This window comes from Rattus rattus, chromosome 1 (genome assembly GCF_011064425.1).
Source record: "Rattus rattus isolate New Zealand chromosome 1, Rrattus_CSIRO_v1, whole genome shotgun sequence".
Taxonomy (NCBI): Eukaryota; Metazoa; Chordata; class Mammalia; order Rodentia; family Muridae; genus Rattus; species Rattus rattus.
Window position 1 is genome coordinate 117,141,250 of NC_046154.1, and position 129,706 is coordinate 117,270,955.

The 129,706-nt window shown below is 46.1% G+C and overlaps 6 protein-coding genes across 8 annotated transcripts in view; 2 read left to right on the forward strand and 4 right to left on the reverse strand.

Annotated features, from left to right (window-relative positions):
* Aqp7 (aquaporin 7) overlaps nt 1-664 on the forward strand; it is a 14,116-nt gene extending 13,452 nt beyond the window's left edge. For 2 of the 3 annotated variants that reach the window (XM_032890240.1, XM_032890245.1), the window contains 2 exons: nt 1-70; nt 356-664. The exon at nt 1-70 is cut by the window's left edge and continues 148 nt beyond it. In XM_032890240.1, the coding sequence (XP_032746131.1) occupies nt 1-70; nt 356-470 (185 nt within the window). In that variant the 3' untranslated portion in view covers nt 471-664. Of the gene's footprint in view, nt 71-333 lie in introns of all 3 variants that reach the window. The other variant, XM_032890248.1, reaches the window with a different exon arrangement.
* A 10,358-nt stretch (nt 665-11,022) lies between these two features.
* Nucleotides 11,023-21,683, reverse strand: LOC116900574 (transcriptional repressor NF-X1-like). The gene is made up of 7 exons (XM_032902324.1): nt 21,619-21,683; nt 21,034-21,075; nt 17,217-17,444; nt 16,715-16,781; nt 15,026-15,171; nt 14,053-14,157; nt 11,023-12,237 (listed from the first exon to the last, which is right to left on the reverse strand). Exons 1-7 carry the CDS (start codon nt 21,681-21,683, stop codon nt 12,165-12,167), a joined length of 726 nt encoding a protein of 241 aa, XP_032758215.1. The 3' UTR covers nt 11,023-12,164.
* A 3,895-nt stretch (nt 21,684-25,578) lies between these two features.
* Nfx1 (nuclear transcription factor, X-box binding 1) lies at nt 25,579-69,645 on the reverse strand. The gene is made up of 16 exons (XM_032905028.1): nt 69,481-69,645; nt 63,713-64,702; nt 58,128-58,286; nt 56,282-56,359; nt 53,361-53,466; nt 50,426-50,497; nt 49,326-49,465; nt 47,594-47,693; nt 47,279-47,496; nt 42,232-42,329; nt 39,432-39,462; nt 36,292-36,371; nt 34,616-34,724; nt 34,107-34,226; nt 30,992-31,071; nt 25,579-27,460 (listed from the first exon to the last, which is right to left on the reverse strand). The coding sequence occupies exons 1-16, from the start codon at nt 69,503-69,505 to the stop codon at nt 27,410-27,412; spliced, it is 2,457 nt and encodes an 818-aa protein (XP_032760919.1). The 5' UTR covers nt 69,506-69,645; the 3' UTR covers nt 25,579-27,409.
* A 6,114-nt stretch (nt 69,646-75,759) lies between these two features.
* Chmp5 (charged multivesicular body protein 5) lies at nt 75,760-92,895 on the reverse strand. Its single transcript, XM_032905029.1, has 8 exons — nt 92,658-92,895; nt 91,784-91,888; nt 90,781-90,827; nt 88,705-88,798; nt 88,050-88,121; nt 81,483-81,591; nt 79,446-79,558; nt 75,760-76,442 (listed from the first exon to the last, which is right to left on the reverse strand). The coding sequence occupies exons 1-8, from the start codon at nt 92,724-92,726 to the stop codon at nt 76,392-76,394; spliced, it is 660 nt and encodes a 219-aa protein (XP_032760920.1). The 5' UTR covers nt 92,727-92,895; the 3' UTR covers nt 75,760-76,391.
* Nucleotides 92,896-93,116: 221 nt separating this feature from the next.
* On the forward strand, nt 93,117-105,715 carry Bag1 (BAG cochaperone 1; the record flags this gene model as incomplete). Its single annotated transcript, XM_032902416.1, has 7 exons — nt 93,117-93,618; nt 95,226-95,354; nt 98,434-98,516; nt 100,866-100,979; nt 103,028-103,135; nt 105,104-105,166; nt 105,456-105,715. Coding segments are annotated over 7 exons (1,089 nt in total), but the record flags the coding sequence as incomplete, so codon positions are not given.
* A 3,360-nt stretch (nt 105,716-109,075) lies between these two features.
* Nucleotides 109,076-120,896, reverse strand: Spink4 (serine peptidase inhibitor Kazal type 4). The gene is made up of 4 exons (XM_032905030.1): nt 120,786-120,896; nt 115,247-115,284; nt 111,103-111,215; nt 109,076-109,209 (listed from the first exon to the last, which is right to left on the reverse strand). The coding sequence occupies exons 1-4, from the start codon at nt 120,844-120,846 to the stop codon at nt 109,164-109,166; spliced, it is 258 nt and encodes an 85-aa protein (XP_032760921.1). The 5' UTR covers nt 120,847-120,896; the 3' UTR covers nt 109,076-109,163.
* Between the last annotated feature and the right edge of the window lie 8,810 nt (nt 120,897-129,706).

The following is a 129,706-nucleotide window of genomic DNA, read 5'->3' on the forward strand; positions in this document are numbered from 1 at the left end:
TCAACCCATCCCGTGACCTGCCTCCCCGGTTCTTCACTTTCATTGCTGGCTGGGGCAAGAAAGTGTTCAGGTACAACCCTTGCCAGACTCCATTCCTGTCAGCTTTCTGGGGGCCCCCACCTGCAGGGTGCACAGAAGAGTCTTATGAAGTCTCCAGATGGTCTGGGAGGAGGAGGAGGGGCCCAAAGATCTTCAGATGCAGATTCTGATATTGGACCGTCAACTCTGTTCCTGGATCAGGCTAAGGAAGAGAGTCCCTTAGCGTAGATGGTCTCCCTAAGTTGGTCTGAGCTGGGTAAGAGTGGCATCTCCGGGCATTGGTGTCCTCAGCAGGTCTCCTTCTTTTTGCCTGCAGTGCCGGGAACAACTGGTGGTGGGTGCCGGTGGTGGCACCCCTTCTGGGTGCCTACTTAGGTGGCATTGTATACCTGGGCTTAATTCACGCCGGCATACCACCACAGAGTTCTTAGAGATTGGAGAATTGTACAACAGGACACCAGAAGACGACGGCATCGTCCAACGATCCCCTCACCCCATCTCTTCTCCTCCAACTTCTGCGAAACCTACCCTACCCATAAGTGGTTCTGTGCCTCTAGCTTCTAGAGTACTTAGTAGAGCTTGTCTGTGACCACAACCCTTCTGCAATAAAGCACACCTCATACCAGTGGCCCCCACTCCTTGGGACCTCCTGCAGCCGGACGTACTCCTAGGTCCTTCTGGGGGGCTCCTGAGTTATTCCAGCCTGGTACTTGTGGAGAGCAGGCTGACCTTGAACTTATGGCAATCTTCCTGCCTCTTTCCCCTGAGTGTTGGAGATTCAGGCATTTACCACCCTGCCTGGCATGTTCCAGGATTATTCTGGGCTCTTAATACTAGAGCATAGGGTCAAAAGAGTCCACCTCTTTCCAGCTCTAGTAAGTGGGTGCTGAGGGGATGTCTACTTTGGGAGCTCAGGGTGAGTAATAAAAGGGCATCAGACAGGCTGGGGGTCTTTTCATGCATCAATGTGTGTTGGGGGAACAGTGAGAAAGAGACCAGTGGTAGCTGGTGGGGGACCAGATTTGGGGAATCTGTGACGGTTTTCTGGGATGGAAGTACAGGATCTCCTGGCTTCTCTCTTCCTCTAGTTCTGAGCCAGAGAAGGCAAGGCCAAGAGTTTACATCAGAATTTCTCCGCCTTTTTTTTTGTTTGTTTGTTTTTGTTTTTTTTGTTTTTGTTTTTTGTTCTTGTTTTTGTTAATGCCTTCCTCAGGTCTCCACCCCTGTTTCCCTTAAAACAAGGTATTATGTAGCCGAGGCCAGCCTTGACCGGACTCTGTATATCCAAGTCTAGCCATGAACTCTTGACCCTCTGGCCTCCACCTCCTGAGTTCTGGGAATATGGGCATGTAACACTATTCCCAGTTTATATGTGGTGCTGGGGTTCGAACCTAGGGCCTTGTGCATGGTAGGAGATATCTATAACTAATTTAAATCCACAGCTCCCCAGTTCTAATTCTTTTTCTTCATTAAACATTTTAATACCACATGTATACTGTGTGTCTGTGTCTTTCATCTGTGGACATGAGTGTGTATACATGTGTGGGATGATGTCACAGGTGAGGCAGGTACTGTATGGATATATTTCTTTTTTTTTTTCTTTTTCTTTTTTTCGGAGCTGGGGACCGAACCCAGGGCCTTGCCTTTGCTAGGCAAGCGCTCTACCACTGAGCTAAATCCCCAACCCCGATATTTTTCTTTTCCTTCCTTTTCTTCCTCCTATTTCTCCTCTTCCTCTGATAGGCTCTCACCATTACTCTGGCTGACCTGGAACTCTGCCATGTAGATCAGGCTAGCCTGAAATCCACATAAATACATCTGCCTCTGCCTTTTGAGTGCTGGGATTAAAGACCTGTACCACCATACTTGGCTGAAAAGTGTTTAAAAGCCATTTCCAGAATCAGTTTTTGTTTTCTTAGTATTGCTTGATATGGAGTGGATGCTTTTAAGGGGTTGGCCTCTAATTTCCTCCAGAGTTGGGGAGGAGGAAGCAAGGAGGCAAATCTTTCAAATAGGTTAAGAGACATTTGAAAACCTAATGAGCTAGAGGAAAGCTCGGAGGACCAACTGTTGGTGTCAGCCGGAATTCAGAAGGCAGCATCCCTTCTGCCCTGCCATTACTGATCCCAGCCGCTGAGCCCTTACTGTGTGCAAGCCCTGGGAATGCACGACGGGAGAGGCTAGGCCTTTGCCTCAGAGGACTGCAGTGTATGCACATGTGTGTGTGTCGGGGGGGTGTTGGGGGGAGAGGATAGATTCTTGGAGGGAAGGAGTTGAGCAATAGGGAGAGGGCTGCCCCAAGGGTTCTGGGATGAGAGGAAAGATCACAGATAGCCTTGCCAGGGAGGCCAGAGATTGATTTCCAGAAGTGCAGACAGAGCAGTGTGGTGTAAGGTGTTCTTTACTGGAACTGAGAGCCACACTTTATGACCTGAGAGGACAAGGGACAGGGGAGGTTGGGTTTCCTTCTGGAAGTGGTGGTGGGGACATGGTAAAGATTTAAAATCTTTAAAAAGCATACCTAAAACACAGACTGCAGGATGCTAGAGCTGGGACAATTGGGCCTAGAGTGAAAGAAAATCATGAGGCAAAGTGCTGAGAAGAGCCAGCAAGGGTCAGTGCAGTGGGCTTGCAGTGGGCCTGCAGTGGGCCTGCTGTGGGCCTGCAGTGGGCCTGCAGTGGGCCTGCAGTGGGCCTGCTGTGGGCCTGCAGTGGGCCTGCAGTGGGCCTGCAGTGGACCTACAGTGGGTCTGCAGTGGGTCTGCAGTGGGCCTGCAGTGGGCCTGCAGTGGGTCTGCTGTGGGCCTGCAGTGGGCCTGCAGTGGGCCTGCAGTGGGTCTGCAGTGGGCCTGCAGTGGGCCTGCAGTGGGCCTGCAGTGGGCCTGCAGTGGGTCTGCTGTGGGCCTGCAGTGGGCCTGCAGTGGGTCTGCTGTGGGCCTGCAGTGGGCCTGCAGTGGGCCTGCAGTGGGTCTGCAGTGGGTCTGCAGTGGGCCTGCAGTGGGTCTGCAGTGGGCCTGCAGTGGTCCTGCAGTGGGTCTGCAGTGGTCCTGCAGTGGGTCTGCAGTGGTCCTGCAGTGGGTCTGCAGTGGGTCTGCAGTGGGCCTGCAGTGGGTCTGCAGTGGGCCTGCAGTGGGTCTGCAGTGGGCCTGCAGTGGGCCTGCAGATTCATAATTTGTAGATCAATCCCCACATAAGATCTCTAGCAGGACAACACTGCACTGTAAGTGTAGAAATCAGTGCAGGGGCTGGAGATAGGACTCAGTTATTAGACTGCTTGCCTCATATGTGTGAAGGCATGGGTTAGAGCCCTGTCACATCAGAGAAGGAGCTTGGTGGCTGGAGAGATGGCTCAGCGGTTAAGAGCACTGACTGCTCTTCCAGAGGTCCTGAGTTCAATTCCCAGCAACCACATGGTGGTTCACAGCCATCTGTAATGAGATCTGATGCTCTCTTCTGGTGTGTCTGAAGACAGCTACAGGGTAATTATATATAATGAATAAAATAAATCTTAAAAAAAAAAAAAAAGAAAAAGCCTGAATTGAGCACAGTAATTCACACTTGACATATTGAAAGTTTAAGGCCAGCCTGGGCAACTTTTCAGAACAAAAGTAGGATAGATATCAGAACAAAAGTAATATAGTAAATATATATTTATATAAAATATAAAATAAAAGGTGTGGAGGGGAGGACAGTAGGGAGGGAGCTTGCTGCCAAGTCTGCCTACCTGGGTTTGATTCCTTGGTTCCACTTGATGTAGAAAAGGAAGTGACTCCTGTTCTCTGACCTCCACATGAATGCTGTGGCAGGTGTGAGAAACACACACACACACACACACACACACACACACACACACACACACACACACACAGAGGTATGTTTAGGTGGCAGAGTGTTTGCCTAGCATGAGGCTCTAGGTTTGGTCCCCAGTTCCATAAAAGAAATAAACAGAAATCTGTAAGGAAGAAAGAATTACAGTATGGGGCTCCAGGAAGGTTACAGCATGGAGCCCACTGGGATCACCAGAATCCGGGAAGGAAGAGAGAGGCTTGAATGTGTCTGGTGGTGTCCCATGCTGGGAGACTGAGACCAGGCCCAGGAGGATGAAAACCAAGCGACACAGAGCTGGAGGTGACCAGGGAGGTACTGGCAGCTACAAGTCTCCAGCCAGTTGTATGGTGGCCTCTTCTCTTGACCCTGGGCAAGCTCTTAGGCCCTTGTGAGCCAGAGGAACACATGAGAGGTGCACAGGCTCCAGGGTTGAGCTCTTACTCTCCCCTGTTTATTGATTCTTTCCCCCTCCCAACTCAGTGTCTTTACCTGCTAAGGCTTCACACTGGAAATAAGCTTTTTGTTTGTTTGTCAGTCTCTTTATGTACCCCAGGCTGGCCTCCAAGTGTTAACCCTCACGCTGGGATCCCAGGCCTGAGGTACCTTGACTGGCTCTGATAACACCTTGCAGTTTCTGGTCTCAGTGTCAGGTGATGAGAGCCTTGACCTCACCCACAGATCAGTCCTCTCCAGCCCCTGTGGATACTGGTTGAAAGTCCTGGGTCAGATGCCACCTAGCTTCAAGGCTAGAGGCACAAGGAAGACCTCACTCTCCTGGAGTTTATATTCATTTACAATCCACAGTGCTAAGGAGGAGGAAGTGGGAATGGGAAGGTATGGGATGACTGGGTGAGCTGTGTGGATCCTTAGGGGGAGACCACGCCGGACTGAAGGTGAAGCCAGTGCAGAGCCCACGAGCTGGGAGGCTGAGGGGTCACTGTGTTGCAGTGCAAAGATGATGAAGGGCGGAAGGAGATGAGGTCAGAGAAGTTAGTCCTGGGAGACTAAGGCCAGGCCTGGGGAATAGTGGAGGACAAGTGTTGGAAAGGAGTAAGGGCTTCCCTGGAGGAGAAAGCCAGGCCTCAGTGTAGGAAGGAAGGAAGCAGCCAGGATGGGTGGGGTGGGAGTCACGGCAGCTATGGGGCTTTGGGCTTTGGGCTTTGTTCATAATACATTCCTCTCCCATTCTTCCTGTCTCAGCCCACACTGTCAGTCGGCCCCTCTGACTTTGTGCCTTGTTTTGCCATCTAGACAATGAGATTTGGATCTGTTGGTGTTTGGTAGCCTCCCAGATGACTTTCTCAGACCTCTCTCTCCATCCTGCCTGCCTCTCCAGTTGCCTGTGCTATTGAGGAGGGACATAGAAGTGAGGCAGGTACAGCTAGTCCCGTGGCAGGCTCCTCTCAGACTCTGGAGAGGGCTTAGGTCTCAGCCTGGTGGTCCAGCTTTGGGAAGAGTCCCTTACTCTTTGTTTGGCCTGGCCTCTCGCTCTCTCAAAGTCTTGCTAGGGGACACCGGCTGTGCTCTGATCTGGATCTTATCCACCTTCAGATGGAGTCTTGCAGCCTGGGAATAGGTAGGAACGGCCACCTCATGCTGGTGACCTTTATGTGGGGAGGCGGTGGCCACCCCATTGGTGTACCCTTCAACTCCACACCCACTTCTGCACTGACCTTGTAGTGGAAGGAGTAAGTCTGAGAGAGATTCCAGTCATCCATATAATAGAGAGTGTATTGAAACACTTAAAAAGACCAGGAAGGGGGCTGGAGAGATGGCTCAGTGGTTAAGAGCTCCGCCTGCTCTTCCAGAGGTCCTGAGTTCAATTCCCGGCAACCACGTGGTGGCTCACAACCATCTGTAATGGGATCTGAAACCTCCTTCTGGTGTGTCTGAAGACAGCTACAGCGTACTCACTCTAGAGTGTACTCACAAACATAAAATAAATAAAAATCTTAAAAAAAAAAAAAAAAAAGACCAGGAAGCCACCAGCCTAAACCTGAGCTCCTGTTGTGCCCTCACTAACTGTGTGACCTGAGGTAAAAGGGAAACGGCTCCCACCTCATGTTGCCAGTGCTGCAGACAGGGCTTATGTGGGGCACACGGACTTCATGCTTACTCCACTTCTCTGCTCTCATCCAGTCTTCTTGCATTCAAGGGAACCAAGGGCCACGTGTCTTACCCAAGGTTTATGACCTCAGCTAGCTTTGGGCTTTAAACTGTCAAATATATTATAAACAAGAATGTAAATAACATACAGGAACAATAAAATGACAATAACTCACACAGGCAGGCTTGCAGGCACGCACATGCACATGCTCACACACAAAACAGCTATTCATAGCTGCGCAGAGCTTATAGTCCCAGCTACTCAAGAGACTGAATCAGGAGGCTTGCTTAAGTCCAGGAGTTTGAAGGCAGCAGGGCAACATAGAAAAACATTGTTTCAAAACAAAACAGCAAACTCCCTCCTTATAATATTAAAAAGCCCAACATTTCAAGCGTCCACTTCTGAAACCCTGGCAGGTTGTTGAGCCTCCTTGGGCTTCTGTTTGCTCACTTGTAAAACAGAGATGAGGCCCAGAGACAGAGGAGTTTGTTTTGGCTTTGCTATTAGCGCTTCCCTGTGCTAGAAGTAGGCTGGGTAGTGTCTGCTCGAACTCCTGCTCATCACACACCCAGCTTCAGCTAAAGGGAATAGTCCGAGGGAAGGCTGGGGTGGGGGGTGAACCAAAGGAGGGGGCGAGGCTGGGAGGGCAGAGGCACCATTGCCCTGGTTCTCTGTGCTAGCCTGCCCCCTGAATGATTGACAGGGTGCTCTGGGATCATCCTAGTATCTCTTCCTTTTCATCTACTCTCTGGACATGACCCGGTCATCCACATCCTGTATTACCTCCCTAGCCCAGCCCTGCCTCAGACTTCAGACTCCCATGTGTATATAGCCTCCTACCAGGTAGACTGTCATCTCCAATGCCTCTTCCTCCCACACTCTCCTGAGTAAATGGCAAATCCAGTCTTTCAACCGCTCTGGCGGAAAAACTTTGAAATCATCCCTGACTCTCCTCTCTCTCTCTCACATCTCACATCACAGCTATCAACAAATCCTTTAGGTATTATTATCTGCAAAATGTATCCGGAACCCAGCCACACCACACACACCAGTCACTGCTGTCTCTTGGATGCCACCAGTGGGTGATAACCTCTTTGTTTGAAGACGCTCATCCTTGCAGTCTTAATACAGGGGCTGGATCCCTTGTTTATTTTGATTACTTTTAAAGTTCCTTTTTTTTTTTTTTTTTTTGTGGGTGGTGCATACCTTGGAAGCCAGAGACACAGGGTCCCTCTGGAGCTGGAGGTTGAGTCACCTGATCTGGGTGCTGGAAACCAAATTTGGGTCTTTTGGAGGGCAATGGGTGCTCTTGAGTTAGATCTTACACATTACTCTTCCCGAAGTTTTCCATCGCCAGTAAAGCCTGAGGCCTGACACTATCAAATCCCGTTATCATTTGATAGCTGCTCTTCCCTGTTACTGACTCCCCCATGGCCTTTCGGTCTGGCTGTTTCTCCACAGTTCACGGCAATGGTTCCACAGCAGAGCCCTTTGCAGTGGCTGTTCCCTCTGCCTGGAATGGTTTTCCTTTGGGTATCTGTATGGTTGTGTTTTCTCCCTGTGTCTACAGTCCATATAACAACAAATAGAGAAAATATATCAGCAAAGAAATGAAAATGTGACCGAAAAAATGTGGTTTGTAACTGCTACTAAAAAGTTTGACCTGCCAGGCCTTGGTGGGGCACACCTTTGATCGCAGCATTCAGGAGGTGGAGGCATGGGCAGGCAGATTTCTGAGTCAGAGGCCAGCCTGGTCTACAGAGTGAATTCCAGGACAACCTGGACTACACACACAGAGAAACTGTCTTGAGGAACGAAACAAAACAAAAAGTTCGAACTGTAGTTCTTTCCTGGGAATGGGTAAGTGCGCCCCACCCTCTGACTTAGGGTTCTGTACTGCTCTCTAGTGGCCACTCTCGAGAAAGTCTTCTGAGAGGTTTAGCTTATTTTCTTGCCCTCTTTTTTTTTTTTTTTTTTTTTTTTTGGTTCTTTTTTTTTTTTTCGGAGCTGGGGACCGAACCCAGGGCCTTGCGCTTCCTAGGCAAGCGCTCTACCACTGAGCTAAATCCCAACCCCATTTTCTTGCCCTCTTGATGGGACCTGTTGGACCATCCTGCCGCACAGGGTCTCCAAAGAAGCTGTGTTCTGTTGGGAGGATGCACGGTACCTAGTGAGGATCCCAGGTCCCCTGCTGTTCATGAGTAATCTTGGGAAAGGAACTTATTTTCTGGAGCTCTGAAGGGTGGAAGATGAACGGGTTGGTCAAGCTTGACGCTGATCAGGTGGTTATCTCTGTGACTGCTGCCCACTGTTACAGAAGGTCTCTGGAAAGGGTGGAGCTGGACTTTAGACTCCTTCACTCACAACTGTGCTGCGTTGGCACAGCAGGAGAGCAAAGCGGGGTCACCGAAAGCTGCAGCCTCACCAGGGCCACTTGACCACTGCTCCGTTTCTCCCTACCCCCACCCATGCTACCTGCTAAGACTGCAGGTCTGGGCCGGAGGCTTAGCTGTTCGATGCCCTGTGGCACGCAGACTCTCCACCTCCCCTTATGATGGCTTAGGGCGGCACACAGCGGAGAGTCATTGGCTCACTGGGAGGAAGCAGGATCTGCTCAGCACGTGATTAGGAGCCAGCACTTCACCCTGTGGACGCAGAACCCAATTCCCACTGTAGGCAACATGTCTGGGTCAGAGTAAACTGAGGCAGCAACCCAGACACCTCGGTGTTCAGCTGGGCTCTCTGCCCCCACATCTATGTCTATACACCAGAACACCACCAAGCTACAAGTTTCCTGGACCACAGGGAAGGACTCCCAAGTGAATTCTGCTTCTGGAAGCTAGGGCTGAAGCTCATTTTCCTGAAGACTTACTTACTTTCCTCCTGTACTGTACATCAACCCTGATCCCTGACTGGGATCACACACTGTGTGTCAGCTGAGGGACCAGAGTGGCTTCCAGGACTGCTTTGGGAAACCCTGAGTTCTAAAATGCCATGGGAGATCTGCAGAGGTCGTGTGCTGTGTGAGAACTCTCTCTCTTGGGTGTGAGTGACTGAGGTTAGGTCAGTGAAGGCTGAGGTGTTGGCCTGGCCATGTCTCTTCATTTAGAAGAGTTGTTCAATTTTCCTTTCAGACAGGAATTTAGAAGTCCAGCACTGGTTGGAGAGATGGTGCAGCAGTTAAGAGCACTGGCTGCGGGGTTGGGGATTTAGCTCAGTGGTAGAGTGCTTGCCTAGCAAGCGCAAGGCCCTGGGGGTTCGGTCCCCAGCTCCAAAAAAAAAAAAAAAAAAAAAAAAAAAGCACTGACTGCTCTTCCAGAGGTCCTGAGTTCAATTCCCAGCAACCACATGGTGGTTCACAACCATCTGTAATGGGATCTGATGCCCTCTTCTGGTGTGTCTGAAGACAGTTACAGTGTACTCATATACATAAAATAAATGTGGGGTGGGAGGGAGACAGTAGTATGAGAAGGAATTCCTCGAACTTAAATCTACAGAACAGCCTCTTCTGGCAAGCCTTCTTTACTAGGGCTGGCCTTTGGAATATGGCCGACAGGATCAGAGCTGTCTCCCATGGACCTGCGGTCAGTAAGACCTCTCATCTTCAGCTACTCACACATGGATGGCCCTAAGGTTGAAAGGAGCCAGCCATGCTGGCCAGCAGAAATATTACTAAGAACTCAGTCTCTGGAAATCTCTGACCCACAGGAACTCTGGCTGAGAGCATGGGGCTGGGAACCAGAAGACAGCCTTGCCCGTGGCTCCCTCTCTCCGTGATGAGGCAGAGGTGGTGGCTGTCTTCCCTTGTTTGCCTTAGTGTACAATTGTGTCTGTCACTGCTAAGTGAAGAATGTGCTAGACCCATGAGAATAGCTTGCCTTCACTGGGCTCCGGGGCCCTCTTGGGGACAAGAGACAAGCTTCCTGTCGACCCTTGGCTTACTAGCCTACTTCCCTGACTTGAATTTCAGCCTAGAGTCAGCCCCACCATTCATCTGAGCTACTTCTGTAGCCTCCTGGGCTTCTTGCCTCAAAGCAGCCTTCACTCCCTCCCACACACTTCCAGCTGAGGTCAGGAAGACGTCTATGGTCGAATCCAGACCTTTTTCTTTTTAAGATGGCTTGGGAAGTCACATTTTTTAAAAATTTATATTTTATTTTATGGAAAGTGGTGTTTGGCTTATGTCCAGGGTGTCAGAAGCCCTGGAATAGGAGTTACAGTTGTGAGCTGTCATGTGGGTGTTGGGATTGAACCTGGGTCCCCAAGCAGAGCAGCCCGTGTCCTTAACTGCTGAGTCATCTCTTCTGGAATTGCTGATCCAGCCTTGCTACCTGCTTAGGTTTGCCCATGGCCTCATGACTCAGAAGCCAGTCACTATCAGCCTCGAGGGCCCATCCCTAGTTCTCTCCTCCCTTCCTCCCTCCCTCACGCTTTTCCAGGCCCAGTGTGGGGCTGGCACAGGGCATCCACTCACCAGGAGAGGCCCAACAGGTATCACCCTCTCTTTGATTAGTGTTGTGGACAAAAGATGCTTACATTCTTCCCAGACCTGAGTGTTGTGCTCATGCACTCTGCATCTCTGATGCCCCAGGCTGTGACTCCTTTAATCCTCACATCCCAGGCCAAGCAGGAAGAGCTCCACTCCAAGTGGCAGGGCTGGGATTCCCTGAGCTCTGATCCTCGGCTCAGAAGTCAGATTTCCCTCTCTTACACACGTCACATCACCCACCTAGACCCCTGGATGACAGCTGCAGACTTCCTGTTCTGTGTGAGGCCACAGACCGTACTAAAGAGGCCCAAAGAGAGGCTCTGCTGTCCCCATCACTTGTCTCCAGTCCCCTGTCCCTGCTGCCATGTCCCCATGATTTCCAGGACCAAAGAGCAGCCTGCTTTTTCCTGTAACATTCAGTGTCCCTCAGCTGGGTTTGGTGATAGAGTGTGTAGTACCAGCATCAGTAGACTGAGGAAGGACGGTTGAAGGTGTAAGATCTAAATGGGCTTAAGCAATTTAGTGAGATCCTGTTGAAAACAAAAACAAAATAAAAAAGTACAAATTAAGTACCTTGTTTAATGATTCCAAGTTTTGGGGGCTCAAAGTTTATTTTAAAGCAAAAAGAAGCTAGGCGGTGGTGGCACATGCCTTTAATCCCAGCACTCAGAAGGCAGAGGCAGATGGATCTTCAGGAGTGAGCTCCAGGACAGCCAGGGCTACACAGAAAAACCCTGTCTTGAAAAAAAGCCAAAACCAAAACAAACAAACAAAAAACAAAAACAAAGAAAAAAAAACATAAAAAAAAAGAAAGAGAAGAAAAAGAAAAACCAACAAAGAGAGGAGTCCAGCCTGTGCAGAGGGGGCCGACACAGGTGGCACACGCCTGCTTTAAGGAGGCTGGAGGCCTACAGTAGGGCACTTGGCACAGGCCCTGGACTGTCCACACACTTCTTTGAATATCGGAACAGTGGTTCAGAGCTCAGATGTAGGGAGAGTCTGTGGCTGCTGAAAGCCCAGGGAAAAGCTACCCCGTCCTGCTGTCTATGTGAGAGCTGCTATCAACCACAGAGAACTTAGGGCTACAGTGGACAGTGCATAGACCCACAGTTGTGAACACGACAGAAGAGCCTGCCCAAGGTCTTACCATTGTGACAGAGCTCAACTGTTCTGGGTAGGCTTGGTGACATGGTGAGAGAATGCCAGGGATTTGAGAAAATGGAATTCTATCAGCAACCTGACCAGTCGTGAGAGACAGCGGAAGCTTTTGGATAAGATGGCTAGGGTTAAGACACATGGTTCCAGACAGCTTACTGATGGTCAGGGCTTCGTGTGTCTTTCCTCATGAGGAAGGTGAGGCCCACGGAGGAACAAATGGGACACCAAGTGCCACAAAGCCAGTTTGGGATAAAAATTCTGGTTTATCCAAATAAAATCTGATACTCGCCCAGTCTCTTAGTAATCACAGTGATGGTGTGAGCAGCCTCTTCAAAAACGTGACTAAAAATCCAGTGGCCACGGAGCCAGGGGTCTGTGGGCTGGAGAGACTGGGGTTCTGACACATTCATGCTTGGCTGTATCGGTACAAGACAGCACGGGTGCTGCGGCCATGCCAGGCAGGAGGGGCGGGCATGATCTATCTGCCGGCAAATGAGTCTCCAGTGCACAGCATTATCCTTTTATCTAAATATATCTATCTTCTCAGTCCTGGACGTCAAAGTAGTCAATCACCGGCTCCTTCACGATCTTCTGTAAATTACTGCTCCCGGGATTCCTGCAATGAGAGCAGAGAATGATCAGCTGCTCTTCTCCAGGGCAGATAAACCTAGGTCTTCAGGGAGTTAGGGGTCAGCAGGCTCGGCACTTGTGCAGCTCTGGGAAGACAGCAGGAACCCATGGGCCAGTGCCTGTTGAAACCTGCTAACAGCCTAGCAGGCTGTTTTACATTAATATTTTTCTTTTTTTAAATCCTTATTTATTTTTATGGATATAAGCACACTGTAGCTGTCCTCAGACACACCAGAAGAGGGCACCAGATCTCATTACAGATGGTTGTGAGTCACCATGTGGTTGCTGGGATTTGAACTCAGGACCTCTGGAAGGGCAGTCAGTGCTCTTAACTGCAGAGCCATCTCTCCAGTCCAACATTTTTTCTATTCTAAAAAATTTCCACAAAAAGTTTATAAAACCCAACCAAGCAAAGGGGCTAGGAAAAGATTATGGCAGGGACAGGATAATGGTGCCCCACAGTTGTGTCTAAGTGGAACTGAATACAGTTGTGGCTTCATGTTTTCTAACCTATCAACCTGTAATCTTAGCACTGAGGAGGTGGGGGCAGGAAGATCAGGAATTCTTGTCATCCTTGGTTACGCAATGAGTTTGAGACCAACCAAGGCTATACAAGACCCTGTCTCAAAACAAACAAACAAACCCAAACCTAAATCTGTAACTAGTGGTAGGGATCCAACACGCTCTTCTGGACTCTGTGGGCCCCAGGTATGCAAGTGGTGCATATACATCCGGCAAATACAGATACATAAAAACATTTTCTTGGTTTTTCATATGATTTATTTTTTCTTTTTGGTTTTATGAGACTGAGTTTCTCTGTACAGTCCTGCAGACCAGGCTAGCCCCTAACACAGAGATCTTCCTGCCTCTGCCAAATGCAGGGATTGAAAGTGTGGGCCCCCACAACTCAGCCTTTGATGTGATTTTATTTTCTCCTTTCAACTACAATAAAATTTCACTTACAGCAAATGTATTTACTTATAGTAAAATGATTGTGTCCTAATAGTGGGTCTGTAAATGCAGGTTTATCCATCAGGCAAGGCAAATACTGTCTCTTGAAACGATCCCACCGTGAACATCCAACCCAAGCCTTGCCTGTACTGCATGGCACCTTCACTGAAGCCCACCCCACATCTAACTTCCCATGGCTTCCACGCTCCTGCCACGGTTTTCACGTAGAATGTGTGTGACCTTCGCCACTACCTTTGATGCTCTAAGCCTTCGTGTCAGCACAGTCACCCCGAAATGATGTACCCCTCTTTCCTTTTCCAAAACCACGTTTCCCCTTGGGCACTGTCTAAGCTTACTGTTGAACCGTCCAAAACAAATCTTTGAAAAAGTGAAATTCCCACTTGCCTCCTTCACTGCCAATGGTTGCCCCCATCCCACGTCCATGTGTGTTAACTGCACCGTTCTAATTTATCTGGAGCCGCAGAAAAACCCATTTACACATCACCGTCTACGTAAAACATTTATGAGTATGATGTGTATGGAGGTCAGAGGACAGATTCTGTGGAGTTTACTGTCTCCTTCCACTTTATGCGGGTCCTGGGATGGAAGTCAGGCCTCCATGCTCACACAGCGCTTTATCTGTGAAGCCATTTTGCTGGCCCCAAGTGACTAATCCTCTGAAGGCTTTGCTGGCTTCAACAAACGTGTCTGATGCCCCAGTCCATGCCTATTGGACACCATACCTTAAAGACAAGCCTCGGGAGGCCAGCGATGGCAGTTGTAGCCCTGGCAGTTTACCCTAGCTCCTCTGCCTGAAAAGTTCTACGGAAAAGCAGCTAAGAGTCCTTACTTGTCTGCTTGGTGTCGGTGATGAGGAATTGGCGGTGGAGGCCGTGTCTGTGTCTCCCTTTCAATAACACTGGTCAGCGTGGTAGGAGGACAGATGGACTTCCCTCTGTGAAGAGTAAAGCAGAGTGCTGAGGAGAGAGAATCACGAGCATTCCCTCTTGTCCCTCCTGCCCACCTGACAGACCTGCTGCCCACTTTCCCCTGAGAAGTTCTCCCAACACCCTCAGGGTCAGATGGTGATTCTCGTCCCTTCCTGTCTCACACTTCCACCTCCATTTTCTCTGATGACAACACAGAGTCAGAGTACAGCATGCTTTCTGTTCCCACCATGCCAAGATTAGAGTCAGTGGGAGAAGCAGGAGACAGGAGTAGGAGCACAGGCATGACGAGCACACATTGCTCAAACTCCTCCACCTGCAGAGAGGCCACCTCTGGTGTCTGCAAGGCATCAAGGCAGTAAGGAGACCCGGGGACTAGGGTGGACCTGCCCTGTGCAGTGAGGTGACCTGGGGACTGGGGTGGACCTGCCCTGTGCAGTGAGGTGACCTGGGGACTGGGGTGGACCTGCCCTGTGCAGTGAGGTGACCTGGGGACTAGGGTGGACCTGCCCTGTGCAGTGAGGTGACCTGGGGACTGGGGTGGACCTGCCCTGTGCAGTGAGGTGACCTGGGGACTAGGGTGGACCTGCCCTGTGCAGTGAGGTGACCTGGGGACTAGGGTGGACCTGCCCTGTGCAGTGAGGTGACCCGGGGACTGGGGTGGACCTGCCCTGTGCAGTGAGGTGACCTGGGGACTAGGGTGGACCTGCCCTGTGCAGTGAGGTGTGGGCTTTGCTCTCTGGCCTGGATCTTTAGGTAATGGTGAAAAGACTGTTCCGGAGAAATGCTTTCTCTTCCAATCCCTGGAGGAAGAGGAAATAATAAAAGCACACAGTGACTCCCAGTGTCGGGCCTGTGACAGCAAGGTCAACCCACCTGATGGCAGTGACCACGACATTGCGCTTTGGTTCACTGTCATAGCTCACACTCTCCAGGCCATAAACCTGGGCTAGGTCATGGATGATGCGGCGGTGGTCTCTGTTCATGGGAGGGAAGCAGTAGCTTTTCTTATTATTCTTTCCCTGGTTGGAAGGGAGAAGACCAATTAGCACCATGCCCTGGAAAGAGAAAACGCTCAGGCCTTTTCCCTACACCACAGGAACAAAGCTGCTCAAGGACGGCTGACTTTTACTCTATGTTTGCCCGCTTGGGTCTCTGCTATGACTGTACGGCTCGGATGACGGTCTTGGGAGTTGGTTTTATCCTTTCACTGTGGGTTCCTGGGATGAAACTAAAGTCATCAGGCTTGTGGAGTCACCTGGAGAGCCTGTGACTGAATGGCAGAGGTTTTCTGAGTGTGAGCATGGAATCCAACACACTCCCTAACTTATCATGTGTAGGTGCTGGACAGGGTTACAAACAGGAGTAGGAGGTAGAGCTCCCAGCTTTTTCTGAGGAAGCCGGTGACTGAGGGGTGATATCTCCAAGATACACCAAAGACTTAGGAACAGGAAGCGCTCAATCCCTGTACCAGTCTTTTGTAACTGAGCCCTTGAGTATGCAGATACAGGCACACAAACACAGAAACACATTTGCTCAGGCTTCCTACTCAGAAAAGAATGATTAAGTTCCCCTTTCAGGATGTATCCTGCTGGAAGGGCGAAGAGAGGGGAAAGGAAGGAGATGGGAGCGGGCGAGGGGAACACTGGGAGGGTGACCATCCAGTTAGATATGGCCCTGAGAGCCACTTGGACCTCAACCCAGTGGCTGCACAGGGAGCCAAAGCAGTACTGGCTGCTTATCAAATTATTATTATTATTATTATTATTATTATTATCATTATTATTATTATTATTACTATTACTACTACTACTACTACTACTACTACTACTACTACTACTACTACTAGAGAGGATCTTACTATGTAGCCCAGTTTATCCTGGGACTTGCTATGTAGATCAGGCTGGCCTCTAGGTTGCACAGCTCTACCTGTCTGTGTCCTAAGTGGTGGGGTAAACGGCGTTCATCACTATGCCTAGGGCACTACATTGCTCCTCCATACAGAGCGCACGCTGAAATCCCTGGCAGACCGGGGCTGTTCTCAGTCTGTTCCCTGGTCTTCATCGTTAGTCTTCCCAGGAATTCTGTCCCAGCTCTGAGAAAAATAAGAGTCTCTCACAGGCAGCATTTCAGTCGTCTGAGGGCCTTGTGTGTTTCCTGACTTGAAATCAGTTATTACTGCTGACCCCCTACTCCCTGCCTTAGTCCCTCACAAGACAGGGTTTCTCTGCTTAGTCCTGGCTGTCCTCAAACTCTCTCTAGACCAGGCTGGCCTTGAACTCACAAAGACCTGCCTGCCTTTGCTTCTTGAGTGCTGGGATTAGAGGCGTGTGGCCCATGCCTAACAGAGTATTCTTTATATATACTCAATTTTACTGTAGACATCTTTTCTATCACAATGGAAGCAATCCAAGTTTCCATGAATGACAATGGCTTGGTATTGAACATGTTCAACCTTTCCCTACAACCCTCTAGGCAAACAGTGTTTCTGAAACCTGTTTATTAATATTTTCTCAAAGCCAGCTGGTCTCAGAGAAATGCCCAGTTGGATGTGTTTGCTCCAACCTTATTCACGGCCTCCACGAGTGCTTCCATTTCCTTCTCGATGTCACTGACAAACTTGAAGTCTTTCCTGAAACGAGAAGTCAGCAGTTAACTCCGGCTGCTCTTGCTCTTCTGGGAATCTCTTCCATCCCCTTCTGCCTAGGCTTCAGAGAGGACAACATGGCAGAGACAGGAGCTGCCCGACAACAGAGGGCCAGAGCAGGATCTATTACTGCCCTAGATAAGGACCTTGCAACTGTGAGGTGGGCGAGAGGCGGCTCAGCCATCCGTCTTTAGAAAACTTAGTAGCCCTTGGCAGGCATAGACTCCTGCTGTGGGGACTACTCCTCAACCATGTTTGAGGACACGGACAGCTAAACAACATGCCATTTCTTACAACGTAAGTTCACTTGATCTGCTTAGTGATGGAAGAAAACACATAACTGATCACCATGGCTTACAATACTAATTAGACGTGCCCCTCAGCCTGAGCTAGGACAGTGCATTGATTACCCGTCCATACCTGGCATCGTCTTTCAGGCTGTCACTGAATTTCGATGCTGAAGAGCGTACGTTGAAAGGATCAGAGTCATCAGTGATGTCGAATGCCTCTGCCAATCTCCTGGAGTGATTGAGAAATAGATGAGTATGCGGGAGGAGACGAGGGAGGTTATGCAGTAGTTCTCCCTCCCTACTCACAGGCCATTTGTCTCTAGGCTCCCGAGTGATTCCCGAATCCAGAACGTTCTGGCTTTAAGGGGTAGGTTGGTGCACATGGGTGTATATGGGGGGCAGAGGTCAACCTTGGGTGCTGTCCTCCATGCTGTCCACTCTACCCTCTCACTGGGGCCTGGGGCTTGCTGAGTTGGGCAGGCCAAGCCAGTCAATGAATACCAAAGATCCTGTGCCTGCGTCCTCGGCACTGAGACAGCAAGCACTGCCCCACACCTGGCTTTTACACGGTGCCAGGAAGCAGACTCCAGCCTCATGTTCCATGGACAGCACTTTAACAGCCTAGCTACTGACTTTTTTTAAACTAAAGATTTATTTTTATTTATGTGACTACACTGTAGCTGTCTTCAGACACACCAGAAGAGGGCACCAGATCCCATTACAGATGGTTTCAAGCCACCATGCGGTTGCTGGGAATTGAACTCAGGTCCTTTAGAAGAGCAGTCAGTGCTCTTAACCGCTGAGCCATCTCTCCAGCCCTGGCTATCTACTTTTTGTTTTGTTTTTGAAACATGGTCTCATGTTGGCCAAAAAAAATGGCAACACAGCGAAGGTGACAGTGATCCTCCTATCTCTGTGTGAGATTCCCACCACACCAGGTTCATGCGGTACCAGGATCAAACCCAGGGCTGCTTGTATGCTGGGCAGTCACTCTATGAGCTGAGCGACGTCCTTGGCCCCATGCTGTTTTCTATACATGCAAACCCATGATGAAGTTTGACTGACGAGCTTGGTGCAGTAAGAGATGGTCATTAGCTTCACACAGATTGTAGTAACGTCAGCACATGCTTTTATATAGGTTGGAAACTTTCCCCCCTTTCACCACAGAGGTCATCCCTGACACACTTTGTTGTTTGAGACAGGGTCTCGTGTACTCCAGGCTGTCCTCAAACTCATCGTGAGCCAAGAAGGGTCTCGAACCCTTTACTGTGCATCCTGCCTCCACCTTCCAGATACCAGGACTACAAGTATATGCGGCCATGCCCGGCCTTTGGCTTTTCTGTTTTGTTTTGTTTTGAAATAGCAAGAAATTGTATGGCAGGATCCACTGAACAACAGACATCCTCCTGCCTCTGTCTCTCAAACACTCATATCTCAAAAACTAACCAACTAACCAATCAGAAAAAAAAAAAAATATCACAGACACCCCTAGGTAAGCAAGCAAATACTAACAAGAGACGCCCGGATCAAGCAGAGCACGAACAAGGTGATGTCACTTGGACAGACACTTGGACAGTGCTGCTCTGGAGCTGTCACAAGCTGATGTCACTTGGACAGACACTTGGACAGTGCTGCTCTGGAGCTGTCACAAGCTGATGTCACTTGGACAGACACTTGGACAGACACTTGGACAGTGCTGCTCTGGAGCTGTCACAAGCTGATGTCACTTGGACAGACACTTGGACAGTGCTGCTCTGGAGCTGTCACAAGGTGATGTCACTTGGACAGACACTTGGGTAGCGCTACCAGCCGAGCTGACAACGGAGATGCCTAAGTGACAACTGTGTACACACATGGGACACAGGAGTGAGTCACATCCTTCCACAGCAGAGTGGGTGGCGTGAGATTTTATTGTCTTACTTCAAATAGTGTGCATACGACGGGGACTGGAGAGACAGACAGCATCCAGAGCACTGCTGCTCTCCCAGGACTCAGGCCTGATTCTCAGCACCCACATGGTGGCTCATAACACCCATCTATTATTCCAGTGCAGAAGATCTGACACCTGCTTATGGCCTGCATGGGCACAAGACATGCAAGTCGTGCATGGAGTTCACACAGGCAAAACGCCTACATATATTAATAAAAAGGCAATCTAGGACAAATGCCTTGTCTGCATAGGAAATGTGCAAAGTAGATGGGCCTGAATAAGCAGCAAGGGGCCACTGGACTATCCAGGGTGGGGTGGGCTGGGCTGGACAGAGAGATGCTCAGGTCAACAGAGGTCTCTGCTCCTCCAGGGGATCTGAGTTTACTTCAGATTCTCAGGCTGCATATACCTGACATACATTCATACAGACATATAACTACAATAAAAATAAATCTTTAAAAGATCAGAGGGCTGGAGACATAGTTAAGTCACTTACTGCTCCTGCAGATGTCCCACATTCAGTTCTCATGACCCACATGGTGGCTCACAACCATCCACAACTCCAGTTCTAGGGGCTATTACCCCTGTTCTGATATCTGGAGGTATCAGGCATGCACACGGTGGGCATACGTGCAGGCAAAACACTCATATATGCAAAATAAATAAATTAAACCAGAAAAGGAACATCAGAGCATGGAGGAGCATTTCTGTAACAGGTTAGGAGGACGAGGAGGAGGGGGAGGAGAGTTACTGAGTTCAAAGTAGATCCCATGATCCCAGCATCCAGCTCTCAGGAGACAGAGCCTACATAGGGAGGACTAGGTCAGGAGGGTGCCACAGTGAGACCCTGTCAAACAAAACTGCTGGGCAGCCAACAAGCAAGAGCTGGGGATGTGGACAGAAGGCTTGGGATCTCCTAGTCAGCCAGTAGCCAAATTGGCAGCAAGGAGAGGCCTTGTCTCAAGAAATGAAGTGAATCCTTGTACTCTGGAGGCAGAGACAGGTGGATCTCTGTGAGTTTAAGACGTCTGCCTTAATGTTTGCTTGGTATAAGGAAGGCCCTGGGTTTGATGCTAAGCATTGCAAAAAAGAAAAAGAAATGGGGGGGTGGAGGATTAGAGTGGGAGAGGCACAAGAACAAAAATGCTTTCTTGTGGGGTTGCACTGGGGCTGAACATAAGGCCTCATGCGTGTTAGGCAGCTGTACCACTTGGCTATAGCTCCCGCCTTTTTATTTGAGGGAGGTCTCAGTAAGTTACTCAGACTGGCCTCAGACTTAGCATGTAGCCCAGTCTGCCTCAGATGCTTAAGAATCCTCCAGCCTCCGTCCCAGACACTGGCTTAGAGCCGTGCAACAACGCCTGGCCGACCTGGCTTGTAATGTGTGTGTGTGGACCAGAGGCTGGTACTGGTCATTTTCCTTCTCAGTCTCCACATATCATTCTACTTTTGAGACAGCCTTTTTACGGAGCCCTTGCTACCCCAGAATTCACAAAATAGATCATACTGGCCTCAGACCCAGAGATCTACCTACCTCTGCTTCTAGAGTGTTGGGATCCACTTTATTTTTTGAGGCAGGATGTCTTGCAGGCATCATGACTGGGTGCTATCATGATCTGACAGACAGGATGTCTTGCAGGCATCATGACTGGGTGCTATCATGATCTGACTCTGGGTCTTTATGCTTTGGTGCAAATATTTTATAGACTGAGCTACCTTCCCAGGTCCTTACGTTACACTACAATAAAACACCCATTCAACATTTTTATAGCCTCTTACCTCTGCTGATCAGGAAGCCGGCCAGTCACAGAGTAAGCGTGTGTGCCATGCCAAGTTGACACCATGCCAAAACCGCACTGCTCATGTTTCTGAACATGCGGAAGCTACCTGAGTGGTTTATCTCAGTCAGTCACTCTCGAGCACATTCCTCTGCTGAAAGCGGTGAGAACCCAGAACAGATGGTGAGGGAGAGGGGCCGCCCCTCCTGTTAGTCACACAAGCTCCTGAAAACACTTACTTTTTCCTCTCCAGGGCAGCACACTCCTCATCACACTGCAACCTTGATGAACAAATGAGACAGTGGTCAGGGCACAGGCTCCACGGCTCCTACCTAGTGAGACAATCTCAGGTCGACTATGAGGACACAGCAGCCCAAGGCTCGGCCGCAGTTAGGAGGCCATCCGTCTCTCAGGCTTCATGAGCACACCCTGCCAGCACTGTCTTCCCCAAGCCCCAGTTAAATGGGTCCTTCTCAAGGGAGATGGGTGGTCTCCTGGTTAAAGGGGGTCTAGCAGTTCTTGGTGGCTTCAGACTGTCCCCCCACTTCAGTTACCACTCTGGACCTTGGTTCTGTGGGCCGGGCTACACAAGTTCAGACCTCTGCCACTTTCTCCGTCATAGACAGAAGTGAGGCTTGGAAAACCCACTTGGGTCTTGGGTGAGTTCTGAGCAGGACTCACAGTGGTTGTGGTGCATACAACCTCAACAGCCACGTCCACTGCAGACCCATTTTGTGTGAGACTCTACCTTGGAGGGCTGGGATACATGAACTCCTGTAGAAACCACTGAACTGGAAGGCAGCAGTGCACACTTGCAGAGTTACCTGGCCTGTTGGACTTCCTTCTTGGTGATGAACTTGCTGATCTCCACTGAGTCTCCAAGCTGCATGTCCGTTATTTTAGAGGCCATCGAAATGGCAGCTATCCTGAAGTATGAAAAAGAGGAAGATGAGACACTGCAGGACCGTAGGAAGCCCTGTGCTAAGGACTGACCACACGATAGCTTGTGTGACCTTGGAAGCTCATCTATTATTAATGTTTGCCATAGTACTGCACGGGAAGCTTATGATATATGTCCTCAGTAGATTCTAAGCTGCAGCACATGAAGAGTTAACATGATTTTGTATTTCCAGAAATCCAGGCCAATGCCTAATACTGTATTCAAACAGACAAACAGTGGCGAATCTTTGATCCTAGCCCTTGGGGAGGGCAAGTTGGCAGACCTCAGTGAGCTTGAGGCCAGCTCAGTCTACACAGTGAGTTCAGGCAAGCCACAACTATGAAGTAAAACCCTGTCTCCAAAACCAAAAGCAATGAGCAAAACCAACTAACAGCCACTCAGATGTCGGGGCACAGCTGTGGTGCTACAGTCACAGCTCGCCTTCACATCTAGTCAGGGATACACGAAGCCAGACGTTTCCTAACAGTCCATTTCTATACTCAGATCGTTGCACAAGCACGTGGCTGCCAAGGCTTCAGGAGGCTGTAAAGACATCTACCAGATCAGTCAGAGGCACATGCTTGTGACAAGACCCAGTGCCTCAGCTGTGCCACCGAAAGGGAGAGGTAGGATGTTAGAGCGGTTACCTAATGTCCAGACATCTTCCCTTCTATCTCGTGGTGGAACTGGATGAAAAGGGCGGAAGCAAAGGCACGGAAACATCTTTAATTTTATTACTGTGTATGCACGATGTATGCGTGTGTTGGTGGGGCACGGGTGCCATGATGCACATGTGGCGGTCAGAGGACAACTTGGTGGAACTGTCCTCCTTTAAGGGACATCCCTTCAGCGATGGAACTCGGGTCCGCGTGAGCCTGTACCTGCTGAGCCATCTCACAGCCCGGAAAGGCACTGTAAAGTACCTCGAACACATTAGAATGACCTCTGCGCTAAACATTTATTTTCATTTCATGTATTTATTTGTGTGTGCGTGTGTGCGCCATGTGCTTGTGTGAGAGTCTGAGGAGGCCAGAGGGGGCACTGGATTCTTTGAAGTTTGAATCATGTCTGATCAGAGGCTGCCTGGGATCCGAACTCAGGTTCTCTGGAGGAGTGATGAGTGCTCTTAATTGCTATGCTGCCCCTCCAGCCCTGGATCAAAGTTCTACTTTAAAATCTTTCTAAGGGACTGGCAGGATGGTTCAACAGGTAAAACTGCTTGCAGCCAAGTCTGACAATCTCATTCTGATCCCAGGGACCCACATGGTAGAGGGGAGAAAGGCAACTCCCCCAAATGTCCTTTTACTTTCACATGTGCGCCATGGCACATGTGTATGTACACACAATAAGTAAATGTGAAATTTCACACCCCCCACAACAACCCCAAAATAACAAGAAACCCACCAACCTCCTCGGTGGTAGTGCATCCATTTGCCTAGCATGTCTCTAGCATTAGAGAAGCAGCACACGACTCCCATTCAAGCAAAGCCACCCACTTCTGAGCATTTCTGCAGCACTGACCTTTGATAAGTCCCGGATGCTTCAGAGCAAATCACCATCTCCTTTCTTCTTCCACATTCACACTGTAACTCTACCTGGAACATTAGTTAGCGGAGAGTGACTCTTCCCACACCAGAACTGCATGAGAACCAGGCAGGCTTCACTCTTAAAGGCCTTCCCAAACCGAGCCAGAGCAGAGAACGGCTGGATCAGCTTCTCTCCAGACTGAAGATGCTAACCACCATACATTGCTGAGGACACAGCAATGGAGGACACGCCAGGAGGCACATGTCCTGGTCGTAAGGTTTCTTTCTGGAAACTACTTCTCTTCTTACTCCTAGTTCAAAGGACAAACCTAGAATGTACCACTGAACAGTGCACATACTCGACACAGGTCCAACCAAGGTCTAGCTGACTCCAGATGATCTGTCTGTCTTCACCTCCTCAGGGTGGCCTTCTGTGATTCCTCAGACCAAACTAAACCCTCCATTTAACGCCCATGAGGGTTAACTACTCCACTATGACACTATGGTCCTGACTACCTGAGTCATCACACTTAGCTACTATCTGTCCTGTTGTATTGTATCTCTTCTCGATGACTAGGTTCAGCACCAGTACCTCACACAGTATCATGTGCAGACAGTATGATTTCTCTTGATGACTTGCAGTTCCTAGAATGCTTATATGGGGACCACTGAAGTCAATTCTGGATTCACTATCAGCCGAGTTAACACTTACCTTGGCTTTACAAGCTGTCACAGGGCAGGGTAAACTGGGGTGGCAGGGAGCCATACATGGGTGGCCACAGTCAGCTCTGGGTGTGGTACAGGGCTGCTTGCAGGCCTCATCCACAAGACATTCTCCTTTGTGACAGAGTCTTTGACATTTGTGCATCCCACAGGGTAGCATGGCACTGCAGGGTAATCCGCAAGAGATATCAACCAGGTGACAGGGGATGTTGCTTCGTAACTAGGAGAGACAGAAGTAGCCAGATTCTCATCTTTGTGTGGGTTCTGGGTGAGTTTTCACTCTCAGAATGCATTCTTTTACCTTCCATTTTTATACAGCACTGAGACTGAACTGGGAGCCTCAGGCAGGCACTCTAGGTAAAGACTGTACCACTGAGTTATGTTCCTAGACCTTAGACTCTTTAGAAAAGAGCTGTATGTTTCTGTTTTGACATGCATGAATTTAGTATGTGTATCATGGTATCCATGTGGAGGTCAAAGAGCAGTTTGGAGGAGTTGGTTCTCAACTTCCATCATGTGAGTCCCAGGGACTAAACTCAGGCTTTCGTCAGGCTTGGTGGCAGGATCCTTTGCCTGTCGAACCATGTAGCTAGCCCTGTTTAGGGAGTTTTGAAACAGGCTCTCCAATAGCCAAGGCTGGCCGGGGTGGCTTTGGACTCCTGATTTTAGGATTCTATGCATATGCACGCTATTGTGCCTGGCTCTTTTTGCTTGTTTGTTTTGAGGCAGGGTCTTACTATGTAGGCTGGTCTCAAAGCACAGAGATTCACCTGCCTCTGCCCCCTGCACCAGCACACATAGCTACAAAGATTAAAACAAAACATAACTTCTTTTAACTGAAAAGTTTTTTGGAGGCAGCAGGGTTTCTGTATGTAGCTTTGACTGTCCTGGAAGTCACTCTGTAGACCAGACTGGCTCTGAGAGATCTGCCTGCCTCTGCCTCCCAAGTGTTAGGATTAAGGAAATACACCACCACCACCACACGGCAAAGGTAATTAGATTTTCAGGTGTCCAAATGGTTAGGAAAGAAAAACAAGTGGGAACTCTGTTTAAGTATAACAGAGTGGCAGCAGCCAGATGTGACCCAAAATTCCCCAGCTGGTAAGATGAGACCAGGTAACTAGGGACTCCTTGAAAATACTCTATGACGGTAGATCCTGGCACTCAAGACAGTGAGGTAGGATGAATGAGTTTGAAATAAACCTCTAATACCCCATTATGACAAACTAGGAGGATGAAATGCATCATCAGCCAGTCTCATGGGGCTCTGAGTTGAAAAACTAACGTACAGGGATACCTTTGGTGCTGCTGCAGGGCTGTATTATGCAATTAAATATTCACTTATGTCATCACATCTCTCAGCTGATAACTTAAGGTAACACTGTCATGAAAAAGGCAGAGGCAGGGAGTAGGAAATTGGCTCATTGGGTAAAAACACAAGCAGCCAAGCCAATGAACTGACTCAATTCCCAGGAACCAAACAGGAGAGAACCAACTCCTCTGAGCTGTCACGTTACCTCCACACACAACGCCTTCCCCCACCTGTCTCTCTCTCTCTCTCTCACACACACACTTTTAAAAATGAAGAGGCAACAGAAACTCCCAACTCATTTTATTTCTTGAGAAATTATCTGCTTCTAGGTCTCCCATGGCTGTTAAATACATTGGAAATTCATTACTATGGGATCAAAGATTACTTTTCGGAAACAGGGTCTTGCAGTACAGGCTGGCTTTGAACTGATCCTCCTGCTTACACTTCCCCAAGTGCTGGATTACAGGAGTGAGCTACTGAGCTTGGCTTCAGGGTCACTCTCATAGATTCCCTCAAATTCCTTCAAGAGCCCTTGAATGTGGAGATAATTTTTATGACTTTTTAATTTTGTCATGGGGTCACCTAGGCTGGCCTCAACTCTCAATCTGCCTCTCAGCCTTTCTAATGCTGAGATTTACAAGCACATGCTAGTGTGTCCAGATGCCATGACACCTGACTTCTAACACTGGAGGCCTCCAGATGTAGAACACACATGCTCCCAGTCACTTTGGACTCAGGGAGACCTTGTGCTTACGCTGTGCTCTTGCTTCCCATGCATGACTCATGCCTGGCTTACTGTATTACCTTAGTGTCCTGTATGAGCTTCTTCCTCTAGAATGCCTTTCTTTGGCAGGAACTATCTCCCCAGGACTCTGCAGTCCTCAAATTACTCTACTCACAACCGTCTGTTTCTGACTACATGTCCATCCCTGAATGATTGATCCCTATAGGCAGGGGTGTGTCGGTCTTGTTAACTTCTCAGTCACCCCACACCTCCTCTGTTACCCGGCATAGATTACATATTCGATTATTATTTATTGACTAAAGCTAATAAACGAGTATTTTATGGTAGATAAACTAACAGAGAAAGTAAGATTCACAATCTGCACACGGTGGCACATGCCTGTAATCACAGCACCTGAGGCACAGAGGCAAGAGAAACAGGAAATCAAGATGTTTGGCTACATGGCAAGTTTGAGGCCAATATAAAATCCTGCCTCTAAGCAAGCGCATGCACACACACATACACACACAATTTATAGAGACTTAAGAGCTATCGCAGGAGGCTGGGCAGTGTGGCTTCTGTGAGTTTAAGGCCAGCCAGGGCTACACAGTAAAACAAACAAAACTACCATAGGAAATATGTACAGAAAAGAAAGTCCACTAAAGATAAAAGAATATTGAAAACATGTTACAGATATCAAGAATTATGTTATGAAGTAACAAGAGCAGGTTAGAAAATATGTCATCTTGGAGTAGGAGAAGCAAGTATCACATATCCCTGGTTATACAACACAATTTTCTTTCATTGGCTAGGGATATAGATGAGTCACAGGACCCTTGCCATTTCTGTTGCTGTGATAAAATAGCCTGACAAAAAGAAACATAGAGGAGGAAAGGGTTTATTTGGCTTACAATTCCAGGTTACAGCTCATTATTGCATTAGGTCAAGGCAGGAACTCCAGCAGCTAGTCTTATCATGTCCACAGTCAAGGGAAGAGAGAAATGAATACATGCATGTTGCTTGCTTGCTGTTCAGCTTGATTTTTTCGTTCACACAGTTTAGGATTTTCTGCCTAGGGAATGGTGCCTCTCACAGTGGGCTTTGTCTTCCCACATCAATTAACAATCAAGACAATCCCCCACAGACACACCCATAAACCAAATCTGATCTAAGCAATTCCTCACTAAGACTCTTTCTGGGTGATTCTAGGTTGTGTTAAGTTGACAGTTAAACCAGCACAATTCATTTCATGTCAACTTAGCAAACAAATATGTCACTTTGTGCAATAACTTTCCATTTCTTGTCCCCAAATCTCATGGTAACAATCTTAATATAAAATATAGTCCAACTCCAAAAAAAGCCCCCCAAAGTCTTCAAAAATTCCAACACTTCAAAAGTCCAAAGTCTCTTTAAAAGTCCAAAGTTTCTTAATTGTGAGCTCCTGCAAAATAAAAAACAAGTTACATACTTAAACATTCTTATTCTAAAAGGGAAGAACTAGGGCATAAAAACAGCTATGCTAAAGCAAGACCAAAATCCTGTAGGTCAATGTCCAACATGTGGAACTCAATCGTAATAGTATTATCTTCCAGGCTCCAGAGGGCTTAGGCAGCCTCATGTCTTCAACTCACATCCACAGGACACATAGCTTCTCTCTTAGGCTGGATCCATTCCATACCAGCAGCTCTCACAGTTCTGGCATCTCCAATACTGTTGGGGGGGGGGTGTCTCCATTGCTACTGAGGCTTCGCCTTCACCAATGGCTTCTCCACGACTCTCTGTAGGGACTTGGACCCTACCATATAGTGTCTGGCTTCAGCTGGTCTCCATGACCCTTTTTGTGTCTTCAAAACCAGTACCATGTGGTAGGTAACTCTTACAATCTCAATGTCAGGCTTGAGATGTAGCCTGGCCCCTGGAAACAGCTCTGTTAGCTGCTTTGTGCTGACCATAAGGACATACTTCCTATTGTCTCTAGGAGGCACAGGTTCTGCCTCAGTGGTGCTGATCTCTCATCAATCATGGCTTTTCTTCAGCATAGTCTGATTATTAAGCCAAAATACTAAATATAAGGCCCAATTCCTGATTAAGTTCTTGCTTCCCCTGGAAGCTTCCAAGGGCACACATTTCTTCCATGCTCCCAATAGTATGGCCCATTTAGCTCTGCCAATAGCACTCAATGAGTTTTGCAGCCCAGTCCCCAAGTCTTCCATATTCCACCTCCAAAGACATGGTCAGATTTATCACAGCCACAGCCTTACTCCTCAGTCTGATCTCTGTTCTAGTCTCATTTATGTGTTGCTTAGGGTGTGTTGCTGTGACACGACACCCTAAGAAAGTCACAGCGGTAGGCTCACAGTTCCAGGTTAATCCCTTATGGCAGGGAAGCTAGGGAGGAGGAGCTCAGGAGCTCAGCAGCACACCCACAGGTGAGAGCAAGGGGATGCTGCACACCCACGGGTGAGAGCAAGGGGACGCTGCACACCCACGGGTGAGAGCAAGCGGACGCTGCACACCCACGGGTGAGAGCAAGCGGACGCTGCACACCCACGGGTGAGAGCAAGCGGACGCTGCACACCCACGGGTGAGAGCAAGCGGACGCTGCACACCCACGGGTGAGAGCAAGCGGACGCTGCACACCCACGGGTGAGAGCAAGCGATGCTGCACACCCACGGGTGAGAACAAGCGGATGCTGCACACCCACGGGTGAGAGCAAGCGGATGCTGCACACCCACGGGTGAGAACAAGCGATGCTGCACACCCACGGGTGAGAGCAAGCGGACGCTGCACACCCACGGGTGAGAGCAAGCGAATGCTGCACACTCACGGGTGAGATCAAGGGATCGCTGCACACTCACAGGTGAGAGCAAGGGGTTGCTGCACACTCACAGGTGAGAGAGCAAGGGGTCGCTGCTCACCCACAGGTGAGAGCAAGGGGTCGCTGCACACTCACAGGTGAGAGAGCAAGGGGACGCTGCACACTCACAAGGGGTTGCTGCACACTCACAGGTGAGAGAGTAAGGGGTCGCTGCTTACCCACAGGTGAGAGCAAGGGGACGCTGCTCACCCACAGGTGAGAGCAAGGGGACGCTGCTCACCCACAGGTGAGAGCAAGGGGTCGCTGCACACTCACAGGTGAGAGAGCAAGGGGCGCTGCACACTCACAAGGGGTCGCTGCACACTCACAGGTGAGAGAGCAAGGGGTCGCTGCACACCCACAGGTGAGAGCAAGGGGACGCTGCTCACCCACAGGTGAGAGCGCAAGGGGACGCTGCACACTCACAAGGGGTCGCTGCACACCCACAGGTGAGAGCAAGGGGTCGCTGCACATTCACAGGTGAGAGCAAGGGGTCGCTGCACACTCACAGGTGAGAGAGCAAGGGGTCCCTGCACACTCACAGGTGAGAGCAAGAGGAGACTACTCAGCAGGTTTTTTTTTTTTTTTTTTTTGCTTACTTGCTACTCAGCTTGATTTCTCTACCCTACACAAGGAGGACCCCGTGTTTTCTTAAATCTATTAACTGGCAATTCTCCATACACAAAGCTACAGGCCAACCTGGTCTAAGTAATTCCTCACTAAAACTCTCTTCTCTTGTCAGACAGCATATATAGGTTGCATCAGTTGTGTCATTTAAACTAACCAGTACACCTAACACGTGCAAAGCCTTTGGCAAAACAGTATTTTCCTAACTGTCTGTAATAAATATGCATTTACAACACGTGTGTGTGATCACGATGTGCCATGCTCCCTACGTTATTGTCAGAGGATGGTTTGTGAAAGCCGGGTCTCTTCATCTACCACGTGATGCAGGGCCTGACCTTAGGCTGCCAGACCTGGCAAGCACCTGTACCCACTAAAACATCTGGCTGGCTCCTAAATAAACACTTGTCTCTAAAATTTATTTATTTGCATAAGTGTTTTGCCTGCATGTATATATACATGGCTTATGCCTTTTCAGATCAGAAGAGGGCACAGGATTTCTTTGAACTGGAGTGACAAATGGTTGTGAGTTGCCATGTGGATGCTGGGAACTCTTCCTGTGGAAGAGCAGCAAGTGCTTCTAACAGTGGAGCCAACATCTAAAATGTACTCTTTAAGAATTTCACATACATATATAATGTACTTTGATCATGTCCATTCTCCATATGTACTTAATGTGTGTGTGTGTGTGTGCGCACACATGTGTACATACATGGAGGTTAGAGAACAACTTGTGGATTGGTTCTCCCTTTTCACCAAGTGGGCTCTGGGGAGCACACTCAGGTCAAACTTGGCAGCAAGTGCCTTTATCCACTGAGCCATCTTGCTGGCCCAAATATGCCAAGAAATTAGTGTTGGGGGTGGGATATGGTTCAGCAGTAAAGAGCAGACACTGCTCTTCCAGAACTTAGTTCCCAGCATGTGCTCTCATGGTCACGTCAGCTGCATTTCTTGGTTGTAATTAGATTAAGACGCTGCAGGGTTAGAGATGGCTCAGCAGTTCAGAAGAGCTGTTCTAGAGGATCCAGGTTTAATTCCTAGCACCCACATGGCAGCTTACAACCCCATCTATGCCTCCAGTTCCAGGGGATCAGATGTCCTCTTCTGGCCTCCATGGACACCAGGCACACAGACACACATGCAGGTAAAACATTCATACACATCTCACTTTATTATTACTGTGTGTGTGCATGCCCGTGTGCTATGGCATGTAGGGAAAGGTCAGAAGTCAACTGTTTATGTAGGTTAGAGAGATTAAACTCAGGTTGTCAGGTTTGTAAGGCAAGTGTCTCTACCTGTGAGTCATTTTGTCAGCCCCTGGTAACTTTTATTGTATGCAAATTTTACTATATAATGAAAAAGGTGATATTAGAAAGGCGATACCTGCTTCCTGGACTGTATTTATTTTGAGAACTAAGACTAACAATGTTTAAGCAATTAAATTATACATTTCTGACTGGAGCAAAGAACACTCAGGAGAGAAAACTTACCTCATGCTTGCCCATGCACCACTTCTGAGTTAGGAAAGTACAAGGGGGACACTTCTCCTCACTATGACAAGAATGATATACTGCAAAAACAGAAGCACAGCTTTAGGAATAATTTCTAAATAATTTATAAACATGTTATAAATGGCACCACACTTTCAAATTCCAGACTTAGCGCTTTCTCTAAATGGTCACAATAGGGAGTTAAAATCTATCTTGCTTTATGGTTGAGTACTGAAAAATAGCCTTAGGGCTAGGAAGATGGCTTTGCAGTTAGTTTGCTGCTCTCCCAGAGGACTCAAATTCGGGTTCCAGAGACATGCAAACTCTAGGTGCCTTCAGAGTAGCCTTCCTATCTCAAGAGAGCCATTTTGGTCTACCTGTTCTGTTTGCCTTTTAGTTTTCTTTTAGACTGCACTGATAAGCAATGTCCAGACATCTATCACTTAGTCCATGGTTCAACACTTAAAAGGCAAACTCTCCATCCATATAAAGTAATCTTTAGAAAATGATTTAAAATGATGCTACTGATTACTTTCCTATCCTGAGCTTCCATATCCGCTTATGTCCTTCTTTCCAGCACGAGCCTTGCCTCGTTACCAGGCCCATCTGCACATACAGATTTTGATAACTAGTCTATAGGAACATGAGAACCTCATAATGTGAAATGTTTTTAATTCTATGAAGTTCCAGACAGACAGACAGACACACACACACATGAAAGACAAAATTCTTACTAAGGATTCTAAGTTCAAGTCACATGGCGGGGTATTCCATTTCCAGTGATTGGAGATACTTCACAGGGCTTGGTAGAGAAGCAATGCACCTGTTGTGTAAGTGGCTCTGAGATAGAAATATTCCCTGTAGAAAAGCCCCCTAAACCAGAACTACAGGAATTCAAAAATAGTTTCAGGAAGTACCTGAAACAACAACAACAGACAGCAGAATCGATCTCTGACAAGCCCAGCTGACTGGAGGAGACTTAGACCAAGGGAGGCACCAGGAAAGGACACTCCGCAACCTGTTGAGCTGCCTGTAGGCTGTGAGGTGAGCTCCAGGCTGTGAGCTGTGACCTGTGCTGGGGTGGGCTATGTCAATCTAGATGTCACTGAGTCATTTATGTTCTGCTAAGAAATTCCTCACCATTCTTGTCAATAACATCAATTAAAGTCATTGATTCACCAAGTTGGATTTTGGTGGTATCTATACTTTGATCTGTGGTGGGCCCCACATGTATGTATCTGTAAGTCTTGTCACACAGCAATATGACCCCAGACAACAGTTAGCAACTACACTGGGTATAGGGAAAATGCAAATGGCTTTGGCCTGGTACCTGTAGCAATTATGAGAGAAAAACTGAAACAAATATCCAATAACATAAAATGGACTGGGAAAATGGTGGCTTATCCAGTAACAACCTGTGGATTGCTGCCTCTTTTGTGGGGGGAGTACATGGAGGGGGATGTTGAACAATCCTTTCACAGGGGGTTGCATAAGACCATTGGAAAACAGATATTTACATCACAATTCATGACATGAAATAGCAATGAGAATAATTCTATGGTTGGGGTAACCACAACACAAGGAACTGTATTAAAGGGTTTCAGCATTAGGAAATACATTCTACTGTATTTTAAAAATCAATGCTGGGGGCGGGAGAGATAGCTCAGCAGTTAAGATAGAGGACCCCAGTTTGATCTCAACATCTACATGGTACTTTACAAACATCATTCCAGTTCCAGGGGATCCAACTCCCTCTTCTTCAGTGGACACTGTATCCAACTGTTATACAGACAGACAAACATGGAGGCAAAACACCCATACAACACATAAAAGTGGGCAAGATGGCTTAGTAGATGAAGATATTTGTCACCAAATCCAGTAACCTGAGATCTCTCCTCAGGAACTAAATGGTAGAGAGAACCGATTCTTGGAGGTTGTCCTCTGACCTCTATGCATGTTACAGCACACAAATAAAATTCAAAATAATTATATCAGCGAGTGAATACAAATTGGTATGATATTGTTGAGATATGATGCTGTCTGTATGCTTGTAACCTCAGCACGGAGGCAGAAGGAGCGAGAATTTGAGGCCAGCCTGGTAAGACGCAGCAAGCCGAAGATCAGGCCAGCTACAAACTAAGACTATCTCAATAGCCTGGAACACACCCCAATAAACACACTCTAAAGCATGAAGACATAACAAAACCATTACATTCAGTAGGACCTCACAATTAGAAAAAAGGGGAATGTACAAGTACACACACACACACACACACACACACACACACACACACACAATACAATACAATACAATGGACACTGGAGAAATAACTCAGTGTACTAGAGTTTAGTTCGTAAAAATCTAAAAGGTACCTCACAAACACGTCTAACTCCAGTTCCAGAGGATCTGACACCAATTCTGGCCTCTACACTCATATCACACACACACACACACACACACACACACACACACACACACACACACACACACAGTTAAAAATAAATCTTTTAAAAAGTACCATAAAAATGACATAACATCAATCTTTTGAGCTTATATTTTTGTGTAATTTAATATTTAATATTGCTTCTCTAAACAAAAACCAAGTCCAATAATTTTTTGCTATATTATTATTTACTTGTTCTCTCTCACTGTGTGTGTGTGTGTGTGTGTGTGTGTGTGTGTGTGTGTGCGCGAGAGCACGCATGCATGTAAGAGTGTATGTGGCACGGCACGTGTGTGGAGGTCAGAGGACAACTCAGGAGTTGCTTTTCTCTTTCCACCACAAGAGACAAGGAAAGCAAACTCAGGTGATCACCTTTACCTGCTGACCTAGCTCACCGGCTTTAACTAGGTTATCTTTAATTAACACAACATTTCATCTTTAAAACTATGTTCAATTTTGAAATATGCATCAAACATAGAGGCAGCAAAGGAAGAGAATTCTCTGAAAGACAAGAAGCTAGGGTTCCTTCCCAACTGTTGGACGTGCCTGCTGCGACACTGGAACCTAAGAGACGAGCACGCTGCCGAGCCAGCGGGCTGGAGCACCCTGCACAGCACCACCTAAGTCTAGATGAGAGCAAGCCGTGAGGTGTGGTGACTGTAGTGACTCACCTGGATGGTCACATTCATGGATCCTCGCACAGGTCTGGGTACACTCAGGAGGCCTAGTCCCACAGGGAACTGGTGGGTAGATCACAGAGGCGCCACAATGGCAGGTTAATTCATCAAAGCCTGTGGGAAAAGATGAAACAAGCCTTTGTGAGTTTGTACACAGATGTACATACAATGACATGCACAGATATGTATGTATTTATTTGTTCCTGGACCTTCATTATCGTAATGCATTTTGGTGTCTGTCTGAAATGTTAACACTTAGTTCAGTAATCCATATTAATCTAAGCAAACCAATGGCTCAAAGTTTCTAGGAAACTTTTGTTTCATTTTTAGTCAGGGCCACTCTATGTAGCTCTGGTGCATGTAGTCCTGGAATTCATTATGTAGACCAGGTTAACCTCAAACCGACAAAGATCTGCCTGCCTCTGTCCCCAAGGGCTGGGAATGAAGCCATGTGGGGCTACGAGCAGCTCCAGAAACTCTAAGTCCATGGCGAAGGCACTCACTGGCTTGCCAGCAGGTCTGACAGTTCCCTCGGTGACAAGGTTCTTCACACCGATGAAGGCCACAACGGAGTTTCCTCCCACAAATCAAAGGACACTTGTGCTCCTTGTCCTAGAGGAAAGATCTCTATTTGTTAGCACTGTTTTCTCCACTTTACAAACAGAATAAAGACCAGCTGTGCACATTTAAGGAGGAAAGTTTGTGTGAGAAGGGCCTCAGAACCATCATCAGGAAGGGGAGCAGGGGCAACAGGAGCTCCAAGACTGAGCAGAGCACTCGCTGTAGCTGGACACTGGGCGGGCCTCACTGCACGATCTCTGCTTTGGTCTGAGTTTTCCAATAATCAGAGGAAGTCTAGGCTTCCAAACACTGACTTATCAAAACACAATATTTACCATCCCTCTTCATTTTGTTAAGAAAAACCTTTTTTCTTTCATATTAAACTTGTAAGGGTACATGTGCGTGTGTGAATGTGTGCAGATTCCAGAGGCCAACCTTAATATTTTCTGCCTCCTTTGAGATAGGGTCTCTCATTAACCTGGAGTTCACCAACTAGGTTAGAATGGCTGGCCAGCAAGCTCCAAGGATTCTCCTGTCTGTCCCCTAGCACTAGAATTCAAACTCATACCACCATGCCCAACATTTTTTAAAAAAGATTTATTTCATGTGCATTGGTATTCTATCTGCATGTATATCACCTAGAACTGGAGTTAGACAGTTGTGAGCTGCCATGTCGGTGCTGGGAATTGAACCAGGGTCCTCTAAAAGAGCAGTCAGTGCTCCTAACCACTGAGCCACCTCTCTAGGCCCCATGCCAAGCAGGTCCTCATGCTTGTGAGGCAAGAACTTTACTATCTCCCTAGCTGCAAAATAGAAAATTTAAAGGGAAATACTGTGTCAAGTGTCATGGTGCATGCCTTTACTTGGTATTCTGCACTTGGGAGGCAGAGGCAGAGGCAGAGGCAGAGGCAGAGGCAGAGGCAGAGGCAGAGGCAGAGGCAGAGGCAGAGGCAGAGGCAGAGGCAGAGGCAGAGGCAGAGGCAGAGGCAGAGGCAGGTGGATCTGAGTTAAAGGCAAGGCTGGCCTACAAGGCAAGTTTTAGGTAGGTCAGCTATGGCAACAGATGGAGAATCTATATTTAAAAACAAACCCAGAAACCCATTCTGGCTTCTGATCGGGCCCAATGAGTGCCTGAATTGCTCAAATTGCTAAGTGCACACCAGTCTGTGCTGGGGCAAAAGTCACTGCAAAGGACCGTTCTCATCTTCAGCTGTCTTGGGAGCCGTCTCACGAGGACAGACTGGTTGCCAGCTCCCATGTTAGACTGCCCACAGCTGCCTAAATTCCAGTTCCAGAGAGAGCTAACACTTCTAGCTCCTGCAGGTCCCTGCACTGGCATCTAAGTATACCTCCTCACTGACCAACACATATCCACAAAATTAAAAAAACAAAAGAAATCAAATCGTCTCAGGGATAGGGCCTTCTCTGTGTAAGTTGACGGCACAGAAAGCCTAACGAGGCAGTGTCTGCTCAACGTGTGTGTGTGCGGACTGGCAGAGCTCTCCGATTGCCGCTTAGGGGCCCTCCCATTATTTCTAAATCTGACTCACATTCCAGAGGGCCGAGGCTTCCAAATGGATGGCATCAGATGACACCAACAAATGCTAAGTCCACTTACCACACAGCAGATCTCGTTACATTTATGCCGCCCACACAATCGCTTCTTGTTACACCGCTTGTCACACATGAATGTAGCATCTATTAGAGCCAATTAAAGAAAAAAATAAACATGCAAAAGATGTAAACACTCATTTAACTCACATTTAAGTGAATATAGGCTAAATATAAATGTAATTAATATAAATAAATGATGAAAATGCTTTTAAAATATTACTTTTACCTGTGAAAACAGAAAACCAAAGCTGATTAATACATAGTATGGGTGAGAGTGTAGAGAAAAGGTGTAATCATTTTTTGCAGATGGAGTACATATATATACTCAACAAAAATTCAAGTTTGCTCTGGAGAAGCACTCAGGGGCAGGCAGCCTAGGCAGCCCGCTCAAGGCCTAAGTGCGCCCTGGCACCAACACGAAAAGAAGATGGTATGTAGTTCTGTTTTATGTGTGCTCTCTAAGGTAATTAGAAGACTAGGCCAGCTTAGCATTACAGCACTGCTCTAGAATGTGTGAGGCCATGGGTTCAATCCCCACCAAAAAGAAGTGGGAGCAGGAGGAGGCCAGGACACCTAAGGCACACTCAAAAGGCAGGGAACACAAACTCAAGAAAACAAAAGGCTTTTGTGTATGAAACTGAAGAACACCATAAAAAGATGGCAGACACCTTACAGAACAGAAACATTTATAAATTACATACCTCAAAAGCATCCAAGATTCCGACATATATTACAAATTGACAACAGAAAGAACAACCCCGCTTTTAAAGAGTACAAAGACTTAGTGATCTTTCCCCCAGAAGACATACAAGTGGCCACAGAAAGGAAAATCAACCCACATCACATCCAGTTCTGACAGCTACAGGGTCTTTGCTGGTTTGTTTGGGTTTTTTGGCCACTATGTATCCCTGCTTGGGCTAGAACTTGCACAAACCAAGTTTATGTGTGTAACCCCAGGCTTAGGTTTAGGCAAGAGGATCAGAAGCTGGAGGCTATTCTTAGATCCATAGTGAGTTCTCCGCCAGCCCTGGACATGGGAGAACTTGTCTCCTAAAAGAACAACAACAAAACCCAGCATCGGGTGTTGCTCAAACTTACAGTCACAGCTCTGAAATAAAAGGCCGAGACAAGAAGAGCAGCACATGTTTAAGGCTAGCATGGGCTACAAATAGTGAATGGTAGACTAGCCTAGGCTACAAGTGAGATCTTGACTCAAAAATAAATAAAATCAAAAAAGTTTAAAAGTTACTTAAATGAAAACTTGTTTAAAAACCAGGGAAAGTGGTACATGCCTACAATTCCAGCATTCTGCAGGGGGCTGGGAGGATCAGAAATTCAAGTACATCTCTGACTATATAGGCCAGTTTGAATATAGAAACCCTGGCTCAAAAAGAAAAAAAGGTCATGTGTAAGTTTTATAGAGCATTATTCATAGTAGCCAAAAGGTAGAAATCCCCTAAATAGGCATTGGCTAACGAATGGAGAAAAAATGATGAGTGAAATAGACCAAGACACACACTGAGCAGTAACTCATACGTAACAATCCAGAGGGTCGGAACACTGGCAGGAGTCCGTTCTACAGGAAGGCTGAATGAGGGCTGTGAGGGTGAGAAGCACTGGGTCTCTTTTGGGATAAAGAAGCCATTTTGGCATAGACAGGGTGATGTTAAATAATCCTTCAAGTGTATTGAATGCCACTGAGCTGTATGCTCTAAACTGGCTAATTCCGTGGGGTGAACTTCACCACTTTCAGTTTCTTCTGTTGTTACAGAACCATCCTAGACACTGCTCTCCTCCCAACTACACAAAACAGATACACTGTACATACTGTCATCTCAAACTTCTCCAAAACCACTTCTAGGGTGACTCAGACAAGACAGAGACTGGCAGGTAGTGTGGGGGATCAGGATCAAAGGCTAAGGAAGACTCCCATAGTCCTACCAGGCACCAAGGGGTCAAGCATCAAGAGCAAAAAAATAAATCCAGCCTCATGTGTACCACACCTTAGAACATTTTCAAAGCTATTGACAGGTAGAGTAAAACATGCCTGTAGTCCTGGCAACCAGGCCAGGCTTGTGTGAAAACAATCCCCAAAGGGGGTGTGTGTGTGTGTGTGTGTGTGTGTGTGTGTGTGTGTGTGTGTGTGCTACATGTGTGACTGTGCCTAAGGAAGTCAGAAGAGTAGTGTCTGAGATTCCCTGGAATTGGAGTTACAGACGGTTGTGAGTCCCTGTGTAGGAACTGAGAACCAAACCCAGGTCCTCTAAAAGAGCAGCCAGTACTGCTGAGCCACCTCTCCAGCCCTTGCCTTTCAGTTAGTTCTTTTTAAGGTCTCCCTGAACACGGGTCCCAGTGTTCCTAGCCAGGCTGGAAGCTAGAACCTGTAGCCACTTGGAGACAGGAGTACATGTGGACAGTACCCGGCTTATTAGCATAACTCTTGTTCTCATGACCACACACTAAGTCATCTTTAAGATGACTTTAAAAAATCATCTTTGTGTTTGACACAGTATGTGTGCTGGAGGTCACAGACAACTTTCAGGAGTCTGTTCTCTCTCTTCACCTGTCTGGGCAGGTATTTTGTTGTATCTGTAGCTTTAAGAGACTCTAGACCGAGCTGAGCCTTGAGTGTCTAGCCAGTCCTCGTGTCTGTACTTCCCATCGTGCAGAGGAATGGTGGGCTACACACATCTGCTCATGTGGGGCTAGGACTGAGCTCCGGCCATCAGGCTTGAGTAGCTTTGATCAGCTGAGAAATCTCAGCCTCGTACTGATTTCAAAGTAGGCAACAATGCAGGGTAATGCGGGCAGGCCTGAAAGTGCTGTTAGAAGCTCAAATCCTCAGCTGCCCTGCCTCTACTTCCGGACTTCTGGGACTGTAGGCACGCACCACCACACCAGGTTTGATTTACTTCTAAAATGTATTTCTAAGTAAGCTGCACACATAAGTGTATTTAGCTCAATTTTTAAAAAGACAAATCTACTAACTAGAATTCAATGGATGATTTCTTTCCTTCTTTTACCATAAAAATTATAAATGTAATGAACAAATTTTAAATATTTCTTCACTGTATTTTGACAGACACATTAAGTATTTTATGAATACACATTCCAGAAATCCCCGTGTGCCCCTTATAGTCATACCTTCACTTTTAAGACTGGTACATGGGAGCTCCTGAGAAGAAAAAGAAACAGAAGCTGCTTTAGGAGTAACTAATGACCTCTGCAGAAGAATACAGAATAACACGTTAGTCATCCATGGGTTAGTCATCCCAACCATGTCAGTGTGCTTCTCTCACAAGACTCCAGTTTCCTGACTTTTCATGCAATACAATTCCAATATAATTCCAACAATCTTTGTGGTCTGGTCTTGAAACCCAGAGCAGATCAGGAATTATCAAGTCTGAAAAGAAAGGGGTTCCTGAAGGCATCAAAACATGATTTCCTGACCAGGGCACAGACAGAAAAACCATGACAAGCAGATGTGAGAATGGAAAATGGAAGATGAGCCCTTACCTATGGAAGCCTCCACTCGGGAGGCAGGGTCAGGACAATGGATTCTAGGTGAGACTGTCTCAAAAAATTACCTCATTAAAAACATAGAAGTTTAATTTTTAAAAACTGAAAGTAGGTAATAATTTGCCATCATTTAACCTAAGGGAAAACACATATCCTGAAAATATTACAACCAAGAAGACAAGCAGGCCTTTGGACCGTGGAACTCTATGACAATGGTTTCAACCCTGTAAGAGGAGCCTCACAGGCCTACCACATGCCATTTGCTGAGGCATGATCATGTGGAAAGTGTGTGGTGAGGATGATGTATGGGGAACTGAATGAGTTATAAGGTGTCAGGAGCCTGGCTGCCTAGACGCTGCACTGGGCTCACTTTGTAAAAATGGTTCTAATTTACAGACTTGTCAATTGCAAATAAATGTGACGCGGTGTAAGAAACTAAATCTTTTTTAGCTGGGTGTGTGCCTATAATCTCAGCACTCTGGAGGCTGAGGCAGGCTTTGAATTCAAGGCTAGCCTGGGCAGTACTGTGAGGTACAGTGTGGGTTACATACTGAGACCCTGTCTCAAAAGAACAAAATATAAACCAATAAGAAGGAAAAAAAAGAAAAAAGAAAAAAAAAATGAAAACAACACTTGTCCAAATTTGCTTTCACCCCACTAAAAGAAGCATTTTGTGAAACAACCATGTAGCCAGCACCCAGGAGATAGGCAAGCCTGTGAAACAAGAAGGCCAGCCTGGCCTCACAAAGAAACCATGTCTCAAAAATCGAAACAAAAAAATAAAAACCCATGGGGTTAAATGGTGGGGCAATGATATCAGTTTTCTGAGATAACTTTTAACTTGTCAAAAGGGTTTATAGAGTTCACACCAACTAGAAAGAGTTGCAAAATTTCACTTACAGAGCTTTTGAAGAACACACTCCCTGCATGGGTTAGTAAGCATGGGGACAGCGTGCATGGAGCAAGGAAGCAGACTTGGGGTTGCTGGAGAGAAATGCAAGCACACAGAAGTTATCTGTAGCTTGTTCTGACCCCACTTGCAACTCTCCTTCCAAACTCACCAAGCACCTCTGGTCCTTACAAAATTGGTGATTTTTAAATCACAACATCTCAAAGCCCTGTTCTTTTCTTGGTTCTAAGTCTAAGCTCCAGCCTTACACCATAAGCACATGTTTTATCACTAAGCCACACTCCCAACTCCTTCAGTCATCAATCCTGCACTTACAGAGAGGGCTATAGCCACACGTGCTGTGGCTTTCAGTAAAAATACCCCATAAGATTCACACAACTGCCATCATAATAAATTATGCTGTTTTCTTTGTTCTTTTATTTTGAAGCTTATCCATTAAACTGATCATATCCTCAAAACAATTTGGGAATCAGTTGTTGCTTAGGCCTTACCTACTTTACAAAAAGCATCAACTGTTAAAGTCTGTCTTCGTCCTAGCCTATGTCTTTAGAGGAAGTCCTGACAGTACTGAAATGAGGTCCTGGTAGACAGCAGGACAGATCATTACTTAGAAGGCTCCGTCCCAAGACATCCACATAAGACTTAGTGCGTCTTCTGGTTACAAACAGAAACGGACATTAAAGCCCACTCCAGCTCGATGGTCAGATGTCTAGTCACACTACCTAGGGCTGAAGTTAGAGCCTCAATTCTGGCTTCTGCACACGGCTCTCAAGAGGTACTGTTGTTACTGTTGTTAGTCGAATGCCACTATTTGTCTAGGGCTTGTGTCAACTGGGTAGTCTAAGCATATAACAGAAGCAGGCTGGCCACACTGGACAGTTTTAGGCTTCAGGCTTTGGTCCCAGCAGCCACCGAAGTCAGGAGAGGCTGAGACTGGCTTTGCAGGTAGTCCATCATACCAGGATGACAATACATGTTCTAAACACCCAGGCTTTTGTGAGCCTTCCTGGCTGGAATAGTCTCTACATCTTATCACACACAGATACCGAGAAGGTCATGGAGGAGGGTCAAATGGAGCTTCACATCAGATCCTCTCTTGGGTTCTTTCCTACATGTTTCCTTTACTGACTAGTTCTAATCTGTGACCTTTCTAGCAACCATAACTTCGAGTTTTCAATGAACTCAGTCTACCAAATTATCACACTGTGAGTGGTCCTGGGGCCCACTGGCCTTCAGCTCAGATGAGAAGTAAGTGGTCATGTTGGCTACGTTAGCAGATGCCTAAACTCTCAAGTGAGGAGTTTTGTAGGCTGCATCCATTTCCCATGTGGCTTAATCATAGTAGTGCTGTCTTCCTTCACCTCTGTACTTGGGGTAAGAGACCCTCCAGACTCTCTGTTGGGGGGATTCAGTGAATCCTACGCTGGAGTAAAGCTGGATTATTTGTGATCCTCCTTTCCCACAACTACCACTTTAAAGGCAAAGGATGAGGTGACTGACAGTTTCCGGACTCACCTTTGTTCTGAAGGAGCATCTGCAGGAAATAACTGATGTTCGAGAGCACGGCCCACAGTCTCCCTCATGGCAGAGCTTTTCACAGGTGTGGATGAAATCTTCAATACAAAGGAGAGAGCTGGGAGTGACTGCACTGACTGCTATTCCCAAGTTCACTACCAACCCTTGTCTTCCCCAGCTTCCCTCCACCCAGTAGGCTGGCACTTCCAGAGTCTGTGTCAGCCACTGGAATATGCTTTGGCAAGCACATTGCCTGCTGAGGCAAAGCACAGACTTTCCAACCTTCCCAAGTCTCTGCAGTGCACTCAGATCTTGCTAACACTTAATTGTGGATGCCTTCGATACAACGCTCTGGGCTCTGAAAGTTATCTGGGGATCACAGACAATTCTGAAGGTATAATCCATAATTTCATAATAGCCACGAACAGCCTGCACTCACCTGGTAGATAACTGGATTTAGGAAAATACTTTTTGAAATAGGGGATTATTATGTATCCCAGGATGGCCTCAAAGTCATAATCGTCCTGCCCCTTGGCCTGCGTGCTGGGATTACAGGTATGCACCACCACACCAGTCCAGGATAAGTCGTCTTCCAGAGGCTCACGGAAGGACGAGAGTTGTTTTCATGTTTGCAGTGCTGTATACTTCCAGTTCACACCAGTATCTTGCTTATATTAATTTTTTACTAGTTTATATTTATCCTATTTATCAAGCCAGGTATAGTGGCACAAGTGAAGCAGGCAGATCTCTGACTTTGAGGCTAGCCTGGGCTAGAGAGTAAGCTCTAGGACAGTCAGAGCTACACAGTGAGATCCTGTCACAAGACAAGCCAATTAATTTATATCTATCATTGTGTGTGATATGTACACATGCCATAGTGCATGTATAGACCTAGTTGTCCTTGAACTTACAGAAACCCTGCCTGCTTCCTGAGTGCTGGGAATAAAAGTGTGTGACGCTATTTTGTTTGTGTGTATGCATACAATGTTTGGGGACAACTTGCAAGAGTAAGTTCTCTCCTTTAACCAAGTGGGTCCCCAGGACTGAACACAAGTCATCAGGTTTGGCAATAACACTTTTAAACATTGAGCCATCTCAGTATTATCAATATGTTTTTAAAATCAATTAGAAAAAAAACCCTTTTATTTGTTTTGAAGACATGGTGTCATGTAGTCCAGGCTGGTCTGAAAAATACTAAGTAGGTGAAAGACAAGGCTAGAGCCTGTGATTGGACAGTAGATGAGAAGGATGAGCTGAGTCTTGAAGAGGCGGGAAAGACAGGAGAGAGAAGGAAGATGGAGGAAGAGAAGGATGACCCAGATTTGTATGGCTTTAAATAGCCACAGGTAGCTATGGATATCATATAAGGGATAATTACTAGAGGACAATTTGTCCAATCTAAGTGGGCAGCTTATAGCAATATCAATTGGCTCTGAGTTCTTTGGGCATTTTGTGGGTTGAGAATTTACTGATATAAATCTGACTGATAAATTATAAGCCTCTAGAGTTTTGATTTTACTGGATTTGTGACAGCTAACTGTGAGATGGGCAAGGGCTAGTCATGGGGGGGTGGGGTGGAGACAGCCACCAGGCCAGAGAGTAGCCAGGTGCCTCTTTTTTAAAATTTAACACAACAGGTGGCGCCCAACATGGGGCAAGAATCCACTAGGTGTCAAAACGTCAGAAATCCGCAGAATGTGACATTTAATGTTATTTATCATTTGTTGAGACATATCTGCTCCTAACAGCTCCCCTTTCATGGAACTGAGCATCTACCTACAAGTGAGGTTATACATGGTGGCAAGGTAGCCACTGGGCAGAAATTGCCTATTTCTTCTACAGATCTATGCTGTTCATGAGAGGCCACAAGATACAGGATAAAATAGCTTAGTTCTGCTGAGACAGAATAAGGTAGTCCTTATTAATTCCTGTTTCACAAGGTCTGTCAGACGATCCTGGGCCAGAAGGCTGAAGACTGATGATCCAATGTGTTGCTAACAGGGAACTGTATAGGTAGGCAGCTGTCTCTACAACTTGTCTCAGTTTTAGAAGTTGTGTTAGGCTTTGTATATTTTCAGATATATTAGTCATTTTTGGATTTCTGATGGGGTTGAAAGACTAGTTATAGTCTCATAGCCAACCCCAGCTATTTAGCATTAGAAAACATATTTAATTAGATAGTTTTCAGATAGTATACAAGCTAGCCAGGACATAACATATGGCTTAAGACTTTCTTAGGATAGATAACAGAGTGTTCTATTTAGTTGAAAAAAAAAAAAAAAAAAAGATGGACTGGGTGTTAGGTGTATTTTGTACTTTATAAATTACAGCATGGTTAATAGTTATGCTAAATTTATATCTGAGGAACTAGAAGTGGTGGTTCACACCTTTAATCCCAGCACTTGGGAGGCAGAGACAGGTAGATTTCTGTGAGCTCAAGGCCAGCCTGGACTATAGAGCAAGTTCCAGAACAGTGAGTGCTACACAGAGAAACCCTATATCAAAAGACAAAGGAATGAGGAGCCAAGTTTAGATACCCAACAACTACCTAAGAAGCTAGGCTGTGCCAGACGGTCTGCCAAAACAACAAAGTTCATCGGAGGAGTCTGTCTCAAAATAAAAAATAAAGTATATAGTGATGGTGAAGAGAACTGAAGCTGACCTCTGTCCTCTACACCTGCATGCAAGAAATGTGTTATTAATTGCAAAATGCAAGTTAAATTAAACATGACACAATGGCATTTAGGGAAAATCAAAAGCTGACTCTTTGTAGTGTGAGCACATAGCATGTAACACACGAGACCGTATACAAAGCTCTATAGCACGATCTGTGGACTAGAAAGAAGGGGTAGGTGGACACTGACTCAATTTCCTTCCATATAGCTCTGTAATGTTTGAAAATTTTATTTAGAATATATTGTATTTCATTCTAAACCATTTCTTTAAAATTAGTGAAAGTTAAAAACCAAAGGAAATAAATACAGAGCCAGCTGCTAGAGGCTGGAGTTGTAGCTCAGCAGCAGAGCCTGGGCAGACACTGAGCCCCAGGGTAATATCTGCCATAGCACTGCAGATGTTCCCTCATGAGCCCTGGATGCGGCTGCTCCGAGGCCTGACCACACAGGTCTCTAGTCTCCTGTACTAGTCTCCTTCCATTACTCATCTCACTGTTAGTTTTTCTTCTATTGCCTACAGAACAGCCAAGCCTCAGGAAAGGGCTTCTGGTCTGCATTGTGAAACCATTATAAAGCAAAGCTATGCCCCTCCATAAAGGGTAGATTTGATCATCTTTCTTTATATAGAAGTCATTTGGTCTTTATTTCACACACAAAGTTCAAGGTTAGCCTGTACTATGTAAGACTATATCCAAACCAAACCAAAGAAAAACCCTAAAAATAATAATAAATAAAACAGAACAAGGAATGCATTTCTTCTCTATACACATTTTAAATTAGACTGAGGAAAAAAGATTAAGTAGGGTACTCCATGGATTTCCGCTGGTGCTTAAAAGAAACGGGAAACCTCACTTTTACTAAAATGAAACTGAACCAAGCGTGTCTACCTTTCCTTACGAAGATGCATCGTTAGTCAGTGGGATTCTTCCTTCGCTGCCCACTTTATTTTTCTAAAGTTACCCTTCATTAACACTCACTCAGTGGAGAAGCCAGCAAGTAACTGCAAAGCTAAACTGGTGCTTGCCTCAAAGACCAAGTCACACTCACAACTCAAGTTACTGAGTCAATAGGTGGTCCATGTCTGTAATCCTGCCATGCAGAGGCTGAGGCAAGACGACAGGCTGACAGGGGCTGGTTGAATTACATAGTGATTCCAGGCCAGCCTGAACTACACACAAGATCCTGTCTCAGAAAACAAAACAGTGCGACAGCCCTGTAATAAACAAAACTCACAATATTATTTTATATCTAATGCCAATGAAAATTTCTATATCCAAATGACCAAAAGCCATAAAAGGAAGAAGCAAGGCATCATTAGATATCAGAAGGTGGCCGCACTAAAAATATTGACAAGAATAAGCAACAAGAGCCAAGGCTACAAATTACCTTAATAAACAACAAAAAGCCTCAGAAATAAAATCCTGTAATAATAAAGCCTGTAATAAAATCCAAACTGCACACGCACAGGGGCAGAGCAGAGAACTTGTGAAACCTCAGTGGGCCCCAAGCCTTCCTTCAGTCAGTGTAACAGGTCCACAAGAAAGACGACTACGGAATCAACAACGCAAAAGAAATCTGTTACCATCTGTAAAAGTAATATGATCTGGGTCTGGTCTGGTAGCTCATATCTGTCATCCCAGTTCGGGAGAGGCTGAGTTAGGAAGACAGCCACCAATTTAATGCCAGGCCGAACTACAAAGTACTAGTTTTTCCAGGGCTGCATAGTTAGAGCCTGACTTGAAGGAAAGGTTTAGAAAAGTCTTTATCCAGCCCAAATGATGTTCAGAGCACCCTCCCCAGCTACAGGGAGGGGCTTAGCTAGAAGCATTCTCTGAATGCTTGACTGGTTGAAACTGTCACACTTGGAACTTCAGTTCTTAAATATCTCAGCCAGGGCTGTTTTTGCATGTTCCTATTACAAAATACGACATTTAAACACTTGTGGAATGTTAGATTAGTAAAAGTCTACACGGTGTTCGTATTAGAGGAGGCTGCTAAGAGAACTGACAGTGTTGCTGACAAAACCGGAGAGATGACTTGGGAATCTATATTTTCACAAGTATAGTTTGAGTAAAAGAAAAAAGTACCTATCCAGATCTAAGTGTTACATTTATAAGAACCTCTGCTCTTATGAGTGGCATTTAATATTACTTGGTGAAAGTGTCATTTCTCCTAAACACTTACATTTTTAAAAAAATAAATCTTTTTAATTTTTATTTCATGTGTATGTCTGTGTATTACAGACAGCTGTGAGCCACCATGTTGGTGACTGATGGAACCTGGATCCTCTGAAAGAACAGCCAGTGCTCTTAGTCACCGAACCATCCCTTCATCTCCAACATTTAAAAAGTAAACTTAAGTCAACTAGTTACCTGAGGACCCACAGGACAAGGGTTTGCCACACACTTTTCCACAGGAAGGAACAGGATCCATGCACGTCTTCCGACCATTACTTCCATGTTCCAGCAACTGGCTGAGAGGTGTTTGGCCGCAAGGGCAATATCGCACCAAATGGGGGAGCCTTGGGCAAGGCTGACAGGGCTGAGGGTGGCAAACCTGAGAACAGGTATGGCTCCCACATTTCAAGTCCCTATTAAGAAAAACAACAATTAATTGCATAACTGTGACACAGTAGAGCTTTAATCTAAAAAAACTTTAATCTAAAAGCAAAAATTGGAAACCCTTACTTGCCACATATCTTTAAACAGCTGAAGTCCCCAAATCCATCAGACTTGCCCACATCGGTTCCACACAACACATCTCGGGAGGTGCTGCCACAGTAGCACACTTGAGGACACAATTTAAAAGACAAATCAATAACCTACCCATACTTTAAAAATATCCCCAACAACGTATAAATGTTCACTGGCATGGATCAGACATGATGCAAAAATTAATGTCTATATGGCAGCTCTCCAACCCATCTAAGAGCTTTACATGGGAATAAGCAAAGTTCTGCCCCTCTGTAGTATCTCTTCGTGCTGCTGCAGGTATCTGGTAAACAGATTACCTCAAAGTCAGAAGCACCCGATTTGGTATATAAGGCAATGGTGGAAGAGTATGCACTGTGACGCTCCTCCGTATGCCACAGGGTGCCTGATGCTAAGCTGGTAGATGTAGCAGAGGGTTGACACCTAGATGCCCACCATCACTTCAACACAAGTAAAACAGACTTGATAGTGTTCACATAAAATGCTTCCAAAAAGGTCCCTGCTATTGAAAAAAAATCTTATAATTTTCATTAAATTACATAATTTTCTGATATCACTTTACATTTTTTCACAATGGATATTTATCACAAATTAATCTATACACGTATACCTTGCCCATATGATAAATGGTGACCAAGAGTAAAAACTGAACTGAATCACTGTTTAACTTATTAAATGGTATCTTCTTTCTAAGGGCAACTTAGGTTATCTACTGTCCCAGAAAATCAACATCAGAATAGATGTAATGAGTTCAAGAACAGACTGGTTTAATAGCAAGTTCTAGGCATGACAGGGAGGGTTTTATAGTGAGAACCTTTAATAAAAATCATATCCATAAAATAGTATATTAAACAGAACCAAAAACAACTTCAGGAACACAGTAAGAGGAGAACCTCAAGTGACTGAGACATAAGCTTTTTACATCTTAAAAATAAGCACCCAGTGCTGGAGAGACGGCTCAGTGGTTAAGAGCCCTGGCTGCTCTCACCAAGAATCTAGGCTCAACTCCTTAGCACCCATGTGGTGGCTCGAAACTGCTTCTAACTCCGGTTTCATGCACCTGATGTTTTCTTTGGCCTCCTTGGGCACTAAAGCATGTACAGTACATATCCTGGCCCACCCACACGTATGTAGGCAAAACATTCACACTCGTTAAAAAAAAAGGGGGGGGCGTGCTGTCTTCGAATAAGGATACACACATCTCTATCCACTGTGCCTCTAACGCTCAAATCTCATTAAGCGGTGTGGTATGTGTTGGTGAGCTAATAGACAGGGAACAGAGTCCTTTGGAACCAATGAACTGGTGAACGAGCTCTGGCAGCCAGGAGCTTCTGAGAGCGGCCTGTTCTTGGCTGAGCTGTTTTTTCCCCTTTTCGTTTCTTCTATTCTGAGGCAGGGTCTGGCTGGGTCATAACATACACATGCTTAATTTCACAAGTTTGCTTCTGACTATGCTGAGGTTGAACAGTTGTCCAAAGTGACCTCGGTATCAGTTTATACACCTGTCACCATTGTATGAACAGGCTAGCCGGGCTAACATTTGGTTTCTAGTCTTTCATTTTAGACACCCTAGCAAGTGTAAATAGATGTCTCATTGTGGACTTGGTTTTGATCCCTGTTCCTTGGGCTCTCCCTGGAGTGCAGGCTTTTGTGAAGCAGGTTTGTTGTAATATAACATATAGAATATAACATAGTGCTAACCACTTACCCTGGTTCAATATGATCCGGCAAGGCTGGCACTGACCCGCATGGCACAGCTCAGCACAGCGGTGCTGACCACAGTTCAAAATATTCTCACACACATTAGAACAGTGGACTGAGACAGGCTGACCACAGCGAACCGTGTGCCTATAAAGACAGACACAAATTCGTCATTCTCAGTGAAGCCCAAGCCTCACACCCAGTAGACATTTCTCTTGACTCTGTGCTCTCTAACTTGTTCTAAATGTTTCCTTCGAATTTTTTTTTTTTAATTTTTTTTCTTTTTTTCGGAGCTGGGGACTGAACCCAGGGCCTTGCGCTTGCTAGGCAAGCGCTCTACCACTGAGCTAAATCTCCAACCCCCCTTCGAAGTTTTAATTAATTCTGTGTAGACACGCTTGAAAACAGGTGTGCAGGTAGCCATGGAGGCCAGAGATGTCATGTCCCCTGGAGCTGGAGTGACCAGCTCTTTTGAGCTGCCCAACATGGGTCCTGTGAGTGGAATGCAGGTCCTTTTCAACAGTTGTGCACTTTTAATCACTGAGCGATCTCACCGGATCCTCCTACCACTTTTATTTCAATATTCTCCTACCTCTTCTTCCTTTGTTCCTACTTTCTACTCTGCCTTTCTCTCTTTGCCGTTTTCTAATCAGTGGTAAACAAAAGCTAGCTCTGAAAATTTGTCCTAGTCCACTGAGCAGCATGCGGGAGGGAAAGAACCCTGGAAGGATGATCAAATCTGGTTCTTCTGTCACGCTGCCTGGAGCTGCCTGTCCTCTAACAACCAGGAAAGAAAGGAGTCAATGTGTGCCCAGATCTGTTACACTCAGACCAGAGGCACCACAGTATTTTCCTGGGATCATACATGTTCATACTGCATACAGCCATAATTCTTAACAGGACAGGAGACAGGCCTCTGATTCTTGCTTGTTCCTGATTTTGCTGGCTTATCTTTTCATCTCCAGAGATCCTGGAGCCAAGGCCCCAGTCGTAGCAGGGGATGACAGTATTTATACCTACTATCTGCTTACTAATCCTTTATGTTAGACACTTACAAGGAAGTCACACATATGAAAAATGACTTCTACAGTCCAATTCTAATTTTACCTGGTCCGTCCACATTCACATGTTTTAGTTGTAAAAGCAGGGCAGGGTGGGCAGGGTCCAGGATGGCAGAGACTGAGGAAAAGAAGGAAAGAAAGCTGCAATGAATAAAGCACTTCCATGTACTAAAGCTAAGCCAAAGCTAGCTCAGCTGTGTTCTACTGTGAATAAATATAGCAACGGGAGAGCCAAACTCTGTTGTAAACTGGACACAACAGGGAAGAGGAAACCTCAATCGGAGAACTGTTTTCATCAGACTGTCCTGTGGGCATGTCTGGGGACACCACCTTAAGTGGTAATGATGGGAAAGGCCCTAACCCACTGTGGGTGGTATTACCCAGCAGGTGGTCCTGGATGTATAAGAAAGCTGCCTGAATATTAGTGCACGAAGAAAGTTTGTATGCAGAGTTTCTCCTGGCCTCTGCTTCAATTTCTGCCTCCAGGTTCCTGCTTCCACTCTTTCCCTGCCTTCCTTTGATGATAGGTTCTGATCCAGAAGATATAATAAACCCTTTTAGTTTATTATCCCAGTTAATTAAACATGGTCAGTTTTTTAATCACAGCAACAAAAGCAAATTAAGACAGGTAACAAATAAGTCTCCATTGGAGGACTGTCTTTAAGAACAACTTTATCTCTAAAAAGAGGAGACAGCATAGAATGCCAGTGCCAAGGAGGTAGAGGCAGGTGGGTCCTTGCACATTTGAGGTCAGACTGGGCTACATAATGAGTCTTAGGCCAGCTCGTCACATAGGAAGACAGATTAAAAAAAAAATCAAGAATATTTTTATGCAGAAAAAGTTGACAGTATTATCTCAGAATAGAATAATCATTTTAGAAAAAAGAAAAGTAAAACCCTACTCAAAATATTGGTTTTGTTTGAATTTGACAAAGATGACTCATGAAAATATATGGCCTCCGTCCAACTTGGTATGTGTGTACCTCTTAGTAGGACAGCACTTACTGACTTGTGGAAGACCCTGGGTAGGGAGTCTCAGAAGGAGGGAGGGAGGAGGGAGGGAGGGAGGGGAGGGAGGAAGGGAGAGAGGAAGGGAGGAAGGGAGGAGGAGGGAAGGGAGGGAGGAAGGGAAGGAAGGGAGGGAGGGAGGAAGGGAGGGAGGAAGGGAGGAGGGAGGGAGGGAGGGAGGGAGGGAGGGAGGGAAGGAGGGAAGTAGGAGGGAGGGAGGGAGGAGGGAGGAAGGGAGGTAGGGAGGGAGGGAGGGAGGGAGGAAGGGAGGAAGGGAGGGAGGGAGGAGGGAGGAAGGGAGGAAGGGAGGGAGGAAGGGCGGAAGGGAGGAAGGGAGGGAGGGAGGGAGGAAGGGAGGAGGGAGGGAGGGAGGGAGGTAGGAAGGGAGGAAGGGAAGGGAGGGAGGGAGGAGGGGAGGGAGGAAGGAAGGGAGGGAGGAGGGGGGAGGAAGGGAGGAGGGAGGGAGGAGGAGGGAAGGAGGAGGAGGAGGAAGGAGGAGGAGGAGGAAGGAGAGGAGGAGGAGGAGGAAGAAAAGGGGGAGGAGGAGGAAAGGGGGAAGAAGAGGAGGAGGGAGGGGAGGAGGAGGGAGGGGGGGAGGAAGGAGGTTCACAGGAAGGGATGGAGCCACAGTGCTCACATCTACCAAGACCATGAGAAGTACAGACAACCAGGCCCTGGGCTGAACGCGGTTACAGTGCAAAGAGGGCAAGCGCAGGGACAGTATGCCAGTAAGCCACGGGGGCAGATGAGTGGTGTATAATTCCAACACAGGGGCAAGAGGCTGTGGGAAAACTGAGCTTAGTGATGTCTCTACTAGAACTAGACATCTGACAGAATGCTGTATAGAAGCTAGAACAAGAAAAAAATTAAATTTTAGTATTTCAGGTAAATATTGCCTTCATGGAAAACTGTCAATTATAGACTGGTTAAGAAATTCTACTGAACAAAAATATTTTTGGAAGTTAAGAAAAAATTACATTATTGTGTGTGTGTGTGTGTGTGTTTGGGAGAGTCAGTTCTCTTCATTCACCATGTAGATCCCAGTGTTGGCAGCAAGCACCTTACCCATAAGTCATCTCACTTAACCCTATTTCTGGGATATTACAAATTGTGGAGGGGTGATTTCTGCTGAGAACAGCAGCTCACAACCAGCACCGAGGAAGCTGAGGTCTGAGGATAACAGAGTGGCTGACAGCAGCTAGGGCTATAGCATGAAACCCCATCTCAAAACACAGAACAAATAAGACAGGGCGTAGCAAGGTGCCCACTCCGAGTCTGCTCACCCGCTGCCTTTCACTTCTAGAGCCCATGTAAAGGTGGAGGCACAGTATGACTGCATGCATGCTCCTCTGGCTGCCACAGGAGGATGGGTCTGTAAACGACTGCTCCACACTCGGTATCATGTATTTCTGATGATGTTCAACACACACACACACACACACACACACAGCCTTCTCTTATCCTCCCCCCACAGGCTGGAGATGGGTTGGTAATTAAGAGCATTTGCTGCTCTTCCAGGAGACCTGGGTTCAAGTCCCAGCTTACATGTGTCTGCCTGCAGTTTGTATCCTGAGGAGGGACATTCTAAATGACGGCAAATACCGAATTTGTGAGAAAGAGGAACAAATATTCTTCACACCTCCAAGTCCTATCGTACAGGCTGCTGCACAAATGAACACCTTTCCCTGGATGTCCTACAAAAATGCCTTTAACTTTTTTTCTTAAAACCAGCAGTGTAAAACAGCAGGATTGTTGGCTTTGATACCCAACTTTATCACATCCTCGCATTCTTTCTGAGCCTCATCTGTGAAGTGGAAACCATCATACCTACAGACAGCACTGGGCTGTGGAGAGGATCTCACTACTTAGTAGGGTGTCTGTCCCCTTCCTGTTACACGACAACAGTATGCACACTCAAAGCCACTAGCAAAGCCCTCCTAGGGAGTCCCCAGATGTCTGCTTTCCCAACTTACAGATTACAGGAATGTGGGCAGTCCTGGCCAGGCTGTTTCTTTCTACAAACTTCACCACAACTGTGCGGAATTTCATTTCTGCTCCATTCAGGGTTCTTTACTTTGCCTATGACAAATCAAATGGGAGAGTCAATGCTATAAATTCCAACCACACTCTCAACGTCTATGAAACGGCTAGGCGACGTGAAGCTGAAGCCTGTGCACTGCTCTCAGCAGGACGGCACCTGCTGTCTGTTGTACACTCTGAAGCAAAGCTGGCTGTAACGCCACTTAGCCTACGATCTACTGAGCACGGTGAAAAAGGTAAGCAACTTTTACCTGTGAAAATGACATTTTGGACTACTGAACATAATCTATTTTTTGAGATACTGACTAGATAAGCCATTGATAAATCTTCTTAAACTGACAAGTGTCTGTGATGATGACCAGAAGGAAAGAAAGGAAGAGTGCCAGGGCACAGCTCAGTGGCAGGGCGTGTCCTAACGGTCCATGCCCTGGGGTCTGCTCCAGCACTGCGGGGAGCTCACGGGCTGGAAAAAGAAAGGGATTGAACCAGGAAGAGGCTGTGGGATGGACAGAGAGAAACCCCACAGAGGAGCCTGGCTCTGAAGCTTCCCAGTAGGCATGAAAGGGCTGCACTTTCACTGTCAATGTCTATATAAGTCTTCATGGACACCTCTCTGCACTTTCACTGTCAATGTCTATATAAATCTTCATGGACACCTCTCTGCACTTTCACTGTCAATGTCTATATAAACCTTCATGGACACCTCTCTGCACTTTCACTGTCAATGTCTATATAAATCTTCATGGACACCTCTCTGCACTTTCACTGTCAATGTCTATATAAGTCTTCATGGACACCTCTCTGCACTTTCACTGTCAATGTCTATATAAACCTTCATGGACACCTCTCTGCACTTTCACTGTCAATGTCTATATAAATCTTCATGGACACCTCTCTGCACTTTCACTGTCAATGTCTATATAAACCTTCATGGACACCTCTCTGCACTTTCACTGTCAATGTCTATATAAATCTTCATGGACACCTCTCTGCACTTTCACTGTCAATGTCTATATAAACCTTCATGGACACCTCTCTGCACTTTCACTGTCAATGTCTATATAAATCTTCATGGACACCTCTCTGCACTTTCACTGTCAATGTCTATATAAGTCTTCATGGACACCTCTCTGCACTTTCACTGTCAATGTCTATATAAACCTTCATGGACACCTCTCTGCACTTTCACTGTCAATGTCTATATAAATCTTCATGGACACCTCTCTGCACTTTCACTGTCAATGTCTATATAAATCTTCATGGACATCTCTCTGCACTTTCATTGTCAAAGTCTATATAAATCTTCATGGACACCTCTCTGCACTTTCATTGTCAATGTCTATATAAATATTCATGGACACCTCTCTGCACTTTCACTGTCAATGTCTATATAAATCTTCATGGACACCTCTCTGCACTTTCATTGTCAATGTCTATATAAACCTTCATGGACACCTCTCTGCACTTTCATTGTCAATGTCTATATAAACCTTCATGGACACCTCTCTGCACTTTCATTGTCAATGTCTATATAAATCTTCATGGATACCTCTCTGCACTTTCATTGTCAATGTCTATATAAACCTTCATGGATACCTCTCTAAGCTTGGGTCTCAGAGTGAAATGCTATCTCAGAAAAGCCGAAATAAATATATATCCCTTAATATAATTGAGGTTTGCTATAATTTTGTCTGCCTGACTTGCCAGTGACATCATATCTAATTTACATTATCTTCCTAGTATGATACTCAATCAAGAATATTCATGCCCTTTACTAATATCGATTTAATATTCTGAACTCAGATTTTGGTAACAAAACATATAGAAACAGCAGATTTCACATAAAGAGAAGCTAAAGTGAGAAGGACTAACAAAAGGAGCTTCCTTTGGGGAAAAACAGCACTTGAAGTGAGAGAGTTAAATGAAGACATAATGAAGGGGGAGTGATAGAGTGCTTGCCTAGCTTTTGGGAGGCCCTGGGTTTGAGCCCAGCACCACAAAAAGGGTGGGGATGCAGAACATGTTTGCTAGTGAAGGAATTAAGTTACTGAGTAGCAACCAGCCATTGTGAGGGGGAAAAAAAAAGAGGACTATAAGCAAGCTGGTTAGGACAATAAAGACAGTATACAAAAAGAAACAGAACAGGCTAATTTTTCTTCTTTATGAAAACAATGGTCAAAAGTGTCAAGGGAGTCATCTGCCAAAAAGTTAATTACATAAGTCTATATGGCACTGTGACTGATGAGTTTTGAATACAGTTTCAGTGAGACAACAAAGGCAGATGCAAAAACCTAATGGTTCAAAGGGAGAAACAAACCGTCAGGAATTAAATCAACTAGATTAATCACTATAAGGAGAAAAAAGACATACAGCTAGCAGTAGGAATTCATCTGGACCAAAGAAAACTGATGCTATTAAAGATCAGGAAAAGTGGCTAGACAGGGTGGCATATCTTTAATCCCAGCAGGCAGACCTCTGAGTTCAAGTCCAGCCTGGTTTACATAGTAAGTTCCAGGCCAGCCAGGGCTAACATAGTGAGACCCTGTCTGAAAACAAAACCAGGAAAAACTATTGCACAGAGAGGGAACACAAGGATAGTTTGTGTTACCAATTCCTAGAAAAGCTCTCCATTATGAAGCTACACAGTTCATTTCTTATTAAGCACAGTTTTACTCGTGCTGCTTAAATCTAGAATGTCAAAGCTGTTGCAGCACCCAGGCCTACGAACCCACGGGACACAATACACAGGACAACAGAATATCCTCTTATAACTCTCAAGTCTTCTCAATAACCTCTCAAACCAGACCGGAGACCACTGAGGTGAATGCCACACTGCAGACACAAACTTACTTACCACAGAAACAAGTGTAGGTACTGGGAACATGTGCAGAAACATTCTGACAAGCCGGGCACCTCCAACCACTCTGGCCATCTGAGAGAGAGAGAGAGGAGGGAGGGAGAGAGGGAGAGAGGGGGGGAGGGAGGAGAGAGAGAGAGAGAGAGAGAGAGAGAGAGAGAGAGAGAGAGAGAGAATATAAGTACAATTTCTTACACAGTGTAAACTGGATTGGGGATATAGCTCATTGGTAAGGAATGTGCTTTGTCTACACAAGGCCCTAGGCTTAATCTTTGCACCCTCCTGAAAAAATTTAAAATCAGTCTAAACTCTGGCCAAGTATACTGGCGCACAACCTTAATTCCAGCGCTAAGAAGACAAGAGGCAGGATCTCTGTCAATTTGAGGTGAGGCCAGCCTGGTTTAGCAAAACCTGTCTCAAAAAAAAAAAAAAAAAAAAAAAAAAAAAAAAAGTAAATTTATAGGAATTGACAGCCTTGAAGTAGTTAGAATACAAATACTGAATATTATCAAACATTTAAGAAATTTAAGAAAGATCCATGGGCTTAAGTAATTCTCAGCCCGAGCTGCACCCCTGCAAGTGTATTCTGTCCTATTGCTTTACTTCTGAATAAAGTTCTCTTAATAAAGAAAATCACAGTGCTGAATGCATCGTTAAGTACTATAACTATATTCTTGTTACAAAGATGTACTAGTATGGTAAATCAAGTAGGTATCCATGTAATATCAGTATCTGGAAATTGACTTGCAAAGAGACATACTACTTGGGTATATAGGAAAACCCCAGCACAGGGAGCATATTGTCAGCAACATCTGAATCACCCATAAACCTAGTATACTTAAAGAAGGGCCTATAATACTACAGAGATTTGTACAATGCAGAAATAGCCAGAGGACAAAATAAACAATCGATATAAATGTCTATCTACACTATATACACATCTGATTTTTTTTTAGGCAGGGTCTTATTATGTAGCTTTGGCTATTGTGAAACCTGCTATGTATACAAGGCTAGCCTCAAACTCAGAGAGATACACCTGCCCTCCACTCCCAGTGCTGGGACTATAGGTGTGCACCAAAACACCTAGAAGTAAATGCTTATTCTTCTGTGTGTGCTCAAGAGCCATGACACACGTGGGAACAGAGGACAACTTTCAGGAGCTGTCTCGCTCCTTCTTCCACGTGGTCCCTGGGCCTGAAACTGAAGCTTGGCAGAAAGCACCCTTTCTCCTACGAGACATTTTACCAGTCCCACAAATGTTTTTATAGTTGCCATTTCCATGAAGCCTGCCCTTCTCAATAAAAACTACTGATTTCATTATTATACCGACATATTCTCATACTACCATGTTTGGCTGATTTAAGATCTACAAGTCCAGTCATAAAACGTAAGAATAAGGTAACATGGGCTGGAGAGATGGCTCAGTGGTTAAGAGCACTGACTGCTCTTCCCAAGGCCCTGAGTTCAAATCCCAGAAACCACATGGTGGCTCACAACCATCTGCAATGGGATCCGATGCCCTCTCTGAAGAAAGCAACACTGTACTCACATACATAGAATAAACAAATCTAAAAAAAGAAAGACTAAGGTAACAGTGTACCTATAGAAAAATGCTTTAGAGGTTCTTTTTTTTTTGGAGACAGAATTTCTCTAGATAGCCCTGGCTGTCCTACAACTCACTCTATAGACCAGGCTGTCCCCATCTCAGAGATTCAACTGCCTCTGCTCCACAGTGCTGGGATTAGAGGTGTGTGCCACTGTGCCCAGCTAAGGCTTAGTATTTTCAACCCAAACTTATGAAAAGCAGTGAGTAAAAACCACCCAGGAACCAGAAATGACCGACCTGCGTGGGACGCTGGAGAGCGAGCCCATTTCTTGATGCAGTTCAGATGAAAGACATGGAAACAGCTCTGGCAGCTCCACACCGGGGCTGTGACCTGAACCAACTCGCAGCACACCATACACTCGTACTTTTCTGTAGTTAGCTGCTCAATCAGGGAACCTGTTAGAGAAGAACAGGAAACTGAACCGCAGACGACCACCCCTCACTTCAGTGAGGAAGTAAGCCATCGGAGAGGATATTCATTCTCACAGATGTAACGGGACACTGGCTGACAGAGGACGGAGAAAAGAGCCATTCAGGTAGGGATTCCCACATCGGAGGAAACATTCCCTCAACCACCCAGATTACTCAGAGCTGGAGCGCAGGCCTGTACGCCCAGGGTTCAGGAGACTCACTTGAGCTCACAATCTCAAGACCAGCCTGGCTATAATAATGTTTCAAAATATCCCAGATAAAATAATACATTATAGTAAGCACTGAATAAGCTGTTGATCATCTGTTGATTTTACCTGCAGATTGTCATTTTATATATATTCTTACACCTTTTCTGGCACACCTTACATGGCAATCTCCAGAAGGCTCCAACTGCAGATGTGCACCACCACACCTGCACACCTTATGACAACTGTTTTACAATCCAGCTGCAGGGAAGTTGGGCTACTAAGATACACATCTGTATTTGTGTTGATGGATGGCTACAAACCGTGGAACCCCACAAGTTACTGGTAGGTCCTTTACAACAGCTTGCTCTCACACATTATGTCAGCAGCTTGCAGAATATGTTTAGAATCTAATTCCTGCTCTTCTTATTCTGGTCTAAGCTGCTTTCTGTTTACCTGGATTATTAAGGTACGTCTTTGCTAGTAGTTCTCCTGCTTTTGACCACAGAGGTAAGAACAGCAAACTGCAAATTAAGTAGCGGCCTGGTGGCTGTATGCAAGCAATCCTAGCTTCTTGGCCCTCTCATTGGAGGGCCACAAGTTTGTGACCCGCTTGACACAGAGCAACGGCAAGGCCAGCCTAGGCAACTTAGTGAGATACTGTCTTAAAATAGAAAGGGAGGCAGGAATGTGACTCAGCAGGAGAGTGCCTGTGTGGTACCACGAGGCCTTAGGTTCAATTCCCACTAGGGGACAGGGATGAGTAGGTACAGAAAATTAGATGTATACTTCTTGTTAGTTACCAATTAAACAAAACAAAAGACAACAAAAACAAAAAGGGTATGAGTGCTTTGCTTACATATGTCCTTAGAGGCTAGAAGAAAGTGTCAGATACCCTGTAACCGGAGTTACAGACGGTGGTGAGCTGCCACGTGGGTGCTAGATAGAACTGAACCTGGGTCCTCTAAGACAGCAGCCAGTGCTCTTAAATGCTAAGTCACATCCTTAGCCTCTAGTCAAAAGTTCTTATCTCATGACTATAAAAGCCCAAATCCTCACAGCAGCTCGTCCTATATTCAAGTCCTTACTGACTTCCTGCCTATATCTCAGTCAGGTAGGTTCCTGCCGGGGGCCTGTATGCTACTGACTTCCTGCCTATATCTCAGTCAGGTAGGTTCCTGCCGGGGGCCTGTATGCTCCATCGTCCACTAGATACCTGCATGGCTCAGCCCCTTACTCACACCAGTATTTACTCAAAATGTGACTTCCTCATGAAGCATTCGTTACTCAGCCACACTTACAAAAATTATAATTCACTCCCTGGAAATAATCTATTCTTCTGTATTTTTTCCTCAACAATTTATAGTTATCTGATAGGGTCAGGCATCAAGGTACATTCCTGCAATCCCAACATTCAGGATGCTAAGACGGGAGGATTAAGACTCCAAGGCTCACCCAGGTCACATAGTCACCCTGTTTTATAAAAAGGAAACAAAACTTATCTGATAAACCATGCATTATATTATATTATAGTCTTTTTTTGGGAGCAATGATTTTTATTAAGAGTGGTTACTTGGACATAGTGAGCACCCACAATAATAAGACATAACAAATGACTCCAAAGAGGTCCTAGAGAAATTAAAAATATCTCACTGGCAATAGTAACTTTCTCTTTAGTTTTATCAAAGCATGTCTAATGTTCAAAACATGGTAGCTGTGGGATTCTAGAGCTGCTCTGAGTTGGTAAACTATCAGGTTTCATTGCCAAGATTCTGCCCAAGAGAGGAGCAAGTTGTCTGACCCCTGGCTCTTTTTCAGTTCACGCAGGTCTTTTCCCACTAGGGCTTCTGCAACATTTCTCAGCTATGACTGTGTCTACTGTATGATTCTGACTGAAGAGAGTGCCAGTCAAAGGACACAGCCACTGAAATAACTGGGAGAACACAGGGACCTAACTGACATGCTAACTGACTGTTCTTTTCATATACACCAATAAACCTTTTATTTCAGTCTCCAGCTCCCAATTCTTCCCCGCCCCCCAAGCCTCAGATCCTACACACACAGAACCAGTGGGCTGTGAGGTCTTTACATAAAAACGTCTGTAGTAAGCCTGCGTTCCCTAACATGCTGGGCTTTGCTTTCTCCCTGCTCTGAGGTGCTGCTGACATATGGCTAACCTCCACACTGGCTTCACTCAAATGGTGTGCTCCCTACACCATTCTACCCTACAGGCAGCTGCTAAGATTTACAGCTTGCTCTCCTGGGGTTTTTCTTTTAAACTTCAATAAAACTCTCATTGAGCTTAAAAAATAAAACCAGAAACAAACTGTCCTAGTTTGCTTTTTATTGCTGAGATAAAACACCATCACCAAAAACAACCTGGGAAGGAAATGGTTTATTTTAGCTTAGTGCTTAGTCCATGGTAAAGGAAGGTGGGGCAGGCCTCAAGGTAGTAATCTAGAAGCAATTGAAATACACACTTTTAATCCCAGCACTACCGAGGCAGAGGCAGACGAAGCTCTGGGTTCTAGGCCAGCCTGGGCTACACAGGGAAACACTATGGGAGCAGGGGTAGGTTAGTGAAAATACAGGTCATGGGCAGCTTCATGGTTTAGGCCAAAGTCTCACATTAACCAAAAAGAGACCAATAAGGTAAAATTCATGAGGAAGAGCTTATGCCTGAAGTTATCCACCCAACCCCCAACACACCCAGAGGGTCTTGAGAAGTACCACAGGTTTTCCTCAAACTCAGTCTTCTTTCCTTGTGCTAGGACTAAAGGTATGCTGGCTGCCTTACATAGGTATGCTCTTTAGCTTGATAAATACACACTTCGGGCAAAATGAGGAATGTCCTCAGATAGTGTAAAAAGCTTCTTTACAAAGAAGGGGCAGGATGGTAACTGCGAAGAGAGAACATGTAGTTCTTCAGAAGATAAAATCTAATCCAAAGGACAGAATGTACTTACAAGAAAGGTTTCAGTGGAATAGTCAGAGCTGACTAACAACTATGTTTCAAGTGTTGTGTGGCAAGAGCACTGAAGGGGGAAAGAGAAAGATATGGTATGTAGGCCAAGGAGAATGCCCATACCTCTGATCCAGCCCCCAGAGGCAGAGAAAGGAAGGTTTGTTAGTTCAAGGTTAGCCTGGTCTAGATAACAAGTTCCACACTAGCTAGGGCTATAAAAGGGACTCACACCTCAAAGAATAAAACAATCCACACCAAAGGAGCAACAACAAAAGCCAGTGTGGTGGTGGTGCGTATCTTCAGTACCAGCACCCAGAGGCCAGGGTACACAGGGAGACTCAAAAGTCTAAGACTAGTGGCATGGCCATGTAAACTATAGATTCAGGTGATAAATTTGGAAACAATTTTTTGTTTTAAATTTATCAAATTTATATATGATATAAAAAGACATACTTGTTAAGGGCTGGAAGAGCTAAATACCATAGCAAGAAAAGGACTGGATATGTAAATAAATCAGCCTTTCAAACAGCAGTAACTTACTGGTGGACTTGGAACACAAGCCTTTAATCCTGGTGCTTGGGAGGCAGAGCTCTGAGAGTTCTAGGCCAGCTTGGTCTAAGCAGGGACTTCCACCGCAGCCAGGAATGCATGGTGAGAACCTGTCTCAAAGGACTTTAGAGAGATGGCTCAGTGGTGTACTCATCTTGCTGAGGACCTAAGTTCTGTTCCTAGCAGCCCTGTGGAGCTCATGACCCCCTGTAACTTCAGTTCGGGGAATCTGACACCCTTCTTCTGGGCTCAGAGGACTTCTAGGCCACACAAACACTCTAGTGTATACTCATACAAAAATAAATCTTTAACTGGTACTGGGGATGAATGCCTTTAATCCCAGCCCTCACAAGGTAGGCAGATTACTGCGAGTTCAAGGATAGCCTTGTCTACAAAGCAAGTGTCAGGCTAGCAAGGGCTATACAATGAAACTCTTGTCACAAAAACAAAACCAAGGGGCTACAGAGATGCTCAATGCTTAAGAACACTCACTGTCTGCTTCTTCCAGAGGATGTGGGTTTGATTCCCAGCACTGGTGGCTTACAATCAGCTACAACTTCAGTTTTAGGGGTCTGACTCTTTCTTCTGGTCTCCATGGGCACCAGACACACACATAGTGCACATATATGCACATAAAAAAATTGAAAATAAGCACACAGTTGTGGTACATACCTTTAACCCATGGAGGGTTAAAGAGTCTCTGCACTCAGGAGACAGAGGCTGGCGGATCTCTGAGTTAGAGGCCAACCTGATCTACAGAGGGAGTTCCAAAGCAGCCAGGGGTACACAGAAAAATCCTGTCTTGAAAAACAAACCCCAAAACCAAAAACAACCACAAAAAAACCCCAAACAAACAAAAAGCCAAAAAAGTTAAAACCAAATGACCAACCAAAGACAAAAACAAAAACAAAAAAAAAAACAAAACAAAAAAACCCCAAACAGCAGCAGAAAGGTTACAGTGATCCAGACAGAGGGAACTGCACCCAACAGCTTGGAAAGACAAAACAGAAGGACTGTGTGATAAAATGGCAGAGTAAGGCAACGGAGGGCGGGACTGGTGAGGAGAGCAGAGGAAGGATGAGCTCAAAATGTGTTTTGGAAAAGCTGTTCACTGATGATGGAGCAAAGAACTGAAAAGACTGAAGACATGAGACGGGACCACTGCGACGGAGCAAAAACGATGAGATGCACAGGCTGCAACCAGCAGAGGCTCCGACATGTTTCCAGGTCCTGCTTCTGCCACCACTTAAGAATATAAGCAGATATCTGCATCGTCTCTGTCTACATTTAAAGCACCACACAAGAACTTAAGGAAGGAAACTAAAATAACGCAGGCCTGATGGCACAGGCTTGTCATAGCAGCTGCTCAGGATGCTGAGGCAGGAGAACCCCAAGTTCAAGCCCTGCTAGAGTACAGAATAAGTTCAAGGTCATCCTGGGTTACCTTATAAAGACTACGTCTCAAATTAACAAAAAAAAAGATATGGGGATATAGCTCAGTGAGGGAGAGCTTATAACCCTGTCCCAAGCAAACAAGAAAAGGCAGAGATCGAGGACAGCAATGGGTCGTTTCCGAATCCAAGCAGACTCGGAATTAAGGTAGAGATTATTTTCTGGTTTCTCAATTATGTGAGTGTACTGATTAAAAATTAGCACCAAGCTACATCTCCCCACTCTCCAGGCATGCTTACCTGTATGTGTTTCCACATTCTTCAGCATATGGTTCTGCTTGCCTCTGGGAAAAGGAGACAGCACTTGAGGATCCTGTCTCCTTCCAGCATTTTTCTCTTGGTCAACTCTTCTGGAAGACTTGGTGACAACTGCCAAATTCCCAGTGTCGCAGGCTGACTTCGTTGGCCTCTCTCTGAGATTATCCTTTGGAAGGGGGGGCATGTTGTTTTTGGGCCCTGCATTTATATGCCGCTGACTCTCCTGTTTCGGTGGGTTCCTGCCTGGTCGTGGTCTGGCCCCCTCTACTTCCCAGGGAGGCCTTTTCTGGGGATATCTCCTCTGCTCACTCCGTCTGCACACACATGGATCCACTACAGGTTTTCTACAGGAGGCTTCTGAAGAGTCAGAGTGGGAAATGGCCACAGGTCTGGTATTTTCATCCTCAGACTTTGGGCTCATTCTGTTACCCCACTCGCTTCTGAGTCTCCCTTTGGCCTTTGGCCCTCGGCCATAGTTGTATGTAAGCTGCGTGGCTTTTTTGGGTTTCGCTCCCCTGGGATCTGCAATAACTACCTCCTTCTCGCTCTCAGAAGGGCTGTGTTCTCTAGGGTTTGTTCCACTCTCGGATCTGGCTACGCTTTCTAAACTGGATGTATCTGACGTCTGCTCAGTGAGCCCTTGTGCTTTCTTGATTCTGTTTTGGTGCTTTTCATTCCTTAATTTCTGCCATGGCTGATTCTGAAGCCCATGGTTCTTGAGTGATTTATTAGATGACTGGAAAAAACCCTGTGGACTCTTAGGCTTGCTTCCGGAGGCATAACCGTGCTGGTGAACAGCAGAGACATCATCGTAAGGGATGTGTCTAGGAAGGTGGCAGGGAGGTGAGGAACTATAATTTCTTCTGCCAATCCTATTAGAATCTAGTCTTCTTTGGGTCCCACAATTTAGACCAGAATTTTTTCTCTCCTGAGGAATGAACTCAGCAGCATCTGTATTGAATTTAAAAGTGCCTAGGAAACAAAAAATAGACATCTGGTAAGAAATGAATGTCACTTATGGAGTCCATAAGACTCTAAAAGGCACGACTAAAAAATATTTTCCTGAAATCATTGTATAAAACAGGCTGAATGAGATTGGTCTCTTGTGAAATGCTCAGGCCATCAGTCCCTGTACATTACATGAGGTACATTAGTACCTTATGTCTAGTAGCACACTGATGGACACAGATGGCCTAGGCCATCTAGCACCATGAACACGCATTTATTCAAAAATCTTAGGAGAGCCAAAGTCAGTACTTTAGTCCCCTCATTGGGATTCAAGTTCAAGGAGAGCGTGAGCTATATGAGAACCTACAACCAAAACCAAATCCTAGGAAGAGAGCAGAGCACGCGGACACAGGCTCTATCCCTTGACCAGATAGGTCTAGGCAGGATAATCGAGAGTCTGAGAACAGCACAGGTTCCACACTGAGACTCTGTCTATAAAAAATAAAGGTCAGATTTAGGGATGAGAAGTTCCGTGTGGTCTTTCAAAACACGATAGCAGCATTGCATAATAGCAGCCAATAGGCTTTGAAATTAGCTAAAATGGGTTTAAAGTCTGAATGAACTTAAGGCTATCACCTGACCACCCTTGGCCTTAGTTTACACATCTATAACAAAGGACAACAATGTTTATTTCAAAGGTTGATTCTGGCTCATAAAAGATTCCACATAGATAATATTAGCACAGTGAGTATGCAGTCTCTCTCTTCCCCCTGGAAACATAGTTTGGATTTTTCATATGTAACTCCTACAATATGTTCTAACCTTACTTTAATTTCAGCCCACTCATTTCCCTGCCAAGGTGATTCTGAGAACAGCCAGCTCAGTTCCTGAAACCCAAGAAATCACGGGCCAGGGAAGGGGCACAGTGGGCCACACCTTTAATCCCAGCACTCCTGAGGCTCAGGCAAGCAAATATCTGTAAATTTGAGGCTGGTCTACACAGTTAGTTTTGGTCAGTCAGGGCTACATAGTGAGACCCGTCTCAAAGGTGAAAAAGAGAGGGAGAGGAAGGGAAGGAGGGAGAGAGAAGAAACTATCTGTTTAATGACACAAAACTAGTCAGAGTTATAGTAGCAATCAACAGTCTGTAAAACATCAATTTAAGTCCTTGCCTGCCATTTATTGTTTTAAATCATCTATCTTTTGAAAAGGGCCTCATTATATAGCCCTGGCTGCCTTCAAATTCACTATATAGCCCTGACTGGCTCCAGAAAGGCAGTGCTCTTGCCTCAGTCTTCTGAGTGATGTATTACAGTGTGCGCTATCTTGCCCTGCTTTTTCATGCTGTTAGTTATGATGTGTTAGTCAGTCCTGTTTTCTTATATGTAATGGGAACGTGATCCCTACATCAGAGTTGCTAGGGCTCCTAAGGGAAACAAGTTAATAGCACTCCTACAGTGGTTAAAATGGTGTCTTATTACTGCTCTTAGAGCTACTGACTATCTGAACGCAGACTCCAATGAGTACACAGCAAAACCTGTGGATTTCAAATTTAATAGTAAGACCTGGTACTTAACTTGGGTCACACACTCTTCTAGGCACTTTGCATGTGTTAACGCCTTTATTCTGTTTTAAATATGTACACGTAGGTATCTCTGCGGTGCGTACATCGTGTGTGTAGGTATCCTTAGGCAAGAGAAGGTATCAGATCCCCTGGAGCTAGAGTAACAGGAAGTGAGTCACCCGGTGTAGGGTGTAGATGCTAAGAACCAAATTTGGGTCTTCTGGAAGAGCGGCCAGCGCTCTTAACAGCTGAGCATCTCTCCAGCTTCATTAACTCATGTAACCTTCACATTGCTGAGAAAACTGGATAGCTTGCCCAGGGCCACAGGTACTCCAAGGCAACTCAGAATTCCACCTTCCAACATGTAGCACTGGTGACTTCATGCTTACACTCACACTGCACATGGAGAGGCAAGGCGGCAGTGCCATAGAAACATAGTGAAGAACTGATGAGATCATAAAGGCCATAGGGAAACACCTCATTCAATCCAGGATTTGTCCCACACACTTTCACACAGGTCGGGTTCTGAGGGTGGGGTGAAGGGCCTCACAAATGGCAAGAGGATCAGACAAACTCAGAGGGGCAGAGGCAGTCCGCAAGGATGAGATGAATTTAAAAATGGGAATGAGTAAACGGTGCCAAGAGGTGCTGTATGGTTCTCTCCTGCTTGAAGAGGCAAGGGTGGAGAGGGGGGCTAGAAAAAGGTCAGTAAAGCTGCCCGACAGCCTGGTAAAGGAGGTTTCAGATTGAATAGCCATACATGGCCATGTGTTTGCTAGACCTAAGCCACCGCCCCCAGGAAAACCCTTAAAGAGGGTTGGAATGATGGCCGAGCTCACTAGTTGCTCTTACAGAGGCTCCACGTCCAATTCCCAGCACCCACATGGCAGCTCACCAGTTCTAGGGGACTCAACACCTCACACAGATATAACAGTGCACAGCGGAAAACATTTTTCTTTTAAAAAGATAGATCTGTAAAGAGACTTGAGGAAAGGGACACATGAATCAGGAAGCTGTCCCATGGCCTAGGTGACACGTTTCACTATTTTAAGTAGAAGTTCCTCCTTTAGTGACATGTCTTCTAACCAAGGCATCATTCTAATACAAGGGGTACCAGAGAGCCGACAAAACACATTGAAGAGAAAGTAATCCAGGCAGGCAGTGCAGTCCAAGGGCAAAGCTGGCACTAGAAAGTCCGAAAATAAGGGGGAAAATTTCATCCTGGATTAGCCTATTTAAAGACCTTACTTAGGGCAGTGGTTTACAACCTGTGGGTTGTGAGTCTTTCGGGAGTATAGAACATCCCATTCAGAGAGGTCACCTAAGACTGCTGGGAAACACAGATATTCACATTATGATTCATAACAGCAGCAAAACTACAGTTTATGAAGAAAAAACAATTTTATGGTTGGGGGTCACCACAGCATGAGGAACTGTTTTAAGGGTCGCAGCATTAGGAAGGTTAAGAACCATTGCTTTTGGAAGTGGGCGAGCTAGACATGATGTTAAAGTAAGAACAGACAATGAAGTAGGGATTTTTTGAACAGGACTCAGCAAATGCTTTGGGGCATGTCATTGGTAACCTAGAGCACAGTTCCAGAGGCTTAAAATTCCGAGTCATGGGCTAGCCCTTACTCAACTCTGCTTCAAATGTCTTAGGGTGTGGAAATACGTCAGGATGAGAATGAGAAGATGAACAGATTGAGTTTAGAGGGCTAGTGAAGGCCTGGAGGGAGAGAATGACAACAATGAACTGCGTAAGTTCTCCACTCTCCCAGAGGATTTTTATATCCTAAGTCAAGAGTAGTGTGCACTAATTCAGTGCGTTCTTCCACTCTTTAAACTGAGACAGGGAAAAGGGCATCTTACTCATTGCATAGTACAGCCGCAGCCTTAATAGTACCCCATCAATATGTCGGAAACACAATTGTAATTCAAGTCTATGTTGGACGTAGCTGAGCAGATTTTCAGAAAGAGAGGGCCATTAAGTCAAATCTACATAGTGGGTTGTGACAAGTGTTTTGTTTATTTTTAAATCATAATGCTAAGAGTACATTGTTGATAGTAAAAGAAACTGTGGCTTCTCAGCCTCTACCCCCATCTCGCCCTACCCAGACAGGATCTCACTATGTAACCCTGGCTGGCCTGGAACTATGTAGACCAGGTTAGCCTCGAATTCCAAGATCCTCCTGTTTCGTCCTCTGGAGCGCTGAGATTAAAGATGTGCACCACCATGTTTGACACTACTGAAACATTTGGTTTACTTTTAAAAAACCTTTTCTTTTAATCGTGTGTGCCTGTGTTAGCAAGGCTCTATTTAGGGGGTGGGGGAACAGACTATATGCCACGTGTTTGGTGATGCCCTCGGTGGCCAGAAGAGGGCGTCAGATCGCTTACAGCTTACAGGTGGTTGTGCAAGTGGAACGTGACTATTCTGGAAGAGGAGCTAATGTTCTTAAATACTTGAACTATCGCCCCAGCTTCTTGGTTCACGTTTACATTTAGGTAAATGTGCACTAACACCCTATGCAAAATGTTTCTTTTTGATTGCTGTCTACGAAACTTGAGACCCCGGATCTACCAATACACCACGCAGAAAATGTAAATAACTTATATTAACAGTCAAATGAGGCTGTCTCTGCCATAGGGGTAGCTCCAGGAGGGAAAGTGAGAGCCAACAATTAGGAACCGAACAGGGAGGGTCTGGGAATTAGCTTACTAACTCCAAACTGACAGATGAGGTAACTGAGACTGAATCACACACGTCACCCACCGCAAGATGGGATTTCAAATCCCTCAGGACTGGGCCCGCTCACCCGCGCGCGCGGAACCCGCCACTCCGAGGGGTTAAGAACACACCCCTAGCACAGCGCGCAAACTCGCTGGACTCCAGGGCCCACTATGGAGAGTCGCCTACGCCCGCCCGCCCGCCGGACTCTGCGCCGCGCTGCCTCGGGAAGGCCGGAAAGAGCCCCGCGGGGGCGCCGGACGCCCACGTCCACTCCCTTGGAGCCGGGACCCGCCCGCTCTCCTCGGAAACCCGGGGGCCGAACCTCACCACCCTGTGGAAGATGGAGGAGGGTTCCGTACGTGCAGCGCGCGTGGCTTGGCCCTCGCGAGCCACTGTCCCCGCGCAGCACGCATCCCACTTGCCAGAGCAATGGCCCGAACCCTTCCAATGTCCTAGCTGACTAGACTGTTGGACCCTAGAGGTCCCGCGCGGGGAACCAGACAGTACCTGAGACCGGAGGCGCCTCCGCCATCCCGTGCCGCAGCACCTCAAGCGAGCCCCGCCACCGAGCGAGGGCTGTCACCTGGTCACGTGTCCCGGATTTCCGGCGTCCAGAGACTATTCGTTCCTACGCGCGTGTAGACGGCCAAGGGGGTGGTGCCGCCCGAAGATACAGTGAAATGGCGCATTTGGGACGTCAGATAAATGCGCCGGCCAGGGCGGAAGCCCTGGGGCCGGGGGAGTGTGGCTGGAGGGGTGTTCCCGATCGCGGGATCTAGTGACCGAACTTGCGTAATTGTTTTTCGAGAGATGCTGGGTTCTCCAGCTGCAACGCCTTTTTATCAAGTACTGTCATCCGCCCAGCTTCAAATGTCCTTCAGATAAGAGTCCGCTTGGAGTGACTCACGCAGGCGACAAGGAGTGGGTGGGGGCACTGTAGTAATCAAAGGGCATTGTGGAGGAAGACTGCAAAACAATAAAAGGTTACCTGCCAATGGTGGTAGCCCACAACTCCAAAACCTGGGAGGCTGAATCGGGGGGTGGGGGGTGGGGATGCAATGTGGTGAGTCCCAGGTCATCCTGGGCTACCTATCCCTGTCTGTGTAAAACGAAACAAAATATCTAAAGGGATAATTGCAAATGAGCCTCAAAAGTAACAAATACAAATGAACACCAACTGAGAGAGAAAGCTTGAAGTCACTGTTTTTTGGTGGGGTGGAGTTGGGGCAGGGTGTCGTGATTTGGCCCCTACTGGTATACAGGCATTCTACTGGTCTGCCACCAGGGACCTAGCAACTGCGTGCTGCGTATAAAAGGACACCTCCACCCCCTGCCACTCAGCGGCTATCTATTGCCAGCGTCCCCCTCCCCTTCTCTCTGCCTCAGGGCTTTGCTCCTGTCTGTCTGACCGGCTACAGATCACTTGTCTGCCTCTATCCCTTTCTCAGGCCCTCACTCCTCTTCCTTCTCCCAATAAACCTCTTTTACACCAGGTCTTGCATGGCGTAATTTCTCAGGGTTGTACCTTGGCGCGGGCCTTGCAGTAAGATCTTCCTTGTCTCAGCGTCCTTTTTAATGAAATCTAATCTTCCAAGGTGAGGTGCGGTGACCCAGGTCTTTAATTCCCGCACTCTGGCAGCTGAGAAAGCGGTTCTCTGAGTCTGAGGTCAGTCTGATTGGTCTACATAGTTGAGTTCCAGGCTAACCAGGGCAACTGTATGGCCCTGTCTCAAATATGCCACGATGTCTGTGACCATTTTGGTTACAGGGCTTTTGCACTTCCTTCTAATGTTTATAGACTAAGAAGTCTTCTTCTGGGTAGCTTAGCCTCCCGGAAAATTTAGGAATCCTTCAGGAATCCTATTTGAAAAACTGACTCAGAAAGGTAGGACATAATAGCGCTATATTTCTGCCACTTGCAGTAGTGAGACCACCAAAGTGACAAGAGGAGGGAGTGGAGGAGAGAGAATGGAAGTTTGTGGGCAAGCTGCAGACTCAACTGGCATCTTGGAATTTAGTAGGATATACACCACTTGTTCTCCAATGACCTCTCAATCCAGATCCTCAGAGCACAGCAAAGACCAATGTATAAAGTTTGAACAAAGGCTTGAAGTTTACAAAGTCAAATGAAGATGGCAGCCCAAGAGCCCAAATGATCATATCTACAACCAGAAGTTCTTTTTTTTAAGGATTTATTTATTATATATAAGTACATTGTAGCTGTTTTCAGACACACCAGAAGAGGGAATCAGATCCCATTACAAATGGTTGAGAGCCACCATGTGGTTGCTGGGATTTGAACTCTGGACCTCTGGAAGAGGAGTCAGTGCTCTTAACCACTGAGTCATCTCTCCAGCCCCTGGCTTAATTCTCAGCAGCAGACACCTCCATGGTCATCACACACAGTTCAACGATGAACTCTCAAGCTCTGTATAGGTTGAATTGAAGGTCCCCTACTCACTAGAGTTTCATGATTGTGTTATCTTTAGTCTTAATAGTGGTTTACTGCCAACTTACCTATCTGAGCTAACATTTTTGTGGCTGTTAGGTAAAACTCTTGGAGTATATTCTTTTTTATTTTTCTTTTCTTTTTTTTTTCGGAGCTGGGGACCAAACCCAGGGCCTTGAGCTACCACTGAGCTAAATCCCCAACCCCTTGGAGTATATTCTTAAACTCAGCAGACTACCAGCTTCAACCAAACCTAAAGCTAAGAATGAAAACTATCAGTAATTGCTAGGATATCCCCAAGAGTGGGACATTCAAAGTCGGTTCAGGACGTACTATATCAACCTCTGTCCAATTCTCTGACAATCTCTATTGGTAGCAGACCTGAGATCAGGCCTTTGCCATCATTCAGCATTCTGATCTTTAGAAAATGCTCGTGGTCCAATACACACAATTCTTGAAATAACTTACAGAGATAAGACAGTTTTGAAAGCAAATGCAAGGTAAAAATCCGATTTTGTGGAACCTAACTTTCCCTGAACTATACCACAACATTCCATTACTAGATAGGATGAATGAAGAATTTGCATTTCTCAAATAATTCAGGCTTCTCCAGGAACATGAAGTTGACCCATCCTGGAGTTTTCTATGTAGACCAGGCTGGCCTTGAACTCACATCTTATTTTGGTTTTCTCTAAATTATTGAATTTGAAGATTTTTGTTAAAAAAAAAAAACAAACTGGTCTCACTTTAAAGTCAAGTTAGGCCTTCAGTTTCATGATCTCTCTGTCTCAGTCTCTTTACCACTGTAAGTATTGGTGTACAACACCACATTCTGGGTTTAAATGGAACATTTCTCTTTAAAAAAATTTGTTCATCTTTACTTTATGAACACTGACCGGTGTTTTGCCTGCATATGTATCTGTGTGAGGGCATCAAAGCACCTAGAATTGGAGTTGCAGACAATTGTAAGCTGTCGTGTGTGTGGACCCAGGTCGAGAAGAGCAGCCAGTGCTCTTAACTGTTGGGTCATCTCTCCAGCCCCTGAAACATCTTTTTCTTTTTTTTAAAAGGATGTTTTAAAATTACATTTAGTGTGTGTATGTGTGTGTGTACACATGTGTATCATGAATATCATGATATGTGTGTGGAGGTCAGAGGACAAACTAGTGAGAGCTGGTCCTCTCCTTTCACCTATGGGTCTGAGGGATCTGACTTAGGTCATCAGCCTAACAGCAAGTGCTGTTACCTTCTTGTCAACCTCCTGGTTGAACATTAGTTGACAGCCTTACAGATGTCCTCTTTTAGACTGCTTATTCACATCTGTTGTCTATTCTTTTCTGTTGGGTTGCTGTGCTTTTCTTACTGATGGACTTTTAAAAAAAATTGTTTCCATGTATGTTGAGCATGCTTGTCTGAGTGTGTATGTATGTATGTATGTATGTATGTATGTATGTATGTATGTATGTGTCCAGGTGTTCTTGGAGGCCAAAAGAGGGCATTGGGTCCCCTGCAGCTCCAGTTACAGGCAGTTTAAGGGAGCTGTTAGTGATTTTAAGTCACGTGTGTGTGTGTGTGTGTGTGTGTGTGTGTGTGTGTGTGTGTGTGTGTGTGGCCAGTGAAGTAACTTAGCAGATAAAGGTATTTCCTGCCAAGCCTGGTGACCAGAGTTCAGTGGCCAGGAACCACATGGTGGGAGGAGAGAATTGATTCCTGCAAGTTGTCCTCTGCCCCCCACATATCCATGTGATCCCCACCTAAGTAAATAATGTGCCTTTCTAAAAGCAAGGCTTAATGATTTGTTGGCTATTAGGATGAAGCGAAAGGTAGGCACTGAAGACAATTCTAGAGCATTCTGTTTAGGTGATAGGATAATGGTTTCACTAGCTGGAAAGGGAAAACAGCAGAGATTTGGTCCAGAGAAAGGTAATGATCTGTCTTTGCCCTGTGACTGTGCAGTGCTTGTGAGAGTCTGGGACATCCAAATAACTGTCTGGCAAAGAGCTGGATATGTGGCACTGACACAAACTCCTGGAGATCCACAACTGGTTAAAATGTAAATAAGAGACCAGGGGCACCCAGCTCCAGTGTGTACATCTATAAACACGATCTCTACAGCCAAGGCTCAGGGAACATCTTGGTAGAGGGAGCGTAAGGAGTTTAAGAGTTAGAGAAGCAAGGTGGATGCTTGCCATGAGTTAGCGTCTTCTGGATAGGGCAGAGAGGTTGCACTCACAAAGTCATAACGATACGGCTGCCTTAATAAGACCTGCATAACGACAGTTCCAGGTGATACACCGACCCGAATGGAGGAAATTTCACAAGGCTCCACCGTTACATGATGAGCTGTAGGCAGTCAATGGCTGCTGAGGAATAGACAACTGTCAGTCATCTCCACGAACGAGCCCCTGACAGGTTACCCAGTCTCAAGTGTTGAGCCCTAAACACATGTACATGTGAACAACACTAAGTGACTCAGTAGGTCCATATACATACAGATATTAATTATAAAAGAGGTCATGAGTCCAAGAGAGTGGGGAATATGGGAGGAAGTAAAGCTGGGAGATGGGGGTTGGAATGAAGTAAATATGGTTAGCTCATACATAAAATTTTCAAAAAAAAAATTAAGAACATAAAAGCTAGACTTGTGAAGACTGAGGAAGACCAGAGCTGGAAGCATAGGTGTGAGGGTCGGTAGTGAGGGCCATGAGGGTGACTGAGGCCATAACAAGGCAGCCAAGACAGGGGAGTGGATAAAAGCTGGAACACTAACACTGCCTACTACTACAGTCTCTCAGCTCACACATTTCGGGGTCCCTGCCTAGGAATGGTACTGCCCACAGGGGGCTCGGGCCTCCCCTATCAGTTAACTCAAGACAATGCCAACAGATAGGCCCACAGATCAGCCCGATGCAGGCAATCTTCATAAAGATTCTCTTCCCTTGGGATTCTTAGTGGTGTCAAATTGAAAATTAAAGCTAACCATCACAGACATTAACATGCAAACACCCAAAATTCAAAACAAGAATAGAGAAATAAGGCCACTCAATTATTTTGAGTCATTAGGACATAAGCAATCCCTGAAATCCATAGGCCTGAGATTACTCAAGAGTATATACTGTACCTAAAAATAGAAGAAAGACCTCAGGGGCGGAGTGAGAAAGAAGAGTCCATGGAATTAGAGACTAAGGGCCCAGATAGGAAGAAAAATTCAGACAAGGCTAGAAAACAAGAGGCTCCCAGGGGTCATGATAAGCACTGGTTGTTCACAGAAGCTTTCTTGAGAAAGTGACGTTTGTGGGCATGGAGAGGGTTGTCAGGCATGCCTTACCCCACTTGTAACGAGACAGTGAGCTTTGAAGGAAGGGGCTGACTGCTCTTTGATAGTCCCTGGGTGGTTACAGAGTTTCAAACAGCTGGTCCTCAATGTATATTCCTTGTTTGACCTGCAGACACATGAAAAGCTGGCACACAAGACAACATGAGCTGCCAAGCCACGTTGGAGAGGGAATAGATTGAAAAGAGAAGGAAAACGTCTTAAGCTACCTGCTTGGTTGCTGTGACAAAATACAAAGCACTTTAAAAAGAAGGGTTTCCTTTTAAACCCTTCACAGTTTGAAGGTACGGTCCACCGTAGTGGGAAGGGCTGGTGCAGAAGCTTGAGGTAGTCGGACAGGCTGCATCAGGAAGCAGTGATGAATGCTTGTGCAGGGCTTGTTTTCTCCTCTTCATGAGTCCAGGACCCCATCCCATGGAACCATGCCACCAACATTAGTGGGCCTTCTACCTCGACTGACCTATCCTAGCTAATCTGTCATAGGCATCTGCAGAGGCTTGTCTCCCAGGTGATTCTAAATCCAACCATGGTGATTAGTAAGATCAACCACCACCGAGATCAGTAAGGAGCCTGGTTCAATTCCCAGCACCCACATGGCAGCTCACAACCATCTGTAACTCTGCGGGGCATTGCATGCACATGATTCACACACACACATGCAGGCAAAACACCCAAACACAGAAAATTTTAGAAAGAGTAAAACCAAAACCATGAAATCAGGTAGCAGTTGGACTTACAAGAAAAAGATGAAGTTCTGGGTTTTCCCTTTCATTGTTAGTCCCTTGTGGGAGAATAGAGCATTAAAGTTAACCCAGTATGTCTGACTAGTTCCTCACTTACTCCTCATGAGGCAAGTACAGTGGTGCTAATAACAAACAGTAATTTAAAAATGACACAGCCAAAACCCGAGTTGAGACTGCTTTCTGTTCTTCCTGTTGCAATGCTACTGGCTAAGCTTGGTTCTGTAGTGCAGGTTTTAGGCTAAAGTAATACTACAATTATATCCTTTTGAAAAATATTTATTGAGTATAAATAAATGTCCTATACATTAAATATCAAGAAATATTCATTATTCATTACAAGTCAGGCTATTTACCGAGGGAACCATGGGATCAAAGTAGTAACTCATGATGCAGTAGTGACAGTTCATTCCAACAGGAGACAGAGTAATGACTTGCTCACATGACACAACGAAACCTATCAAAGGAGGCCATCACTTAAAGCCATCTACAGTACCACAATAGACAATGGTTCTGAAAATACTATCAACCCCGTCAATAATCTTTATCTTATTAATACTCATCATACTACCATATAGAATTTAGAGTCTTATCTCCTTGGTTTAATTTCAGATTATTGTTAATGAATGAAAACAAGTCATACAAAGTCAAAGGTACTTTTCAGTTAGTCTTTCCTAAGGAAAAAAAAGAATCAAATTTTAGTAAAGACAGCTTCCCCCAAGCAATTAATTCCTTAATGGAAAAAATAAAAATACAGGAGCAGTGTAATTAGCTTTTCCTCCAAAGAAAGGAAAGAAACCAAAATCTGTTTGGCAAATTGGGAGATATTTCCTAGTCCCAGAATACTTTTTTTTTTTTTTTTTTTTTTTACATCACACGCTGGAATGCTGCAAGTCTACGAAGCTGGAATCTGTGGCAGTCCAAATTCATCCACCAGCACTCCATCCTGTGAGAAGAAATCAAGGATCAGAGCTGCTCTTTGACGTGGTAAAAATGACCACATTCAGTAGGCAAAAGTCACACCCAAGTGTTCAACAATCAAAACCAACAACCTACTCAGAAGCCGGCAAGAAGCCTTCTCTAAAAAGGCAGCAGTCCCTGCTCGAAATACACTGCTGTCACTTTCATCTTTTATAGACTGGCAAAGCCCTGGAGGGGCTGTCTCAGTGGACAAGTCACTTCCCACTCTGTTCTGCCACTGATCTTCACACTGATCTGTGCCCTCAGAATGGGAAGAGCTGGAGATACCGTACAGTAGAATACTTGCCTCGATGTGTGGGGCCCTGTGCTAAATAGCACAGATGCTTCAGGGACTTGTTACTAGGAAACTGAAAAGACGAGTCACACTAGTGCTCACAAAAATAGCTTCAGCATAATTACTAAATAGTAGGTAATTATATAATTATTTAAAGCAACTTGTGCACCTGGGACTTTTAAGAAGTCAGAGGTGATGGAATGGAGTGGGTAGAAGACAAAGTTGAGACCACCTACTCTTAGCTCAAGGGAGGAGGCAGGATATAAGAAGCAATTCAGAGACGGGCTATGAAGACCTACGGAACTATCTGAGCCCCACCTGTTACTTCTCACATTTGATGGCAGTAATATACAGAGTTGGCCCGTCTGTCAACCTGATATTATAAGCCAGGGTCACCCAAGAGGAGATCCTCAGTTGAGAAAGCCCCTGTACGATGGGGCTGTAGGCAAGCTTATTGGGCATTTTCTTAATTAGAGATCAATGAGGGATGGCACCACCCACAAAGGGCCATTCCTGGGCTGGTGTCCTGGGTGCTCTAACAAAGCAGATGGAGCAAACCACGGAGAGCAAGCTGATATGCAGCCTTCCTCCACAGCCTCTGTGTCAGCTCGTCTCCAGGTTCCTGCCCTGTTAAGAGCCCTTGGCCTCAGTTCCTTCAGTGCTGAAGTACATGTGGAAGTGTAAGTCAAACAATCCTTTCATCTCCAATTTGTTTTGGTCATGGTATTTTTTTTTTGGTCATGGTGTTTTATCATAGCAATGGTAACCCTAAGACAAGTGAGAAGACACAAATTTCTAAATCGCTCAGAATTATATAGTGAAAAAGGCAGATTTACAACTGGACCCCATTCAAACATTCTGTCAACGGTACTGTGAGTACCCAGTATGCTTATAGGGAGATCAGACAAAACAAGGGCTATAAATATCCAAAGGCAAATAACACATTGCACAAGCAGCTAAGAGGGAGATTTTATAAGCAGTAATATACTCTGTTCATGATGACAATTATACAGTATGAAAGGATTTTAAGTCCTTTACATACAACACCTAAATTGCTCTAAATAATAATCATACACAATACTTCACATGAGAGGAATAGAAAAGCTCAAAACAATTCAGTGATCTGTCAGTGTCAGAAATGCCAATTCTCTTCCTTTGCTAAACTAGGATCTACCATTAAGGTTTCTCTCCCACCTCAAAACAGGGCCTTCACGTATCTCAGGTTGGCTCCCAACTCACTCTGTAGCCAAGGATGGTAGACTTTCTAATCCGCCTGCCTCGACCTCCCCAGTCTAGGATTACAAGTGGATTACCACCCACAGCGGGTCAGTAAGATGCTGGGCATCTGCCCCAGGGCTCTGTTCATGCCAGGCAAGCACTCTGCTAACTGAGATATGCCCCAGCCCTACTTATTACGTTTTATACTTATTTTTATTTACTTTTATTTTTTAAGAGCAGTCAGTGCCAGAGCTCTTAACCGCTGAGCCATCTCTCCAGCCCTCTACTTAAAATTTATACTTCATAGTTTTAAAAATCCAATAAATAATTAACTAGTGTGGCCAGGATGGGATGCACTTTTTCCTTTCCCCTTCCCCTCTCTCTCACTATTTACTTATGTGTATGAGTTGCCTGTGCACCATGCGTACATCTTATGTCTGTGAAGGTCAGAAGAGGGCATTAGATCCCTCTACAACTGGAGTTACAGATGGTTGTGGGCTGATATGTGAGCACAAGGAATTGAACTCGGGTCCTCTGCAAGACAACAAGCACTCAACTACCGAGCCAACTTGCCAGCTCAGGAGTGGGACCCTCTTTAATATAACCACCCAAATATAAGCAGAGAAGTGGGCTGCCTAGGCTCAGCTACTTGAGAGACCACGGGCAAAACTTGCTTGAGTTCAGGAGTAAAGGACACCAGAGGCCCTCTGTCTAAACTAATTTAAAAACAAAACAAACAGACTGGGAATATTACTTAGTATAGTGTACTCACTTAATATGTGTGAGGCCCTAAGATCCTAAGACAAATTCCCAGCACTACACCCCCCCACACACACACACACACTAGGCAAAAAAAAAAAAAACCCCAAAAACAACAACCTAATACTTCCACTAAGCAAGGCTGTGTTTATCAACAATGCTTTCCTAGAATCAAAATGGAAATTCCTGTAAACAGTACCCAGGGTTGGCTTACGAGTTGATTCCTTATATTATACAAACTGACATTGTATATATGAGGACAGTTGGCCTAGTGGTAGAGGCCTGAAAGTTCAAGATCAGCCTGGACAACTTGATGAGGCCCTGTCCAAAAGAAGGCCCAGACCCGGTGGAAGAATACGTGAATGCTTGTCCAGCAGGCATCGGGCCCCAGCACCAGGAAAACAAATGAAGTGAGACATTCTTTAGCCTCAGGGGCGTTACTAATATAGCTAATTAGTTGTCCACTGCAGGAAAACTGGAAGTTCAAGGGTTTCTAAAAGGGCTGTGACACTTAGACTATATTTTAGATTTCCAAATTGATGGGCATAAAACTTTTACCAGTATGCATGGAAATATATGCAGGCAATACTCATCCCTAGGAAATAAATAAATCTTTAGGAAAGGCCCCCATTTACGTGGACGCATTAGTTAATTTTCTGTTGGACTGTCTAAACTTCAGGCAGTAAGTTATGTACAAGCCTTGAGGACAGACACTACCTTGTTTTTTGTGTCAGTGGGAACGCCCTCTGGAATTGCCGGTGCAGAAGCTGCTTCGTCCAAGTAAGAGCTGTCTTCATCAGCCAGAAGTTCATCACCCAGCGCATCCAACTCTGAATTAAATAGGCACATTAGAGGAAAATGGGAAGAGAGAATCCAACTCTGAACTACCTAGGAACATTATAGGAAAATGGGAGGAGAAACTGGCCCCTCATGTCAAAAAGCTAAACAATCCGTAGTGAGCAAATACAATGCAAAGGGAAAGGGCGCACTTGTAATTCATTATCATGTGACACAGGGAGATCACTATGTAATCCTACCTGGCCTAGATCTCAGAGATCCACCCACCTTGGGAAAGAAATGTATTTCCATTTGCAAAGTGAAAGGTGACCATTATAAGAGAATTTCAAGGAAACTGGTATATAATATTTATGAAAAAGAAAAAGCCATACCCCACCACACACAAATAAAAAGTCAATCAGTTCCCCACAGGTTTACAGGGCCCCAAACTTGACAACAAGGCTATGCTTGAGAATTGTCTAATTCAAACTAGACAACTCTAACACAAACGTTAAAAAACAAAAATAAACAAACAAAAGCCTCATTTATTGATGGACTTAAAGCACAGGAGCACTGGATATCACGTGACCACAGATGAAGTCAGGCTGCGAATGACTGAAGTAGAAACTAGCAGCCACGAGGACTGGCTATCACAGGTAGGGAAACTCAGGTCAGAAAATTACAAAAGGTGACATAATGGGAAAAATGGTCTGGGGAAAAATGGGGCACAGGAAGAACAAGGACGGAAGGAGGGGAGAGGAAGAGTAGGATAGAGAGCCACAGGAAATGCAGAATGGGCTGTTTCCCCCATGCATCTTGACACCTCCCTCTTCTTCCAAGGCCACTTCTTCTGTGTCTCCTAACACCACCCTAGTCTAGAGCAGCACCACTTCTCATGTGACTACAGCAATAGTTTTTATTCTTCTTCCAAAGCCTACCCAGCCACCCTACCCATTTCTCATGGCAATCCCTACTCACTCCACAGGCCTCAGGCCTGTTCCCTACCACTGTTAAGAGTCCACACTCTGTGCTTTCAATGGCATCTCATACTTCTTCCCAATCATGAGTGTGCCTACAATAAGAATCCAACCAGAAGTTTATATTTCTCTCACTGCTAGTGGAGGTTTTATAAATGGCTGGTCAAACAGCTTACCAGCTAAAGGCACCGATGATCTGACTTCGATCCCTGGGACCCACATGGTAGAGAGAACTGAGTCCTGCAGGTTGTCCTTTGACCTCCACAAGCATGGCCAGGACACCAAAATGCATCACCCCCCCAATAAATAAATAATGTGACAAAATTAAAAAAGAAATGTAGGGCTCACTTTTGTTTTCTTCAATGCTGAATTTATCCCATAGGGTTCAAGCCCTACCTAGTACCAAAAACACTTTCAAGTTAAAAGGGATACAGTAGGGAAATGCTAACTTGAAGACAAACACCAAGCACAGTGAGCCCTTCGGGTTTCTCCACCCCAGTAGCGGCAGCATGGTAGATGCAGCTGCCGCACAGGCTCTCTGCTCAGACTGGGATAACCAACTCCTAGAGGATTCTGGCAGGAACTGCTTTTAGTCCCAACTGTTTGTTTTATTGAAACAAGGATTTCTCTACATGGCCCTGGCTGTCCTGGAACTCTCTATGTAGAGAACTCTCTACACCAGAGATCTGCTTGTCTCTGCCTCTGGGAAGTTGGGATTAAAGGCACATACCATATGCTTGGCATCCTGATAAGGAATTTCGTTTGTTTGTTGAGACAGGTTTCTCTGTGTAGCCCTGGCTGTTCTAGAACTTGCTCTGTAAACCAGGCCGGCCTACGACTCACAGACATCTGCCTGCCTCTGCCTCCTGAGTGCTGGGACCAAAGTTGTGTGGCACCACTGCCTGGTTCTGGTGAGAATGTTAAGCAGCTGTTGGGTAAAGGTCCTAGGTAGTGCCCCCTTCGTACTCTGCACATTTACAGCTCGTACTCACTCACTCACCTGCTTCCAGGTCGTCCTCGTCCAGTTCTGGGGTGCCGTAGCTGCGGCCCAGGGCCTCCTGGATCTCGTTTGCATCTTCCATCATGTCTTCCAGCTGGTCTTGTAAATCCTACAGACATACACAAGACCGCTTTTTCCTCCTTTCCAGGGACACAGAATTCATTGTACAACAGAGGTGGGCAGCAGGCTCCAGCAGGACTCTAACTCACAGCGGAGGGAGGAATTGATGAATGAAACTAAAGGCAGTGAGCCACCACATACTGTACGGCAGGCTCAACTTTCATTCTCGCTATAGGTGGCAGAAGATGTCACAGCAGGGAATTCAGACGTTTAAACAGGAATGGAAAAAGGTCACCATCATCTTAGGTATGAAGAACAGCGTCCTCTTTGCCAGATTTCTGAATTCCCCTCAGCCTTGGCTTCTACCTCCCGAGTTTCTTCTTCCCCTTTCTGTTTCTGCCTACAAGTCTTATCTTCTGCTTCTATTTCCTTGGCCTGTTTCTTGGGCTGCGAAAGAGGCTTTTCTTCAGCCTTCTCAGCCTGACATTGACAAGACACCTGTGGCCTTCTCCAGACTGTCACCACTACTTTTATTTCTGTGTCTATATATGTGCATATGCATGTACCTGCAGGTGCCTGCGGAAGCCAGACAAGGTTGACAGATCCCCTGGAGCTGGAGTGATAGGCAGTTGTGGGACCCAAACTCTGGTCCTCTCTAAGTGCTCAACTGCTGATCCAGCTCTCTAGCCCCATCATCATCATCATCACCACCACCACCACCACCACCACCACCACCACCACCACCACCATTGTCATCAGAAGTATTAGAAAGCAAGTCTAAAGAGAAGCAAACAGTAGATCCCTGCGGCAGGTAAGGGTACCCGAAATAGGCTTTCCATAACGAGATTTCCACTCATTTTTTTATTATCTTCCTCTACTAACTCTCATCATCCTCTGAATCTTGGGAATGGGGACTGAAAATTAATGTAAACATTCATTCATTCATTCATTCATTCATTCATATGGATATGTTTTTGTGTGTGCATGCATGATATGGGATCATGTGTCATTAGTGCTCAAGTCAGGACAACTTGTGGGAGGGAGTTGGTTCTTTCCTTTCACTATGTGTATAGCAGAGGCTGAACTCAGGTTCATCAGACTTGGAGACACAGGCACTCACCTGCTGAGCCATTTTGGCTGGCCCGAAATAGAAATTTTAAAAATGCCAATTATATAACCAGCTCTCGGTTACTGTCAGTTCACCTCTCTACATGACAGTAGCTAGAAACTGGCATTAGTCAACCGAGAAGATGCTCCTGAAGGTGGCCCAGTTTGACCTCAAATGCACTCTGTTGTTAAGGATGACCTTAAATTCCTCATTCTCTTGCCTCTACCGCGCAAATTCTGGGGTTACAAGGGTGTGCCCCCAGGCCCAACCTCTGGCTTCCACTTTCCTTTTTCCTGGTGTGGTGCTGAAGACTGAACGGGGCCTGGTGTGTGCTCGGCAAGGACTCGACCACTGAGCTGCAGCCCAGCACAAATCCTGTACTTAGTGGGAAGCAGTGCCTAAGCCTTTCCAGGTTGGAGAGGTGGCCAAGCAATGCACAGCACTAGTGGCTGTTCTTCCAGATGACCTGACTTTGATTTCCAGCACTCAAGTGTAACTCCAGTCCTAAGGGATCCCAGTGTCCTCTTCTGGCCCCCATGGGGCAGATGGTACTCAGACATACATATAAGCACACACTACTACATAAAATAAAAAAATTTAAATCTAAAAACAAAAAACCCCAAACTAAGCCCTACCCCTTCTTGTGGTACTGAGATGGAACTCAGGAGTCTTGATTATGGTCAGCACATGCTCTACCACTGAGTACTACCCTCAGCTGTCTTTCTCATTTACAAGATGGGATGTTAGACAAGAGAGATGGATCATGGTTAAGACCGAAGGCTGCTCTTCCAAGGACCTGAGTTTGGTTCCTAGCACCTATGGTGGGAGGCAACAGCTTCAGAGGCATTGGATCTGCCTCTCTCTTCTGGCCTCTGGGAACAACTGCTCTCACATGCATATACATACCTTAAATCTTTTAAAAAGAGGAGGGGAGAGTTGGGGAAATGCTTCAGCAGTTAAGATCACTTGCTGCTCTTACAGAGGATTTGAGTTCTATTTCCAGAGGCCACAGGACAGCTTACAGCTATCTCTAACTCCAGTTCCAGGGGAGTCTGATAACTGTTCTGGCCATCCACACACAGTGCACATCCATACATGCAGATAAAACACTCAGATGCACTAAATAAAAATAAGTAAATCTTTTTTGATGAGCCCACTAAGACTCATCCTGCATATGGCTACTATAAGACTTTAATAATAATAATAATAATAATAATAATAATAATAATAATAATAATAATAAATACACACACATATATATCATTACTTCGCTTAAAGCCAGTCTGAGCATGTACAAGACCCTAAGTCCAATGCCACCATCACCAAACACCAGCGTGTTCATCAGCATACAGAGAGTATGAGGCCTCACTCAGCACGAGAGCCTGTATTAGCATGTAGGTACTTGTACTCTCAGATGAGCACCAGGGAAGGCAGGAATGCTAACAGGAAGGGCTGCGTCTCCAAGGGAGAGATGCAGAACCTGTTTCCTGCCCACAAGCCCGGGAGCAGAGGCAGTTGCCTGGTGGCTTGAGCACTACCTGTGCGGCCGTACCCCGAGCTTCCTGTGGATCTTTACCATGATCCTTAGCCTGCTTCCTTAGTTAATCTATAAAACAGATCTTTATGGAAGAGGCCATTTGCATTTTATAAGAAATTCAATGTAATCATGCCTTAATTTGTCGTGCACACGGGACTGAACTAATTATCACCAGGAATCTTTTTTCCAAATTGTGCTACACTTAAGTATGCCTAAAATAAAGCGTCTAGTGTCAAAATCTTGACGTTTGAACCAATGCCACTACTGAGTCATGTGGAACCAATTCTCCTCCTTGCCTCCCCTGGTACAGCACTCTGCTGGCCATGGTGTCTGCAGAGACCCCCAGCCACAATGTCCAGAGCAACAAAGTCATTTGTGAATTCCTTTCAGGCAGCCTCGTCTGGTTTCCCCACAAGAAAGCGGAGAGAATACAAAGTAGAATGCCTTTTGCATTTCTGAGTGTCAAACTACCAGTGTTACACGAGGCGTCCTCCTGCAGAGAAGAACGGGTAAAGCAATCACTAAGAGGAACAAACAGTAACAGAGGAAGGATTCAAACCAAGTCCAAGGGATTACACACTAAGAAGTATGCCTACATAGGCTTGGGATTCCCAACACTTTGAGGCTGAGGCAGGAGGATTGTCATGAGCTCTAGACCAGTTAAACCTACTGGGTAAGACCCTGTCTCCAGAAAAAAGGGGAGGGGGTACAAATCATCTGATGAGTAAGATTTCTCTGTATCTTTTTCGGGGGGGAGGGGGGACAGGGTCTTGCTTTGTGGCCTACGCTGGCCTTGAACTTGATTCTTCTGTCTCTGACTTCCTAGTCTTGAGATTACAGGCCTGCAACCATAGTGCAGCCTATGAACACAGTTTCAAGTTACATAGTCTAGTACAGACACAGCAAGAGAAAAGAAAGTTACCATGCAAAGTATCAGGCTAATCTACCTTTAAATTCAATACTGGATAAGCAAAGGCAACACAAATGGAAGTGCTAATCTAAAAAGCATAGATGCCCTAGTGTTCTGTGAAATAAAAGGATAAAAAAATTTAAACAGGGCGTTGGGGTGGGTAGGTGGCTCACTGGCTAAGCTTATGGATTGTTCTTGCTGAAGAATGGTTTCCAGCAGCCACAACAGGCAGCTCACAACTGTCTCTCCCGCCAGCTCCTAGGATGTATTTTCTTCTGGCCTCCACGAACACGCACTCACATACACAAAAAGCAAACACAAATATATACATATACATATACACATATATATACACATACATACATATATACATATACATACATACATACATACATATATGTTTGTCTCAAAAATGTTGGGTTTTTTGTTTTTTTTTTTTTTTTTTTTGAGACAGGGTCTCTCTACATAGCTCTGGTTGTCCTAGAACTCCCTCTGTAAACCAGGCTGATGTCAAACTCACAGAGGTCTTCCCACTTCTGCTTCCAGAGTGCTGGTACAAAAGGTATATACCATCAGCCTGGCCTAAAGTCATTTTTCTTTTTTAAATAAAAAGGATAGACTGGAGAGATGGCTCAGTGGTTAAAAGCACTGACTGCTCTTGCAAAGGTCCAGAGTTCAATTCCCAGCAACTGCATGGTAGCTCACAACCATCTGGTGCATCTAAAGACAGCTACAGTGTACTCATATACAAAAAAAAAAAAAAAAAGTATAAAAACAGCTAAATATGCAAACAAAAACTTCAGAAGTTCGAGATATAAAACAATAGAATATTTTAGTTTATATTAGAAAAATAAATCTAAGAAGATTTTAAAGTGTATAGCACAGCCAAAAGATACATATATGAAGTCTGCCGTGCTGGCAATCTATTAGGAGCAGACAAGGATAACAGAAAGGAGACAGCGAGGCATCCAAAACACCAAAAGGCCAGAATGGATTTGAAGCAGGGCTGGCACTTTGGGGGCTGAGGCAGGGCTGACAATATAATAAATTCTATAGGAGTCTAGGCCACAGAATGACATCCTGTCTCAAAAGCAGAGTTTGAGGGGAAAGATAGTTCAGTGGTCAAGAGCATCTGTTGCTCTTCCGAGGACCTGACCCTACATCCATGTCAGCACAGCTCATAGGTACCTGTAACTCTCACTCCAAGGGATCCAACACCCTCTTCTGGCCTCAGAAGAGAATGCATGCACATGCATAAACCCATAAATATATATGTGCATGCATTCATAATTACAGACAAATAAAGTCTTAAAGAACAAACGAAAGAAGCAAGAATAACCAAACCTTCTCTTATGTTCATATTAAATAGCGCTCTTAGAAACTACAAGAGAAGCTAGGCAGTGGTAGCACAGGTCTTTAATCCCAGTACTCAGGAGGCAGAGGGCAGGAGGATCAGACTGGTCTACAGAGTGAGTTCTAAGATAGCCAGGGCTACATAGAGAAGCCCTGTCTAAAAAATAAACAAACAAGCAAACCACCACCACCACCACCACCAAAATCCAAAAAACAAAACAAAACAAAACAAAAAAACCCAAAAAGAACCACATGTCCAAAAATCCCAGAATTTGGTAGGCTAGCACACAGTAAGAAGCAGGCTAGCCTGGGCTAAAAAACAAGACCTTGTGTCAAAAGCAAAACAATAAAACATTACAAAGAGGTCTAAATATAGAAAATAAAATTACTTTTCATACTTTAGTGAACAATATACCGTAAATGGTATTATACAAATGAGTATACACAGATTATTTTTCTCAGTGAATTTCCTGAAAGCTGTAACAGTGCCCACTGCCATGTAAGCAGAGACTTGAAAGACTGGAACTGACCAATACCTTTGTGAAGCCAGAAAAACACAACTGCAAACACGACGAACGCGGCTCTACTAGAACAGCATGCTGTGGCCTCTAACCATTAACTACTTTCTGGGCCCCAAGTATGGTCAGGATACATTCAATGAACAAAATCAAATCCCTTCCCTCAAGAAGAGAGACATTCTAGTTGGGCAAGGTGACAGTACACACTTGGGAGGCAGAAGCAGCTCTCTAAGTTCAAGGCCAGCCCGATCTACAGAGCGAGTTCCAGACAGCCAGGGCTACATAAAGAAACCTGTCTCAAAAAACCAAAACCAAAACCAAAGAAACAAGAGAGAGAGAGAGAGAGAGAGAGAGAGAGAGAGAGAGAGAGAGAGAGAGAGAGAAGGGAGGGGAGGTGGGGAAAGAGAAGGGGAGCAGACCGGAGAGGGGAGGAGAGAAGAGACATCCTAACCAGAGGGAATGCTCCACTGTAGATGCAGCAGGGAAGCCTTTATCCTCCCTCCCTCACTGCCCACTTTCTCTGCCTGCTGTGTGAGATGTTTACCTGCCTGACAGCAGCCAGCCTCACAAGCCTTTCCTTCCTGACCAAAATCTAAACTCTAAAAGACATGCTAACTTCAAGAAGCTAGTAATTTAGTGCCAAAATATAAAGAAAATTTCGGTTTAGAAACACCAAAAAAAGGGACTAAACTCTGCAGAAATTGCATTAACCACCTTACATTCATATCCTCTTTTAACAGTTATGGTGTATGCCTCAAAGCACTTAGAAGGCTAAAGCAAGAGACCACAGGTTCAAAGCCAGCCTAGGCTACATTGCAAGGTCTCCCACTCCATTTTTTAAATGGAACAATACTTGAGATAGTTCACTTATTTTACCTGTGTAATAACTGTGTGTAGCGCCCAGGTCTTTGCATTAGCAATGAGGAAACTAAAGGGTGCCCTTCCCTTTCCTGAAGTCACCACATAGCAAAGAGCAGGACCAGGATTTCATGCCTTTTCTGTGAGTTTCTCACCACAAACGCTTATTTTGAACCTTGCAACGAGTACACATCTTGCGAAAACCAGCAGACAGGCAGCTCACCTCAATCTGGTCAATTTTTACTTCCTTGTAAGCCTTCTTCATTTCCTTTACTCCCAATTTCATTGCATCAACCTAAAAAAGGGTAGAAGAAAGCACACTGTATTTGATGTTTTATCTTGAAGCACCGAGGATTTGAACCCAGATACTGGTACATCCTAGGCAACCATTCTACCATTGTTTTATCCCCAGCCCAGGAAATACACCGAACTGAGAAGTCAGTTTATGCTGGAGCGATGTCTCAGTGGTTCAGAGCCATCTGCTGCTCTTGCAGAGGACCTAGGTCTTGTAGAAGACCACATGCCCACAACCATCAGTATCCAGGGGATCAGATGCCCTGGATCTTTTGGTACTACGTACACATGCATGCAAAATATCCAAACACAGAATATCATGTTTGCTAAACCATCTTTTAAAAACCATAGAAAAGTATGAGATTAAAAATTAAACTGAAGCTGGGAGGTGATGGCACACATCTTTAATCCCAGTACTCGGGAGGCAGAGGCAGGAGGAGCTCTGTGAGTCCAAAGCTAGCCTGGCCCACAGAGTGAATTCCAGGACAGCCAGAATTACACAAAGGAACCCTGTCTTGAAAAACATAAAACAAAAACAAAACAACAACAACAAATTAAAACGGGAAAAGGAGCTTGGGGCATACCGTGGTTTTGGTATCCTTCAGTGACTGGATGGTGTAATTAGCTTGCTCCATGTTAAAGGACTGTTGGGCAAGGTTGTCTCGCTGCTGCTCATACCTTTTTGGGGTCAAGTGAGAAATGTGAACCAGATAGAAATCCATAGGAGGAAAATAGCCTTAACACTAATAAATAACAAACACCAAAACCAAAATCATTTTAAAACTACCAACTCTTACAAAATTCCTCCAAAGTCTTTTTCTCTTGGATGTATTTGAGTTTTAACTATTCCCACTAAGCAACATAGTATTTGCTTCTTTATTCTATTTTTTGAGAATGAGTCTTGTAGTACAGGCTAGCCTCAAACTTATAGTGTTCCTCCTGCTTCAGCTTCCCAAATGCCGGTGATGTGGGTGTGCCTCCCTCCTGGCCTTGCTCCCCGTCTTACTTCATGTTATTTATATTTTTTTAGTTATTTCTCAGGATGAATTCTTAGAAGCAGAACTCTTGGGGCAAAAGATAAGGCCATTTTTTTAAGAATCTTCATATATGTGGGTTGGAGAGATGGCTCAGTGGTTAAGAGCACTGACTCGGGTTGGGGATTTAGCTCAGTGGTAGAGCGCTTGCCTAGCAAGCTCAAGGCCCTGTTCGGTCCCCAGCTCCGAAAAAAAAAAAAAAAAAAAAAAAAAAAGAGCACTGACTGCTTTTCCAGAGGTCCTGAGTTCAATTCCCAGCAACCGCATGGTGGCTCACAACCATCTGTAATGGGATCTGGTGCCCTCTTCTGGTGTGTCTGAAGACAGATGCAGTGTACTTACATATAATAAATAAATAAATCTTTAAAAAAAAGATTGTTCATATGTATAGCTAAACGGTTTTCAGACTTAAAATAGCCCTATATTCATAATTCAGGTTATCCATCAGACTTAATATAATGTCTGATACTTGAAATACTCTTTAAAATAAAGTTTTCTATCAAATTATATAATGTCAAAGACTTATGTCACCACGATCTTTATTACTACATGAATGCTATCTAATTAGCAGAAGAAAAATAGGTAATTCATGATTCAAGAAATCGGAAAATGATTCCATTAAGTTAGGCATCCTGGTACAAGGTTATAATCCTAGCAATTGGGAAGCTGAGCCAGGGGATTGGAGCTGGAGGCTAGCCTGGGGTACATAGCAAAAAACAGAAACAGGAAGGGGGGCGGGGGAGAACAGCTTACATAAGAGACACATAATTTCAGTTTCCTAAGAGTCTAGGTCAACTTTCTTTACCTTGGGTAGTTTTGAACCCCTGCCATTCTTGCCTTCATATACCAAGTGCTGGGTTGTGTGCCATCAGGCTTGGTTTATTTACTTATTTAATTTGGGACAGGGTCTTATGTAGTCAAGGCTAGCCTTGATTTCGCCATGTAGCCAATGCTCATAGGCTCCTGGTCCTCTACCTCCCACATGCTAGGATTACAGGCCCAGGCCTTAAAGCCAAGTTATATTCCTTCCATATGAAAACCGAAATACTTTAATACCAATTGCCACCAAGAAGGCAATAGCTGTAATACATGCTGGCTACTCTAGGCACTACTAGCTTTTTTCCAGTGTGATTTAATATTAAAAAAAAAAAAAAAAAAGACAACATCTGATTGTTACAATATCATTTTAAAATTGAAACCAAGTCATCAACAATTTCCCCAGTTTGCTACAAGCTGATTATGCCTTGCATCTAAACTCCGTGGATGATCTCACAGGCCGAGCAGTCCACAGTAATTGGGTTTTGCACAAGCACTGGGTCATAGTAATTGAAAATAAGTTGTGAACCTTCACATTTATTCTAGAGAGAGAGAATGAATACTCTGCGCTCCTAACTTTACAAACCAAACCAAGTAAACAACAGAAAAACCAAACCATATCGACCTTGCCAGCTGAAATAATACTATATGGCTACTTAAGTTGATAACGTTAAGTACTCAAAGCTTTTGCAAATTTGTCATGAAACCAAGAATACTTAGAAAACAATATGAAAGCCAGAAAGAATGGAAGGCCCCTTCCCTTTGTGATTTCAAACTGTTTTTAGAAAGGAGATGGTGCATGTGACTTACATCCGTTTTTGCTTTAAAACCCTCAGGGCTTTCTGTTTGACCATGTTCTGAGGAGAAAAACAGACGTAATTAAAACAGGGGGACCCAGACAGCAAAAGAAGTCTCCCATGTACTCAGACCCATACAGCTACTTGTTTCTTCTTCAAAATGGCAGACACAGAGGCTCCTTGAGTCTACTCTTCTTCTACAAGCTTCGAGCGCAGATAATGCTAAGGCCCAGTTGGTATGTCTCAGCGCCCTTTGCACCCCACTCTCTGTACCCTGAATTCCTCTTCCTTTTCCTAGGCATTTTATTTCCACTTCCAGCCCCAACAACGCACACTGTGTATAACCAGTTGCTTTCCATATAAATATAACATGTTCAACCACTATCGTGTCCTCATGTTAGAAACAATTTTCAGCAGCTCACCAACCTCTCCCTTTCAGAATCTGAGGACCTCTACATCATCCTTTGAGTCCTCTGCTGGTACTTCACACGACTTTACCAAATACACAAGACTGCAGACATAATGCCATGTAGGCAACTTGTTATTTAATCTTCACACATTAGTATGTATTATCTTCATTTAACAGATGAGCAAACTGAAGATAAGTGATATCCTGGTTCATACTGTTAATAAGCTATGGAAGTGGAAAAAAAAAAAAAAACAAGACAGCTATATATCCACAGTCTATTAAGTAGTGACAGTATCAGAGCACTGACCTTACATGTTATCTCTCCTAACCTGGGTAACCTGACACACCCGGATTCTGAGCACAACCAAGCTCTCCCCTCCAGAATCAGGTCCTTTCGGCAGTGTGCCAATTCCCAGTACCTGTGATCAGCACCTTCTACCTTCCACATTAAAACCCAGCCTCCCTCTTGAATTATGGCTGCACTCTCTGTTCCCTGAAGAATAGGTATTTTCTCTTTACCAGACTGTGTGAAAAAAAAAATTTTTTTTTTGGTATCCTTCAGCATTCCCTACACAGTACTTCTTACAACAGTTGTCACCAACCTTACCTTAGCAGGACCCTCTCTCATCTTCTTGATTTGGTCCTTATATTTCACCAGTTCAGCATCCAACCGGGAAATCTTTTTGTCAATGGATTCTGCCCTGCTATCCACCTTGGAGGAAAATGTCACATGCAGTGGTAATTATTATAATATGTTTACACAAAAAGGGGCAGAAGAGGAAGGAATATAGAAAAGAAAACAAAAGGAACAATAGAGCAAAGGGCAGAAAATAGTGGTTTTCTTAAGGGTGGGGAATTCCATCCAGGACCATTGGAGGGTTTTCATAAACTCTCTCCCACCTCCCATATTCTGATATGGCAGAGGAAAACAATTTAGGAATCGCTCGGCTGGTTGAGATTTCCCAAGTGGGAGACTAGTCAGTTTGGGACTCAGCATGAAGGTGTGTAAAATGAAGCAATCAACACAGGCTATGATGAGATCTAATGCCATCTCCGAGATCAGGTTTCATCTGGAGGGGCCAAGATTCAGAATTTTGTGTTACTCAGATTCAGAACTAAGGTACAGCTATGTTAACCCTGACATGGGCAAGGAAAGAGGAATGAAAAAAAGATTTTTAAAAGGCCAGGTTAGACGAAAGGGGGCGTAGTGACCTAGGAAAGGTAGGTTGAAATGTGAGGACCAAAGCGAGAAAGGGGTGGGGCACAGTGGGCAGCGGAAAGAGCTAAGTGCAGTAAGGATGAGAGAATGATGAGATTAGAGTGTCTTGTTTGTGGGGTCAGGAATGACCTGGAAAACAGGGATGACAGGGGTGGGGAAGAAGAAGACTGAGGTTTAATGGGCCCGAACCAGGAATGGGGTGGAGTACGAATTCGGAATAGGTGGGTCGGAGTGTCAGAGGTATACAAATTCAAATGCCCACCGTTCCAATGCAGTCAGTCAGGCTAGGTGGCGGAGCCTTGGGTTTCGCTTTTCCGAAGAATCGGTTCATCTTGGCCGGCGGCGAGGAAACCCAAACACTGGAGAAATACCAGAAACGGAAGCGTAGTCGCTCCGGTTTCAATTTCCGGCCCCCCCCATGCGCAAGCGCAGAGTACTCGCTGGAGTTTCCCGATCCTTTTTCCGGGTTTTCAGCTCCTCCTTCCGGAGAAGGAGCGCGGAGCTCTGGGAGAGGTGGAAAGACTTGTGGAGGTGGGGCTTATGAGGAAGGATAGGGCGGTGCCTTGGCGGAGTGGGTGGGGCTTAGACGCGGCTGGGCGGATAGGGCGGGGCCTGGAGCAGGAGTCAGTTTCGAGGGCGTGGCGAGTAGATGGGGCGGAGCTGGTGAGTAGTGGGGCGGGGTTGCAAGACTGCGCGCCCCGTTGCCTCCGCTGCGCAGTGAACAAACGCGGGCCTGGCGGATCGCGGCGGCGCGCGGCGACCGCGAGGCGACCAGGAGCCGCTGGGACCCCGGCTGCGCGCCCCTCGGTCGGCCCGGGAGACGCGCCAGTCGGAGTCCCGGGCCGAGCGTGGCTTGCCTCCTTCTCAGAGTTCATCTGTCCGCAGTGCAGCCAGCGGGCATGACCGATCCACCAGGGGCGCCGCCTCCGGCGCTTGCAAGCCGCGGGTGAAGAAGAAAGTCCGGCCCCGCTCTTCTCAGAGCGAGAAGGTAGCTCACAGCAAGGAGTTGACTAGAAGTAAGAAGGTGAACCGCAGCAAGAAAGTGACCGGAACCCAGGAGGCGACCCAAGTAGAGGAGGTGACTACGATCGAGGAGGCGACCCAGACCGAGGAGATTACGGTGACGGAAGAGGTGACCCAGACCGAGAAAATGGCCCAGACCGAGGAGATGGTCCAGACGGAGGAAATGGAACCACCCACACTCAACGTGGTCGTCACCCACAGTGAGCGCCAAGGAGGGTTCCGTAGATCGGATTGGGATCTGTGGGTTTGGCCACGTGTAGTCCTGGGGAAAGAAAACATGGGAATGTTTTGGCTTAAGGCTGGTGTCAGGACATATTTCCGTGTGGCCGGTTTGTTATGTCCTAGGACACTTATTGGATCCTCTAAATGGAAGTAAAGTTCAGTGTGTGAGTAATCGCGAGTCTTTGTGTCAGGCTCGTATTAGGCCTTCTTGTGTGTAGAACTTAAGTGGTTCCGGACATCCATTCCTGTAGAGAGTACAAACTTGGTGCTGGATCCGGCTGTCATAGAACCACAGGTTCAATGGGCCACGAGTCCAAGAGTTATTTTCTGGACACCTGGCTAAATCAACACAGAACTAAAAACTTTGGGAAGTACACGAGAAAGCTGAAACCATGAGATTTCCTTAGAGTCAGTCAGGAAAGACTAACAAAATTTGCCATTAAACCGTGGTTCTATATCCAGCAGTTTGAGATGAGCTAGCGCTCTCTCTCTCTCTCTCTCTCTCTCTCTCTCTCTCTCTCTCTCTCTCTCGATTTCTTTTCTTTTTTTTTTTAAGATTTACTTATTATATAAAAGTACACTGTGGCTGTCTTCAGACACACCAGAAGAGGGCACCAGATCTCATTACAGGTGGTTGTGAGCCATCATGTGGTTGCTGGGATTTGAACTCAGGACCTCTGGAAGAGAGCAGTCAGTGCTCTTAATCACTGAGCTATCTCTCCAGCCGAAGCCTCTTGATTTCTGGTCTGTGAAGCACAGCTAGAGAACTAGGGCTCCTTCTGACCCTTGACTGTCTAGGAGAGCAGTCTAAAGGTAGACTTGCACTCCACTTACTTAGAATTGGTAAACAATTAAAAACAAAACAAAACAAAAAAGCCCTCTGTCATTTGATTGGTTTCATTCACTTATCTTTACTGAATATTAACTATGTTGTACTTAGGTGTGCCCAGTATGAAAGACTTGGAGGAAAACAGCCCCTTGCTGGTGACAACAGGGTAAACAAGACTAATGCCACAGAGACAATAGGACAGCCAGGCCACAGGAGGCAGGCAACTTGTGATGGAAAAGTGTGGGCTTTGGAACCAGCTGGATGCTTTGGTCAAATTCTGACTCAACAGCTCAACGGTTGAAGGTTTCCCCGAGAGAGTCTTAATTGGACTCATTGCTGTTTTATAACAGTGTCCTGAGTGTTTTGAGATCGTGCACAGAACGAGTCTTGTACAGTTTATTGTGTATAGTTGCTTAAGGAGTCAGCCATCATTGAAGTAGCATTTTTATGTTAGAGGAAGCAAACCCTCAGGAAGGTCACAAAGACAAGCTTTGTAATAGGTAGTCTATGGGTAGAGGCAAGTGTGACCCTAACCTGGGTAACCTGACAATGCTTGGATTCTGAGCACAACCAAGCTCTCCCCTCCAGAGTCAGGTCTTTTTGGTAGAGCGTGCCGATTCCCAGTATATGCTTCTGGACATGTGATCAGCATCTTCTGCCTGGCTGAATTCAGTCCTCAGCTCCATAAGAAAGCAGCAGCTTATATTTAGGCTTATTGGAAAGAGCTGTCTTCACTGAATGCTTTTCTTTCTCCAGGCAATGAGAAGTATGACCTTCTTGTTACCCCACAGCAAGGTAACAGTGAGCCAATTGTCCAAGACCTGGCTCAGCTCGTTGAAGAGGCCACAGGAGTTCCACTACCTTTTCAGAAGCTCATATTTAAGGGTAGGTGTTCTCATTCACCTTGAGTACTTATGGCTAAAGAACTTTTTTATTTTATTTTATTTATTAGTTTTTTTCATGACAGTGTTCCTCTGTGTAGCTCTGGCTGTCCTAGAACTCAATCTGTAGACCAGGCTGGCCTTGAACTCCCAGGGATCCTCCTGCCTCTGCTTCTGGGAGTGCTGGGGTTAAAGTCCCTTCCTGCAAAGGGCAGATTTTTAAACTGCTTTTAAACCTGATGGTGACTTTCAGTTTAATGTGTGTGAGTGAATGTTTTGCCTGCTTACGTGTCTGTGTACCGTGTCCAGGAAGACTGGGAGAGGATGTCAGCTCCTCTGGAACTAGGATTCTAGAGGGTTGTGAGCCACCATGTGAGTGCTGGAGCCTGGTCCTCTGCAAGAGCAGCAAGTGCTCTTAACCACTGAGCCATTTCTCCAGCCCCTGTCTTTCAGTATTCAAACCAGAACCGTTTTCTTTCATTTGTTTGTTTAACTTGTTAAGGAACTACTCTACACTAGACTTTGCAAAATCTGGATGAACATCAGATCCGAAGTAACGTGGCGACAGAATTGTCAAGATTTTTTAGAAAAATAATTTATGAGTGCACTGTAAGCTGTTCTCAGACGTACCAGAAGAGGGCATCGGATCCCATTACAGGTGGCTGTGAGACACCATGCTGGAAATTGAACTCAGGACCTCTGGAAAAACAGTCTTAACAAATGAACCATCTCCCCAGCCTAATTGTCAAGATTTTTGAGGAAATATATGGACAGTTTTCTCTGGCTAGAATCCTTTCTTCATTGTATGTTCATGTGTTTCCTACTACTTCTGCAGGAGTGTTGAAGTTACTGTGAAGTTGCCTACTGTTCAATTTCTGTTGTATGATAACAGAGATCCTGCTGTTGCCGGTACTTGTCACTGTGCTGATTAGAGAGGTTTCGAGCAAATGGAGTGGGAGCCCAGATGGGCAGAGTGCATCGAATGTTGTCAATGGTGCTGAGGCACTGGCTCCTCCCCACCCCTAGCTTCTGCCTTCTCACTACCATAGGAACCCAGTATTTTGGCTCGTGATAGGCCTGGATCCATCTCGTTAGGTTTCCGTCACTGTAAAGAATTTAGTAACAAGCATTATGGCAGTGGTAGAGCTTCTGACTGGAGTTATAGCATTTTTATTTATATTTCGTACTATATAGATCTTTGCCTTTTTTTTTCCTGGGTGGGAGAGTGGTGGGTTCTTACAGTCCAAGCTGTCTTGGAACTGGCTGTGTAATATACACTGTCAGGCCCTGTGTCTTTTTCTTTTTGAAACATTCAATTCCCGAATTTGAATTTTATCTTTCAAAACTGAGTGTGGCAGCACACGCCCATAACCCCAGGATTCTGGAAACTAAGACCAGCTCCATGCCAACTGGGGCAGTAGAGTCAGGCTCTGTCAGAGAGAAGGGAGTGGGGAAGCATGGAGGGAAAGGAGAAGGAAGGAGAAAGGAAAGAAGCGAAGCTCAAGTTTCGAAATAGAAAAGCCAAAGAAGAAAATGTTCTTCTGAGGGGTTGGGGATTTAGCTCAGTGGTAGAGCGCTTGCCTAGCAAACGCAAGGCCCTGGGTTTGGTCCCCAGCTCCGAAAAAAAGAAAAAGAAAAAAAAATGTTCTTCTGAATAAAGCTCCTTATTAGTTTTTTCATGGTACTGTGGGTCAATCAAACATGCTGGGCAAGAACCAAACCTTGAGGCCCTCTCCTCAGCCATGTGCTTCACATTTTCCTCTTCACAACATTGAGTTCACCAGCACTCACTAAAGTATCCTAAGGACAAAAAAGGTGCTTTCGTGACTATAAAATCATATACAGAAGTTATATTAGGGCTGGAGAAATAACATCACACATACACATACATAGTTAAAATAAATTTAAAATAAAAACTTTAGGGGCTAAAGAGATGGCTTTTGTAGTTATGAACACTGGCTCCTCTTCCAAAGGACCCAGGTCCAATTCCCAGCACCCACACAGAGGCTCTAAACCAGTCAGTAGCTCCAGCTCCAGAGGATCTGATCTCCACTGGCACCAAGCACACACATGATACACAGACATACATTCAGGCAAAATACCCGTAAACGTAAAATAATAATAAAACGTTTCAAAGAAATTTATGTGCTATGTGAATTATACTAATTTTTTGTTCCTGAGTACGATTTTTATTAACTATTATATAGGAATATTTTCAATTATTTTTTAGGATAAATATCTAGAAATGACATTATCAGATAAAGTCAGTTTCCAAAAACAACAACAAAAAAAATTTTCAATTTATCATTCTGTTTTGTCTTGCTTTTTCTGTTTGTTTGTTTTTTGTTTTCGTTTTGGCTTTTCAAGCCAGGGTTTCTCTGTGTAGTCTTGGCTGTCCCGGAACTAACTCATAGGCTGGCTTTGAACTCCCATCCGACTGCCTCTGTCTCTGCTTCCTGAGAGCTGGGATTAAACGCATTTGCCGCTAACATCGAATTTACCCTCTTCTTGCGAGCAGACATGATATGGCTTGTTTGGTTCCTTGGTTTTGGTTGTTTTTGAGATATAGTCTTATTCTGTTGTTTTCTCTAGCCTGGAACTTGGTTTCGGCCTGCAGATCATTCTAGAATTGAATTCAAAGAGGTCTTCGTGCCTCTGCCTCCTAAGGGCTCAAGAGTGGGTGTGCCCTGTTTTCTGGTTTGTCTGGAAGAGCAGCCACTGCTTCTAACCATTGAGCCATCTCTCCAGCCCCTCTTAGATTCTTATTTCTGTCTTTATATAATATTTATGTTCGTTTTGTGAGAATTTTACACAATGTGTTTTATCATATTCACGTCCTTGCTTACATCTCCCCTCCGCCATTTTGAGTCCAGTTTGTGCAGGATATGCCCTGGAGTGAGGAAGACCTGTCAGAGGTCACACTCTCAAAAGTAATTGACTCTTCCCCACAGCCAATAGCAACACTGCTAGGGGTAAGGCTTTAGTCCCACCTCTTTCTTGTGTGTTGGCTCGTCTATTTTCAGTCTTGTACACATGTTACAATTTTTCATGTTTCCCACCCCCACCCCCCCTTTGTTTTTCAGGCAAATCTCTGAAAGAAATGGAAACACCCTTGTCAGCACTTGGAATGCAAAATGGTTGCCGAGTCATGTTAATTGGTGAAAAGGTAAATTGCTTTTTCCATCAAAACTCTTCATAATTGAGTGACTAAAGTCTTTTTTTTAATTTTTTTTATTTTTTATTTTTTTATTTTTTTTTTTTATTTTATTTATTTATTTATTTTTTTATTAACTTGAGTATTTCTTATGTACATTTTAGTGTTATTCCCTTTCCCGGTTCCGGCAAACATCCCTTCCCTCCCCCTTCCTTATGGGTGTTCCTCCCACCCCCCCCATTCCCGCCCTCCCCGACAGTCTAGTTCACTGGGGGTTCAGTCTAGCAGGACCCAGGGCTTCCCTTCCACTGGTGCTCTTACTAGGATATTCATTGCTACCTATGAGGTCAGAGTCCAGGGTCAGTCCATGTATAGTCTTTTAGGTAGTGGCTTAGTCCCTGGAGACTAAAGTCTTAAATGCATGTTTCTGATTCGGGATTCAGCGTTGATGGCACACCTCATTACATAATGTCTGATGGGATTACCAGTTTGGTTGTAGCATTATTTGCATGTTTCTGTTCTGCTGTATAGGCTCTCTCTCCAGGAGTTAGGAACCACTGTGCTGCTTCAGTGGCGTGGCTTTTGTATTGGGTGACTCCTCCCCTCTAGTTAAAATGTGTCAGAAACAGGCTTGACTTAAAATTTTCAAGAGAGCTTTTGGTTAAAGGTGTAGATCCCACAAGTATCTCTTGTTCAAGTTTTTAGGAGCTTGCCTTCCTTTTACTAAAATCTACGAGAAGAAAACCCTCTCTGAGTGGAAAGGTTCAGACTGAAGAACTAAGGGGGCAACAGAAAGAGTTAGTTGGTGACAGGTGAGGCTCTAGCCCCTGAGGTGATGGCCACTGTGCCCAGCCCTGCATTGTGACACAGGGGTGCTGCTGAACTTGAGGAGGTCTCTTACATCGTGAGGCGGCTGAGTGGATTGAAGGTGGGAATGAGCTAACTGGAAGCAATGAGTGTCTCCTCTTGGAGCCTCCCGGAGGCTGGGCTTGGGATTAGGCCACAAACAAGAATGGAGAGTTTAGGGGAGCATAACAAAGCAGGAAGCTGCTGGCCCTAGCTGCCGGCGAGAGAAAGAATAATGTTGTAAATGTTTGCTGAAGGGTCAGGCGAACAGTATGGGCAGAAGGCAGTACCCATGGTCTCGGTTGTGTGCTGTGGTAGTTTCTGTTGGAACTGGTTAGGGTCAGGGAGTCCACAGCTGAATTCTAGTCCATTCCCCTGATTGGGCATTGAGACCTTAGGTCACTTTACTACATTAAGGCCCAGTGTCATCTATGAAACAGTTCCTGCCTCTTAGGGTTATGGTAAAGCTTAAAAAACCAAGTAGCAGAGGTAACATTTTAAGCACAGTACCTGGCATACCAAGAGCATTCAGAAAAAATGTTGTCACTGTCACTATCGTGTTAAATAGGAGAATCCAACTGAAGGGTGACATTTACATGTAAAAGAAGATAGTTACTGGCTGTAGCTCATGTAGGGAAGGTAGAGGCAGCTGGATCAGGAATTCAAGGTCGTCCTCCCATTACATAGTATTCTTGAGGCCACCCTGCGCTGTTTGGGAAAAAAAATGTCATACTTCTGGGCATGGAAGCACACTGTCTGTAATCTCAACATCTAGGAAGCTGAGGTAGGAAGAAGGAGACTAGGTAGTGGGATCTTGTCTCAAGACAAAACAAAGAACGAGTTGAATTCTGTCGTCCCATTCTGAACACCTTAGCGGTATTCTCTTGAACTTACTTACACTCTACTGTTTTAAAGATGTATTTATCTTATTTCGTGTATACTAGTATTTTGCCTGCATCTGTGTGACTGCACTATGGGCTTGCCTGATTGATGCCCGTGGTGGCCATAAGAAGGGCAGGATATGCTTGAACTGAAGTTACAAAAGATTGTAAGCCTCTGTGCGGGTGCCAGAAACTGAACCCAGATCCTCTGGAAGAGCAGTGAGTTCTCTGTAGTCCGTGCTTACATTCTGACCTAGCTGTTGGGGTTGGGGTCAGCACAGGACTGAGGCTGAACCTGACACTTGGATTGGCTCCATTCTCTGAGCATACGTCCTCAGGATTCTCACTACGATGTTCGCTTGACACCTTCCTTCCTTCCTTTTTTTTTTTTTTTTTTTTTTTTTGGTTCTTTTTTTCGGAGCTGGGGATTGAATCCGGCCTTTGCGCTTCCTAGGCAAGCCCTACCACTGAGCTAAATCCCCAACCCCTCCTTCCTTCCTTCTTGACACTCGGCTTTACAGATAGGAATCGTGGTGTCTAACCCTTTGACATGCTTTCCAAGCAAGAAGCACGAGAGGTTGACTCAGTCTTTTTAGGTGAGCAATTACTGACCGCATTTTATCCTTTGTGTTAGACCAATCCAGAAGAAGAGATTGAGTTAAAGAAGCTGAAGGAGTTGGAGGTATCTGTAGAGAAGACAGCTAACCACCTGGAAGAGTTGAATAAAGAGCTTTCTGACATCCAGCAGGTGACTTCTCTAGTCTGGGGATAGAGCGCTATGGTACTGTTGCCTGGCTGACTTTTTAAAAACCAGCTTACTTCATTTTTATTATGTATTATGTGTGTGTCTGCGTCTGAGTCTGTGTGGGAGTATGTGCATGTGTCGCTGATGGCCAGGGCCACCAGAGATCTCAGATTCCCCCAGAGCCGGAGTTATCTGAGGTTGTGAGCCTCTGTGTGGATGCTGCGATCAGAACTCAGGTAAGCAGGCAGAGCAGCTCACATTCCTAATCACCGAACCGTCTCTCCAGACCGGTTTGGGGTTAAATTCTAAAGTTAATGTGGGAGGCTTGCGCAAACGTTTTAAATGTGTATATAGATAGATTCAAACCGAGGCCTTTCACACCTAAACTGTGCTCTCACTGTGCTTCTTGTGTGCAGGTATGAACGTGTCACCCAGAGATGCCATTACTCTGAAAAGTATTTCTCATCCTATTTAATATGTTGTACAGTTGGTAAATTATTCTTTTACTGATGAAAAATTAACATTTTCCTCTGTCGTTGAAAATAGCCATATTTTACTGCATGTGAATACATCATGATTTACCTAACCTAGTCTCTGTTCTCTGTTTTACCTAATTTTTTCCCTTACATGTGCTGCTGCTTTGCGTGCCCTTGGGACGCAAGTGTTTTTTGAGTAGTTGTGATTGTTTTGGATAGAATTGAGTTTGGATTTCTGAGTAATGTTTGAACTTCTTGCTGTGTGTTGTCAAAATGCATTTGTCACTCCGGTTCGATAGCCATCTTCAGAAATTCCTGCCTTTCTACTCTGCTGTCAGCTAACAGAGCATTAGGCAAAGAGATGGGAATGAACAGAGGACAGGTAATGACAATAAGTGCTGCTTGAACCAGGTGTGGTTTTGCACACCTGTATCCCAGCTCTCCTCAGATGGAGAGATGGGGATCAGGAGTTCAAGGGCAGCATTGACAATGTGGTGAGTTGGAGACTGGCTTATACTACATGAGATCCTGTCTCAAAGCAAAGCTAAAACGACAGTGTCATTCTCTGTATCTGTCTACCTGTGCTCCCTCATCCTCCGAGAGCAGTGAGGCATGACAAGATTAAGTGACTCGCTTAAGCTCTTAAGCCAAAGCTGGGGGTGTGTTCAGAGTCCCAGCATCACGTAGAATGTAGAAATTGGACATGACGGTACACTGTATAATCCCAGTGCTGGGAGGCAAAGACCAGAGGAGTGGATCCCTGCCACTCACTGCCCAAGCAGTCTAGCCAAATTGGGCAAGCTCCAGATTCAGCAAAAGATTCTGTCTCAACAAAAATTAGACAGAGTCTTAGTCAGTGTCCTATTGCTGTGAAGAGACAGCACGGCCACAGCAACTCTTACAAGAAGAAAGCATTTGACTGGGGCTGGCTTACAGTTCAGAGGTCTCGTCTGTTGCCATCATGGCGGGAGGCATGGCGTCATGCAGGCAGACATGGTGCTGGAGAGAGAGCTGAGAGCTCTACATTTCAATCCACGGGCAGCAGTGAGAGAGAGAGACTGGGCCTGGCTTGAGCTTTTGAAACCACAGAGCCAACCGCCAGTGACACACTCCCTCCCACAAGGCTACACCTCCTGATTCTTGTCAGGTAGCACTAACTAATAACTAAGCCTACTGTCTGAGCATCCAAATATATGGGGGTCATTTTTATTCAAACCACCACACAGTGTTTGACAGACACCTCGTGCCAACCTTCGATGCCCCATGCCCAGCATTCCAGTCTGTTCTCTTAATGTCTGCTCCGTATGTGCATGTATGCACTCATGTTGAAGGCTGCACCGTAGTTCCTCAGGAGGCATTCAGAGCCCCAGTGGACTGCATGAAAAAGAGCAGTTTGCACCTCGGTAGGATTCTTAGACTGGCCAAGGCTAGCATTTCTAGTTTTCCCAAGGGAAGAAGGTCTGAGATTCAGCCTGGCTTCTTAGGTCGGAGGTGAACTCTGGTTGCTTCACCTGTCTATTGGCATGGTTTCCCACGAGTCCCAAACACTTGCAATAGTGCCTTATTCCTTCTCAGGGTTTTCTGGCTAAGGAATTACAAGTGGAGGCTCTCTGCAGACTTGATAGGAAAATAAAGGCCACAATTGAGCAATTCATGAAGATCTTGGAGGAGATTGACACAATGGTAAGTAAATATTCAGCTCAGAGGTACTAGCCTTTTATTTATTTATTTTAACTTTTTTTTTTTTTATTTTTTTTAACGTATACAGCATTCTGCCTGCATGTATGCCTGCAGGCCAGAAGAGGGCACCAGATCTCATTATAGATGGTTGTGAGCCACCATGCGGTTGATAGAAATTGAACTCAAGACCTCTGGAAGAGCAGTCGGTGCTCTTAAACTATGTCATCTTTCCAGCCCCAGAGGTACTAGTCTTTAGTGGCAGTATTTCAGTCTATTTCATTCTATCAGTATTACACTATTACACTTGAGTTACCTGGGCAAATCTGTTACTCAGGGAGGTAAAACATCTACTGTTATGTGCCAGGTACTGTGTGTCCTAGTTAGCTTTAACTGTCAACCTAGGACAGCCTAGAGTACCTAAGAAACACATCTTAATGGAGGGACTACCCAGATCAGCGTGACCTATGGGCACACTGGGGCAAGCTTGCTCTAGTAATTGACATAGTCCACTATGAGCTGCATCCTCCTAGGCAGGTAGGTGGTCCTGGTGGTATAAGAAAGCCAGCTTTGGGCTGGAGAGACGGCTCAGTGGTTAGAGCACCGATTGCTCTTGCCAAGGTCCTGAGTTCAATTCCCAGCAACCACATGGTGACTCACAACCGTCTGTAATGGGATCTGATGCCCTCTTCTGGTATGTCTGAGGACAGCTACACTGTACTCATATATAATAAATAAATATTAATAAATAAACAAGTAAGTAAATCAATCAATAAATAAAATACTTAAAAAAGAAAAAAAAAAGAATTATCTCAAAGTGAGTCCTGGACTCAAATATAACTCAAGACAATAAAACTTTAAAAAAAAAAGAAAAGAAAAGAAAAGAAAAAAGAAAGTTAGTTTTGAGCCAGAGAGATGGCTCAGTGGTTGCTCTTCCAGAGAACCTGGATTCGATTCCCAGAATCTACATAGTAGCTTATAACCATCTGTAACCCTAGTTCCAGGGAACCCAGTGTCCTCTTCTGGCCGCCTCAAGTCCCAGGCACGCATGTGGTGTGGATATACATGCAGGCAGAACACCCATAAAATAAATAAACCTTAAAAAGAGCCAGAGGGAGCCAGCAAGCAGTGTCCTCCGTGGTCTGCTTCAAGTTTCGGCTCTGACTGCATTGATCGTGGGCTATGACCTGGAAGTGTAAGCCAGATAAACCCCTCCTCGCCTCACCAATAGTGTTTGATCACAACAGGGAGGAAACAAGGGCAGCATGCTAGGTTCTGGGTGAATGCAAGGACTTTTCTGATCTATAAGCATTTATAGCCCACCAGTGTGACGAGATTGTGCGTGTGGGTGTGTGGGGGTGGGTGGGTGGGGGTGTGTGTGCATGCCTGCAGCCCAAGAAGTTTATGATCTTGTGGTTAGGAAACGTGGGTCTTTGTTTCCCTAAGTCTCGAGTGGCTGTTGATGCTGCCGAGCTAGTTTTTTCCACAGACTTTAACCATACCCAGATCTTGGGAGGCTGTTGACTCATTGACCCAAATTTTCTTAAACTTCATTCTCATGAGTGAATTTCTCTGGTCTTGGAATTCTGTTCTGGCAGAGGGTTTTGGGTTTTTTTTTTGTTTTTTTGTTTTGTTTTTTAAAACAAAAAACTAAAAAAACAAAACAAAACAACAAAAACCAGAACAACAGAAGGTTCCTGGCATGGCAGTATCCATATGTAAGAAACGTAAAATGTAAAATCTGTGTTTCTAATCAGGTTACAGTCCAGACATTGCAGCCAAGGAAAGGAGCAGGCATAGGGACCAGAGCCATGAATGGAGCCGCCTAAGATGCAGACCTAGAGAGATGATGCCTGAAAATGCACATCTCACTCATTGCTGACCTGTTCCGGCGTCATGTGTATCTTCCTCCCATGTCTCATGTCATTGTCACTGCTGATGTCAGCTGTTCGGTGTCAACTGTTTCTTTCATAGGTCCTACCAGAAAACTTTAAAGACAGCAGGCTAAAAAGGAAGAATTTGGTGAAAAAGGTTCAGGTGAGTCATATGGTACTACATGACAAGGTACATTATATGCTGGTGTGCGTATTTATTTTTTATAGGGTTTTTTGGCCCAGCTCAAAGTCAAAACCATCGCCATTTGTTTTGCTGTCCCTCACTCCCCTGAACCTTGGAGTCCAGATTGGGAGCCCATGACCTTCCATGCACAGACTGTTTAGAGTCTAATCGACAGCTTTCCCAGAATGGCTAAAGAAAGAACCTTGTCTGAGCAATGGCTGCTTGTCCTAGGGGGCCCTGAATTTCACTGCCTGTGTCTGTCGTGCAGGTGTTCCTAGCAGAGTGTGATTCAGTGGAGCAGTACGTCTGCCAAGAGACAGAGCGGCTGCAGTCTACAAACTTGGCCCTGCCTGAATGAAGTGTAGTAGAGAGAGGCTGTACTGGCCTGAAGAGCAGCTTCATAGCCCTGCCCTCTCTAGAACTGAAGCTGCTTGTTTCTCCATGGCTGCCAGGGGCGACTAGCCAAATGTAAATTTCCCTACTCCTCCTTTGGTTCTCAATGAAAAAGTACTGTCTTTGCAACCTGAACTAGACTTCTGTTTTCTCATTTTGGCTCTGTGTGGTTGTGTGCCGTGCAGCAGCTGCCTTTCTAGGAGAGGCCTCCTTGCCCGTGTGTGACCAGCTTGAGTTCATCTTGAGCTAGTTCCAGGCTTGTAGGACACCCTTGTCTTCAGATCCATGACCTGTGACCTCATTTGTAGATAGAAGGTCAGAACCACCAGGAGGTGGAACCTAGGTAGGAATGTTGGATAGAAGTTTGACAGCTGGAGTAGCTTGCTGTCTTTCTGTGATCTGATTCCACACATCTGACTGGATGTTAGTTTAAAGACCTTGTCCCCATCCTCCACTGCTGCTCCCTACCCTCCACTGCTGCTCCCTACCCTCCACTGCCGCTCCCCATCCTCCACTGCCGCTCCCCCCCATCCTCCACTGCTGCTCCTCCCCATCCTCCACTGTTGCTCCTCCCCATCCTCCACTGCTGCTCCTCCCCATCCTCCACTGCTGCTCCTCCCCATCCTCCACTGCTGCTCCTCCCCATCCTCCACTGCTGCTCCTCCCCATCCTCCCTGCCACTCCTCCCCATCCTTCTCTGCTGCTCCTCCCCATCCTCCACTGCTGATCCCCATCCTTCTCTGCTCCTCCCCATCCTCCACTGCTGCTCCTCCCCATCTTCCACTGTTGCTCCTCCTCATCCTCCACTGCTGCTTCCTATCCTTCCCTGCTGCTCCCTATCCTCCATTCCTTTTCTGCAGCCACAGGTCTTGGTTTCAAGGTGACATTCTTTTTTTTTCCCTGTGTAGTTCTGGCTGTCCTGAAATTCACTGTAGACCTGAGATCCACCTGCCTATGCTTCCCAAGCACTGGGATTAAAGACAAGCACCACTATGCCTGGCTTTTTTTTTTTTTTTTTTCTTTCTTTTTTTCGGGGTTGGGGACCAAACCCAGGGCCTTGCTTGCTAGGCAAGCGCCTACCACTGAGCTAAATCCCCAGTCCTATGCCTAGCTTTAACATGCTAGTTTGTTTTGGTTTTTCGAGATAGGATTTCTCATCAGAGTCCTGGCTGTCCTGGAACTCATACAGTAGATGAGGCTGGCCTCAAACTCAAAGAGATCCTCCTGCCTCTGCCTCCTAAGTGGTGGGATTAAAGATGTGTGCCATCATTGCCAAACTTCAAGGTGCTTTTCTAGGATGGCCCCTGGCCATCAGACCTGGTGGCAGTCAAGGCAAACAGGTAGACAGAACTCATGGCCCAACTTTACGGGAACTGTTCACTGTTTTATATGGCAGCTGTTTGGCCCTGGGTCACATTTAGCAAGAGGTTACTTTGGGGGTTTGGGGATAGCTTAATTGGTGAAGTGTTTGCCGCACAAGCAAGAGGATCTGAGTTTGATGCTCAGAACCCAGGCTTTTGTTTTATTTTTTTAAAGCTGAGGACAGTGGCACATATTTGTAATTATGCATTGGGGAAGTATAGACAGGCGGATTTCTGGGGCTCACTGGCCAGCCAGTCTAGCTATCCTTTGAAAAAGGATAAAAGGGTGGAAAGCCTGAGGTTGTCCTCTGGCACCTGCACAGAAAGTTACTCAGTACCCAGTACTGCTTGTACACATCAGTGACCTGATCCTCACGCAATAAAGAGCAGCTGAAATGGGAAAGCCGGCAAAGCTACAGCACAAAGTCGGCACTCTACGTAAGATGTGTTTTTACACAAAGTGTAAGGTGCGTTCATGCAGGCATCATAGAGGCCAAAGGTGCTGGATACCCCTGGAGCTGGAGTTACAGGTGGCTCTGAGCTGCCAGACATGGTGCTGGGAACTGAACTCCGGTTCTCTCGTAAGAGCAGTATGTGCTCTTAACTGCAGAACAACCATCTCCAGCCCCTTGAAGATTAGTTTTGGCAACCTGACAATCTAGAATTATCTGGGAAGGGAGTTTCATTGAAGGATTATCTAAATTAAGTTGGCTTGTGAATGTCTTTGAGGGGATTATTTATGTTAACTGAGGAGGGAAGAAACATCCACTGTGGGCAGCACCAGACCCTAGGCAGAGGACCCTGAACTTGTGAGAAGAAAGCAAGCTAAGCACCAGCAAGAGTGCATTTGTCTTCACTTTTGCTTCTTTGCTGTGGATGCAACTGCACCAGCCCAGTCAAGCTTCTGAGACTTCCTACCATCATGGATTAACCTGGGGGTAATGAACCTAATAAACCCCTTTTCCCTTAAGTTGCTATGGCTGGGGTATTTAGCATAGCAACAGGATTCAAAACTAAGACAGTCGGTTCTCCTTGGAGCAGCCTATGTGATACTAGTGTATGTGAGAGGTGTATTTAGAAGCCTCCAGTGCCTCCTAGGATGAAGAGCCGACAGTCCCTGCCAGTCGTAGTAACTTATAATCCTAGCACTGGAGAGGCTGATGCAGGAGGATTGCCGTAAGTTCAGGACCAGCCATACATACTGTGAGACCCTGCCTCAATGCCCGGCACACCTTTCAGAAGAAAGGACAAGAGTCCCTTTCTCTGTGTCTTCTCTCAACTCCTCCTGGCCCCTCACTTGTCAGCCACTCTGGTCTCCCAGGTCCTCAGATTCCTCTTGTTTTCTACTGCTCTTGGGGGTGGGGGTGGAGGTGAGGGGTCTTTGCACCTGCTGTTATCTCTGGACAGCCCCTCCTCTGCTTCGCTCCTTTGGTAGGTGACTCCTGCTTGTCTTTGAAGACATGATCGAATGTCTCTTCCATGGGAAATCCCACCTCTGAGACATTTCATGCCCAGCTGGTGTCAGCCAGTCAAAGGGGATGTTAATTTGAGGGGGCAGGCATGCCAGTCATGCTGCTGTGATGGGGGCTGACCTGACTGGACCTGAGATCCAGGGCTCTCCAGGTGATCTGTGCTGGAGAGCACCCACAGGGCACAGATCAGTGCCCAGTTTTGAATGCTTATTAATAAACAGTTTGTGGCACTCGATCGTGTCCCAGTCCAAAAGACAAAATCGTTGGACAGTATAGAAAGTAGTAGCTCAGCTGTACAGGGCATACTGCCTGAGTGCCAGCTATGCCCTGTCAGGCTTGTGTGCATTTGTGTGTGCCTCCAAGCACTGGTCAGCCTAGGAGAAATCCACACATGGGTTCAAGTGCCACTGGACCACACAGTACTGGGGTGTTACCCTCCTTGGGTTCGTCCTAAGGTAAGTAGAACACTGGGTGGTGCTCTGGGGTCGGTCTGACCTCAAGCAGATGGAAGGTAACTGGGACCTCTAACTGGGACATGTAACAAGGTTGAGGACCACCAGGGCAGCTGGGTAACAGACTCAGCCAGGAGGGCGGTTGAGACGGATGTCATTGCTTGCTGCCAACCTCCCCAAAGTTCCCAAAGACTGAGTCACTTCACCAGCTTGGGCTGCATCCTTTATTTCATATCATAGCCTCTGGAGCGACTCCGTTCTCCAGGATAAGGTTTCATGGCTTGATACTCCTCTGGGCTTAGCATTTGCCATCCTTCATGATCTGAATGTCCTTTTTGGTTTTCCTAGAATCAAAGAAGAATGAGGCCATTCACTGTAGAAACTACAAGGGACGGTTAAAAAAAAAAAATGCCCAGTCCAACTAGACTTCCTGCTGAGCCCCTCCTGGAAATGTCCAGATGTGAAGCAGATTCAGGGATCTGATAGCATACCTCCTTATAAACTGACCCTCTTACCCCTCTTAGTGGGGTTTCAGCTACCACTGCTTACTGGTGGCTGCCAAACCTCTGTCCTGTCTGTTCTTGCACCAACAAGTTATACCAGAGACCAACTGTCCACAAACATCACTGACTCCCTTCCAGCCACCCAAGGCCATAAGTAATGTGTACTAGGCCTGGAACAGCAGGGCTAGGATCCCTTACCCAGGAGACTGGGATTCTAACTTCAAGGCCTTTCTGAACTTTATAAAATAAATTCAAGGCCTACACAACTTAACTAGACCCTGTTTAAAAATAAAGGGCACAGATGTGGCTAGCCACGCATATAGGAGATTCTGTGTTGGATCCCTAGTACTGAAACAAAACCATCGAGTTCAAGATCAGTCGGGGTTGTGGACTGAAGGAAGCCTGTTAAGGTTGAACTAGAGAATTATGGCCATCAGTCACTTAGGGGCAGCACCCCCAAGCCCCTGCACATGCAGATGAGACATCCCTAACATCTCAGACCAAGCCAATAGGAAGCACCTGCTGTGAGACCCCAACCACCCCCAAACTGTACTTAAGATCCAGAGGAATAAAGGTGTGTGAGAATGACTCCATCGTCTGAGAGCATCTGTCATACAGACGCTGCCTGGGAAGAGAAGCTCTTCAGAAGCCTTTGTCACCAGAAGCTCCCCTGCACTCCACTCCCTGGCCAGCCTTCCAGCCCTAGGCTCAGTGCAGCCAGTGCAGTAGCAGAGGCAGCGGAGGCACGTCCCATCCCTGTTCGTGTCCTTTCCCCCTCACTTGACCCCTCCAGCCAGGCAGGGCCAGAGATCTCTGGTACTCAGAGAGGCAATAACAAGACCCGCTTCAGAAGGGAAGGGAGGAAGGACAGCTGCTCTCACCCTCCCTCCCTCTCACCCTTCACAGCCAAGTGCAGACTGAGCCTGTCAATTGTACCCCCAGATATCTTCTAACCATGAATTTTGGTATGGCCTTTTTCAGAGCAAGGACCCTAACTTCTTAATTTCTTCCAATACAGATTTCCACATCTGCCTAGACAGCTTTGAACTTGCCAAAGATTTTTCCCTGATCTCACCAGGCTCTCTCAGTCTGATGGATAATTTTACTGGTGAGGAAACTGAGACCAAGTGGGTAATCTAATTAATGTACCAAAGCCATGGTCTAGCCCCTACTCATCTCATCACCTCTCATCCACTTCACATTCTATTATAGCTAGCTTCTTTCTCCTACTTGGACTTATATTTTCTGCGTTTTTCTAGCTGCTTCTACATATGTTACAGGGCAAGCTTGGGTTTTACTTCCTCTAGTCTTCCCTGGTCCTGCTCTCTTCTGTTCCTGTGTGCTCCAGGTCTTGAACTGTGCTGCCATTGGCTGACTGTTGAAATGGCTTCCCTCTCTTAGCCTGACTCTGAGAGACTAGAGAGACTCTTGGGGACTAGCCATTGTAAGTGCTCAGTAAATAATAGTTCGTTAGGGGAATGAAAGGTCAGGTGAGATCATCTAGTTAGTCAGGGACAGAACAAAAAACATAACTCAGGGTTTCTGCCCCCTCCCCTTGCTCCTGTTGGTTTCTGGCTTTTGACCTGGTACCCCTCCCTGTGCTGGCTTTGCGATACATTTAGTTCAATTCAGCAGACAGATATCTAAGGACTTTTCTGGCCATGTCAGTGTGTGAAGGATGTGCATGCACCAGAGAGGGGACCACCCAAACATGTTGGATGGGAAGGAACTTACATCCGGGTCACGCAGAGGTGGCATTCATTCTCATATGTGAGGCCATCTGTGCCACAGATCAGGTTAGGTGACCGGGGACAGTTTGGAAACTCAGCCATGTGCTCACAGATGGGCTGTGGAAAGCAGAAGTAGTAGGGGATTCAGAGGTAGTGGTCATGGCCCCAGGGCTCTGCTTGGAACATGAAACCAGCTACTCAGGACTCCCTGGTGTGTTTGCTTCTGTGGATCCATGGGACTGGATTTATATACTTAAGTTGGAGTCTATGTCTGTTGAACCATGATGTGTGACATCCTGCCTGTACTTGTGTGTTTCTCTCTCTCTCTCTCTCTCTCTCTCTCTCTCTCTCTCTCTCTCTCTCTCTCTCTCTCTCTCTCTTGTGTGTGTGTGTGTGTGTGTGTGTGTTGGGGGAGTGTATAAGAAGCTTGTGCCCCAGAGCTCCCTGGTTCACATACTTCTCAGTGGATGTAACTAGAAACTCTGCTCCCGGTCCAGTTATGAGCCCAGTAAACAGCCCTCCATCATTTCTAGGAAGTGTCTCACTTCCTTGAGGCTCCTGAAATTTCCAAGGCCAATATGGTCTTTTTTGTGTAGGAGGTGGGTACGTGTGTGTATATATATATATGTTTGCATGTATGCAGAGGCCATTGAACATTGGATGTTGTTCCTTAAGAAACATTCACATTGTTTTTTCGGGACAGGTTCTCTCATGGTCTGGAACTCACCAAGGAGGCTAGGCCAGGAAGCCCCAGAGATGTTCCTGTCTGTCTTAGAATTCTACTGCTGTGAACAGACACCATGACCAAGGCAACTCTTATAAGGACAACATTTAATTGAGGCTGGCTCATAGGTTCAGAGGTTGAGTCCAGTTCATTAAGATAGGAGCATGGCAGCATCCAGGCAGGCATGGTGTAGGAAGAGCTGAGAATTCTACATCTTCATCTGAAGGTTGCTAAGAGAGCACTGACTTCCAGGCAGCTAGGATGAGGGTCTGAAGGCCCACACATACAGTAACACATCCACACCAACAAGGTCACACCTCCTAATAGTGCCACTCCCTGGGTTAGGTATACTCAAACCACCACATTCCACTCCCTGGCCCCCATAGACTTGTCCAAACACATGAGTCTATGGGGGCCATACCTAAACTTAGTATGATGCCAGATACATATAGTCCACTTCCAAAGCACCCATAGTCTAGCAGTCTCAACAGTGTTAAAAGTCCAAAATTCAAAGTCTCTTCTGAGATTCATCCAATCACTTAACTGTAATCCCCAAAGCAAGGCAGGAAACCAACTGGTCAGACTCTAAACTCTGCATCTCCAGGGCTGATGTCAAAGTGGTCTTCAGATCTCCATCAGCAGATAGCCCATGGCTCTGGCATCTCGAACATCTTGGGGTGTCCAAGGCAACTTCAATGTTACACCTTCTTGTTTCAGTGTCTGGGATCCACACATGATCTTCTGGGCAACTCCGAAGGGCTGGCGTCACTTCTCCAGCTCGGCCCTCTGTAGCACAAGTTCAGGTTGATCCATTCCACTGCTGCTGCTGTTCTTGGTGATCATCCTGGCATCTCCAATACACTAGGGTCTTCAACTGCAACTAGGCTTCACCAGTAGCCTCTCATAAGCTCTCATCATGGTGCCAAGCCTCAATTCCTTTGCATGACCCCATCAGTCCTGGGCCATCAACTACAACTGAGGCTCCACCTTCACCATGGCCTTCCTGGCCTCTCACAGTGCCCAGCCTCAGCTGCTCTCCATGACTCCCCTCATGCCTTTAAAACCAGTACCACCTGGGTGACTCTTACACATTACCAAGTCCAGCTGTAGCATGAGGTACAACCTTGGCTATCTCTGGAACACAGCTTCTTTGTGCTCTCAGAAAACACTTCCCAGAAGATTTTACCTCAGTGATGCTGGTCTCTTAATCACCACTAATTTCTTAGCTCTAGCTAACCAACATTAATTGTCCCAGTTTCAGTTTTCCAACTCCTTCACACTCCCTAGCTTGGCTGTCCTGAAACTTGCTCTGAAGATTGACCTTGAACTCAAGATCTGCATGCCTGTGTCTCCTGAATGCTGGGACTAAAGGCATGTAACGCCATGCCTAGATTTAAGCTTTTCTCTACTTGAAACTTGCTCTGTACCAGGCTGGCCTTGAACTCAAGAGATCTACTTGCCTCTGTCTCCTGGAATTAAATGCGTGTGCCGCCATGCTTGGAAACTTGGGTGAGTGAGATCATGCCCCAAGGTCATCACTCTCAATTCAATTTGATCTCCTTCAACACAGGATTCAGCTCCATTCCACTTTCTGGTGCCCCTTTAATACTCAAACCATATATTTTATATTTTTCCTTTCTAAGCTTGCCACGCTTGTTCAAAGGATTTTCATGAGACTTAACCAGAGAACAAAGTCTATGATGGGTGTTTCTGAGACTTCTTTTGTCAATTAATATAAATCTCTTTACCTTAACCTCAGGTAGATTCTTCAAATAAGGGCAAAAAGCAGCCACATTCTTCACCAAAATACCACAAAACAGATTCTAGGCCATGTACTGAAATTCTTCTCCACTGAAACCAGGTCTACAAAGTGAAGTCACCCTCAACAACAAAGACTTCCATATTCCTACGGGGATAGCCCATTAAGCCCCACTTAAAGCATTCTACCATTTTCCAAATCCAAAGTCCCCAAGTCAACATTCTTCCCAACAAAAGCATGGTCAGGCCTATCACAGCAGTACCCCAGTCTCTGATACCAACTTCTGTCTTAGTTAGGGTTTACTGCTATGAACAGACACCATGACCAAGGCAACTCTTATAAGGACAATATTTAATTGGGACTGGCTTACAGGTTCAGAGGTCCAGTCCAGTGTCATCAAGGCGAGAGGAGCATGGCAGTGTTCAGGAAGCCATGGTGCAGGAGCTGAGAGTTCTACATCTTCACTTGAAGACTGCTAGGAGAACACTGACTTCTAGGCAGCTAGGGTAAGGGTTTTAAATTTAAAGCCCAAACTCACAGTGGCGCACCTACTCCAACAAGGCCACACCTCCAAATAGTGCCACTCCCTGGGCTAGGCACACTCAAACCACTACACTAACTCTGCTTCACAAGCACCAGGTTTAAATGGGTGCTAGAAGTCAAACTCAGGTTTTCACATTTGCAAGGCACCAGTTACCAACTGAGCTCTCCCAGCCCCCAATATGGTCCTTGTGGGAAGGCTTATAGCTCAATTAGTCTCCGAGTGAAAGGTTCTCAGGCTGAACTGACTCAAGACTGGGACTGGAGTCTGGATCAAAGAAAGGGTGAGGCGGGGGGCAGTGTAGGGGAGCAGTAGAAACCCATGCTCTAGCGTTCAGCATGGTGGTGCAGAGCTGTGAGCCCAGCAGCTGAAGGTGGAAGGAGGAGAATCCCAAGGTCAAGCTTTTCATCAACTAGCTGAAAATCGGCCTCTGCCACGGGAGGCCTGTTTCAAAATACAAAGCAAGTGCACTCCAGAGACCCCCAGATCAGACGCCAAGGCTTTGTAAACTTGGGTGAGCTGTCTCTATTCTCTGAGCCCCAGCTTCCTCATCAGCGAAAACGGCACATAACTGTTCTTCTCATGAGGATCAGCCTATAAAATATCTGCTTCTTTGGAACCAAGTAAGGGATACTGGATTTGAATGGACTACCGAATAGGGAAGATTCTGAGGCTGCTGCTTGGACCTTGTCACAGAGTGTGAGACCCAAGGGGGAACCTGGCAGGGCGGTTTGACGTTTGCCCACTTAGAGTGAAGGGATGAAAGGAGGAGATGTGCTTGGCTGACATCCACAGGGCCTTCAGTGTATTGGGGTGTGACCTCTTTGGCCTGAAACCTGTGGCCTATCCTGTGCCACACAGAGCACAGCAGGTGAGGTGTCCTGCTGTGTCGGGGAGGGGGTGGGGACTACAACAGAGAAAAGGACCTTGGAGAGCAGGGATGTGGCAGATCCTGAGGGCTGAGGCCAGGCTTGGAGCTTGGGCCTGTTCTGTCTGGAGGAGGTATTCTGAGGAAAATGCAGGTGCAGGAGGCCATCTTGGCTACCTTGGGACCACTGAAGGTGTCAGCAGAAGGACGGATGTCCTAGAGTGGATGAGAGGACTCCTGAGCATGATGTCCTTACCATTCTGGAGAAAAGCCTCGCTGCGGACACCGGCAGTTCTGGAGGACAAAGAGAACAAAGCAAGATGCTGTCAGATCTGGCTGCCAGGTCAGAGTCTGGGGACCCCTCCTGCTCTAGGGCACCTGGCCCAGGCTCTGTGAATCAGGACTTCTTGAGGAAACATTGGGTTGGGTTACATGAATAAAGACATGGAAAATATAGTCCTGGAAAATACTAATAATATAAAAAAAATCAGCAGTTAGCTGTATGCGGGACACTGCAAATACGTGTCTTTTGGTACTCTCCACACCTCTTGCCACCCGAACAAGAAGGAAGGGTGGAGGTAGTAAATGTTATATCTGTGAGCCAGAGTTCAGTACAGGCCTAAGGTACCAGCCTTGGCTGCTGGGAGTGCTAGCTGTTCACAATCAGTCCCTTCCTAGGAATGAAGCTTAGGGAATGGCGCCGCCTCATTCGACCTTGCCTCCCAGATCACAGATCTCCCCCAAGCAGCCTTCTGGAACACGCTGAGGTGCCTCGCAAGCTCCAGAGCTTCCTGCAAGGCCACCTGACACATGGTTACACTCAGCCAGCTCCCTCACCCTGGGTAGCTAGTCCTTCCACACTTCTCAGTGATGCGTGCAGGCTCAGGTCTGTCTGCCGGAGAGCTCGACAGACCTATGACAGGCCCAGCTTGAATGACAGGTCAGACAAGGCAGAGCTCGGACTTACACACGGGTTCACCATCCCAAGTTCGACTCCCTACACACACAGTTATTGCCCGGAAGACTTGGCTGAGCCTCTTACAGGACGGGAGCAAAGCTGTGTGATCATGGGCTGTAGGCTGATGTCATTATGCGGGTGAAGGCAGATACAAGATAAAACAAGGCCTGTCATTGGATGAGAAGGAAGGGAGGGAACAGAGGTTTTAGAAGGAGAGGGAGGAGCAGAAAGGGAGAAGTAACATGGAGGCAGATGTAGACAATCCTTGCCGTGCATCTCTATGCAGATACAGGTTGTTATGAGACTATTCTTAAGGGATGGATGTGTACAGGATTCTGTGTGTCTAGATGAGCAAACTGTATCTTATCTAGGTGGGCGATTTATATCCTTATCAACTGGTTGTAAGTTAATGGTGTGGATGTATTATACATTGAATAATTAACATATAGACCTGATATAGGTGGGTGGGGCCCACGCTAGCATGGCCCACGGAATACGATGTGTGTGTCAGGTGTGGTAACAACCCTCCGAGGGGACAGTGTGTGAAAACAGTAACAAAGAACAGCAAGAGGGCGTGGATCTGCGCGGAGTGGAAACTCTCAGAACTGGTTGTGTACTTTTTTAAATTTTACGGCAACAATGGGCAAGGCAGGTGGGCAAGAGAACATGAGCTGTATCTAAGGCCCAGGTGGGAGGAACAGTGGCTCTGAAGGTGGGAGAAGGGATGGGTGCTTCCCGATGCCTCTGCAGGGCCGTCCAGAGCCTGATGGAGCTCTCTCTACCTCATGTAGAGGAGCTCAGCAGTGCCCGAGGCTGCAGGGAGGTGGACTACATTTCCGGAGGAGCGGAAATCTGCGTTATTGTAAAGGAAGCCGCCTCCAGCATTAGAGTTCCACATTGACTGCAAGCTTAGCTGATTTGATCTTCTCTTGGAGATTTCTCAGGCAGAGAGAAAAAAAGGGACTGAAACTGTCACCCTGGTATGCTCTGTCATCTTGGCAATGGGAGATCGAAATGTAAATCTAACCTTGTCGCCACACTGCTCAAACGTTTCCGTCATAACTAAAAAATGACCCGAATGTCTTCCCACAGAGAACAGATAAAGTGTGAAGCTTACATACGGTGGAGTACTACACAGCAAGAAAAACAAGCACACTCAGGAGGCAGGTCAGGAGGATTACCGCAAGTTCAAGGCCAGCCTGCACCTGCACATGGAGTGAGTGCCAGATCAGCCAGGGCAACAGAGTAGGACCCTGTCTCAAAACAACACACAAATAAACAAACAAAAAGCAACCATGGCTGTGGTGTGTTTTCATCATTTTTCACTGCTGCTACAAAATGTCACGCCCAAAAGCAACTTCTAAGAGAAGGAATGTGTTCTGTCTTTTGGTTCCAGTGGGAGAAGAGTCCATCGTGGAAAGGAAAAAGGAGCAAGCAGTAGACGTGGTTGCGGTGTGTGTGTGTGTGTGTGTGTATGTGTGTGTATGTATGTGTATATGTGTGTGTATGTATGTGTGTATGTGTGCGCGTGTGTGTATGTGTGTGTGTGGGGTGTGTGTGTGTGTGGGGGGGGTGTGTGTGTGTGTGTGTGTGTGTGGGTGTGTGTGTGTGTGTGTGTGTGGTGTGTGTGTGTGTGTGTGTGTGGGTGTGGGGGGTGTGGGGGGGGTGGTGGGGGTGTGTGTGTGGGGTGTGTGTGGGTGTGTGTGTGGGGGTGTGGGGTGGGTTTGTGTGTGTGTGTGGGTTGGTGTGGGTGGTGTGTGTGTGGTGTGTGTGTGGTGTGTGTGTGTGGGGTGTGTGCATGTGTTTTAGAAACAAGCTGGACCCTTTGTGGGACAACGCTCTCTCAATAGCACTGAACAGAACTGCTGCCTTTAAGACAGGGATGGGGGTTGGGGATTTAGCTCAGCGGTAGAGCGCTTGCCTAGCAAGCGCAAGGCCCTGAGTTCGGTCCCCAGCTCCGAAAAAAAAAAAAAGAAAAAAGAAAAAAGAAAAGAAAAAAAAAAAAAAAAGACAGGGATGGTCCAGGATGGACCAGCAAGAGAGAAATTTCTGGAGGGGTGGAAAGGTTCTGTATTTTGTGTATCTTATTTGTTTTTTGTTGTTAAGACAAGGTCTTGTGGGCTGGAGAGATGGCTCAGTGGTTCAGAGCACTGACCGCTCTTCTAGAGGTCCTGAGTTCAATTCATAGAAACCATACAGTGGCTCACAACCATCTGTAATGAGATCTGATGCCCTCTTCTGGTGTGTCTGAAGACAGTGACAGTGCACTTATATATAATAAATAAATAAATAATAAATCTTTAAAAAATAAAGGGTTCTAGAGGTGGCTCAGTGGTTAGGAGCATGATTGTTTTTCTAGAGGTCCTGAGTTCAATTCCCAGCAAACACATGGTGGTTCACAGACATCTGTAATGAGATCTGATGCCTTCTTCAGGTGTGTCTGAAGACAGCTACAGTGTACTTATATACATAAAATTAATAATTAAAAAAAGACAACGTCTTGCTATGTAAACTTGACTGGCTTGGAGCTTGCTATATAGATCAGGCTGGCTTCGAACACATGCAGGACATTAAGGTGTTTCTGCCTCAAGTCCTGGAATCACAGGAATGTACCATCTTGCCCAGCTGGCTTCTGTATCTTATTCACGTATTTTATGTATATAAGCTCTCTGTCTTCAGACACACCAGAAGAAGGAATCTAGTCCCATTACAGATGGTTGTGAGCTACCATGTGGTGGCTGGGAATTGAAATCAGGACCTTTAGGAAGAGCAGTCAAGTGCTCCTAACCACTGAGCCATCTCTCCAGTCCTCAAGGTCTGTATCTTGATAGAGGTTTGGAATATAGAGGCGTGTGCATTGTCACAGCTCATCGGTAAGATGTACTGAGTAGAAACACCATGTATTCCATGGCTGGAACTATGAGGAGAAGCATTCACAAAGGCTGAGCAAGTGTGGTGGTGGAGGCCTATAATCCTAGCTCTTGGAGAGTTGAGGCAGAAGGAGCAGAAATTCCAGGTGAGACCCAACTATACAGCAGAACAAAAACGTCAAACGTTTAAAGCAGAATGCCTCTTCTCTGGCGCCCATCCCTGTCCCTCAGCTCCTTCTGGACCAGCATTCCACAGTCACATGTTCAGGGCCCAAGGGTCCCTCGCTGCTCATTGTCCTGAAGCAGCGGCTTCTCTAACTCTTGCAGACCTGCTGCCTGAGATGCTTCACCCCCAGTCTCTGTCTATGAAGCCACGGCATCCTCCCAAGGCTCAGAAGCTTTCCCTACTGTCCCTCACAGTTCCTTGAGAAGACCTGGATTTGAGCTTTGTCACAAAGCCGAATGTTGTCCCACTCACTGGGTCACCCCTGCCTCCCTGTGAACCCAAGTTTCTTGGGACTCCCTGTGGTACCTCATCAGAACCTCACCCAGTGAACGTTCAGGAACTGAGCACCGAAGTGTGTTGTGGGAGACCTTACATGGTCAGAATTTCTTCCTAGGGCTGTGAAAAATTGTATTCAACCCCCGGCACCCCTTGCCTTGACCCAGGGGCAGTCTTCTTCATTCAGCCAAGGTTGGAGCCTGAAATGTGTACAAGGATCTTCAAAGCAGGCTGCTTAATGTTCCCATTGGAAGAAGAGGCACATGGGAAATGAGGAACAGGCATGGGGGAAGGCAGACTGTGGCCGACCAGAGACTGCAGGCCCCTTCCTCATCACCGAGCTCCCAGCTGTGAGGGCATGAGGCAGTGGGCACGGAGTCAATGGCCTCGAGGTCCTGCTGCACATTGCTTTATGTGACTCTCATCTAGTTCTTCCCAGTGGGCCTCTCAGCCTCTCCATCCTGTTTATACTCAACATGCAAGCTAGAACGTTCTTTAAAGGTTTAACTCCACTCCAAACCTGACACTGGCTCCCGCTTCACTCTGAGGAAAAGGTTCTCACGCTGACCCCCAAGACTTGGCCTAACATAGCTCTCGGCTGCCTCTCTCCTCCTCCCTTCTCCTCCCCTTGCCCCTCTCCTGTCTTCTCACTCTGTACCATGCCCTTCACCCCTCTGCATCCACACCGTACCTCAAACACTCTACCATGCTTCTACCCTTGTATCGGCTGGTTCCTTCACTGGAATATTCTTGTCCAAAATACCTTCACCCCCTCACCTTCCTCAAGCTCTCCTCAAACCTGAATCTAAGAGACCTCCCCTAACTTAACACTGCAGCTCCCTCCCAATCCCCATCTCCAAGCTCCATATTTTTCTTAGCCTTTATCATGTTCTTGTATACCATTCATTGCCTACCACCACCACCCCTTTCTGTGAAGATCTCTTGGGACAGTGCTATTTTTGGATCTGAAGCAATGAGACTGATAGGATGTTCCAGGCCTTGAGGAAGTCACCTCTGGTCTATGTGTCTAATCACCCAACCCCCCCCCCCAGCTTAAGTGGTTGTCTTGGATCCCGTACTACAACTTGTCAAAACAGAACAGTACCCTGAGGTCCTGGGACAAGTCTCTCTTAGCACTCACCACCCCACAGCCAACCTGGGGCCTGGCTGTTCCTTCTCTCTCCTCAGTCTCCAGTCCATAATCACTCAAATGAAGCTTCAAACTGAAACAGCACCCTACTTCACAGTTCCACGGGATGAGGACTTGTCAGTTCTGGTCCCGAGTCAGGACTGAACCCATCTCTTTTCTCCCAGTGTTTTGCCTACTATAGTAGGGTGAATGCAGAAGGAAGAGCTATGCAGAAAGCCCAGGCCTCCCAGAAAGCTCCAGGCCTTGCCTCTGCCCCCACGCCCAAGCTCACTGGCTAAGATCAAGCTACAGAGAGACCACGTTCTGCCCACTCACCCCTGTCCATGGCAAGGAGGGGAACCAAGGTCAGGGTGACCAACCACAGATGCATCGCCATTCTGCTTGTGAGCTGTGTGACCTCAGCCAACTGTGGGCTGGGACCTATTTATTGTCTGATCTCTACCCTTATCTTATCTGGTGACCAGTTGGCAGCCACAGTGTCACCTCAAGTTAATCTCTTCATCCTGACACCTGGAAAGGGCTTGCTCAAGGCTTGAGGCTGACTTTGTGGTGCTGTGACAATGGGTCTTGGGGCCCAGGGACAAAGCTAGGGTTGGCAGGTGTCCAGGGTGAGCAAAGGGTTGGACAGGTTGTAAAACTGACTTCGTGCGTCGATTAAAGCAAGAAGTGGGAGGAGGGAGTGGAGCAGAGAGAGACACTAAACAGAGCAGAGATGACAGCAGGGAATGAGAGTGGGTGGGGGTGGGGTGGGGGGCACAGAAGGCAGGGATGGGGAAGAGCGTCACGGGTGCCTCTGCCAGGGCCACGTCTGCCAGGGCCGCCTCTTTTAAATCCATGAAAAGCCACTTTCCTTATTTGGACTCACATGAGTGTTTATTTGGTTCTGGTGCTGAGGATTGAGTTTGTATCTCAGGGGTGCGGGGCAACCGCTTTTCTGCTGATCTCCAGCCCCCTTTCAACTTATTGAGACAGGATCCCTCTTAGTTGCGTACTCTGGCCTCGAACTTACTCTGTAGCCCAGGCAGTCCTTGAACTTGGATTTTCTGCCTCATTTTTCCAAGCAGCCCAACAAGGCCTGCCCAACTGGGTCTTGGTTTACCTGTATACAACACGAAGATGATACTTTTGGCTCCACTTCCATCGTAGGGCTCCACCAGGGACAGTGGTGGAGCAGACAGGAAACCACTTTCCCTCATATGGAATAAGGAAAGGGGAAATAGAACTGATTTGAAAAACTTTTTAAAGGGCTTTTTTAGATTTATTTTTATTTTATGAGTATGAATGTTTTGCCTATATGTCTATGTGGGCACCATGTGCATGTTTGGTGCCTTCAAAGGTCAGAGAGGGTGTGAGATCCCCAGGAGTCATGGACGGCTGTAGAATGATATGCAGGTGGGTGCTAGCAAGCAAGCCCAGGTCCTCTGCACAAGCACCAAGCACTCCTAACCAGGGAGCCATCTCTCTGGCTCCTAAGACCCGCTTTTATTTATTTTTTAATGTTTTAGACATTTTCCCCTACATACATATGTGTCTGTGGGCTTGTGTGTGGGTTTGCACATGTATGAGTGCAGATGCCTGTGGAGCTCAGAAGAGGGCGTCAGATCCTCGGGAGCTGGAGTTACAGATGACTGAGCCATCTCATATGGGTGCTGGGAGCTCAGCTTGGATCCTCTGCAAGAGCAGTATATGCTCTTAACTGATGATCTCGTCACCCCTACCCGCAGCATCTGTCCCCGTTAGTGGGGACAACTAACTGACCAAATACATACATACATACATACATACATACATACATACATACATGCATGTATATATATACACATATATATTTTACACTATATATATTTACAACAACCACATGGTGGCTCACAACCATCTGTAATGGGATCCGATGTCCTCTTCTGGTGTGTCTGAAGACAGCTACAGTGTACTCATATACATTACATTAAATAAATTTAAAAAATGAATTCATATAAAAAAGAAAGAAAAGCATAGTGAATCAGTAGGAAGATTCTTTGGGTGTTATCAGGCAGCGAGGAAGACACCTCTACAGCCCGATTGTCTCCTGCCTGAAGTACCCCATTGGTCCTTGAAATAGGTAGCAACACCTTCATGCCCCTTGGCTGCCCCTTTCCCTTGCACAGTGAGGCTTCGGGGAAGCTCTTCATTGCTTCTCTGATTCCTGCCCTGTCTGTCATTGGCTCACATCAAAGTGAGACATAGGAATTTGTCTCCTCCCTCATTTTGAACTTTAAACCTCCACCAACATGGCCAGAAGATGTTCGTGGATCCAAGAAATGACTTGGGCTGGGGAGATGCTCAGCCAGTGATTAAGGGCAGCTACTGCTCTTGCGCGGTAACCCAGGCTCTGGGGAATCTTTCGCCCTCTTCTGGCCTCTGAAGGATCTACACTCACGCACAAATACTGCCTTATGTACTCATAATAAAAGTAAAAAATAAAATCTTAAAGACGGGCCTGAAAATACAGACCACTAGTAAACTCCCAGAAGGCTGTGAGGGCCATGGAGGAGACTGTGAGACAGACTTGTATAGCCGCCATGACACCAGGGAAGGAACTGAGCAGGGAGATCCAGGAGAAAGGTCAAGGCCTATACAGGTGCTGGGTTCCACACAGAATAGAGATGCCTAAGTCCGGGTACCACTGGGGTCACTGGCCATTTCTTCATGTGCCCTATTGAGGTAAATTCCAGGGCGTGTTTTGGCCACCAACACCCTATCCTCACCGGAGGCACTCCTGCCATCTGTTCAGCTTGGGGCAGGGCTAGAGCCCTTCTGGGAACACTGCCACTTGTCAATGACAGAAGCAGCTCATCTGTGACGTCTGATTCACAATCCCAGTTCATAGATGAAGGGAATAGGATCTTGTTTGGTTCAGAATGGATTAACTGAGCTCAACCAGGCTTTGGCCTGCCAGATGGCTTGGTCAACATGGCCAGCTTGTTTCTAGACCACTTTCCCTGGACCCAGCCCATATCCTGCCCCACCCTTCCTGAAGTCTAAAGTGTCCTCCCCAATCCATGTATCTGCTGTGACACCCAGGGTGTTGTGACAGAATCGCGGGCTCATGTCCGGACAGACCACACCAGGCCAATGAAGTTCCACGTGGGAGAGGTTTATTGGGGGAAGGGGGTGACAGAGACAGAGGGAAAGAGAGAAAAAGAAGGGGCAAAGGTCAGGAAGGGTATGCTTTTTATTTAAACTGTGTCATGGGGTTGGGGATTTAGCTCAGTGGTAGAGCGCTTGGGTTGGTCCCCAGCTCGGGGGGAAAGGCTAAACTGTGTCATAACCGCTCACAGGTGTAAAGGTGGGAGCTAAACCAAATGGACGCTGCGAACTTATGCCCGTTGCCATGGCAACAGATGGCGCGGGTCCCTGTCACCTATGGAGGACATCACCGCTGGGTTCAGAGGCAAAAGCCAGATCCTGATACCAACACAGTGGGTGTTAACACCCACTCTAACTGGGAGGCCCGGTCCGAACCCACCAAGCTCCACACACAGCCTGACTGACCTGGGCTCCTCAGACACCTCACTCTGAAACTCACCATCCCCATTCTGCTTGTCTGTTCTCAGGCTCCCTACATGGGAGGGAGGGATGCCATTCACTTGCTTGAGCTTCGAGTCTAAGGAGGCTTTTCTTAGCTTGCTGTTAGCAGGGATTTGCAAGCACGGGCCACCATGCCTGGTTTTATGTGGAGTTGGGACTGGAACACAGGGCTTGGAGCAGACCGCACTCTATAACTGAACCACATATCAAGTCTAACTTGGCAAATTAAGGGATGCATTGGAGTTATGTCCAGGAGTACCACAAAGTCCCACCCCTGTCAGCGTTTGGACCTCTGACATATTTTAGCTTTTCTAACTGGGGCAGGGTGGAGTGGTAGTTGGAATCCTAGGGTCCCCCCCTCCAGTACTAGCAGTCTCGTTACCACAGATCTAGCTGCTGCATACTTCTCTTTATTGTGTTATCGTCCACAGAGGACTTAACAGGCTGAGTCATTCCTCCACAGGGACATCCCATCCTGCCACACTGCATCTACTATGTGGCACACCAATCATGTGCCACCTCCTGGGCCTTTGGTTCTCAACCTTCCTAATGCTGAGGCCCTTGAATACAGTTCCTTGTGTGGTGGTGACCCCCCCTCCCACCATAAAACTGTTTTTGTTGCTACTTCATAACTGGTAATTTTGCAACTGTTATGAATCATAATGCAAATATCTGCGTTTTCTGATGGTCTTAGGTGATCCACAGGTTGAGAACCACTACCCTGGAACTCCAGAGAGCAGTAAAGCTCACAGCCTAGCCTTGAGGGGTTGGCTGTGAAGTGCAGTTGGGATAGGAACAGTTAAGCTGTAGTAGTAGTAGTAGTAGTAGTAGTAGTAGTAGTAGTTGTAGTAGCAGTAGTAGTAGTAGTAGTAGTTGTAGTAGCAGTAGTAGTAGTAGTAGTGGTAGTAGGAATAGTAATGGTGTTGCAAAACAGCTCTCAGCACAAAGGCAATAAGTGTTTACTGTCATGTAAAATGTTAGTGCCTGTAGCCTGGGAACATGGACTCACACGGGCCTAAATTACATGTTGCAATGTGGAGACGGTTTCGTGAGTTTTTACGGTCACAGAACAAAAGAAAGTCATAAGTCAAGGCGCTTTCCAAATACATTGGTGAGAGCACCAGGTAGTTGGGTTACAGTAAAAAGGGGGAAGTCCTCTCGCTCTTGCTCTCTTTGCTCTTCTCTGCTCTCTTGCCCTCTCTCCTTTGTCCCTTCTCTCCCCAATCCCCTCCCTTCCTTCCCTCCACGTGCCCATGGCCGGCCTCCTTTACTTCTCCCCCCTTCTACTCTTCTTCTCTCATTAAACCTTTCCACATGGAAGAAAAAAGGGGGGGGGGGTTGTCTCTGCTACGGTCTCAGATACTATCTGATGACATTCTTAGCCCTGGTGTTGATGAAAGCTAGTGGTCTGCTTTTTCAAAAAAAAATTCTAGAAGGTTTTGCCTGATAGGCGCGGGAAGTTGGGCTAAGAACATGTTAATGATTAAGCAATTACTTAGGGAATTAAAGATAACCTGGGGAAATTTGGCTCTGGATCCAAAACATTACAACTCCCCACATTCACAAGGTTCTAATCAGTCAGTCAGCCTTGTAGGATCCTCAAACATAGCCATCCCATTTAATTTTGTTTTCTAGAAACTACAGTTCACATAGGGAATATTTCTACTTCCTTCGTATCCTATAGACTCCTTTACTTAACATGTCCAAAAGTCAACCATCTACCCAGGATTATTCAAATGTACAGGTGGACAGCATCACCGTGATCCTGGCGCCTAAGGCAGAGTGGGGCATCACCCGGCCCTTCTTTCTCATCTCGCTGGCCACGTTGTGTTGTGTACACACATGGTAGGAAGGAGCTGGTGCTTTATTCCAAACTATTTCTATAGTTCTTAGCCAACTTCTCTAGGCACCCAAGAACCCAGCATCTCCCTCAAGACCTAGGTGTGGTTCTCTATCTCTAAAAGCTGCCCCAAGACCATCATCTGGGCCACAGACAGCAGTTCAAGTACCTTTCTTCTCCGCTGGTGCATGGAGGGAGTTGTGTCTTGATACCACACAGTTGGAAGGACTATCATCCAGTTCTCATCTTCTGAGTGGACCTGTGCAGGAGACCTGGTGTTCTGAACTGTGCACCACTTAGTCTACAGGCTAACTAAGGGACCTGATAGCCTTCCTTTCCTTCCACAGGTTTTGTTGTTGCACTTGCTTTTGGGGGATGGGGGTGGGAGGTGGGGGTGGGATTTGACACAAGGTTTCTCCGTGTGGCTCTGGGCTGTCCTGAAACTCTCTCTGTAGGCCAGCCTGGCCTTTTATTCAGAGATCTGCCTGCTTCTGCCTCCTGAGTGCTGGGATTAAAGATGTTCACTACTGTCACTGGCTTCCTTCCACAGTTTTAAAATTATATATGTGTGTGTGTGTGTGTGTGTGTGTGTGTGTGTGTATACACTTTTTATTGGTTCTTTGTGAATTTCATGTTATGCACCCCAATCCTACTCATTGCCCTGTGGCTTTTTGTCTGCCTTCCACCCTTGCAACCTCCCTCCCCACCAAAACAAAAGAATTAAAATCAAAAGAAAACACAAACAAATAAAACCAAAAAACATCTCATCGTGGAAGCTGTGGTGTGTTACAGTATGTCACACAGTATACCCTTTCGTCTTCACTTGCAAATGACTTCATTGTAAAAGTACAAAGCTTTTCTATGCCTGCCCTTGCTCTACATAATGACATGGAGACCTGGTATATATATTAAAAAGCTTCTTGCACTATAGCTGGGCAGGGCCCTCATCTATTCTAACTATATTCTAACTTGCCTATGGCTGCCTTTTACTCATCTGTTTTGCCCTGGCTGTTCCTACTCCATTTGTCCTCTCATGGAGATTTACAACCCCCCCCCCTCTGTGTAAACCCCCCCCATTGGCTGGTCAGCTCTTTATTAACCAATCAGAAGTGGTGGAAAACAGGAAGTGCTTGACAATGCCAACATCCGACTGCAACCAGATCTCTGGGTACAGAAATCAGCATCTGCATACACAGTGCACACAAACATCCTCCAACACCTCATTGCAAGGACTCAGTGGTCTGCTTTGAGGCCTCTGCTACACAATCAATACCGGATCCTCACTGGGACTCCCCTCAGATATCCCGTTGTTGCCCTGTGTCATGGAGATCCTGAAGTTTTGGTTCTGCAGGATCTGCCCCTCCATGCACTCCAGCAGTTCATAGATGGAATAGATATTGGGATGGGGCAACCCAAAGCTCTGGCTCTGGGTAACTGAGTTGGTCAGGCTGCCAGCTCTCTAGCAGTGCCCTGGCTAGCTCACCCAATGCTTAAGCCAGCAAGGGGAGGGACTAGCTCACCTGTGCATGTACCACCAGCCTTCAGGGCCAGCTCTACTATGCTGCCCAGGCAAGGTACAGCCGCTCTCCTGAGTGCTACAGCCAGTGAGGAGCAGGGTCAGCTCAGTGAAGCCCTTGGTCAGCAACATACACCCCTGCTGTTACATGACCATGGTCCTAGACATGGCTCTCAGTGGGCTGGGACTTCACCATGACCTCAGGTGGCAGGGCAGGCTACTCACATTGGTTGTTCCTCTCCACCGTACCATCTCTACTTCCGCCTCTCTTCATAATGCTCAAACCATTCCACCCCTTTCTCTCCCATCTTTCCACCACATCACCTCTTAGTGTCTTTCAACTACCCTGGTGGCCGGTGGCGTGTACACAGGTGATTTGGCTCTGCCCCTTGCTGGCTTTAGCACTGGGTCAACTAGCCAGGCCAGTGCTGGAGAGCTGGCCCTGGTGGTGTGATGCAGGAGAGCCGGCAGGCTGACCAACTCGGTTATCACCCCAGCCTCAGAGCCAGGGCTTTGAGTTGGTACACCCCAACATCTATCCCATTTAAAAGATTTACTAAGGGTTGGAGAGACGCCTCAGCAGGTAAGAGCATACTGCTGTTGAACACAACCCATGTTGAATTTCCAGTACCCATTTTCGGTGGCTTACAACTGCAGTTCCAGGCCAGGCCTGAAAGATGGCTTGGTGTAAGAGTGCCTCACCAGTGAGTGTCGGGACAGCCAGGTCTACAAAGAGAGTTCCAGGAGAGCCCAGGCACATAGAGAGATCCTGTCCCAAAAAGCCCAAACCAAGCCAAGAAGTACCAACACAGGCAAACGAGCAAGCAACAGCAAAAATACCCCAAACTCAAGTGAAGACGGAGATTGGGTTGTACAATGCAGATGCTCATCTCTCCCGCAGATCAGAGTAGCCACGGAACTGGCCTTTTATTATTAGCCAAGATGGTATGAGCCACATTGTTGCCAAAGGAACAGAGTGAAATAATTAGCCATTGTGCTGTCTAGCTTTATGCTGTCTATCAGAAGTCTTGACCCAAAGATCGTTAAAGCTAAGAAACCCAACCTGGTCCACTTCCCCTCAAGAAAGCTCTTCACTTCCGGCGGCCCTTTCAGCAGCTCCTGCGTGTTGATCCAGAGGCAGGTGAAAAAGAGATTTCTTCTGTTCTAATGGCACTCCCTAAATATTTACTATTCGGGAGAATTGATGGGTGAGGCGTCAGAGCTGGTCAGCCCCTCCCTCCGCGGTGATTGCCTCCTGCCTAGCCTGAAAGTTGCCAAAGATCCTGCACGCCACTCTCTGCAAAGGTGGGTGTGGGCAGGGCAGGGATCACCTTGTCCCTTCCACTTGCCGGAAGAGTTCCCGGAACCCTGACCAACACCTCTTCCTTTTAACTTTTCCTGACAGCTGCAGGTTCTTCCTTCCGGGATTCCCACGTAGCGCCGCTGGGAGCTAGGAAGGGCAGGAACCTGTCTTTCCTCGCAGCGCCTGCCTTGGCTTACATGTTGTGCGACCTTGCACGCTGCTTTCCTTTTTCAAGAGCGGGACCTCAACTGCTGCTAGACTGGATTAATGGGGCAGTTTAAATGCTGTAACCAAGCTTGCTGCACACTGACAGTGTCTCTTCACGGTAGCTTATCTTAGCTCCCAGATTTTGTGGACCTGGTTGATGAGGAGATACCCCTCTTAGAAAGACTCCAGATCTATCCTGACGGCCCCCAGAAGCATCACCTTCTGCCAGCCTTTCCCTCTTCTAGCATTAATCTGCCTGTCAATAGCTCTTTAGCTAGCTGTGGGCTTCACACCCACCTCCCCTCTTCCGTGCTGGGATTTTATCTGGCATGAACTTGCACAGGTCTTGACTGCTCTGTCGGTCTCTGGAGGTTCATTCGCGCATCTACCCTTTGTGTCTGGAAAATGCGGTTTCCTTGGAGTCCTCTACCACTTCTGGTCCTTAACCCCCCACCCACTCCCAGACTGCCCCCCTGCCCCTGTAGGTCTCTGAGGCTTGAGGGGAGGAGTGTGATATAAACATCTCATTTAGGGCTGAGCTTTCTTTCCAAAGTCTCTTATTCTCTGTACTTTGACCATTTGGGGAGGAGGAGAGCTTTCACGAAGGAGTAATAGAGTACAGTGTTTTAAAGGGATTAAGGAGTAAGTGTGGTGGGGGATGGGAGGTCAGGACGGAGGGGAAAAGGAAGGGGGAAAACTAACACTAAGGGGCTTTTGAAAAGCCACATGAGAACTTACTACTGTAGAAGTTTCCTAAAATATATACACGTATGAAAAAAGTTTAAATGGAGTGTTTATAAGGG

What these genes read in the sequence shown, in the direction of transcription:
- LOC116900574 (XM_032902324.1), bottom strand. Translation starts at nt 21,683, where the DNA reads ATGCAGCTTGGAGACTCAGTGGAGATCAGCAAGTTCATCACCAAGAAG. An exon ending in AAGGAAGTCCAACAGGCCAG is followed by an intron (nt 21,076 to 21,618) that starts GTAACTCTGCAA and finishes TTGTTCATCAAG; the next exon opens with GTTGCAGTGTGATGAGGAGT. An exon ending in AGCCTGAAAGACGATGCCAG is followed by an intron (nt 16,782 to 17,216) that starts GTATGGACGGGT and finishes TTCTCGTTTCAG; the next exon opens with GAAAGACTTCAAGTTTGTCA.
- Nfx1 (XM_032905028.1), bottom strand. Translation starts at nt 69,505, where the DNA reads ATGGCGGAGGCGCCTCCGGTCTCAG. An exon ending in CTTGTCCTGTGGGTCCTCAG is followed by an intron (nt 42,330 to 47,278) that starts GTAACTAGTTGA and finishes TTTGTATTGAAG; the next exon opens with ATTTCATCCACACCTGTGAA. An exon ending in TCAGACCTGCTGGCAAGCCA is followed by an intron (nt 34,227 to 34,615) that starts GTGAGTGCCTTC and finishes CTTTTCCCACAG; the next exon opens with GCTTTGATGAATTAACCTGC.
- Chmp5 (XM_032905029.1), bottom strand. Translation starts at nt 92,726, where the DNA reads ATGAACCGATTCTTCGGAAAAGCGAAACCCAAGGCTCCGCCACCTAGC. An exon ending in CGAGGACGACCTGGAAGCAG is followed by an intron (nt 79,559 to 81,482) that starts GTGAGTGAGTGA and finishes TATTTAATTCAG; the next exon opens with AGTTGGATGCGCTGGGTGAT. An exon ending in CCACTGACACAAAAAACAAG is followed by an intron (nt 76,443 to 79,445) that starts GTAGTGTCTGTC and finishes TTCTTCTCACAG; the next exon opens with GATGGAGTGCTGGTGGATGA.
- Spink4 (XM_032905030.1), bottom strand. Translation starts at nt 120,846, where the DNA reads ATGGCGATGCATCTGTGGTTGGTCACCCTGACCTTGGTTCCCCTCCTT. An exon ending in CCTCCTTGCCATGGACAGGG is followed by an intron (nt 115,285 to 120,785) that starts GTGAGTGGGCAG and finishes TTTGTCCTCCAG; the next exon opens with AACTGCCGGTGTCCGCAGCG. An exon ending in CACCTCTGCGTGACCCGGAT is followed by an intron (nt 109,210 to 111,102) that starts GTAAGTTCCTTC and finishes CTTTGATTCTAG; the next exon opens with GAAAACCAAAAAGGACATTC.